The sequence below is a fragment of the Ciconia boyciana genome, chromosome 1, assembly GCF_034638445.1.
Source record: "Ciconia boyciana chromosome 1, ASM3463844v1, whole genome shotgun sequence".
Classification (NCBI taxonomy): Eukaryota; Metazoa; Chordata; class Aves; order Ciconiiformes; family Ciconiidae; genus Ciconia; species Ciconia boyciana.
In genome coordinates, this window is record NC_132934.1 from 190,904,533 (window position 1) to 191,048,711 (window position 144,179).

A 144,179-nucleotide genomic window follows, 5' to 3' on the forward strand; every position below is an offset into this window, starting at 1 on the left:
AAAATTTCTTGTACAGAGCCATTGCTGTGCTGAGCTGTTTTAGGAGGGGGATGCCCCCCTTCAGCAGCTGAATGGGCGGTTTTGTTCACGGCAGCATGTCCTAAGGATGGTCAACGGTGTTGGGGCGCACTGGGAGAGCGGTGCAGGCGAGGTTACAGCACACAGCTTGCGTGGCCCTCATATTGTGCATGGCATGTGTGTCACTTCATTGCTTTGACTCTAAAATTGGTTGACGTGAAACGATTCAATCCCCAAACACTTGATGGAGAGAAGAAATCCTATGAGGAAAGCAGAGGATCACGTATGCGTGGAACAGGGCCTTACAGAAGGACTCACTCACCCAGGTGGTTCCGCTGAAGTCTGAGCAGACTGCCTGGATTACTCATCCCCGGAAAGTGCACAGCATCGTCTCATCGGCCTTCATCCTTCCTCCAACCCTCGGCAGACCTAGGCCCAGCCGATAGCATGCAACAGTCAAAATCCCCACGGCAGAGCTAAGCTCTGCCTGTTGCGTTGTGAGTCACGGGGCCCCACTTGCGGAGCAAATGCAGCGTTTTGAGGGCTCTGGTTTTATCGCTCTCTGCCTCCATGTCCCTCACCCCTCACTGCAAGCTGCTCTCTGTATTCTCTGCTAAGGTTCGAGCTGCAAGTACATCAGTGACATGGGGCACAAACGTGGCAGAGCCCCACCAAGAAGGTGAGGTGAGCAACAGCAACGCCATGTAGGGCCAAGAAAGGGCAATACAACCCTTATCCTGCAAAACGAGCTGGGCTGGACTACGAACACACCAGGGCTTCCTAAAATCTCCCAGCAGTAGCTTTCTTCCCAGTTTTCACAGTTGGCATCTGACAAAGGAAAGCTATTTTTTTTCAACATCTGTGTATACCAATATAGGTCAGGGAATAACATCTCTACTTTTGACAAAATAAAAAAGCAAGGAGCGCAAGATTTTAAAAAAAATCCTTAGAAGAAAGCCTGGGTAATAAATCCGTTTCCTTTAGCAGGATAGGTGCCAGTCTGGCTCTTAGACTTTTTTTTTTCAGATGCCAAGGAAAGAGAAAGAAAATGTTTCAGTGTTCTCGGGCACTTCTTTTGTTTTGGCTCCCATTTAAACACGTCCATTCGCCGCGCGTCCCTGGCTGCTTCTCACCATTATATAATCTCTGCTTCTCCAAGGCAGGGTGCTCTCCCTTACTGCAGGGCAACTACTGTAGCCGAGTTGTGTAACGCTGCCGGATAAAACTGTTCCAAGATGAAACGTGGCATGCAAGTTATTAGGTTGAACCAGGACTATTTTGCCTTTTTTTTTTTTTTTAACTGGAAAAAAAAGGGGTTTTCTAAAATCCGTGGGCTAAACAATATAAATTTGTGGGTTGGATCCTTTGCACAATTTGGAAAACATAGAAATAACTTAAAGGCAAAGCAACTCTGAAATTTGATGAGCAGCCAACCTATAATAAGGTATAATCACCTTTGGCATTTGGGAAAATAAACACGACAAAAACAGTGCTTTAAAAATTGATCAGTTACTATGAACTTATGCATATGTTGCACTGACTATATAGGTAGGTGTCATCGCATGTCTTAAAAAATGTTTTCACGATAGACAGCATGTGTATGTAGATGTATGATCTGTCACTAAATTATATGCTGTGGGCCTAAATCCAGGCTTATATTCTCTCTCCTTCATTATTGTTACTCATTTTCAGAAAATATTTTTATAGGAACAATGAACCGCATTTAAATAACATTAACGCTCTCTGCCTTGATGCAGAGAGGAGGGAAGAGTAACAGGTTTGCTGGCTCAATGGTGACAGTTACCCGGCTCCAGTGGTTCTTTGACAGGCAACATCAAATGCCATGGCTAGTTGTGAATTTTGTGACTTACTAAGCCATGTCTGAAGCATGTCTTTTAAAAGCACTCCTCTTACCGAAAACAAAACAGATTTTCTAAAAAGTAGGGTTTGCCAGTTTGAACAAGGTGTTGAGTCGTGCCTCATCCCTGGGATCGTTTCCCTAGCTTAAGCAAACGTCTCCCTTTGAATTTTAAACAGAATAACACTTCTGTGCTGCCTTGAACATATATCCTTCTGTACGTTTATGGGCTCGGGAGGCAGAGGTGGCGTGTCCCGTAACTGCTGCCTCTCTGGAAGGGGGGAATACAAGCCTTACTGAATTGTGTGGCCTTGGGGCTTGCCGGGAAAAATATGGAGTATGTTTAACAGTTGACTTAAAATGAAATTATCCCGAGCTCCCGTGCCTGCCCACGGAATAAAACACCAGCTCACGGGATGAAAACACGCTCAGCCGAAGGGGAGGTTTATCACTTCGGGAGGCGCAGACACTTGCTGGCGGGGAGCCGGCCTGGGAGGGAGGGAGGGAGGGAGGGAGCCAGGGCAGCTGTCGCAGCCCCCGGTCCCGTCCCCCGGCGCGGGGGCTGCCAGGGCCCCCGCGGGGCGGGCAGACGGGCGGCAGCGGCGCTCCGCACGGAGCCAGCGCCTCCGGGCTGCTGCTGGGAGCGGGGAGCTGCCCGCACCCCCCGGGCACCCCCCCAGCCGCCGCGCTGCAGCCGGGGGATGCCCCCGGGCCCCCGCCGATCCCCGGGGCGGCAGGCACCGGGACCGTCGGTGCGGGCGGCAGGACCCCGCCGGCAGCGACCAAGGCAGAAACACTCGCGGGGGCGTTTTCCGTGGCAATCCCCCCGCAGCTCCCCGTGCCAGCAGTTACTCCCTCCGCACGCCGCGGCCGAAGGGCGCTCACGCCCGCCCGGGGCAAGGGAGCCCCGGCACCGCCCGCGCAGCCCCTCGGCGGCGCCGAGCCCGGGGCTGCGGGGGGCACCGCCGGCCGCTCGCCGCTCCTCACCCCCCTCCGCCGCCGGAAAACAAAAAGCACCCAGAAACAGCACGGGGGCACCGGCACCCTCCTGCCAAACCGGCCCCGCGGCGGGAGGCGGGCGGGCGGCGCGGCGCTGCCATTGGCGCGGCGCGGGCAGTCCCTCCCCGCCGGGAGGAGGAGGAGGAGGAGGAGGAGGAGGAGGAAGGCTGGAGGCGGGCCCGCGTGGGGCGGTCGCTCCAGTCGGTGCGCGCCGGGCGGCCGGATCGCTGCTGCTGCTGCTGCCGCCGCGGAGGGCAGGGAGCCGGGCAGGGGCAAGGGCGGCGGGGCCGGAGCCGGAGCCGCGAGGGGAGTTGGCGGCCGCGCCGTCGGGGCCGCGCCGGTCCGCGCCCGGAGCCTGCATGGGGCGGCGGCGGCGCTGAGCCCAGCCGCCCCGCTGCTGCCGCCGCCGCGCTCCCGCCCCGGCCCCGCCATGGCCGAGGCACCGCAGCTGGTGGACATCGACCCCGACTTCGAGCCGCTGCCGCGGCCCCGCTCCTGCACCTGGCCCCTGCCGCGGCCGGAGTTCAACCCCCCCAGCTCGGCCACCTCCAGCCCGGCGCCGTCGTGCGGCGGGCAGCCCGAGGGGGCGGCCGGGGCCGGGGCCGCGGCCGGGGCCGGTGCCGCCGCCTCGGGAGCGCTCAGCGCCGACTTCATCAGCAACCTCAGCCTGCTAGAGGAGAGCGAAGACTTCGCGCCGCTGCCCCCCGCCGCCGCTGCCCCGGAGGCGGCCGCCTGCCGCTGCGGGGACTTCCCGGCGCCCGAGGCCGGCTGCCGCCTCCACCCGCCGGGACCGCCGCCGGTGCCGCCGGTGCCGCCGCCGGTGGCGGGTCTGTCGCCGGGCCCCGTGGCCGGGCAGCCCCGCAAGAGCAGCTCGTCGCGCCGCAACGCCTGGGGCAACCTGTCCTACGCGGACCTCATCACCAAGGCCATCGAGAGCTCCCCCGAGAAGCGGCTCACCCTCTCCCAGATCTACGAGTGGATGGTCAAGAGCGTCCCCTACTTCAAGGATAAGGGCGACAGCAACAGCTCGGCCGGCTGGAAGGTGAGGGGCGGGTGGTGGGGGACCCCCGCCGGAGGGGGGTCCCGGGAGGCTCCGCCGCGGCGCTGCGGCCGCCGTGCTCGGCGCTGCACACGCTGCCGCCCGGGCAGGGAGCCGCGGCGCTGCAAACGGCTGGGCACGCTGCCCTCCCGCGGGCTGCTCGCTGCCCGCCGCGCAGTTCGCAGCGCTCCGGCTCCATGCTGCTTCCCTCCCCCCCCCTTAAAATTTTACTTATTTCACCCTTCCTAAGGGAAAAATCCTACGGGGAAAAAAAAAAAAAGCGGTTTTGCCCTCCCCCGGTGCGGCGCAGGAGGGGCCGGGCCGCCCCCCCGCTCTCCGCCTCCCCCCCGCCCTGCCCCGCCGAAAGCAAAAGTTCACGCCGTGTCACGGCGCCGTCCCCGGGCAAACCCGGCGGGAGCGCCGCCGCCTCCCGCTCCCCCGGGGCGGCCGGCCGGGGCCGGGGTTCAACACGCGTGCCGTGGGGGTGGCCGTCGGGCGCTGCGGAGGCACGGCCGCGTCCCCTGGGGTGCCCGGCCCGGGGCGGGGGGTGCCGTGCCGGCAGCCGCCCCGGCGCGGCGGGGTTTGCCGTCGGGCGGCGGAGAGGGGGCAGAAGCAAACAGGGACGGGGAAAGAGCAGAGGCAGGACAAGGGTTGCAAAAATACCGTGCGTTTAATGAGTAAGCCGCCGTATTTGTCTTGATGGCTTTGTTAAACTTGGGTTGCGGGAACGTCTTTCTGCTGTTAAACAGCGGGACAGAGTTTCCCCCTGCAGCGCGGTCCCGGTAGCCGTGGCAGGCTGGTAGCAGTAACCTGTTGGCGGCAGGGTTTTCTGCTCGGCCCTGCGCAGGCTGGAGCCGAGCGGCCGGTGCTGCTCAGAGCCAGGCCGTAAGGCCAGCTGCCGTGGCGCTGCCTCGTCCCCAGGTCCCCGGGGGGACCTGCTCGCCACGTCCCGGCAGGCCCCGCGGGCACTGGCCGCCCTCCCAGGCAGGTGGCCCTGAGCCTGGCGTCGCTTCGCGTGGGGACGTGTGGCCGCGCTGGCCCTTGCCCACTGTGGCGGTGGCTGCGTGGGGCCCGTGGTACCCTCCGTGGGTGCATCCCTGTGGGTGGCGAACGCTTAACGCTGCTGCGAACAAATCCTCTTCCTCCGAGGCCTCTGTCGAAAGTGTCACCCACCCGTGCCCCTGCACGTGGCGGGGGTAGGGCGCGTAGTTTCGTGGCACTGTTACGTGAGAGCGTTGTCAGAATAAGCTTTAGCTGTCTGTGTAAAGGCAGAGCCTCCTCCGCCCTGCGAGGGATTAAATGTTGGCAATAAATGCGTGAGGTGCACGTACTTAGCACGCTATCAGCGCGTCCTGGTGTGTTCGTGACTTTGGTCCAGTTGGGGCCAGCCAAAGTTTTTGCTTCACTTTCTAGTATCTGTATTATTTTTTCTTTTTTAAAAAAGAAAGTGTCATCTCAAATCGTGTACTTATGTATTTTTAATTGCATAGCTAGGAATCAGATTTTTGTAAATCCATTTTATTTAGAGGTAAGCAACATCCTCCTGTGGAAATACAGATTAATCTTAAGCTCATTTTTAGCGTGAAGGCTTTTAAGGCTTTTAAAAGTAATTTGTTAGTTTCTGTCGATGTGTTTGACTAAAAAATTTAAAGGATAATTGTCTGAAGACATCTTTCATGAAAACCCCTAATAGGAGTGAAATGATTGATAGCTGACAGACAACTTTTAAATAAGGTAGCTTGTCACTTGAAAATGCTGGTTTTTTTCCAGTGGTATTTCAGTCTCCTTGAAAAGAGCAAGATACATCAATTTCAGATTGAGTAGAAGAGAAGTGAAAACCAAACAAACCAAAATAAAATCAAAGCAATGAACTCCCAAATTCAAGCGAGCAAATAAGTAACTCTGCTAGCTGTGTAACTTATTAAGTGCTTCCTATTGTATTGCTGCTCTTCCTGTGGTGCTTCAGCAAAGAAGAAGTCCTGCACTCCTCTTTCTGACAGAGCGAGCTCTTCCTATGCCCACATACCTCCGCTATGACAGGGACAGCCGTTACCAGTACGTTTTTTGGCTGTGGTACCCCCTGGTAGAGTGCAGTAGGTACCCTGCCACTGCTAGCCGGTAAATACACGTGTACTCTCCTACCTAATTAAGCAGTTACTGTGTTCTGCGTTAGAGACATGTTACCCTAATCGCTTCCTTTGGCTGCGTCACTGCCAGGCTGCTCAGAAAGTTACACGCTTGCAGGTTTTACCACATTGGCCAGATAAATGCAATGTTTCTTCAACACCTTTTCAGGTTTAGTTATTGGCAGCCACTTGGTATCAATGCTATAACTGATGTGGTTGAGGCGTGCAGCCCGTTTGCCTCGTTTATCACCACGTCTCAGCTTGAAGAAGGATATATTTTTTTTTCCAGCTGGGAGGTGTTGGTTCGGTCATGCTCTGGGGGCCAGGGACCTGCTGTAGGTGCGGGCGCAGGGTTGGGAGCGAAGCCTGAGTCAGCCGAGGGCCCCTGCAGAGGAGGAGCATTGCTCCGGCGATGAGCACAGATTAGCGGCGGACTTTTCTGCTGACAGAGGGAGCGCGGGTTCGCGTTAGAGCCTGGCTCTGACTTAGGGCCAGGAGTACGTTGTGCACGGGTGTTTCGCAGTCTGAGAAAGGGAGGGTGGGGTTATTTTTTTTCCCCTTTAAATAGAGCTTCGAGACACTTAATCTTGTTGGAATTTGCATATTTGTAAGTGCAACAAGGCACCTTTCAAATTATACACAAAATCTGTGAAATGCACAGGAAATTAAAAAGAATGGGCACTTTCTGCGTAGTGGCAAGGCTGTGCTTCTCACCCAGAAGATGAGGGCTAAATGCTCTAATGCTTGTGAATGTGTACTGCCCCGATTTAACATCTGATGTTGAGCTGCTTTTTCATTTTTCACTGAATAAAGAATTTCAGTGGTGTCAGCGTTATCTGTTGGGAGCTCTGAATAGCATCCAAGTTCTTCCAGGTAAAAACTTTCAAATAAAAATGTCTGTTTAAATAAGAGTAGAAGTCAAAGGTAGTAACATAAAATTATCAGTAGTAGCTTATTAAAGTAGGTAAAATTGTTCTCAGTTATACATATAAAAAGTAGTTTATTCCAGACTTTCTTAGCACAAACTCTGCTTTATAAACACCCCCTCCCGTTGAACTCTAGGGGAGCAAAGTCTGCACGACCCCCCGCACGGCGGCTACCTTGAATGAAGCACTTGAGATGTGCTCCGCCAGACCTGCTGTATTGTTGAGTGAGAACGAGTGCCGATAGCGACCGATGTTGCTCAGAGAAAGCTGAAGCAAGAACAAGATCTGTTTCAGAGATAACAAAGAAATTGTTGTGAAAGTTGCATGGAAGAATGAAACTTTTCTCCTAGTAGTAGTCAAGTGAAAGCAGCGTTTTCTCTTATCTGTGCTAGTGGGAGACATAGGGCTTGAGACAGTCTACAGTCCTCCAAGAACTTTACCGCAGCTGTAGGTAACTCTTCCTTTACTCAAATCTGATAGCTTTTTGGCTAATCATCGTATATAAAATATAAAACATCTCTGTGTGTGTATTTCATGATGTCTTTGCTTTATGGCAAGATTGTTGAGATTTATGATAAAGGAGCTATCACAGTTAAGCTGCCTTGAATGGTCTCATCCTTTTAGCCTGGTTTTGAAAATGGGTTCAAATCAAAACCTATAATTTTTCTTAAACAGAAAACACAGTTTGGTGGCACTCATCTTAAGGTGGATAGGTTGTTTATTTTTCACAGTGGCCGGTGTTAAGGTTGCATGGGTGTTTACACCTCCTCGACTTCTAGTCCCAAGGAAACTTGATCACCTAAATTTATTTGTTGCCATTGCCGAAGGAATGAGAAGAGATGATATCTAGCTGCAGAAGAATGAATGGATGTAAGCCTGAAAGCCTGAGGACAAAACAGGTGTGGGACTGGTGCTTTGGGTGGCCTTACCGTAGGAATACTCTGTGGCCATGACTCTATTCTATAGTGCATCGGTCTCAGTGCAAAATACATTCTGGGTTGTGGTGTATTTCATTTGAAAGTCACACATAGTATGGAGTGTTTGAAAGACTTTGAGAAATCAAGAATAATCTTCACAGAAGTTGTCCAAAGCTTTTGATTCTACATCAGTGAAGAATTTAAATTGTGGAAATTTATACAATTTACGTAAAGTGAAATGAGTACATCTTTGTGAGGTTTTTATCACACATTTCTTTTTCTACGTGAAAATACCACAATTGAAGATTGCCTTGAAGAATTGCTGTGTATTCCCTCAATGCCGGTTATATACCTGTAGGCATTTACCTCTGTGCCTTTAGATGCTTCCGTAGGTGATTTGTGGGTCCCCTAGCATCATGCATTGTATTACATACATACAGCACATACACGCGTATGCATATATAGGTATTTATGTTTGGCTTTCTATTTCTGGATTCTGCCAAGATAAATGCAATTACAGTCATACCTTTTTACATGTGGCACTAGTAATAGCCTCAACAGCTGGAATCTCTAGTTGCATCTGCTCTGCTGCGACTCCTGATCTCAGCGGAGGCACGCTCGGAGAAACGGCCAGGCCAGTTCCAGCCTCTGCCCACCCTGTTGTGAGTTTTACTATTTAGTGGCTTGCATACCTGCTCACTGCCACTGAAAAGTCCTTTGTAGCAGCCTTCCTTGTCTGTCTGTGATTCACCAGCTTGCATTTCATTTAGTAAGTGAGAAGTTTCAGGTATGAAATTTCAGCTTAATCTTTGCAGGTGCAAGGTGCTCTCCTCGCCTGCGCCCGAATAACTCATGGCAAAGCTGTATCGCAATGCTGGCCCTGAACAGTTTGTTCCTTTTAGACTTAATTCTGTTTCTCCTTTTATGTTTGCCCTTTTGACCTCAGCCCTTGCTTGAAGGAAAAAGCCCATTCTGGCCTCAAACCTGAATGCTGCTGCCCTGTTTTTGGGGTGGCGAGTGGGCTTCCCTGGCCCCATCCCGCGGCGTGGCAGGCAGGTTGCGGCCAGGAGGGACCGCGCCGCTTCTCAGCAGCTGGGATGCTTAAGATACGCTCGCTGCCAGTGGCTTGTGCTGTCTGGTGCTATGTGTCCCAGCGTTCATGGGTGGTTTTGAGCTTCCCACCATGGCCTTGAATTATGTGTTGGAAATACTCTTTATTTTCTTTGCCCATTTTCTATTTGCTGTGAAGTCTGTTCAGTTACTTGTATGATTATAGGTAGGATTAAACACCAAAACAAAACGCCTGAGTGGCGTTGTATACTTGTATACTGACATAATGAACTAAATTTTCCTGAAGTGCCTGACTTTAAAGAACTTCAATACAGTTCTTTAGGAACTGTACAAAAAACGAGGTAACTGCTCTCTTTGCCATTATATTCCTTACGACACGCTCAGCTGCTTCCTTAGTATCATTATTTTTGTATCACTTACACTGTTTCACAAGTTGTCAGTGAAATTGGTGGTTTAGGGAACTGGGGCTTTTGCTGCCTGGGATGGAAAGGTGAAGCAGCGTGGTACAAGAGGATAAAGATGTTTAGGTAAGGTATGTGAGGGTTTGTTTTTTTTTTTAATACAATGATCAACAATAAAATAGGCAATATTTTTGGTGTTTTAAGTTCTTTATAAGACTCCAGAAATGATGTACTCTTGAGATGTCTGTTCAGACTTTTTTCAGTTTCCAAAGCATAATACTACCTAAATACATGTTCCCCTGTTTACACAACTGGTGAATATTTTGTAAAATGAGTGCTTGGCTTTTGGAACAAAAATGCTGATACATTTTGCAGCCACAGATTTGTGAAGTATGTAGGGCTGTGGCTACAGAGATTCAACCTTCAGCCCCTTCTGTTTTGGGAGAAAGTTAGTATACGAAACAAGGATTTCTAATGGGAGTGATTTTATAATCTTGAGTAATGAATACTGAAGTAATATATACTGAAGATACCTGGTAAATACTTTATTGTTTTCCTCTTTCAGAAATATGTGAAAGATGAATATATTTACTGTCAACTGCTATGAAGGAGGAACTTCAAATTGCTGGCTGCAGCTAGTCATAGTTAAGCATATGGTAGTACATACTAATGTTCTAATGAATTTTGTAGCATTTTGTTTGTAAGTCTGGTGTGGCAAAATGGGTTTTAAATATTGGGGAAACCCTGCTCTTTGTGATGATAGGCTGCACTTCAGGAATGGATGAAGTGCACTGGGAAGAGTCACGTTTTGAAGAACAGCATCTCTGCTGCTCCACAGAGAGCTTCAGTGTGAATTAAATTGAGTACCAATTTAAGTATTATTTCTAAATATATTTAGTAAATGTTATTCACATGTCTTCATCAAACAAAGGTGCTTCATTCCTGTACTGTAGTTTGTGATATGCAAACATCTTCAGTTAGCAGTGCAGCAGCTGTATCAGGGAGTTTCTTGGTAGGTCTCCATTCCTAACGGAGGAGGTGGAGGAATAAAAAGAACGAAGTCAGCTGCTTTTACTGGATTGATGATTATCTGCTAAGAACTTCGTTAGGCCTCGTGCTTGTGCTAGATTTCAATAGTGGATACCGATCTTTATCAGGTCACTTAAAATAATACCTAAGGAGGCAAACGTATTTAGGTTTGAAGCACTTCTGCAGTAAATGGTAAAGGTTTAGCAATGCTTTGCTTTGTGGTACATGGGACCAGAAGTGGCTAGGTTTAAAAATGTAGTCCCTGAAAACTTCCTGGGACTCTGACAGCTGCCGCGTCAGACAGAGATTAGAAATTTGCTGGAGGAGCGGAGGGCAACACGCGATTTGCTCAGACAACTTACTGTTGTTAAAGGCATCTTGCATCACTGCACAGTATCAATGATGTTATAGTTCTGTTTGAAAATACGTCTTATTCTAGAGTTAACTAAACTTAAAGGTACAAGTCTTCTCTTGTTCTAGCCTTAGAAACCTAGTTTTTGGGAATGCTAGGAATCCATAGAGCTGGAAGTGCGTTCAGTCCCGTTGCCGCTTCAAGCCAGCGTGCCAGGGATGGCTGTGATGGCATTTCTAAGCAGCCCGTGTTTCCCCGAGTGCTTTGCTGGTGTGTTAACTGCAGCCCAGGCTCACGTTGGTGTGAGCATGTGGGGCTCCTTTTTCATTTTGTCAAGGCTGTTTTTGTTGCATAGGTCTAAGGGGTGTAAGTTCTGGAGCCTGGCACTTGCGTGCTTGAGAGAACGTACTGTCTATGTGTGGGACATAGTCTCTAAAATAGTACATACTCAGATTTAAATCTGGATTGATTGCCAAAAAAGTGCTTGCAAGCAGAGGTGCCCTTAACCCATAGTATTTGCCGACTAAATTATATCTCCTAGCTATGCTTTGTAATATGTAAGAGCTCTTATTTAATTAGCATCTTTTTTTTTTTTTTTAAAATATCTATCATTCAGAGGCCACTTCATGCCAGGCCTCCATGCTTCTCCTGCATCAGGATGTGAAAGGGTGAAGTGGGCTGCTTTCTGCTTCTTGGGTGTTGGCGTCTCCCTCTAAAAAATGTTAGAGGCACCCCCCCCCCCCCCATTTAAATTTAGTACTGGAATGAAATTTTCATCATGTGCAGAAATAAGGAAATTTAAAACTTTTTAAAATGAAATGAGTGGTATGTATACATGAAGGAGTTATACAACTAAGCAGCCTTTGTGCTCTCCATGGAAGTTGTAGTTTTGGGGAAAGTTGAAGGAGTTGAAGGTTCATAAAGAGAGGAGATGCAGAGGGCAGTGGCTTGCTGGTGAGGCTGACCCACAGCTTGGTAGCTGAGCAGCCAGGGCACCGCTCTCTTGCTCTGCTGTTGATGTTGCAGAGGAGAAGGGCAGCAAGTGAGCAAAAGTGCTGTATCTGCGAGGGCCCTACACCGCTGCTGTTCACCTGGAGCTGGTCTTAAATCTCCGGGCTGGAGCTGGCCGTGCGTAGATGGGCAGCAGCCGCTATGCGCAAGCTGATTCCCTGGCTGCCCTGCTGCCCTTTCTGCTGGCAGATCCACCTGCTGGGGAATCCCTGTTCTTGCTGATGGTCTCTGCTTTAATGCTGCAGTGATATGTGCCTGCTGGCATAGGCAGAACTTGTGACTGGTTTGTTTATATGTTGACCTATTTAAACTTATACAATTTAATTCAAGTTTGATTTGTTTTCCTTTTTTTTTCTTTCTTTTTTTTTTCTTTTTGGCAATTACCGTGAACGGGCAGCAGAGGGTCTTTGACTTTGCTTTTTTTGGGAAGGGGAGCACTGGAGCATTGGGATAGGGACATTGATTTTGTAGAAGAAAATTGAATTGAAGTGAAAATCGCGTGCTTTTTCCCCCTTTCCTAAACAAGGGCTATATGCGTAGTTCAGAATATGGACTCTAATTGTCCAAATACTGTTGGCAGTCTCGCTTGCAACGAGAAGGTCGCAACTTCTTCAGTTTTCTTGTGCTTAACTCCAGAAACTGTGACGTGGGTGGAGTTTCACTTACCCATCACTGACTTTTCAAACTACGCAGTTAGATAAGACTGAAGCAACTTGCTATAAATGTGGTGACTTGTTAGACCGCATTTATTGTGCAAATGAGCTTACATCCTGCAAGATCAGCAGAAACGCTTAATGTTTGCCTGGATGGAAATTAATTAAAATTTGGCGACTGAAATTAAAGGAATGGATTTGTTGCCCGTTGTGTTATATGAAGCTGCCTTTCAGTTCCCACAGTGGGAATTAGTGCAATTGCAAATGTGTTTTTGGCATGTGTGAGTTTCAGGTCTGAGTCGGTGCTAAGTTCTGGCATCTGTAGCCTTCTTAGTTTTAGACAAAACTTGTTTAACTTCATCTGCTGCCCTTTAATAGATGTTAAATGTATTTGAAGCCGCTAACGGGAGTAAGGATGCTAACAATCCAAAAATATACTGTTGTGGTGGTAGTGGAGGCTGATTTGCTTGTAGCTTGCATTTGCTTAAAACTGATTTGAGTTAATCTGCTAATTTGAATGTAGTTGTTAGAATAAAAAAAAAGTACCTGTGCCGTACATATCTTGGATATATATCCAGATTTAAATTTTGATTGCCAAAAGCATACTTACAGACTGAGAGATCTTTAGTGTTTGCCAACTAAATTATATCTTATAGCGATGCTTTGCAATATATAGAAACTGCTAATTAGATATTCAAAAAATGAAGATGCTGTTATTCAGAGATGCTTCATAGCAGGCCTCCGCAGTTCTCCCCTGTCAGGATGTGAAAAGATTATGTGCTCCGTGCTCCTGCTTGCTGTTAACTTGTTGATTTCTCTTTCCAAAAATATTCTCTTCAAATGTGAACCTTCAAATTAAATGTAATTGTTTGCAACTCCCACAACCCCTTCTCCCAGAAAACCTGGCTCTGAAGGCATCTTGGTGGCACGCTGAGGGAAGAGGGATTATTCCTGCTGTTGTGTCCCCTCTGGAAATGCGTAATTAGCAGGTGTAACTTGCAACTGTTTGGTTTGTCCCCCTCTTCTTTCCTGTCCCCCTTCGCCCCCTTCCCCTGCAGCACTGCCCCGAGAGGCTCCAGCATCCCCTGTGGGGCCGGGGCCGAGGGCTGCTCCCAGCTGCCCTTAACAGCAGTCCTCTCGGATGCAAGCTTTGGGAGGCGTGAAGAGGTGGGGAGGTGTGAGGAGAAGGCTTTTTGGGAAGGCCTGGAGCCTGGCTTCTGCCCTGGTGCTGGCAGGGTGCTGCTGTGCAGGTTTCTCTGGGTGCTGGAGCCGTGACCCGGCGGCTGCTCCGGGTCGGAGCTGAGCCCGCTGGCGGGGTCCTGCTGAAAGGCCGCTGTCTGTCGGGCCCGTTTGTGGGTACTTCTCTGGTGGCTGCTCAGGTGTGAAGAGGAGGTCAGGGAAAGGAAGGACATTTCCTCTTGTTCCAGGGAGAAGTTTGTAGTGATTCACCACATCGGTTCCTCACTACTTACAGCAGCCAGGTACATCCCTCGGCCCCTCCGGAGGATACTGTGCCGCTGCCTGTATTCCTCAGTAAGGTCTTTCAGTGTCTCTGGAGGCTCAGGTGAGGAAAGCAATGCTTGTGCTAAAGTGAAAGATTCATGATGGAAGTGTTGTTCCAAGATAAATGTTCATTGATTAGATTCATTAGTATTACTACAGATTTTTTTTTTTTTTAATGAGCTTCGTGGTGATGTTAAGGAAGGTGAAGTCGCCAGAGCCAGATCTGGCTTAGGTATTTGCAGGGGCTGTTTGCCTGCTGCCACTGCTACGCTTGTCCTACTTCAGCCCTGCCTCTCTGAGCTGAGCTCTGCTCAGCTGACGGAGCTGCAGCTCAAACCAGAAGCTATTTGAAATTTAGGGTGAGGATACAGCCTCGCATGTGATCTGATCAAATTGTGTTATATAATTCAAACATAAATAAAAATGCACTGCATATTTTTATCTAGATAGATATATTTAGATCTTGATTAATATCTAGAAACCTATAGTGAAGGAAGCAATACCAAAAAAAGGTGTAATTTTTTTTGGATGTGAAAACCCAGACTGCATGTTTAACTCTGAGAAGCTTCACTTTTTCGTAGCTGTTACGGTATCTTGGCCCTGCCATCCTTGGGATAGCATTAAGGCAGAGCTGGAAGGCACTTCTGTGTTTTAAATGCAGGTGACATGATGCTTGGAAACCTGGGAGAGGGACAGAGGGGGCTGGACCAGGTGCTTTCTCTGTTGGCTCCAGTTGGGGGATTAATTTTTTTTTTGCCTTATTTCCCCTTTTTCCTTGGTGAATATACACAGCCTCCAAGTAAAACTCTGGTGTCAGATCTTTATGGTTGAGGATTTGCCTTTGCTGCAAGAGCTGAGCGTCTCTCCTAACATTATGTGAGTGTATATTTTAGCCGGTGGAGAATTAATGCTGGTCTAGGGTCTGGTCCCTGGTGCTGTTGGTGCGCTGTGCCCTTATCCACAAATGTAGTAAATCCAGTAAATGCCGCCTTGAAATAAAAATGAGGATGGGAGTTAAAAGCAGTATTTTAAAATGCAGCCTGTTGCAACTGATTTTGGAAAAATAAAGAGATGCTATCTTAATGCAGACTTCTCCATGCTTGTTAGGAAACTTGAGTTGCTCTTGAATAATCCAGTTTGTTCAGTCTATGAAAACCTGATACTGCACTCTTGCCTATTTCTTCTTTACAGTTCTGTGGCAATGACATAGTAATAAGTATTAAAAGGAGAAACCATAATCTTCTCTGCTTGCAGTCCAAGCCAACACTAGTCATTCCCTGATGCTATGAAGTCATACTTTGCTTTGAGGTTTCCAAGACTTTGCTCCAAACGTCTGCTCTGGGTGAGCAGTAGTGGCATTAGCGAGGGAGTCCTGGTGCCCTCCCACTGCCTCTCACCCCTCTTCAGACCATCCTCCGGTGGCCGAGGAGACCAGTTCTGCAAAGTCCACCCTGTCCTTTGACAGTGATCCCTCCTTCCCCCTCCTGGACCTCTGGAACAAAAATGAAGATGTAAATGAATTTGCAATGATTGCACAACCTGGTTATGCAACGAGGCTGACGTGGTAGCATATACATATGTAGAAAACGCCTTTTTGAAGAGATGACATTAAGCACAGTGTCACCACCTTCTCCCCAAAGATGAGGGCAGCTGTGTTACTGGCTTCACCCCCTGGTTGGTTAACCTGCATATTAAAGCACACCAAATATTCAGCTTCTGTTGGCTGAGGATTATTGTTGATGGAGCAAAAAAATAAATTGGTTCTTGTGGACTGTTTATTTGGGAAGGAGTTTTTTAGCTTGGGGCCCAGAGTCCAGGCAATTAACGTTACAGTAGTCAGTCCTGGGGCAGTGTCCTGCACTGTAGTGAGTTTTTGTGCTGTCAGCATAATCTGAACCATCTAAGTGTGTGTTTTGTTTCTTTTTTTCAAATGAGGGATGGAGTTTCAGTTGGAAGCATTGTGTGCTAGTCCAACAGGTCTGTGAACGAGTGCTCAGCGTTCCTTGCAGCTGGGAACCCAATTCCTTACTTCCTATGGTTTTTAATTTCCCTGGAAGAAGACGTGCAGCACTGCTGACTCCTGTCTTTTGTGTGAAGCAGGGGGACTGATGGCACGGTCCTCCAACTGCATTTTTGGGGCAGGCTGACTGGTAAGGCTGCCTTGACACTGAATGTGATGCAGGCATTTGTATTGTCACTCCCCTGGTGAGTTAGCCTGCGTGTCATGCGGGCTGGTGGGCAGTGCTGCCCTGGGAGCCCGGAGTGGGACCGCAGCTGAGCAGAGGTGTGATGCCCCTCACTGCATTCACTCAGCCCCTCGGGGTCTCTGCTGGCTGCCTGTGTCCTCTGTGGACCTGTGAGTGAGCCGGGGGCTGCGGCTGGGGCTGGGGCTGGGGCTGGCTGCCTTGGTGGGTGTTATTACCAAGCAGCTTCTTGCAAATGTCTTGGACATAATTGCTGATGTCTTGGGGCAGGGGACAGACTTGCTGAGGTCCCTTCCATGTCTTCAACTGAGCAGATTTACATTCAGCTACTGGGCCTGTGGCAAGATGTTCTCCCAGCTAAGATGTGCAGTCTCTAGAAACTGAATCTATCCCACCTTGCCAGAAATGGTTGGTGCTATCCTTAACATGATATGCTGTGGGTCTTGGCCTGACTTTGGCTGGTACTTTTTTTACTTATGTATGGTAAAATAAACCTTTTTGTCCCTCAGTTGCTTCCCTTCTTGTTTCTGTATTAATTCCTGGTAGGTAGAACAAATAAATGACGATATCTTCATACGTAATGCTTATTGCTGCTTGAAAGAAAAATTCTGCAAACTAAGCAAGTAGATTGACCTGACGACTCCTCATGACAACTGCCTAGTTTAAGTTAACATTCAGAATATTTTTATCCTAGTTTACTCCTTAGAGGCTAATAGAGTGCTGCTAGAGTAATTTTCAGATGAATCATGCCATCTGCCATGCATGCTTTGCTGTTTCAGCAGTAGGAGAGGAGAGGGAATATATACATACAGTGGTCTGAAACAGCATGTTTGCATTCACTGTAAAACTAATTTAAGTTTCAGAGCGCTCTTTTTTTTTTTCTAGCAGGCATTTTATACTTCTTGCTTTGGTTATCAGTTTAACATGTGGCTCCAGCACTGATATTGCTCTGTTGGGTGGTCAGTGCCAAACTTTGCAGAGACTCACAAGGTGCAGGGCATGCTTGATCTGGCCTGCTAGTGAGTTGAAGCGGAGCATTGCAAAGCCCTGTTTTTGAAAACACAGTTCAAATGTTGACCCTTAGGACTGCCAAACTGAGCCAGCTGTAATTTGCACCCCTGTAAAAATAAAAACTAAAAAAGTTGTAGACAAATGAAACTGGAGTGGGTAGCCTGGCAGTGTAGATGGAAAGGTCACTTGTGGAATGAGTTCTGTGGGGCTTATGTTCAAGACTTGTTCTTCCAGGAGCTCTCCTGAGCTGGGGGGGAGCGTCCCCAGCACACAGCCGTCTTACCTGTGGGAAAGAACAAGCTGGCATTTGAAACCAAAAATTCATAACCACAGTGGAGCATTGAACGTGTCGTGTCCCATCTTGTGTTTTGTCCAGAAACAATTATCTGGGAGACTAGCCAATCTGTTAGTAAGGTTCATAGGTTTGGATTTGGGTTTGGAGAGGGCTGGGATCATAATCTCGGAGTTTGTACTTCAACCCTATTCCATCTTTGAGAACAGGATATCATATTAGATAATGCTTTAATTATTACCAGGCAGAGTAAATTCTTCTGTTCTAATATATTAAAAATCTCCCCTTGCTGCCTGTCCTAAAGATCTAATTTTCTCATAAACTGATTTGGCTGGTGAACTGTTGGACTGAAAAGTACTAATAGATTTTGTGCTTTGTTCATGTCTTTAAGCTTTTTATGAGAATTTTATCTCATGTGCTTGGTTTTAGTGCCCTGACAAACCGTATTTGAAGATACTGAGAGCGGAATATTGAAGTGTGGAGCAATTAAACTCTTTTCCTCCCTTTTCATGCATTTCACCCCCACCCCTCAAGGGAATGATGTATCTGGTAAACTCCAGAATTAATTATGTGGGGTCAGTTCAAGGCCTGAACAATAGCATGCTCTCTTTTTCAGGCAAGAAAGACAATTTTTAAATGCCAGGAATTAAAAGCAAAGATTGCTTGCCTATGGAGAGTAGTTGTTGCACCAGATATCGAGCTGACATGCAGGCAGATCTCTGCTACCCTTAGATGAGGATTAGTTTATGCCCTGAAGCAAATGGGTTATTAACTCTTGTAATTTTATTTTAGCATGTTTAACAACAGATACTGTTGTTTATAAAACCCATTTAATCCCTTTTTAATCACTGCAAGTTATTTTCCAGTAGTTATCCTGCAGCCATGGGTTCCAATGGTTAGTTATTTACTGAGTAAAACATCGCGTTTGTGTATTTTTTTAAGTCATTCTTTAATGCCTTGGATTAGAGTTTAAAAAGAAAAAAGAAGGTTGGGCCTCTCCTTCTGTTGCCTTCTCTTCCCTTTTCGTTCCCCAGCTCTTCGCATACCTGTAGCAGCCCCTTCCTTCTGCTCTTTACTCTTTGGACTCTCCCTGCTGCATCCTCATTTCCCTTCACTTTTCCTTGGCCACCGCTGCTGCTGATGTGAAACACCAGCAGATAATCCTAGCAGATTTTTAGTAGCTTGGGCTTTGCTCTGCACCTCAAGGCATTTATTGATAAATAGGGGCCTTGTATTATGGGATGTATAAACAGGAGCATGTGACTGCCGTCTGCATTGGATTTGAGAACGTAGGAAATAGCGGTGGCGTCGGTGGCGTCATGATGCTCTTAAAGGAGGCAGTGCCTTTTCTTAGAGCCAAGGGTACCATGGGGGAAAGGCCGGCGGCTTTCAGGTGTGCAGGAGGTTCTTCTGTGTGAAATAAAAGCTGACAACTTCAAAACTATATAGCTGAGGAGAAATATTTTCATTTTCAAAGATGATCAGAGCAAGAGCATCCTTGGCAGGTGTAGAGAAGGGGCACCAGGGGAGGTGGAGGGCTGAGTGGCTCTCCCAAGGGAGAGAGAGATGGAAGCTGTTGGAGCTTGGAGAGGTTGGTGGGAGGGGAGGAAGAGAATAACCCACCATAGTTACCGGCATCATTGCTTGATCTTTTCCCCATGTTTCCTATCTACTCCTGGGGCGAGAGCTGGTATTTGCTGTGTTGTTTCACCGCCAGCCAGCTGCCGCGCCACGCAGCGCAGATACTCAGCAGACGAGCTGATGCTGCAGCCTGGCCTTTGGAAACTAGGCTAAAGTGAAAGCGCACCAAACGTCTTAATTTTCAAGTTATAATCCAGGTTGGGACAGAGGTAAGAAATATTTACACCAAAAATCACTTAAAAGGTTAGGTGTCTTTAGCTCGGCATGTTGTGTAAAAAGTAGCAGCAAACAATGTGTGTGTAAAATACAACTCGTGCCAAGGTCTTCAGGCCTTTTACATTAGCCCATCTGTGGCCTGGGGCAGTGCCGTGGCTGCGGAGATTTCTTCTGAGGTAGAAGTTTCCAAACCGCCCCAGTTGTTCTTGTGAACAACAGGGTTTAGTAACACACCAGCTGAATTTGCAGCTGTGGCCCAGGGCGGTGTTTTGTTTTCACGAGCCACCTCTCGGGTGGCATCCCTGCGGTGGCCCAGTGGCTGCTGTCCCTGCTTGATGGCAGTGTGCAAGGCTGGGGATGCGGACATGGTGGGGGACTTTGCTGTGCTGCCCTCTGTAAACTTTTGGGGTGACTGACTGGAGTCCTGTCTCCCTTCCTCGCTGGAGGTCAAGGAAACTGGAAAGGAGAATGTTGCTGTTCTGGACTATGTATGTTTGGATACATGTGGATGGCCCACCTGCTCAGAAAGAGGGGTGGAGAGCCTCAAGCCTTTTCAGGTTTGTTGCTAAGTCCCGGCCACTACGCTGGGATCTTTCGGCATCTTGCAAGAATCTGTCCTCTCCGTGCCAGCCCCTGGGACGCAATGTAGCATGCTGCCTTGCACATGGGGGGTAATTCTGTGCTCTGTCAAGTGTGTGTCTGAAATGGGGTGCATATGTATGTATATAAGCCACTTTCCAACGCAGTGTGAAAGATTAGGAATGAGAATGAGACAGTGATAACATTTATGTCTTCCTGACTGGAGGAGCTTTGCCTCTTGGCTCCGATTAAGCCAGTGTTTAGCCCATGAACATTTTTTTCTTTTAACATTGGGAGATCTGCTATTACAAGAGATTTTGTCATCGGGGCTGGATGGCATAAAGTGAATACCTGACTGACTTGAAATAATTTGATTAGTCTGTCTTTTGCTGGGAGAATCCCTTGCTCAGGCCTATCCCCGGGATAAATGAATCATGCAGAGGAGAAATTGACATTGCCAACCAAGGCTTTAAGTTTGTTGCTGTTAAGTGACTGTTAAATGAGCTTGTTGTAGGAAATGTGCCTTTTCCTAGAAATGTCTTTAACATGGTCTGAATTATACTGAAATGTGAAACTTCCTTCCAAATTTAAGGGAAAAAAAAATCAGAGGGCAGAATATGCTTTTATTGTCAGAAACTTCTGACCAGGTTTATTGCTTGTGCTGCTGATTTGCTAACGTACCTGAATTTTACACTGAATATAGCCTGTACACTGAAAATTCAGTTACACTGAATTTTATTACATGAGGAATAGAAATAGAGTAGCAAAACATATCTGTACTGACCTGAATATTCCCTCTCCCCGTTAACACCTTTTTTCCTCTGCCATGTAAATCTTGCGTTAAGGTTCACATAGGTAGCATCAGTAAGAAAAGTAGCTCTCGCTTACTGTTTAAGATTTGACTTTTCGTCTCGTACCTGTAACCTAAAGATCATGTGTGTAACTGCTGATGGGAACCGGCTGTGTGAGAGTCCGATGAGGTTCTGAGGTTCCTCTGCAGCATCGAAGCTTCAAAGTAGGAAATAGAGGTTTCTTCTTTGTCCCTGACCGATTAGCTGGTGTGTAGACCACAGTCCTCTTCTGAACTCCGTGTGGGGTTGCCTGAAGTTAGAAAGCCTAATAGTTGCCTTTAGTTAAGCCTAGTGGTTCCTTTGCATGTGTTGACTTTTGTGATTCAAAGTACCTCTTGGCGTTGCAAGGAAAGCCCTTGGGTAACAGGAGAAGAGAAAGAAGACAGCTAGGTATGAAGAGGGTTATGCAGTCTGCTTTTAGCTTAAGAGGCTGGTCTATTTGGGATCGGTAGTCAGTGAAGGAGAATAGGTTCCTGCTCTAACTGTTCACAAGGAGAAACTTAATCGGGAATGGTGAATAACTCCCTAGAAAGGAGGCAGCCCTTGTGAACATCCCCAGAAGTCCTTTTAGGCTCAAATTATGAGACACCACCAGTTTAGGGAAAAGGCCAAGGGACAGTTTCAAGTGTCGACAAAATAACCTCATCAACTTCAAGCCTGTAGTCCTGAGTGCACGGACTAAGATGGTATCTCAGACCATGTTGTTTCCAGCTCATGTGAGGACTTTGTATTTTGGCTCCTTGAGGGACTGGGCCAGTTTGTCCTGTTGTGCAGACGTTGAGAGTTTAGGAACCTCTGGGTTTCTTTCTGTACAGGCTATATTTTGGCAAACTGATTTGGAAACCAAGCTCTGGGCATCTTCTTTTCCATACCACAGTGGCCACTAAAGGACTGGGAAGAAGGCTCTCTAAGAAGAATTAAAAAAGCAAGAATCTCCTAGTCTGTAGAGATTCACATGCAGTAGCAACAGTCTGTTCCTCCAAGGAGGTGGAAAGGTGACAGTCTTACACGGGCTTTAACCAGTGCCTGACTCCCAGTGCTGGCAAGCAGAGAAGTCTTAACTCTGGTCTCTTAAAGACTGAGCCCAACCACAGAATTCACACATAGCATAAGTGTGTTTTTTCAGATAAATAGCATAACTTTCCATGCATATGCAGTCTGAGAGGGTTCTCGCCCTTTTCCATTTTGAAAGCAAGAGCGGGGATACAGAGCAGTATGCTGTGCATCCTGGTTGCATGTGATGAAACATGCTCTTTGAGCCACAGATGGCCATGACATCTGTCAGTCTCAGGCTTGCCCACTCCCAGGACAGATGTAAGAAATATCTGAACTGCAAGTTGTTTTGTGCTTCCTAGAAAGTCGGCAAAGGCTGGTTTCGATATGGGGACAAAGGCTATAACGTGCCGGTAACCTCAGTGGGTTGCAGAGAAATTTCCTCATATTTGGGAGTAGTAAAGTTTTGACAATCAAAGCAAACAAATGTGTTTTGGTTGTGGTGTTTATAAGAAAAGGCAAGAGAGGAAATGAGAAGACTTTGAAATGTGAGTTAAATTGTGAGTGCCATGAGTAGTTGTGTTTTTCTCGTTTTTTGCTTTGTAAAATCCCACTTTCTCTTGCTGAGGCTTAGCAAGGAAAGTTTTACTTTCTAAAGAGAAGACAATGTGTGTCACAAAGAAAAGGAATATCTTAAAGTTATGTAATCTGCTATGTAACAGAAGGTTTGTTATGGAGAAAAACTGCAACAGTAAGACCTTATAGGATTTCCTATTAGTTCAAAAAACCCAATCTTTACCTGGAAGCATGAACTCTTCAATAACATTGTAAATGCAGATGAGAATAAAAGAAAAGGATACAGAATTAAATGAATGTTATAAACAAGCTGCAATTAATAAGGAAGGTAACTTGCTATGAATTGTATTTAAGAAAATGGCTCTTCCCATGCAGAAAATTAAAATAATAAAAAGACTTAAAGGAAGAGCTTGTGTGATTCAAAGCTTGTCTGCTTTTTCCAACTTTGTCCAGTACAAGTTATGATGTCTGTTTGCAAGTCTTGTCTTTAGACACATATATTCTTTTCCATGATCTTTGGGTCAGAAGGACGAGATTTTTTTGTTCGTGCTGGTGTAGGATAGAAAAGAGCAGACTTTTGCTTTCAGAAGCAGTGCTGTGTAACGTCATTGAACGGGTCTGTTCACATCACAAGCCAAAACGGAAATAAATTAAAAAAAAAAATCCAGAAGCTTAAAACAAACCATTCTTCCTGCATTTTTAAGGTTGAAATCCAAAGTGTGAAAGGGATTAAAAAATTCTAAATGTATCTATGGGATATTTATAAATCCTAATTTCTTGCCCTTCCAAATGCTGGGTGCTTGTGCTTCCCTGTAGTGTTGTCATCAAAATTGTTTTGATTTGTAACGCTTTTTGAAGTGTAGCTCTGATGTGAAATGTGGCCCAAAAATTATGGAAACTTTACTCAGTTTAGAAAAAACCTTTAATGAGTCACAAGGCAGTAATGAATCTAGCTTCTGTGGTCATCACAGTAATACTCATTATTATGGTTAACTGTCATAAAACATCACCCAAAAAAAAAAAAAAAGTTCAGTTGTTCAGTTCAAGAGTTAAGCAGCCTTGCTTGGGATGTCCTGTTTTGCTCCTGGTGGGTAGCAACTTGCTGGCCAGTCCAAGCTCTGTCGTGGCCCTAGTGGACCCCCCAGGGGATGTTGTTTAGGAGGGGCCGGAGGGTGCTGTGGAGTTTGGGGGCCATGTACTGGGGGCTTGCAGTATTTGGGGGCTGCCAAAGATAAAGGAGTGAAAGTAGCTAAGTTGGAAAGCGGGTGCAGATTGTGGGGTTGAGGTTGTGCCCCTGGGAAGCTGTGTGGGACACAGGGGCGAAGGGTGGTGTAAATCTGCAGGAAACCATGGTGTGGCTTGTGCTTGCATAGCTTTAGCGTATCAACCTTTCACATGCCAATATTTTAACTTATTTTGACATGTATTTATATGGAGGACAGCCGAGAGGAGCAACTGCAAGCAAAGGCAGCCCTGAATGTATCGGAAACCTCCACAAAATAGTCTAAAGCCTAGGGAGGCTGAAGAGGAGAGGGGTTTTGGTGTCCTCGCTGGTGGTGGTGGGGCAGCTGAAGGAGGAGCACGGGGCAAAGGAGAGGGCTGGGGCTGTGTGGGGGCTGGTGGTGGAACCTGGAGCTGAATCTGGGACCGTGAGTCAACGTCCCATGACTCCATTGCGAGACCATTAGTCCTTTTAAGTAGCTGCTTTAAGGGCTGCCAAGAATTAGGGCTGATGGATAGCACCAGAACAGAACTCGAATTATTTAGGGTTTTCAGCTAGAATGCAGTATGGGGTGGAAACCAACACTGCAGCGTGTCTCACAGGTAAACTCTGGCACAGTAAGACGTGCATGGGAAGAAAAAGACTGGCCTGCTGCAATTGTAGCTCAGTGTTCTGGCCACTGTTACCCAAAGGATCTTGAGGTTTTAAAGGTCACGATAAATTTGAGTTACCGAAGCATGCATAAGAAGCTGCAGAAAGGATATGCAAGAAATGGAAGTTGTTCATTTGTACATTTAAACTGTACATTTAAAAAACTTGCAGTCAAGAGATGCCACTTTAAAAGCAACTTTGGACTTTTATCTGCATTTTTGGTACAGTGTTAGACTTTTGGTCATAAATTACTTGGTAATTATTGATTACCAGTCTATTAGCAGTAGTACTCTGGGAATTAACATTTGCTTTTCATAGTCCGGTCTAAAGCATTAGTTTACAATTTGTTATTCTACATATAATGCAGAAAAATGTCAGGTTTTTTTCTTACAATGAAATATTGGAGAAATTTTATATTCTCAGTACGTCTTATTTTAATTCAAAGAATTTTGCATTCTTTGTATGTCTAATGTCAATTACTGTATATTTCAAATACTCAGTGTCATAAAGCTTGCAATTCTTTGAGACAGATATTTGCCCTGGAAGCAATCAGGGCTATCTTTGTGATATTCACCCCAGATTTTTTCCTTTTACAGTTTGTGCAAATACTGGTCTATTTGTGTTTTCTACTATTTTAAGTATTTTTCTTTCTTTTTAAAAAAATGTATGCTACTTAAGACTTTTATATAAAATTTGCTTATAGATTTTTCTATATTATTCTATTTTTTCTATATTATTCTGTTGCTTTAAGTGTTCTGTGTATGTAGGTCACTCTGTGTGTGTGTATAAAAATGTGATCCACATTTGAGCTTGAAATAGCCATCTTAATATGTCTGTGCTTTTTGTCTAAGTCCATAAAATAATGATACTTGTTTTCTTCTAATTGTTACAGTTCTTTTAGTTTGCAAATGGTGTAAGGACTGATTACACCTTGCTTGCAATACTCCTGCTATTATGTATTTCTGTGTTAGGTAAAGGATGAGTATTTTTGGGATGCTGGTGTTTCACCTGTCTCTTAATACTTTTCAATGGGACAATTTGTGTGGCTTGTATGTAGTGTTTGCGCAGACCTGTCAGAAGTAGGGCACTATTGGCTTGCTAGCAATGCACGAAGCGAGAGATAGCACTTTTCCTCTGGAGTTTACAACCAGAGGTTCTGAGTGTGCAAACGCACGGCCGAGCAGTTGTGAGCACGTTGTGAACACTGGAACCTGATTAAAGACACCTTCTTGGGAGCAAAAGTGCAGGTGAGGTTAGAGCCTAGACCTTTACCTTAGCTCAGGCAACCTGTTGTTTACAGGAGCCAAGTGGTGGAATCACTTTGGCAAAGAGGCTATTTGTCACAAATTTCATATTCTTTGGTTGTTTGTGCAGCATTTTTTCTTCTGTATTTTTCCTAAGGTATTGTTTTTGCAGACCATATTGAAAACATGCTTCTTTTTCTTTTCTAATTTGATTGTAATAAGGGCTTTGTTAATCAAAAATAAGTGCAATAAGGCAGAATGACTTGGTTATTTTTACATTTTCCTGTTTTAAAAAAAAAAAAGCCTCAGTAAGTGAGCCACAATGAGCCGTGATGTATTTCCTCCATCAGGATGGAAAATAAGCCATTTATTATTTCAGCTCTGACTCACAGTGAACCTGCTGACACTGAGACATTTTATAATCATAAGGAACAGGTTAGGGCAGTAACTTGGACGCCAGGCTGGGGATTACCTACTTATTACAGTGTTTTACAACCTGGATGCTTTAGGTTTTCTGGCAGAATGTCCTAAACCTCACACTAAACACCACGTTGTTATTGTACAATTACTGCTTGCAGGTCTTGCTGTAGGTGGTGCCAGCTAGACAGATGCCTTCATTATAATTATCTTTTTTACTATATATAAAGATTTCATCCCTTTAATGCATGTAAATTTTACTGCTCTTGAAAGTGTCACTAATAGTTATACTTCTCGCCCTTCCTCCTTGTCCTGCGTTGTTCCCAAACCAACCAGGGCTGGGCTTGCTCAATCCAGAAATGGGAGATTTCCAAGGAGAACCCAGGATGTGCAGGAAGCAGTGCTGATGACTCAGTAGACAGCACTGGTGGTCATTGCATAGTCCCCCGACACAGTCTGCAAGAACAGCAGTGCTAACTCCAGCATCCTGGCCAAACTCCAGCTGAATAATTACTTTCTGCCTGCCTCGAATTCCTCTGCAGCTTCAGCTGGAGAAGTTGAGCTTAGTTTCTGTTCTTATAAACAATCCTGTAGTGTTCAAGCGGAGCGGCTGCTTCATCGCACCTTGGAGGTAACTGTATTTTGACATTGGGTGAGTGACTTTATCCTTGTGCTTGTGTATAGCCCGAGAAATGCTCTGGTGCGTTTTTGGATGATAAGTCCTGTGTTTCATTCTTTGCATTTGTGAAAGCATATGTCCAGTCATGTTTGGTGCTTGTATAAATAACTTCAAAATATATGGCTTGGGAATAAAAATAACCAGAATTTGAGTGTTCGACTGACCAAGCCAACTCCTAAAATGCTCCTTTTACTATGAAAGGTATGACAGATCATCTTGTACTCTACTTTTTCAGTAACAGCCTGTGAATACTATTGCATTTACTGATAAATGAGGGCATCTGTGAAATTCATGGCCTTTTGATAGCTAAGTGTTGAAAGATGACTGGGAAAGGGATATTGAGATCCTCATTAGAGGATGAACTGAGAAGACTTCCCACATAGCTATTTAAGCATAGTAGGTGGTCTCTTGCTCTTTGATAAGCATTGCAGTGGGCAACCTGTGACTGGATGTCTCTAGTCTACTCAAACCCACAGCTCCATGTATACAGTGAATTAGAGAAGTAGGAAGGCAGGTCAGAAAGTCATGTCTACTTGGAGAGTGTCTTCAGAAATAAAAGCGTAGCCAGTGCTCTGCTCTGGGCCTTGGTGTTCAGACAACCTCATCCCACCATGCTGGGAGGAAGGTTGCTCAGGCATCCCACCTTGCTCAGGCAGGTGCTGCACCCCCTACCACGTACGGGGCTCTGCCAGTATTTCATTGCAATTTGCTGTAACAGCATTGACTTGAGGCCGGGTGCTTCTTCAGGAGGAGGTGGCTGGCAATCCAGTAGATTGGGTTTTGCTGATCAGTTGGTTTAATCTGGTATCTGGCTAATGTGTTCCCCAAGCTGCATAGCTGAAAGATTCTCATCTTGATTTGATTTTTGTCAGGGGGTGACAAATAGAGTGTGATTCAGATGTGCCCTTGCACATTCAACACAAGCAAAAGTTACTTGCAAGAAGCAAACTGCAGGTAGAAGAATGGGTTGACATGGCTGAAGATCTTCGCCCCTTGATTTTGTTTTGGAGCCCATGTGCACAAGAGCTTGAATTACTTTCTTATGAGGAAGATGGAGAAGTTAACTTCAGAGTTAAACTTATGCTGAGATTTGCTGTTGAGCTCATCTGACAGAGACCAGATAATCTTTTGCTTGCCAGGTATTGAGTACATGTTTGAATAAAAATACTAAATCAAGGTTCAGTGAGACTTCCTATGCATATAAGTTACCTTTTTGCCATTTAGTCTCTTGATTAAGTTAGGTCCACTCTCAAACTCCCCTTGATCCCCATGATCCACTCTTAAACTCCCCTTTAATTGCTTCATCGCGTGTCGTCTTGAAGCCTGCTACTTAATGGTATCCTGTAGTTAACCATCAAATCCTCTGTTCAACACACATTTTACTAGTTTGTCTCTTCCCTCCCTGGGTGCTCAGAAAGTACACCAGTGTTGCAGCGTTCGTGTCTTGCAATATTGGATATATGCAATATCAGATATTTTGATCAAAGTAATTGGTTGCTTAACCAATGCAGGTTGCCCACTTAGCTGTGCAGGGTAATTTGAGCAAGGCATCAAAAAGACTGCTTGGTAGGTTTCCATAGCAAATTCTGCTTGGTGGTTCATTTTTAAATCATCTTGAAGGAGTATGTGGTACTTAATGTGTTGTCAAAATCGTGAGGGAAGAAAGCATATGGATTAAAACTTAGCAGAGAGAGTCTGATAGCTTCAGGCTCCTTGGAAATGGCAAAATGGGAAGTACAAGCAGTTTGTCATAGTAGCCCAGGAACTTTTACTAGCTGTGTTGAAGCTCTAGTGTGTGACAGCTGAAGGCATAGACTTCCTGAGAAAAAAATGTGATGATGAACATCAGTTTTCTTAAGTAAATGTTAATGCCAGACTTCATAACTTATTGTATGATAGAAGAGATAAATAAAGTTACTGGTCTCCTTGCTTTCCTTCTTTTCTTTTTTTTGGAGGCAGGGAAGCCCTGTGTATGAAGTCTTATCTTTTAAGCTGCGTCTTCATAAATGCATAATCTCAGCATATTTGCATACAGAAGAGACTAAAGTATGCGTTCAGTGTAGTTCTCCTTGAATTGTCCAAGGATCCAAAATCTTATGTGGTTTTCCGTAGGCTTGTCAGCTCCCAGTGCCATGGGTCTGCACAGGTCTTCCAAGATGAAGAGGAAATACTAGATTCTAGGCTGAAATACTGTCATATCTAACCTGAAAAATCACAGTATGGGAAGAGGTTATACAAAATGGACAAGTTGAAAGGTGATGTGGACCCGAAGGGAGAATTTATATTATGAACCCTCTATTTTTCACATGAAGCATGTGGGTAATCTGTCAGTTACTTTAATGAATTATTATTATTTTTTTTTTTTATTTGGCCTGGACTTGTGTTGAAGGGAAAACGGGAAGGCACAGGTTTTGAATGGAGTTTGGCTGTGGTGTTTGCAGAACCAGAGAATCGTAGAATCATTTAGGTTGGAAAAGACCTTTAAAATCATCAAGTCCAACTGTCAACCTAACACTGCCAAGTCCACCACTAAACCACGTCCCTAAGCACCACATCTACATGTCTTTTAAATACCTCCAGGCATGGTGACTCAACCACTTCCCTGGGCAGCCTGTTCCAATGCTTAACAACCCTTTCAGTGAAGAAATTGTTCCTAATAGCCAATCTAAACCTCCCCTCACACAATTTGAGGCCATTTCCTCTTGTCCTATGGCTTGTTACCTGGGAGAATAGACCGACACCCACCTCGCTACAGCCTCCTTTTGGGTAGTTGTAGAGAGCGATAAGGTCTCCCCTGAGCCTCCTTTTCTCCAGGCTAAACAGCCCCAGTTCCCTCAGCTGCTCCTCATCAGACTTGTGCTCTAGACCCTTCCCCAGCTTCGTTGCCCTTCTCTGGACACGCTGCAGCACCTCAATGTCTCTCTTGTAGTGAGGGGCCCAAAACTGAACACAGGATTCGAGGCGCAGCCTCACCAGTGCTGAGTACAGGGGCACGATCACTTCCCTAGTCCTGCTGGCCACACTATTTCTGATACAAGCCAGGATGCCATTGGCCTTCTTGGCCACCTGGGCACACTGCTGGTTCATATTCAGCTGGCTATTGACCAGCACCCCCAGGTCCTTTTCTGCCTGGCAGCTTTCCAGCCGCTCTTCCCCAAGCCTGTAGCGTTGCATGGGGTTGTTGTGACCCAAGTGCAGGACCCGGCACTTGGCCTTGTTAAACCTCATACCGCTGATAAAGATATGAAACAGAACTGGCCCCAGTGCTGAGCCCTGGGGGACACCACTTGTGACCGGCCGCCAACTGGATTGAACTCCATTCACCACCACTCTTTGGGCCCCACCATCCAGCCAGTTTTTTACCCAGCGAAGCATACGCCTGTCCAAGCCATGAGCAGCCAGTTTCTCCAGGAGAATGCTGTGGGAAACCATGTCAAAGTCTTTACTAAAGTCTAGGTAGACAACATCCACAGCCTTTCCCTCATCCACTAAGTGGGTCACCTTGTCACAGAAGGACATCAGGCTAGTCAGGCAGGACCTGCTTCTCCCAGAACAGGATTAACGTGAAGGGCACTAGAGCTCCCGTGTGAGAGACAGGTTTGAAGATTCAGTTGTAGTCAGTAGGTGCCTTCTTTGGGGCCATGTGGATGTGTAAGTAGGAAGAGCTGTCTGATTTAATGAGACATTTAGAGTAAGAAATTACACTTTTATTTGTATCAATGAAGAATGTATAAGTAGATGTTCTTTGGAAGTTACAAGGTGTTTTTTTTAGTAAGATTGTTGTGTTCTCAGAATACTTTGTATTTTCTCTGCTGTTGTTACTTAGTCTGGCTGTAGCACTGCATTGCATGTTTGTTACCAAAAGTCCTTTTCTAGGCAAGCCACGTATCCATCTAAGAGAGTTTTCTGCTTGATACTTTCCTTTAAACTTCAAAAGGCTGATGCAAATAATTATTTATGAAATAGCAAAGACATTATTGCACCTGTTTTAGGAGAAAAAGTATTGAGATAAAAATGAGAGTTACAGGACTAAATTCTAGCTACTTAAATCCAGGTTAGTAAAGAAAACTATAAGGGTTACATCTTCCCAGGTACAGTGCTGGATCATGAGCAGCTTTATAATCATAAAGCAGGAATGTACTGATGATTAACTCTACTCTACACATGCCAAGCATCTTTCTACTACAGTTATTTGATATTATTAGCTTCACACTTACTATGAAAGACTAGTTTAAGGCTAAGAATGAATTAAATCCTACCAACCCCATATTCCCATTAATTTATTAAGCTAGATTTGTGTTAAGCCCAAGTATGTGGGCCTCTCTCAAGCCACTTGCTTTACGATAAGAATTTTTGTTGAGAAACTGTAGCTGAATATATATGTATATTTTACCCTGTATTTCTGGGGAAAACTTGGGAGCATTCATTAATAAAAATTTGAATTTTTCCTCTAAGAACAAGTATTTATAATTGGACCACTTCTGGATTTGTCCTACATAGAGACTGAAAAAAATCTGAGAGCAGTATTTTGCTAGAGCCTATTTGTGATAGTTATCCCAAATATTTAATAGGAAGGGTCTTTCTAGGAAGCATATTATTTCATTAAAAAGACTACAGTGAGAGCACTGAGCTCACAGTGCAGAGAAAACCCAAACCATGGTGTGTCAGCAACCGTGGTGTGGTCCTTATTGCCCCCGTGTCTCCACTCACCTCATTTCTTTGAGCCATTGCATGCTTTGTGAACCCACCCCTGAATATCAAGCTAAGAAGCCTCTGCCGCCCAAGGTGATATCCATGGAAATTCAGAGAAGGCAGCAAAGAAGTCTTAAGCAGTTACACTGTGGGAAGTATTTAGATGTGGTTTTGTCTTCTTTCTTTCTGGGACATGGAAACAATCCTTTTTTTTTTTTTTTTTAAGTGTATTGCCTGCACACAGAGCTTTACTTGGGATGGAGAACTCCATTGCTTTGTGCAACTGTGCCCCCTCCCTTTTTTTTAAATTTAAAATTGGCTTGTTCCTCCTTGCTACAGCATTCCTGTTACCTTCCCTCTGTTATAAAATACGCACCCTGAAAAAGTTGCTCCCAGAAAGAGGTTCTGCATTGCAGTTATTGGCATTTGCTTTGGGAAGTGGACCTTCTAATGATGGTCTCTACAGAGCTGGGGGAAAAAACCTCCCTGTGTCCCCAAATGCCAGCCCTTGTGCAAGACACATGGGGACGTTGGGGACCTCTACGGCGTGGGTGAAACTTGCAGGGTGATGGCTGCCAGTGTTATTTGGACCAGAGGCTGCAAGGACCGACCTGGTGCCCAGATGGCTTATTTTACTTCTCCTCTGCACAGCCCTCTGCTGCATCAGGAGCAGCCTGCATTTTGGTGGGAGGAAAGCCCTCTTCAGCAGCATCAGTCATCACTCCAGCTTCGTCACACTACAGTAAAAGAAGAAAGCCAGACTCTCTGTTCTGGTGCTTTTGCCCTATCCTACTGCCTACTTTCCCCAGGCAGAGCAACCACCAGTCTGGTGCTTCCTTCCCTGCTGCAGCAGCCCAAAAGTTGCCTGACCACAATTAGGGATTGCAGCAGGGCAAGGTGGAGGATGAACAGCTTTTTTAGAAGGAATGAGGCTTGGACAGATGCAGTTATGAGAAGATAGGCTAGGCATGCTGCAGTGGGAATGTGTATGAGGTAGATGGATGGAGGACATCATGCTGCAGAGAATGGAAAACACCTTTTTGGGGCTGTTCTCAGCTTTCCACTTACCAACCTGGTAATGCCACCAGATTCAATTTTGCCTACGCTGTTGAGAAACCTTGAGCTGGTCCTACGCAAGTGTCAGTCACACGTATTTTGTCTGGGTGAGGGTTTGATGCCAGAATTGCTAATCGGATCAGGAAGTCTGGGTATGCTTTTTTTCTACAGCAGTGTGTGGGCAGAATGCTGTGCCTCCCGCTCCCGCGGGTGATTGAACTTGCTGGGTTTTATAGCTTTGAGACTTTGGCCTCTATTACATGTATCAGCATGAAAGTGGTGCCAGGCTAGAGCTTCTCAAAGAGGCGTTTATGTGGGGAGGCCGAGTTGAAAACCACCCTTGGAGTCACTGGCTGCAGTTAGGGGCTGTAAAATATAAGGGAAGCTGTTACCAGAAGTATGAGACTATGCACAGCCAAAGCCCAGTGTTTCTGCTGTGAATGGTCTGGGCAAACGGGAGTTTCAACTGAAATGAGGTAGAGAAACACAAGTGAAAGTTGTATTTTTATTCCAGTATATATAGGTAAACAAATCAGAAACTCTGCTATTGCCAGAATGGGCAGCTTTTAGAGGATTTTAAACTCATGTTTATATTGGAATTTCTAAACCTATAAATAAATGGCATGAAGTTAGAAATGTGGAAAGTGGGATAGACACATGACCGAGTGTTTCTGAACATCTATCCTGTCCCAGACCTGCAGCACAGCATGTGATGATGTTTCTTCTCCAGCAGAAGGTGAGGGGAGAGAGAGCACGGTCACCAGAAAGGAGTGAGCATAACTTGTAATTCAGCATAATCTGAAATCCTTTCATGAGGACTGCTTTAATTTAGAGCACACAGTACTTGGAATCTTCTAAAACAAACGTATTTATTTTTTAAAGATCCTTTTTAGTTCATTCCTTATTGCACGATTTCTGTTGTAGCCAGTGTTTAATGGTGCTGGAGACTGCAGCAGCTCTCAAATGCACCCTAGTCCCTTGGAAGCCACAAGTCTGTGTTTTGGTTTGGCAGATGCTTTTCTTTAAAGGACTAACTTGTTGCCACTGTTGGAAGTCATCTTGGGAGCCAGAGAAGCCCTTCCTCTACAGGAGGTGGTGCTGAAATTTTTCCCAACTCGAGCAAGAGAGATGCCTGAATTCCTCGCGTGGTGCTAAAATGCTGCGGAGCAGAGCCTGCTGTGAGCTTTGCAGCAGCGCGGAGCCAAACAAAGCTGACTTTTGTAAGTGCAAATCCTTGAGATCTTTTGTAAATGCAAACGTCCTGCAGCCTGTGCTGTACAGCGGCTCTTCACACCACCGTGTACTTTGATTCCTTTAAAATGGTAAAGAGCAAAATACATTTCCTCCTCCTCTTCCCTCCACCCTCTGAAACTTGTAGCCCTGAGAGGCCGGTTGCCGGCCAGGGCAGGGTCCTGGTCTCGGCATCGTTTCCTGCGTGAACCTCTGCCCTCCTGTCTCGGGGCACCATAACTCTGCGGCCGGGCTGTCACAAGCTCTCTTCCTGCGATTGTTATCCCGACATCTCCTCTCCACTTTGTTTTACAGCACAATGACAGCGAACGCAGGGAGGAAGGAGCGGGGAGGAGCTCCAGTCGTAAAGTGATTTCTCCCTGCTAGTATTGCTGTCTGTCCGGGGGAAGCTGGGCCTTGCTTTCTCACCCGCTGGGGGAAGGACCGATGTACGGGGGGGAAGCAGGCGGTACCCCATGGCAGGGGATCTGTGAGATGGAGCTGATGGGAACGGGAAACATTTGACCCATGAGGCCTAATGTCAGGATTAAAACTGATTAATCTGAGTGCACTTATCACTGTCTGCCTGCAGGCTCTGTTTGCTACCTGTCCGAAGCCAAATGCTCTTTTTAAAGTGAATTTCAGAATATAAAAATGGCCTTTACTGAATTAGGCCCAAGATCCTTCTACTCCAGTCTTTTCTCTGCCTGGGACCTATTGTATTTAGAGTTCAAGGTGAAGGCATGCATCTGTCCAGTGAAACACCTTCACATTCAAGCAAGGGCTTTGAATTTATTTTATGGAAAGCATGAAATTATAACTTCAAGTAGATGGATAGCTGGAACACACTGAATTTTCAAGTTACACATGCATCTTCATAAATATTATATTTTAATTTTCTTAATTTGTCATGTTAGATTAAATGAATAGCGAATAATGTTAATGGTGTCACACTGGGCTTCTAAAATACGATGAAGTATTTCTTTCATTGGTGTGCATAAAATGCTTGTTAAATTTTACAAGCTGAGAATCTTCATCAAGAAGGTACTTGCTGCTGTTGAAGTTTTCAGTCATATTTCTTGTTAAGAGGAAGAAATCACAAAAATATGAAATAAAAAAGTGAATCCTGTTGGCTATCTCAAAAAAAAATGCAGTAAGGATCTCAGGTCTTTTAGAATAACTTTCACTAAAACCATTATAACTTTCTTAGAAATGATGTCTTGTGTGTACTATCTCAAGTCCTAGAAGCAAGAAGGCAGAATAAGGCTGACTTGCATGTGCAGACATGTCTGCAAATAGCAGTAAGGACAGAGTTCACTCGTCAGCTGTGAACGGGACTTGTGAAGGCAAATTAAAATACTGTGGGTTACTTAATTTAAACCTTTGGTTAAATATGAAGTCGGAGCAAATGTGATACACAAAAAGCAATTGAAAACACATGCCAGACAAAAATGTTCTAGAATTTGTGTGTTGGTATGAAACTTAGATGAAAGTAAGTTATCTGACCCTGCCCCTGCTTATTCCTTTGGGAGTGGAGAAGGGGAAAAGGAGATGTTACCAGCTGTTGTGCAATATAAGTCTGCAGGATGCCTCATCTAAGCATCTAAGGATATATATACACACACATATAAGGGTATATGTGTGTATATGTGTGTGTGTATATATATCAAACAGTATTAGTGTTTTGTTGCTAATTTGTGTATGATATGTTTATATTAAAAAAACCCAAACAAAACCCTGTAGAATGGCTAATACACAAATAATGGTGCTGCTGCAAAGGCAGATGCTTTAATTGCATGCAGCCTTTAGGAGACATATAACATCTATGTGCTAAAATCCTGTTTCTCCAGCAGTTATTCTCATGTCGTGGATGTAGAAGTGGAGCAAATGCATTGTGTCTTCGTTTAAAAATCAAGGTGAATCAGACTTGAGACATTTCTACTGGTGACGAGGTCTTTCATTTTTGTAGTCTTGCTGCTAAGTTTCCACACGTACAGTTTCTTTTTGAATAGAAACTTTTGTTGCTCTCATCTTTTCTCTGTACCATGGGTCATAGTTATTTTCAATCTCCTGGCACATGGTTTAATAAAGCCCATTTTCGTAGGAAATCACTGAGTAGGAAATATTGTTTGAAGGGTAAGACTTAGACAGCTGTGCTATACAGGGGGTTGTTTTCTGTTCTTATGGGGTTGCCACTGGATTTGATGCACAGCCTAGAAGAACTATTTTCAGTAATGTCTACATAAATAACTTGGCTTTAGCAGTGTGAATGGAATGAAAGTATCCCAAGACCCAATTTCATGCATAACCCATTTCCTCTATTCACTTTTCACTTGGTCATTAAGGATAGAAGATATTCTGTGAATAAAAAAATCATATTCATGGAATTGGAGGGAGGAAGAGGGATTTTCGCTGCGTCATGGGCTGTAAATAAGAGTACGCTATAAATTTTGCAGGTAGAATGATCTGTAATGCCAGAGCAATGTTCACATGCAGTGTTTTAAAGGAAAGTTTGTAAGAAACCAAGCTTCAGTGTGTGGCACTGTAAATGAAGCTGCTAGCTGTTATGTCCAGAAAATGAATGCCCACTTTGATTTTGCCTTTGAAGTGTGGTTTTCTGATGCCTAAAGAAGAAAACATCTTGAAGATAAACCAGTCCTCTCCCCCATGAAAATCACTATGGTTTCTCAGCACAGTGGGAGGCTGGTGCAGAGTAGATCCTTCCAATTTCTGTCTCCAGATCAATTATGACTTGTAGGAAAAGCCTTAATGGGTAGGTGCAGGTGTATTTGGGAGGAGGACTTGTTTCCAGTGTAGTACATGTAGTATATACCCTCCTCAGTCTCTTCTCATAGCCTGGTTGTCCTGGGCTGTCAGCTTTTTGGGTCACTGACTCCATAAGCCTCTGTGCCTGGCACAACGAGGCCCCTTTCTGCTCAAGGTCTCTGGGTGCTACTGCAGTACAAATATTTAATGATAAAACATGCTTATCTCCCGCCAAAAATCTGGCAACATCCTTATCGAGATATTATTAAATTGTCAGTTCAACCATATGCCGAGCATTTTAGGCGAACAAATGTTCACGCTGGCTCTCGCACAATACGTGAAGACTCGGAGAGAGACAGGTGGCCATGTTTACACCATCAAGTACTGCCTGGTTCCTTACAAACAAAAAGTTGCATTAAGTGACTCTTGCTTTATAGCAGCTTAAAAATGTATGGGCTTGATATGCTTGAGACAATGTTAATTTGATTACACTTAAAATGTTAAGTGTAGGTTGGTGGAACCTATACAGTTTAAAGATGTCTCTGTATTTCCCATGCAAAGAAATGGGAGAAGTACATTTATCAGACCTTCCCCACAAAAACCCCACCCTTGGCAATGAAACTATGGTTTAAATTTTAATAGTATTTTTTCTTTCAGAGTAATTAATAGAAAAATGCCTTAATCCATAACTTTAATTACTTCTAGTATATGCCATTGATAAATGCTCAGGAAAATCCTGGTGCTTTTTTAGACACTCTGTTCTGCCTTTTCATCTGCTTTCTGTAGATGACATCACTTATTATCGCACCCTGGTTCTTGGAATACATGAGCTCTAAGATCCACCAAGTAATTCTCAACTCTTTCATTTTATCTTCAGTTTCTCTTTTTTAGGAGTGAGAAGTGGGGATGTTGTTCTGTCACTGTACTAGCATTTTTTCCCACACTTTTATTCTTGGAAGGTAGCCTGTCTGGCAAAAAATCAAAATAGTCTGATTTTGTGAACATGCTTGGAATTTTCTTTCAGAAATCTGTAGTAATACTGCACAGTCTTAGCTGTGGTTAATCAAAATGATATTTTGATTCATTTCAGTATTGAAGATTTTTTTTCCTCTCCTATGGTCTTGCTTTAAAAATAAATTAATAAATTACTCTATTGTGAAAGCTATCTACTATGACAGCTATTTGCATTTCTTTCATTAAGAATTGTATTCTGTTTTGGGGGTCTGCTACAGCTTGTGGGATTTGATTCCTCTTTTTTTTTTTTTTTTTTTTAAGGATAGACTTTGTACCAAACTTCTGTAATGATAAATGAGAGAAGAGGGAGATAATATTTCTTCTTTCTTGTCTTTGTCTGTTGATGGCATTTGAACGCATCAGGAGGTAATGAGCTGAAAAGGAATTAGAATTCATACTGAACATTTTCTTCAGAAAAAGAAATGCTTTCAGAATGCTTAATGCAAATTAATTTGAAGGAAGTTGCCGATCTGTCTTTATTGATGGATATAACTTCATAATAATTCTGCTTTTTCTGCCTGTTTAATTTCTTTGGGAGAGGGAAGTTCAAATGCCAAAAAAGTTTTTAAACATCAAGAACATTAATACTTGCAATCTTTGATGCTGTTTTATGTGAACTTCCCTTACCCACAACACCAGTTTATTTTCCAATGTCTTCATTACTTTTCTGACCCATGTATTACTTTCTCCGCAGTCTGTCTGTTGCTGAAATGAGAGCCTGTGACCATAAAGCTGTCCTGCAGCTCGAAAGTACCAGGAGCAATGTCACCCAGCCCTCAGTCGCCTCCTAACGCCTTCCTTGCAGGTTGAAGGTAGAAGAGCTGGGCACTCCCATTGACAACGCACCCCAGATGCTCTCGGAGGAGCCTTGCGCCTGATGGACGTCCCTGAGGGCGTAGAGGGAGCGAGGAGAGGCTTGCTGCTGTTCAGAGCAGAGCTCCTCAGATGCACACTCATAGTTGTCTGGGCCTTTTAAGGGTGATTTAAACTTTATCCATACAGTAGCTGGAATACAACTTGTAGTGACCGCATCTAAGTAGAGAGGCGGTACCATCTGCTCTTCAATCCATCCTGTGCTCTATGGAGAAGTCATTGTTTGACTGCTATATTCAGGGAAAGTCCATCATCTCTGAAACCTGCTCCAGAGCAGTGTAAACCAAAGCTGTGCTGGGCCAGCTGTGTTTCAAGGGCTGGATAGCGTACATTGGAGTCGCAGTGAGATGGTTTTGGAAGGCTCGGACAGTGATGAGTCAGTGTCCAAGATGGTTTGGGAACATGAGGCCCCTTGTAATTTTCCATTTAAGTATTTGAAAGTCTTTTATGCTTTTCATAAAATACAGAGAGTGCAATTCCTTTGGAATTGCCGTGGGCCAAGTTGTCAAAAGAGCACACAGGCAGCGTGGATCAAAGTGCTGTTCGAGACAGGGTATGTGGCAATCCCTCCCATGGCAGTGCTAGAGTCTCCAGGGTATATAAGAAGACCGTCAGTGGAGACAGGCTAAGGGAGAGATCACAGAATCAAGAGATCATAGAATCAAGGGATAGCTGAGGCAGGAAGGTACTTCTGGGAGATCATCTAGTCCAGCCCCTTGCTCACAGTTGGATCTGCTAGGGCTGTGCTCAGGACCAGGTCCAGCTGGGTTTTGAGTATCTCCAAGGGTGGAGACTCCGCAGCCTCTCTGGGCAGCTTCTGCCACTGCTTGACCACCGTCACAGTAAATGTGTTTTTTCTTATAACAGGGAAATGGTGATCCCCTAGGGAAAAGGGGAGATAGTGCCAGGGACCTGATGAGGTGGTGTGATGAAAGCAAATGACCACTTTCAGTTTTTCTAAAGGGTCTGAAGCACATTTCAAACAAATTGGAGATCACTCTTGAGAAGCCAGAAGCTGCTCTATGTTTGCACTGTGTCTTCTAACCATGAGAAAAGCACCTTTGCCATGCTTGTGTCCATTCACGGTGTGGTTGCAAAGGCAGCACCCCATACCCCTTACTGGGCCATGCCACATCCTGCCTAACCACCTCCTCCCCCCTCCTCTGTCTATCGCATCAGATCTGAGTGTCTCATCTTCACTTTTAGGGCCTCATTTAACCTACTGTTATTTTCCCTTCCACTTTTACTCACTCCTGTGATGTTCATACAAGCCTCTAGTTTGCCTGTGGTACCTGTCTCCATTGCCTACTTGATGCATCTGTACGAAACCTATTTTGGTGGCCTCTCTTGTTGGAGAGAAACCTTCCACAAAACGGCTTCAGTATCCTCATTCAAAAGCTTATTTCAAGTCTTTGTAGTATTTTAAAGACCTTGGAAACAGGCTGGCTTGCTGGTTTGCTCCTACTACTCCCTTGCAGATGCACGTTCCCTTGTTGATTCCTCGTTATGCTGCTCCCATATCACTGGTTGTCTGTTGCTACATTCTCCTATCTCAGGTTGTAACCTGCTGCCTGAGAAGCCACCATTTTTCTCCCTCTGCAGAAGGCCCAGTAGAATGGGACACAATCCCTATGTTGATGGGATAATCCATAACACAAGAAAAGAATGGTAGATCTATGATCTAGAGACCTGATCTGTCATCTAGATGAACAGCTCCCTTGTGTAGAGAGCCCTGTGGTCCAAAGGGTACAGCCAGGTTTAAGGATTAAAGTGAAAACATATAAAAGAGGACAAAAGAAAAATCTTAAGTAGTCTTGTAAGGTGACCTCTGTTAGATGAAGAGGTCTGAACTCTTAAAAACGTTACAGCCTGGCCTTGGTTTGGGTGGGAGGGGAACAATTGTGGGGTGACTTGATCTCTGCAAAACTGGTCTCCATCAGTTTGGGCAGGATTATCATGGAAGATCAGCCAGATGAAGCCCACAGAAAATAAAATAGAACCAGGTTGTTTGCTGGGAATTTTGGCATAACTCCACGTGTCTGTACTCCAGTGTACTCTGTCCCTGGCTTTTGGGCAATACACTGCCCAAATCATCCTTGTGCTTGTGGTGGCAAGAAGCTGCCCATGGTTGGGCTGGAGGCAGGGAAAAGTAATGAAGTTGCTGATGGGCTGATGCGGTCCTGTTGGCCTCGGTGTCATGACCAGCTGAATTTGGGGACCATTGGTGTTACCCTGTCTTGTCTGTGGTTGTATTGGTAATGCAAAGCACCCACCAGTTGGCAAGATTAGGTGGCTGTGAGTCCAGTGACTGCTGTAATAAAGTTTCTAGAAGATGTTTTTCCCCCTTTCGAGAGGTGTAATATAGGTAACTTCACTATATAGAGAAAGTGACTGGTCTTGTTGCATTAATATAGAAAATGAATTTTTCTTTCTTCCTTATCATCTATCTGTGGCCTAAAGCAGAAGCATGTTCTTGGTGTGATTGAGATACTACAGAAGTAAATGACACTGAAGTTAAATGAATCAATTTAAAAGTAAAGTCACCTTTATAGTTGGATGCAGAAAGATGTCTCATCACAGCTGTGCTTAAGTGTTTTACCAAGCAGTAAATCAAACTTTGGGATATGTTAGTAGTAATACAGACACAGCGGCAGTTAAATGTTGGCTTTGAATATCTGAGCTCTTTTTTAAGGGTTGCTCTCCATCATGAAATAACTTCTGACTGAACTGAGGGTTAGTAGTGCTTTATCATTAAGATTATCATTACACTGATGGCTCTAAAATGCTAGTTGTAATGTACTTAGTATTTTTAAAAGGTTGGAAACATATTTGTTCTTGTTATTTTTTGTTCTTATTGCAATGTCCAGATGCAAAATTAGGAAAGGTGGTAGAAGGTGATTCTTTTGCTGTTAGAAGTTGAGCATATAGGAGCTCACTTGCTTGTCTTCAGCTGCTCTATGGACAGGTTTCAGGATGAGTGTGAAGCTGCTGGTGTCTTCTTGCAGCTGGTATTTGCATGCACATGTGTTCTTCAGGGGTCTGTCTTCTGCCTTTCCCTGTACTAAAGGAAGTTATTTTCAGTTTAGCAGTTTTTAAGCTCATCCAGTTCTGCTGAACTTTGGCCCCAGGTGAGATAGGAAGGAAGCAGGATGCAGTAAGGTCTTACTTGGTCATGTTGCCGTCTCTCTTCTTTAGCAGGGAACCTTCTTCCCACCTCCCTTGAAATTCAGAGCTTCTGAAGCTGAGTTTGCATTTCCGTGGAGTCCAATAGGACTGCAGACTTGTAATTTGATTTTGGTTTGTCACTGAATGGCCCTTCCCATGGGTTTCTTCTAAAGAAAAAAATATCAGGTGGAGTTAGGGCTGTCTGTTTGTTTATCTCTGGTCTTTGAGTCCCGGCAGGTCGTCTTGTGCTCATATAGGTAGTTCCTATATGAGCACATTCCTTATTTGAAATGTGCAAAGCTGCATGTTTTGTTTTTCTCATGTAGCCTAATTTTTCAAGAAAGAAAAGAGAAGATCTTTAAAGAATTTTTGTTTTAACTGTGATAGAAAGTTTTGACTACTTTTGTTTGACAGAACTTTGGATTGGCATGTAATACTTCTTGTCCTGAGTATGCAGGTTGTTTAATAGATCCAATGAATGCTTATTTAGCCTACAGTAAGTATTTGCGGCAGAGAGCCTTGCCTGTGAATTCAGGCATATCTCTTGGCAGCAGTAATTTGTATGGTCATCTGCAGATTCTGTCCAGTGATTTGACCTGCTCAAAACAAAGTTATATTGGATGAGCATTAATTGAAGCCTTCATATGTGTGTGTGTGTGTGTGTGTTTTAAGAGAAATTTGCAGTGCAGCTTAAATAAGCCTTAAATGTTGAAGCAACAAAAATTGCACATGGCTATCCAACGCGAATAAATGTATTTGTTCAAAGCGAGATGAATATGATGGAGAGCCAGTAAAATGCTGGAATGTGGTTGAGTTTCTAAAGTCATCAGCTTGATGCATTATTGTTGACTTTTTTGGGGGCAGAAACTAAGTTTTGGTCTAATTGTCATTTGAACTAATTATATGTTGAGAGTAGTGTATCTGCTAGACGGCTGCTGTGGTAACACCAACAGCTTTCGTTTTTCTTGAAAACTCAGGATTGTAAGTTGGAAGCTTACACTATGTCAGAGAATGAATAAACTTCAGTGTGTGGCTTTATAATTATTATAACCAAAAATATAGGTGTGTACTGTGTCTGCTGATGTTATGAGGTGCTGAGTTTGTTTTCTGTTCCTCTTACGATGTTCCTTTGGGCTCTATTGAGTATGACCAAGCTTGTAGTTTAAGCCCTGATTTTTATGTCATCTCTTAAGCTTAAAAAAAAAAAAAGTTTTATTAACTTCATATATAGAGGGAAATGTGGAGGGGAAGAAAGGAAAGGGAGGGCACTGTTTGCTTATGTGCACCAGACTGTAATGCTCTTTGTTATCACGAAATGTCATTATCCCATTCTTGTTTCACTTCTCCTTCCCCCGTATCCATATTACATTTTTAAGTCTTTTATGCAAAATACGTCAAGCCAGTTATTTAATCATCTTAACGGAAAAGTTTGGTCTCGGTTGAGTGCTGAATTTCAAAAAAATTGTATTAGCTTTTTCATCTCAGGCTAGAACTGTGAATGTGTGCCTGTCTCCTACCAAACATCACTGGTTTTGCATAGCCTTTATGAACAGTATTTATATATATGAAGTTGGCCATTGCCCAGGAAGACAAGCTAACAGTGAAAAGTTTGTGGAAGGCTCTAGATTCTAGGGATTGGGAATATATTGACTAAATATGTCTTTTAAAACAAGGATCCATTTTCTTACTCTTGTTTCAAAATATCCTGGAATTCCCTATCAGATCAGTAGCTATTGACAGTAAAAACAAAAAAAATACAGTAAACATGGTTGTCTGGCTGAGTAAGGTTCTCAAAACCAAACAGAGCCTTGAAAGCAGTGCGTCCCAAACCCCAGGAATCATTTAAAAAAAAAGGTCAGTACCATCCGATGAGCTTTGCTTCTAATTCTGTCCCTTAAAAAAGGGGAGGAGAAATAACCTGCAGTTTTTAAATTTCTCCATCCCTGTTTATGAGAGTAGTCTCAGACATCTGTTTGTGCTGTGGTGCAGTCATGCTCTGGTGCTCCCCGCACCGAAGCGTGGCATGTTTCTGTGCCTCGGTTCACACGGTGCCTGCCCCAGTGCTTTGGGGAGGGCGAGCGTGTTGGAGGTGGTCCCAGCTCTGCCTTGGCACGCTGCGAGACCCGACCAGCATCCCCACATCCCTGACTGCTGGCAGGGATGTTCCTGGGCCTGCTTGATAGGATGGTCCCTCTCCTGCTGCAGCTCAGAGCCCCTGTACATTGTGGCCATGCAATTTTGGGGCTTCCCCGATGCTCAGGTTCGAGTCCATCGGCAGTAAAATGGCTGGCCACACTGTAGCGTGCCATTTTCTGGGTTAGGTGGCCAGGACGTTGGACTTGGTTGCATTCCCCCAGTCTTGTGTATTTAGCTGAAGCTCAGACTTGAGAGGCTTGTGGTTAGCAAGTGTCTCGTGTGTGTGGCAAGGGTGGGACCCTGGGGAGGGACTACAGTGCCCTGCTAAGTGAACATCCAGTTTTTGTTTGAATTTAACTCTTATTTTTGGAACCATGGGTGACTTATTCTTGGAACCCCATTTTTCAGAAACCCATCTGCACGCAACGTTGCCAGGATTTCTGGTACAAATATTTTGTCATTTGCTCTTGAGACAATCTGTTGTTTCAGTCCTGGATGAAGTTTTGTAATATGTTGCTTGAGATATCATGGAAAAATATCTAAGTGGTGGTGTAATCTTCTAGGTGAAAACACAAGGTTATAATTTTTTTTTAGTAGAAAATGGATTATTTGGTTTTATCAGTGAGCAAAATCTATAAAATCTTTTTTAAAAAACCCCAAGCCTCTAGTGCCCCTATTCTTTCCATATCTGATTGGAGCAGTTTGGTTAGATGTGAGCTACCTTTCTTTTAGAAGGAATATTTGGAGTTCTCACATTTGGTGCTCATTTTGCTCCATCCTTTCTCACCAATTTCATTTGCTCAGAGCATTGTGCCTGGAAGCCCGTTTGTTCTAATTTGATTTTATTCCTCTAGAGACAGAGCTCATTCCCTTCACTAGTGCCTCCCTTTAGCGTACAGACAAAATCCTGCCTTTGCTAGACAATGATATAGTAGAAGAGTTGGTGAGAACTTTTAGAAGTTGGACATTAAAAACAAGGCTCAATCTTTACTTTTGAATGACAATTCTTATTCTTTATGAGACTTGTGTGATGCTGGACAAATCTCTCCATTTCCCCCGTATATATGTGTACAGAGATAGATGGTACTTTGGTGTGTTGTTTTAATAACAAATGGCAGTATGCTACAAATAAATTTCTTAGGGAACCTATTCTGAATACTCTTGAGGCTTAAGACCAACAGCATTGGGTTGTCAGCGTTGACCCTTCTGGTATTGCCAACAACGTGCTCTTCCCTTGGGTGTTCATGCAGGGGGCAGAGGAAGGTATTGTAGGCTGGTTGCTCATGGTAACACCATGAGTAGCTACATCAAGGGGTAACTGGTGAAATTCTGTTTACTTGGATTATTTTTTTTTACTTTTCAGTCTTTAGATGTTTGTATTATCCTTCTCTTTTTCTTCCAACCCCAAATAATGAAATGGAAAAGTCCTCTAATAAGGGGGATGTCAGCAGAACTGCTTTTTGTCACTGAGAGGGAAAGAAAGGGGAATAAATGCATTTGCCATGGTTGATACTAGAGTGTGTGTGTATACCTTTTCTCATGGCTCTCCTATTTAATGGCAATCTCTGAAAAGTTAAATCCTCAACCTAGCAAATGGTTTAAGATTTCAAATGAATGGAAAAAAAAAATCCGAGTCTTCCAAAATAGCCTTCTGGAGGTGAATCTCATGGAACCTGCAGGTAGGTCCAAAACCTTGGGAAGAAGCTCCAAGATGCTGTGGGAGAAAACTCTAATTGAGAGTTAGGTCAGCTTTGTGTGTCTGGGAAAGCTGTTGCAGATGAGATTGCTAACTGTAAAGAGAGAATGATCTCCTCCTGCTCCAAAACTGGAGCATGTGTTGAGTGGTTGCCAGGTTTATTTTGGCAGAAGCAGCATTGGAGGTGGGGGCTGATACTAAAGGTGTGCTAAGAAAAGCTCCTTTCTGCAATGAGCAGCTTTAAGTTTGAGAAAGCTTCGCATACTCACAAAATTCATGTAGAGTCCTTATGAATACTGTTCCTTTCGGCACTCGCCCCTCTTCCCGTTCCTGTAGCTGGGCCTAGGAGCAGGCAAGCGGTGCTCCTTGCTTGGCCATTCCAAAGCCATTCTTTCTCCTGGTGCTTCTCTTGCTCTTGTTTTGCTCTCTGGATACCATGCTCCTGGCAAGGTTTCAAGCGCTGGTAGCTCCTCCGTGCAGGAGAGGTGGGCAGGTCTGAGAGCACGTAGCTTTGCTGGTGTACTTAACTTTCACTTGTCTTCTCCCTGCAAAATAAATAAATAATTGACGCGTGAAGGGGAAAAGCGTGGGAGGAAAAATGTCAGGAAATTCAAAGGTGAAGCTATTTCCTCCCTCAGTAATATTTTTCTTCTGTGTGTTGTTTCTTCTCTTCAAACAATGGGGTGAGTTTGAATCCATTCTTAACTATCAGCCTTGCCATTGTTTATTCATAAATCCTTTCATGTGTGTGACGGACCTCAGGAAAAACCCACACTTCCATTGTGAGTCCTCTGGGCAGGCTCTCTGTAGTACAGTGCCAGTGCAACAGGGCTCCAGTCCTTCTTTGGGGTCCTCATGTGCCAATGAATTAGTATTAATGGTGAAGTATATAATGTGTGTGATTTAAAGGTGTAGGCTGTGAAATTTGATAACTCTGTCAAAGCCTAGCTTTTTAAAAAAGGAAATAAATAGCTCAGATACTCAGAATAAGGATTTCTGATGTTAATTACTTAAGTGTAACAGTGTTTGCTAGCTTTTTGTATGTTTTCGTGTGTATGCACACACTTGCATGTGGGGGAAGGGGTGTTTTGCTGAAACAGGTGAAAGTTAGTTCTGTAGTATAAAACAGGAAGCAGATGGGTACTAATTAAAGCCCTGTTGATGATAAAAGGGTGACTGAGCTTTTGAAGCAGCTGCTTTCCTAATTTTATACATAGCTGGTACGTACTTTATATAAGAGCCGGCCTCCCCACACTTCATTGTTTTCGTGAAGCTGGAGGAAATGCGTGTGCATGTGCGTGCGTGCTGCCATGGCTGAGGGATGGCGCTTGCAGCGCTTGCTATTTGCTTCCTTCTCTGTGCTAGAGAAAATGGTGTTTTCCGAACGTCTGACAAAGGTGCCAGGCACCTTTTCATCTCCCTCCTCTTCTCCCTTTGCCTTTCCAAATGCGAGGAGGCACTGGGCTGGCGGGAGTGCCTGTTAGCAGCAGTGCTGTAGATAAGGGAGAGCAGCTTACTACATGTTGCAGGTCTGTGTGTCTCGATTCATCCGGGAGAGCTGCATCTGGGAGAGAAAGTTATTTTTCGCAGCTCTCTGTTATTGCTCTCTTAGACTTTTGCAAAGTGGTTAAGAGAGTCAACAACCAGAATACCAGTGAGGGTGTCAGCCTCCTCTGCGGGTGACCTGCGATTGTCATTACGGTCTTCAGTCTTCAGAAGTACTCTTTATACTGCCTTTTCTCTTAGCTTGGGGCTCGTAGGATGGATAATAAACTCATCTTCCAAAAAAAGGAAACAAAAAGATTCAAGCATGTTGTATTGAAATGTAAGCAAATGAAAAATAGCAGCAGAGCAGATCTTCATACAGTAGAACTAGCAATGTTAATTGTAATATTTTAATGCCCTGAATAGAAAATGAGTGTCAGACCTTGAGAAATAAATGGTAAAGTTTCTATTGACTTGAGTAGAATAAGTTTTGTCCATAATTAATATATTGAATCTTTGAAACCTGCTTACTGGCAGCTTTTGCTGCTGGGAATTGGTGTGGGGGTATTGGTTTCTCCACTGGGGAACATGCCAGTGTTCAGTCCTGGTGTTGGAGATGTCCTCATTCCAGTAGAAATAAAGTGACCTTGGTGTGGGCAGGAAGAGGATGAGGAAAATTTTGGTCAGTGAAGAGCTTGAGTCTGGTAACGTGCAGGTTCAGGGCATGGCAGCTGAGATGTGGAGGAGTATCTTCTGTATGGGGAAACTCTTGTCATATTGGCCACATTTCTTAGTGAGCAGTGCTTGGGAATCAAGATTATGTTCGGCTGAAGGTCTGATAGGGATGTTCTCTGGGTGTCTGTTTGAAGAAGCAGCCTTTCTATTTTGAAGCTGCTGCTGGGGCTGCGGGTTCCTGACTTCATTTGAAGCAGAAACAGCTTAACTTGAGTGGCAGCCTCTGCTCCTACCACCCCGTAAGCCCACAACTGCCTCGGAGCAGCCAGAGGACCCAAAGTGTTCAGGGAAGCGTCGCCTGGTTCAGCGGCTGACAGTCCTTCCCTCGGTGTCGCTGAGCGACTGGTATCTACTGTGGCTCGTTGCTGTGCTGAAACTGCTGTACAATACGAGTCATGGTCTTGAAATCCTTCTCTGTTAATGCTGTTAGTGGGGGTTATTCCCCCCTTTTCACTCTTGTGGGAAGATGACCACAAACTGGCAGAGCTTCCTAACCTGGGACCTGCTCTTGTTTGTTCCCTGCATGTGAGGGGCCGACAGGTCTCTCCGTAGGAGTGATCCCCAAAGCCTCTTGCCCCTCATGGCAGGAATGAGAAGAGGCAGCTGATGAGTCCGCCTCTTTCCCTGTCCCTTGCTAACATTGCTGATGGGTTTGTGGATGTCCCCTTCTAAACTGTGCACTTCTCCGCCACCGCATCTCTCCCTGGCTCCTGGCAGCTGAAAGGAGAACCACCTGAAGTGCATGGAAGAATGGCAATGTCGCTTTCTCCATTGGACAATATGTCTCTCAGAGGATTTTCTTATTCCTAAGTCATCTGCATTGTCTGCATTTCTGGTTATGGGCTCAGTGAGTTGTGCTGCATCACTACAACCAAAACTATTTGCTGGAGTTTACCAGGTGCCAGAACCTGGTCTGGGAGAGCTTTCCTTTGTGCACAGACAGTAGGGTTATGAGTTCTCCTGTGCAGTATTGGTTTCTTAAATGTTCTGGTTTTTACGACCCCTCAGTGTTTGTCAAGAAGCTGTTGCTGTTTGAGTGTACTTTGACATCATACCTGTGTTAATCTCTTTTGGCCTTATCCTTTAAACTGTCTTTTTGGTGAAGTCTGGGGACTGGGTTTAATCTGAGGCGGTTCTTGCTCTTTTTCTAAAGTCAGCAACTTAAAATTGTCTGTTTTCTTCCTGTGGTGTAGGTGTATTTAAGCCAGGATTACAGGAAAGCCAGTGCAATCAGAGAGAGGACATTTGACTGCCACTACCTTCCCTAGCTGCCTTCTGAAGGATTTTAAAAGTATTTTGGAGGCCCTAAGAGTCGGTGGGCTTCAAGCTGAGAACAGCTACAGTAGAAAGGATGCAAGTTTGCCAATAGACTAGGTTAAAAAAATTAAAAATCTGTATGGTTAAGGCTGCTTGAGAATTGGGCAGCCTCTGTGGCAATGCAGAGGAGTCATGCAAGCTGATGCAAAGGTGAGGTCTTCGCGTGCCAGGAAGCAAGCGCCTTGTCACTGCTGCTCTCTGGCACGTTCTTCCTTAGGGCAAAAGGCCCTTAAGCCTGCTTTAAACATGTTTCTGTGGCTTTTACTAGCCAGCCGTACTGTGTAGAAATCACTGCAGCAGGGGGATTTGTAAGAGTCACAGACTTCTCTACAGTTCTCCTCAGGAGTGAATGTGTATCTTAATGCTTTGGTTGATCACGCTCAATCTTGAGTGTTTTCACGTTTGAATACTTAACACAAAAATAGATGGAAATAGGTGAGAACTGCTAAAAAATTCATCTTTTCTGTTTAAAATATCACTTAATTTTTTTAAAGAGCTGTAGAGCATGGAGATTTGCGTGTTTGTTGTCAAAATTACTCAGCTACTACTCTCCTTGGAAAATCAGTCAAATGTGTTGACTGTGTATGTGTGTGTGGGATGGCTGCTGTTGTTAGGCAAACTTTGAGCAAGATAACTCTGAGCTTCCTTATCAGATGCCCCAGAGATGCCTGGCATTGATGGAAGTAGGCAGCAGTGAATGAGGGGTCCTTGAATAATTGACAGAGGAGGAAAAAGGAGGATTGAGCCCATGTCTGTTTTGCCAGTTTCCGTTATTTGAGCCTGATGCATGGAAGGCGTTTTTAAGTGGTAGGTCCTGAACTCAGCTGATGCCTTGAGAATTTCATTAAAAGGAGTATGTAATGGGATACTAGACTCTGGTAAAATAATAATTGGTGCCTGGATATCTTCAAGGTACTACGTCCAGATCCTTCACTCACTGCTCCAAAGCTGAGTTTTGAAAGTACCTTTTTTACAGAGCCAGTCTTGGAAGAAATGTTCTTCTTTCCTCCAGCTCCCTCTCCTTCCTAGGTAAATGAGGAACGTGTAGTTAAATCCGAGCAGTTGTTAATTGTAGTCTTTTTAAGAGATACATACTTAATCTTGCAGCAAAAAGCCAACTAGCTGGTAAATGTTGAGGTCCAGTCTCTGCCCTGTGAGCAGATAATTATTCTGTTGTTATCTTCTCTGATTTTATTACTTTTATTCCAGGGGGTGAGTAGGGAATAAGGGAGGAGGAAAGAACAGAGAAGGGGTAGGGTAGGTAAGCTTTCCTATTATTATTTAAGGCCAAGCACTGTGAAGTGGGTACATTCAATATTGCTCAAGTGTTAAAGCAGATAAACTGCAATTATTTATGTTTACTCTCAACTTCTACCACTGTTTTTATGAAGCTTCAGATACCAACTTTGTCATACAGAGGCTCCAGTACAATATCGCTCTATTGGAGAGGCTCCTTTGATGTAGCTTTGTCAAGCTGGCATACCTAAATTTAATTGAAAATAAAAGTAGAGAATGGTGATGCCTGGTGTCAAGCCTGGCATATGTACAACTGGTAGTGGGGGAGAAAGGGAAGAAAAATTGATTAATGCACAAGGTCTTATCTTTAGGAAAACTATTTTTGCCCCAACTATTATTGCTCAGTTGGCAATAATTTGGCTCAGCCCAATCCCCAGTTGCTATGTTTTAGGGGCTGACATAGCAACTTTGGAAGTTTACAGCTATAAAAGGTCCATGAGCTCTTCTGATTTACAGACATGCTGATCTGCTTTTTCTTGCACGTCTCCTTGTGCTTTTATTTAGTTACACACTTGAAATTTGGGGATGGGGGAAGGAGTTCTTCTGTTGTTGCTGGTTTGCCAGAAATGTTCTGCAGGTAAGTTGGTAAATGTGTTCCACCTCCAAAAGAAGGATATTTTTGGATGGCTGTAGCACACTGAGGTTTGCTTAGGTAGACTGTAGATGTCTGTGAGGAGAGGGAGTTATCTTGCCAAGCACCTTTATTTTTGACTCGGAGGTCCATTTTCCTAGAAAATGAGATCTTTCAAAGTTCATGTTAGGAGGATCCAAAATAAGGTGGGTTTAGGTGGGGTCATTCACTCTGCCTTTTGAGAACAAAAAGAGTTGGTTTTTTGAGCCTGTGTGCTTGGAGGACTTGAGGCATGAATGTGATGTTATGTCAAAACTCAAACTCTTAAATTTTGAAGATACATTTTTCACAAAGGTGGCCAAAGGAAAACACGTAGTGAAACAGTCACGTTTCTTCTCTCTTATTTATTGGGATTCCTAAGACTTCTGTAACGGAAGAGAGGCGGAAATCCTGCTGCATGAGAATTGAATGCTTGAAAGATAATGTCCAACTTAACCCTATAGAAAAAATCCTTGAGAAATTCCTGAAATGTAGTTCCGTAGTTTCTACTTTGGCACAGAGACTGTTTTGTATGACTTGTGTGACTTTTGGAATGATGTCTCTCTTTTTGCTAATCCAGAGGGCATATTCTTAGGAGTCACAACGGGTTAGTAATCATGTCCACAGCAGACCGTGATCCTGATGAGCAGCGGGGATGGCATGTAGTTCAAAGTCTCTTTTCTAACTCTCTGCCCTAGTGTCAGGGTGAACGTAGGCAAACAGTGCCTTGCTGGGGCTCTGCCTCTTCCAACTGTGTTACCTGCAATGCCTGGGTGTGTGAGCTGACTCCAGAAGAGCTTTGTTGGTTTTCCTATGATTTCAAAACCAACTTTCAGCAAATATGGTTACTTTATATTCTCTCTCTTCTTTTTAACGTCCTGTTTCTTGCTCCTTTTTGTTTGTGTTTTGTTCTGACCATGCTTGTGAGCCAAATCATAGCTGTGTTTACAGGTTGCAAATCTGTGTAAAATTATGAATTATCTTCTTGCTGTTGTAAATCAGCAGTGGACAGGAAGAAAGTTGAAAAAACTGAATAGGCAGCATATTGCTGCGTAGGCACTTAATGTTGTTACAGTGTGATATAAGTTAAAATATTGCTTATTTCCTCTTTGCTGTTCAAAACAACCTGAAGCATGTTATGACCAGGATCTAAACAATAACTGAAAAAGTAAAAACAAACGTTTTAACAGAGAAAGGCATGGCCTGCCAAATACTCTGTGTAATTTATGACTACATGAATAATCAACAAACAAAATACTTGAAAACACCTGACTTTCCGGGGGAACACTTTAATTTCCTTTTAAAACAAAATGAAAATGTGGAAACAGTCCCTGTAATATCTTCAAAACTGAAAATAATCCAAAAATTAAACAAGAGCAGCAAGGCCTGCAGTATCTGCTGGAGTTTGCCAGCAGTTTAACAAATCTGTGGACATAAACCCATAGATGTATCCATGACAAATTATTATAAAACTTCATAAACAAATGTGGCTAGATAAATAATATTGGAAAACAAGCCTCAGTAAACATGCTTGCTTTTTTCTGTTTCATCCTTGTTTTTAAAGAGGCCCTTATGCAATCCACAGAATAAATAACTTCCTGTGTCTTGATAGCTATTGCAAATGACAGCTCCTACTGCTGACATTCCTGCTATTTTTAATCTGATGTAAGTTTGTGTCCTGTGATATTTTTTTATTATTATTATTTTTTGAAACGCATGCCCCATTCTGACCTAGGAAGCCAACTCTCTCAGGAACAGAGCTTGCGCATCTTCAGAGCTGTGCAAGGGGCTGTGTTGTCTGAACATCTGTGAGAGGGAAAACTAAACTGCAGTACTTAAAAGAAGCAAAAGCGGGCAGAAGGAGGCAAATACTGAGCAAGTCCCTGCAGACTGTCTTAAGAATTTCTTGTTGCAGCCCTTTAAATTGAGTAAGGCATTTTAGCTTGCTGTCTCGGCTGTACTTTTGCCGTAGCACTTTAGTGCACGTCTAGGGAAAGCTAAAGGAGAGCTTCTCTGCCTTCCCTGTCTTTGGGCAAAGGCTCAGGAGAGATGGGAGGCCCATGGCAGCCTTTGATTGAGAAGTTGGATGTTGCAGTCCTTAAATCTGAATAACTAGCCAGGCAGGCTTAGGCTGCCCAGTTACCCATGGGCTTTTCATTGAAGGAGGATGGGAGCGATGATGGTGAAGTTTGCACCAAGCAAAGACTGTGACCTCCAGGAGGAGGGAGCCTCATCCAAAAGCTGATTTTTGAGCTCAAAAAAGAGCTTTTTGTGTTCGTGGGATTAGTGAAGGGGGGTGGAAGGCTTTTCAAAAACAGTGTTTTCTTCTCTGAACTGATGAGGGTGATGGCAATGTCCTTCCTGGGATACCTCCCGTTGCACGTGGTAGTCCCCAGTGCGCCCAGAGGCTCCTTGTGTCAGGCTCCGTCCAGGGGAATGGGAGAATGAGTGATGTCTTCTCCAAGCAGCCAGTGAGGCCGGTCTCCTTGCAAATATCAAATGGAGAGAAATAGTAATGAGGGGAGATTAATTACACCTAGTTAGCAGGAGAAAAATAGCAGCCAAAATGCCTAACAAAGCTCATTTTTGCATAACAGCATCCCACTCTGGGAAATGTCTTGGTTTGTGTCCAGCGTGGTTCTGCACTTCTCTGGTACCAGTTGGATAAGTAAAAGGTCCTAAGTCACAACTGTGTGGCTCATCTTCCTTTTTATTGTCCTCATTGTAATATTTTCCTTAAAAAAAATATGGATGTTTGAGTATTGTGATGAATGCTGATGCACCAGAGCTCTTGAGCTTACTCTATTAATTCCATTCTTGTCACTAAAAACATGCTTTTCTCTTGTCCTTTTTACTCTTCTCGTTTGGGAAGGAGGAAAGCAAGTAAATACAGAGCTGATGGCTTAAGTCACTGTTGCCAGATGACATTCTATGGGAATGTGGACTTGCCAGTATGTAGATTGTAAATAGTCCTTTGATTTAGTAAGGGTATGCTAAGTACAGAGCACAGCCTACAGTAGTGAGGGAATAGGAATGCTTCCAAAACTGGTGTGAGGGAAGAAATTACCCTTTAGATTTCCCTCCTCTGTGTGCCCAGCTTGCTCTGAGAAATAGTACTCTGCCTCCTGTAGCTGACTGAAAGTTGTGAGTGTGTCTGGGGGTAACTTGGTTCAGAGTTGGTGCTACACTTTTTGCAAGATTGGGCGACTGTGGCTTTATAATGCTGAACAGATGTCATAAAACCCAGTGATGAGTGCCAGCATTTCTTGAAACTGCAGCCTGGAGAACGTCACGGAAAGCAGCGTTCGAGAGGAAGACGCTGGCATGAACAGTGCAACTACCCGTCAGGAGTCCTCCAAGTCCTGAGACTCTCTTGCGAGAAAATAAACTAAAAACCCTTTAAATATAAACCACACCTTATGTGAAAGAGGGTGGCTGCAACTGGCCAGACAGCAGAGAGTGGCAAGGTACACATAGAATATAGCTCAAGGCTATAATGAAATTTGGATGAGGGCTTTTTGTGGGCATCATAGTAGTAAACCATGTTATATAAAATCTACTAGGCTATGGGAACAAGCTTGAATTGGAAAGAGCTCTCCCAAAGAGAGTGTGCTGGTGGTCTGGCATGCTTCTGTGGTGCGGGGGGGAAAAAGTACCAAGGCAAACTGTGTTCAAAGAAACTGAGTAGAAACACAATACCTAGTATATGTGCTGCCTCTTTAGGATGTATAAAAAGGAGTAATTGGAAATTGGTACTTGCTTCTTGTAACTTTGGAAAAAAGAACAAGTATGAAAAACAGAACACAGAAAAATGAACAAATATTGACTGTAGAAGGCAATATCCTTTAGCTGTGTATTTGCAGATGATGCAGTAGTTTAAAGAGAACTTAAAGCTGATACTGTTTAAGCTATTTTAATAAAAACTTAAGAAATCTATTTTTTTCTGATAATATTTTGTTAACAAGAAAATAATATTTTATTTTCTTTTTATATGTGAGACAGATAAAGGGAGAGCTGGCTAGAGGAAAAATAAATAGTAAAAACAGTGGCTTTATACACTGGGCTGTACTCACATGTAAAAGAAACTAAAGGAAAGAGAAATGTCCCTGTCTTCTTTCCTCAGTTTCTCTTGGTTACTACAGCAACATCAGATATTTACAAATTAGGTGGAATCCAGAGGGTTGTTGTTATTTTTAAGCTGACACTGTCCCCTTACAAATGTGAAACCTTCAGCATCTTTACGACTAGATGCAGTTAAGAATCTCTGAAGATACACTAAAACAAACAAACAAACAAAAAAACCCCACTGAACTCTGTTTCATTTTCCCTTTTGTAGTTTTGGGGACTATACTTAAATTTTGCTAGCCTATCCTTGCACTTGCTGTAGTCAAAATAAAGATCAAATGCATAGTGAGATGTAGCGTAAGATACCGTTCAGCCTGTAAATGGAAGGCTTTGCCCTTCTTTTTACAAGACTTGCAGTTTCCTTCAGCCAGGGATTTCCTGTGGGGCACAGCTAACCCTGCTGCAAAGGAAGCTTGCTGCTTTCATTGACTCTTTGTTTCTGAAAAACTAGTATTCAGTGACACCCATGTCCGGAGAATTTGGCTCCTTTTCTTGCTAAAGAAAAAGGCTCCCTCTGCTATGCTGGTACAAGTGTAATAAGTAGATTTTTTTTTTTTTAAAATCTGCACAAAGACTCAGTCAACCCAACTTTTTACATTATTGCATCTGTACATCCCCCTTGTTATGTTGCTCCTCAAGGTAAGAAATACAGACAGGCTTGGTGGCTTTCCTGCAAACAAGCAAACATCTCTCTGCTGCCCGTGTCAGATGAGTTTGTGCATTGTAGGAGTTGCGGGCGCAGTGCTGTAGGTGTGCTTGGCTCTGCCCGTGGATCCACGGCTGCAAGAGGGCAGCTGCTCTTTCTCTCTGTCCATAAGGAGAGGTCTATGGTCAGGCAGTGGGTGTTGTTGCAGGTGAAATAAGTCATCGAGCCTCTCCAGCCTCGAGCTGCTCCATCCATGGGCAGCACAGCGAATGGGGAAAGTGTCGTGGACTTAGCCCACGTCTCCAGTGCATCCTGGTTTGCTTTACCAGCCTCAGTTTTAACTTATTTTCCACTGTTTTGGGTAGCCCATTGCTTGTAAATCCATCAGGTCGCAACAATCATTCCAACCCTTTAGGTTATCAGTGATTTTGTGAAAGCAAATAGTCTTGATCTGTGAAGATGAAGACAAGATTTGTGGCTCCCTGGTAAAGCGGCCAACTGAAACCAAACATTTAGGGTTAGGTCTGCTTGTGCCTTCACCTAGGCAAGTGGCGAATGGCTACTTTGGTTATTATGCAGAGCTTTTAACATGTAAAGCTTATGTGAATCCTCAGGCAGGGATCTTTCCAATTGTTTCACTTACCCTATTAAAACTTTTGGAGTAATCATATCTATTTTTTTCTCTCCTCCCCACCCCCCAGTTTCTTGGAAGATCTCTGCATGTCCACAAAGGCCAATGCAGAAAATGAGCCCTGTTTTCGGACTATGATGTTTCTCACCTCTGTGGTTTACACTGAGACTTTGGCCTATTTCTCACCTTATTGCTTCTTTTTGGTGAGAACCTGTTTCTAGTGCTCCTTTTAAGATGATCTGCTGGTCTAATTAGTATTGATATATTTAGCATGTATACACATTTGTAGCTCTTCATTAGAGCTAACGAATGTCAATAAAAGGCAGCTTAGTTTTAGAAATTAAACAAAAAGGGGGAAGCTTTCTATAAACAGTGCTGTAGTCTTTGTGATGAATTGGGTGTAACTGTGGAGAGTGGCAAAGGTGAAACAGGCTGTCTGTTAAACAGGAAACGAGTGATTAACATTTTTTTGTCCTACTGATCATAATTATTCCCACTGGCTGAAAAAAAATAAACACCCCTTCGTCTCTCTTTACTGTAGTCGCAGAATAAAATTTTAAGCTATTAGTCATTCTGGCATTGTATGGATGAACTGCTACTTTATTACTCCAATTTTTTATTTATTTATTTTAATAAACTTTGCTTATAATTGTGATTCGTGTTTTCCTTGCAATAACCTGCTTGTACTCTGCGTTCAAGGACAGCTTTGCCTCAAACCGTTACCACTACTGTGGTGCCTGCATCCCCTCCACAGTTGCATTCCTGGTTGCTGTGTTAGAGCCTGCAGCACATAATTGTGAGAGCACTACCTGCCCGTCACGCATAGCAGCAGCCCTCCTCATGGTTTATTGCACTACAGATAATTGTAATGGTTTTAATCCCTTTGATGAGCACACATTAGCAGTGGTGCGTGGTGCTAATCTTGGCTGCACTGTCATTCGGTGTGGCATTGGCATATCTGCAGGTGTTCTCTCGCCTACCTTTCTTGAACAAAAGATACATTTTTCTTGTACATGTGATGGCCTATATTCTATGGGACTGTTTTGAAAGACATTAATTATATCCCTGGCCTCTGATGGTTTATTAATTGAATCCTTTATTAGCTTTTCTATGATAGCACCTGGGATTGATGTCAGGGCACCCAGGTTATGCATGCATTCTCCTGCTTTGCTGTTTTTGCATTACCGACGTAATTGCAGCACAGGCTGCTTGCGAAGGCCAGAGGTCTGAGAGCGCTTAAAGAGGGAGGAGAAGAGGCCCCAGTTGTAAGGGCATCCTGACTTTGAAATGTTCCTCTTCAGTGAAGCCTCAGTGTTGGCCTCCTGTGTCACTAGTGAACTTGGGAACTGCTTCTTCATCATAAGCTATATATATACATATGCATATGTGTTCCATATTTGTGGACAACAGAACTGCTTATTTACAAATATGGAACCCTTATATTTGTCAAACGCTTTTTTTCCATCTGTTGAAATAGAAAGCTTACAGCATCAGTTTTGTAAAGCCAGTATTAGGATTTCTCTGGATCACCAAATACATAGTTATCCCTGAAAGCTTTGAATTTTCTTCATTTGATATTTATTTCTTCCATTATTTTCTACACTTCACAACTTTTGTTTTATGCTGATGCCTATTTGCTTTTGTTCTTTTATAACACTCTGCTGCCTTCTTATTGTTGCCTTTCTTTCACCTCTGAAAACCGATAGCTTTTAGACAAACCTGTTGGCTGTCTTGGCTTCCCAGATGATTTTACCAGAGAGGGAGGAAGTTCCATTTGACAAATCCCTTTTAAAAATCTCACAATTTTCATATGCATCTTCGTCTGTTGTTTTTCCTAAGTGTCACTTAGTTTCCTCGGCTTTGAAATGCTAGCAAATGTTTATATATTTGGTGTATGCTGTGTTGATATTATATCATGCCTGTATTGTGGTTATAGAAATAAATGTAGTTATAAAATGAAGTATTGGCACTGATGTAGATGATCGTTAACCTGGTTGTGGCTCTGTCTCACTCTTGGAGGTACAGAAAACATGAGGGTGGTTATAACAAGTTTTGATTGGGGGTCATCACATCTGAACAGTATCCAGGAGTGCACTTGCCCTGTGTGTGTATACTTCCCATTTTCTGCTTTACCTTTTTAATGGTTTTTATGCTCATTCTTTCTAAATGCCCATGTAGAGGAAGTAGGCAGGTGTTATAATCTCATTAGAAATGTCCAAACTGCTATTATGAAACAGTGCTTCAAAGGAGTCTGCCTAGAACGAAGAGGAGGGTGTCTGGGGATAGCAATTGGGAATTACTCAAATACACGTCAGTAGAGTTGCCAGTTCTGACACGTAAGTATGCATAGTCAAGTCCCTTAAACATCAATGTCTGGAGCTGTATTTTTCTGTTACTACATACCATGTTCCAGAGGAGAAAGCTCCAGTGGTTGTGAAATCCCATCCAGTCCCTAGTGCCACGTGTGGCAGCAGGATACAACCTGGAGGATGGCCAAGCCCCTTTGGTGTCCTAAGTTTTTTAGTCTTCTACAGCTATGAGAAGGAAGTGTAGGAGAGTATAAATCTGTGGACTTAACTGCAGAATGCGCAGGACTTAGATCAATGCCACTGAGATATGGTCACAGGAGACCCTCCTCTGTGCAGGAGAGACGTGTATAGTGAACATATAGTGATAACATAGAGTCTGTCCCATTCTTGTACATTCGTGAAGGGAACAAGGGATGCATTGCTGAAATCTTATCAAATGATACAGTCTATTAAAGTACCTCCATGTTTGGAGATGGTGTTTCATGGGTGGTGTTCTGGGGAAGACTCTCGCTATGCCACCATCTGTAATGAAAAGCACAGAGAAACAGTGCAAAGTCCCTCTAGTAAGATTGAAGTGTTTCTGCACTTTTTCCAGCTGACACTTCTTCACCGTATAACAGCACAGGACAAAAATGAAGTCAAACAAAAGCACCCCCCAAGAACAAAGGACCCAAAAAAACATGACCTGTTTAGGAGGAAATCCTGCCCTTCCACCTTCATGCAGCTGCAGGTGGCAAATTGCCAGCATCTTCTAAATATGACATTTTGACCTAAGGCTGACATGCTTTCTGTCCATGCTTTCTATAATCTGACAACAGGGAAGGTTTCTGAGCTGTAATCAAAGAATACTGCAATTGGGTGGCAAAGATAGCTATTTCATTAGCATTTGAAGCCTCTGACACTGCAGTCAGATGTGCGGTTGTGTTGGTGAACATCGTAGTATAAGGAACGCTTTTGAGAGAGAAATGCGGCTAAGGCTGTTTTATGAACAATTGTGCTATCTGATGATGAAACGTTTTTGGGTGTCCAGCACTAGTTCTGAGCCAAACCCAAGCTCCATGTGCAGCATCTGCATCTGAACTTCTTGTATTGCATAGTCATTAGATAAGACACACAAGATTGCCTTACACCAGACTTGTACCAAAGGAAATTCTGGTACATCTGGAGTTATCAATGTTCTCTTTCCTCCTTAGCCTCCTCACCCTCCCCCTGCAAATTTGGCAGGATGGTTGGAAACCACAGCAAAGCGGTTTCAGGCAGTGTAACTATTCCAAGCAGACCTGCCCTGTTTCACCAGACGTGGTCTAGCTTAGCCTTGGATAGATGCTTTGTGGTGCCACTTGCCACAGTTAGGCCCTGCTGCTGCTGTCTTGCTGTTAATGCTGAAGGAACCCTGAGCAAGTATGGTGGTAAACTTCCTGTCCTTTGCATGCTTTCCTAGGAGGTCTTTTTATGACTTCTTTTGAGTGGTGCTTGCCACTGAGGCTCCAAGAGGAGGGTGATTTGAACATGTGGACCTGCTGTAGAGTCCCCATACACAGACCTTGAGAGACAGGTCTGATGTCCTCTGTAACGGCATATGGAAATCCTGGGGTCTTCCCTTCTCTGCTGCAAAGCTTTTGCTTTGGTGTTTTCTCCACAGAGGGACTCTGCTGGTTCTGAATCCTGCTGTAAGCTGGCAGTAACGTGACACGCTAACACAGCTGGCTCATGTGCCAGCCACCACTGATCATGGCAGACACCTCTCAACAGTGACGATGTTAGCTGATGGCTCTCTGAACTTCGCTCCTACCAGTCCTCAACCCTGACTTTCTTGCCAGGTGTGGTCCTAGTGTAATATTCTCACACTATCAGTTAAAATAAATAAATAAGCAATATCCCCCTTTCTCTTTTTTCTTTTTTTTTTGAATTGTGATTATCTTAGAGGGTCACGGCAGAAGCAGTCTTGAGTGTTGTATTCCTTGAAAGTTTCTCGCCAGCTTCCAAATCCATTTCAGATATTGTTTGGAGAGATCGGAGAACAACAGTCAGATACTGGGCCCCAATCTGTATTTGCAGCCATTTCAGCTGCAAATGGTAGTGCAAGCTGACTAGCAACATGTGTAGACTGTCCCCTTGGATGAGGTGTAGGAAGCAGTGGATGGCTGAGATGTCTTCTGAATGAAAAATTGGTGGGCAGCCATTAGACTGTTAATTTTAATAGAAATACCTGACCTGTGTATTATGGAAGCAGTCCTGCTCTTATGGCCTCTTATGACCTCCCACTTTGTTATGGCTGCATCTGCCTCCAGAGGCCAACTCCTTCTGCCTTTGTTACTAGTTACTGGTGAATCTCTTCCGAGATGCCATGGCGTGCTTTATTGCAATATCATCAGCATATGCACCTTAGTAGCAAATCCACTTGTTTTTGTAAAATGTATGGACTGTTGCGTCCATTCCTTGCTCTCCCTTTTGGTGGTTATCGCAGCACTGTGGCTGAAGGGGTGCTGTCTCTGCCCGTGTGTATGAAGGTGGGAGAGACCACGGGCACTCGTAGGTGCTTTACGAGGTTTGGGTCTTGCAGCTGCCCGGATACTCACAGATCCACAGTTAGATCCTGCTTGGAGAGGTTTGCAGTGGGGTTAAGCCGGAGCTCTGCAGCAGGAGCTCTGCTTTCCCTCTCCCTTGCATGCTCCAAGGGCTGGGGTGGAGGAAAGACGGCGAGCGTGCCTGTATGCTCTCTCTTCAGTAAGTACAGGCCTACAATATTGTCAGGTTTAACAAAGCAACTGTGTTTTTGGGTGTTTCTCTTTAGTAAAACACCAAAACAAGTTGCAGAAAAAATAATTAAATACCTCAACTTTAATTGTAATAGGGGTATGATTTTTTCAGCAGTGAGTCAAGTTAAATTTAAGTTGCATGTTTTAGTATGAATATCTCTTGTGTTTAAATGCAGTATTAGATATCAGCAGAGCTACTTGCACCCAAGGATTAAATGGCTGAGACGTTTATTTCTTTAATTGTTTTAAAACATAAAGCAGTTTGACTTTATTTGTTGCTTAGAAGAGCAGCAAGCAGAGCTGTGTGGTTTGACTGAATGATATAAATGTGTAGATTCAAAGGAATCGTTTTCTTGGCTTAATGAGTTTTATTAGCTGGTATGTGCTCATCACATTGCATTTAGCAGATTCTGGTTTCGCATATTTTGGCTCTTAAATCAGCGAGTAGCGATAAGCATATCCACAGTTCCCGGTCCATACGCTGAAGTATGGCATGAAGTCGGTTCGCAGACCAAACAGGAGCGGAGGCTCTCTGGGCTTTATCTCAAAGGCGGAAACTCAATCCCAGGAAACACCCCACAGGTGGCAGCAGCCCTGCTGCCGTCCCGACGAGGGTTTGATAAAATTCCAGCACAGATGCTCTCAGAATGATCTGGCATGCGTCGCCGCTGCACGGAAACCCGCCTCAAACTGCGGCCGCTTGCTTTTCGCGTCATTCGGGCCAGGTTTTGGGAGGCTTTGCTTCGAAGTCCTGCCGAAAGCCGCGGCTGGAGGTGTCTTGCAGCCTGCTGGGGCCGGCGGTGCCACCGAGAGCCCCGGCCGCTGACAGCCGTGCCGCTCCTCCGGCTGCCAGGATCCACTGCTGAAACTATACTTTTTTATCAGGTCGTGTTTGTGTCTGGCAAAGATTTGTAGACACAACATCATTAACAGCAGTGCATATTTTCACAAGATTTACCTCTTCAACACTTTTTCCAAGTTAGTAAATCATAGCTTCTTTAATGTCCTGCTGGCTGCGTGAAAAACAGGAATTTATGTAACAAGCTCTGGGCCGCAAACCTTTTCCTGTTAGGAAAATTTTTTTTTCATTGCTGGCAGAGTTAGGAGACAGCTCTGTTACTCAAAGAGCGACCTCAGATGTCCTCAGTACAATAATACCAGATTCTAACATTTTTGATGACTAAGGAATAGCAGTGATTTCTTAAATATTTAACACTTCTGTTGCAGAGAAAAGGGAACTGAGCCTTAGCATTTTCTCTGCCTGATGTTTTGTGTGTTTGATATGCCTATTTTGATAGTAAACAGTAAGCCTGAGCCAACTGGGTATGTTTACAAAATACAGCAAAAAAATGAACTGGCGCAGGAGGTTTTTTAATCAACAGACGTGCAGAACAACTTTCTTGCGACATTTCTAGAGCTGGACTTGTGTCAGCCGGGGATTCGGCTGTGGCCCTCGAGTGAAAACAACGGGCTGTGCTGGCCGGCCTCACGAGGCTTCTCGGTCGGCCCTTGCGGCCGTGGGCAAGTCCGCAGATGGATTTTTGGGTTTACCCTCCCGACATGTTACCTGCACCTGGTGAAAATAAAATTTCAAGGCCTTCCCTAACGCCCTGTAGCTAGAGGGAGGATGAGATTTTGATTGCAGGGTTACCTGTAGTGAAGAGATACAGTCCTATGTTAATTAGTTAATATGAGAACGGCTTCCTTGCAAAATTGAATAAGGAAACGCTCAAAATTGTCGCTGGTGTTTGTTTAACTGGGATAGTTTGTTAAAGATGGTTCTTTGAAGGGGAAGGAGAGATTGGAAAGGCTTCTGAGGTTAGGCACATGGTTTGACTCCTTGCTGTGCTGGCTGAACAGCGAGCTGCCATGAGGCCATGCTCTGCCATCTTCTGCTGTCAAAGGGTGCCTTGTGCCCCTGTTTGGGGTGAAGCTGCACCCCTGGGGGGATAGTCTCGGGACAGTGCTGTCTGTAATGTGTTACAGGACTGTAACACTTCCTTGCTGCCCTCATCTGCTGCAAGTCTCCTCTTTGACCCCAGCGTAACCGCTCCTGTTGAGCTCTGCAGGTGGCCTGGCCTGCTTTGGCTGGCTGGCTTTCTGTGGTCCACAATGTGTCATGGCCCTTGCAGGGAACTGGAGCCTGTTGTCTCTGATTTGAGCCAGGCCCCATGAGATGATTGTTTTCACCTCGCATGCCTCCTCGTGGTCTTTGCTCCTTTTCTTCTGTCAGCTATATGTATAGGCAATGGGGAAAGATGTGCATCTTTGAGAAAGCAGATGTACACAGGAAGACAGGTAGAGCAGAGAAGGTGAAGGAAGGCATTTCTGGAGATGCTGCTGTCACAGGCAGCACTCTGGGTTGGGAAATACGGCAAAAGCAGCTGGAGACCAGAGACCGGAGACCATGGCTGTGTCCCTCATCCTCTGGTTTGCCTCACAAGGCATGCAAAGCTCCGTGAGCTGTCTCATCCTCATGGCTTGGTGCTGTGGTGGGTCTTGGCGGTCAGGTTAAAAACTTAAGAGAAGACAGATGGGAGGAAAAAGGTAGGAAAACAGGAAAGACAGAACTGGGGTTTTGTAGGTCTGGCAGCCATTTAGTATTTTGAGATAACTGGCCTACTGGCCTGCTAGTCAAGATCAGCCTTACTACTGCTTTCTAGAAACAGTCTTCCCATTTCTGCTCCCCCAAGTTTTTCTTTAGACAACCTGCTAAAAATGACTATGAATGGAAGGCAGCTGCTGCATCATTGATTTCTCTGCCATTGAGGTCTAATTTCTCGTTTACCCATTTCATACGTTGTTTTGCGGTTCCCTCCTACTTGTTCTGCATGAATTGCCGTCCTAGCGCAGACCGTGGGTCCCCATGTAGACTGTGCTGCTGTCCACCCTCCTACCAACATCTATGGCTGCCTAGTTCAGCACTCTTTGAACTTTTGGCCTTTTGTTAGCAGTTAAGTCAAAATATAGGACAGCTTTTCTGTTGATGTAATGTTCTTTACATATGCTCAGCAGAAAACTACATGAGGAGAAAAATGTTTATCTACAGCTTGCTAATGCAAAGGGTAGTCTCTTGTTAATAGGTCAACCTGCGGGCTTGGAGTTTGGATTTTTGGATATTTTTTCTTCTTTTTTTTGGATTTAAGAACAAAACATGAAACATTACTCATGGCTCAGGAGATAATGAAAACCTTCAGTACCTCTGGTCAGTCTTGGCACAAGATATCTTGTGCCCTCAGGTATTAGAAGAGTCAATTTTGCATATTAAAATGTTGATTTTGAAAGAGAAGATGGTTTTAAGACTGAGGTTTTAAATGTAATTTTGTCTATGCTCTTTGCATTCCTTTCTCCCTTATAATTTCTTAGGCAATTTGTGATGTTTATTTATAAAAATTATAACTTAATCCTCAACTGGTTTTCTATATGTGTTTTCTCACATAACACAAGTAATATAAACCTCACTAATATTCAGTGGCAACACTCACAGGCTGGTATGTTTGCAGGGTTTAGGGATGTGCACGATAAGATGCCATTATAAGGACCGTAGAACAGGATCTGGCATTCCTGAACTTTGCTTAAAATAACAATAAAAAATAAATCCCTACATGCAATCACGTTCAACTCATTAGACTGAAGCTGATAATGAGATCTTCAGTCGTCTTCTTGGTCTTCTGGTATATTTTGTCTCCTTTATGAGGAATTTGTATTTCAGAACAGCTCCTTCAGTATTTTATTTAACTTCTTATAATGTCAGATGTGATCGGGCCACATGACAGACAAATTGACATGGCAACTCTCTGCAAGCTCGTTTCAGCCAGTTCTGAGTGGTGAGCTGATAAAAGATGTTTCCAGACTGGCGTGTTTTCCCATTTCATGATTAACCCATGTTTTCTAACAAAATGAGAGTATGTTTGCAAAGACAAATATTAGTACACCAGAAAAGAAGCATGTTTTCTCCATTTCTTACACCTTATTTTGTTTTTCAGAATTCAATCCGTCACAACCTGTCTCTGCACAGCAAGTTCATCAGAGTGCAGAATGAGGGAACAGGGAAGAGTTCCTGGTGGATGCTCAATCCTGAAGGAGGAAAGAGTGGCAAATCTCCTAGGAGGCGAGCGGCATCCATGGATAACAACAGCAAGTTTGCCAAAAGCAGAGGCAGAGCTGCCAAGAAAAAAGCATCCCTTCAGTCTGGTCAAGAGGGAAATGGTGACAGCCCTGGATCGCAGTTTTCGAAGTGGCCTGCAAGTCCCAGCTCTCACAGTAACGATGATTTTGATAACTGGAGTACATTTCGGCCTAGAACTAGCTCTAACGCTAGTACAATTAGCGGAAGACTTTCTCCTATTTTGCCAGAGCAAGATGATCTTGGAGATGGGGATGTACACTCCATGGTATACCCATCATCAGCCACCAAAATGACTTCTACTCTACCCAGCCTTTCAGAGATGAGTAATTCTGAGAACATGGAAAATCTTTTGGATAACCTTAATCTCTTGTCACCTAATACGTCAATGACTGTGTCAACCCAGTCTTCATCTGCTACCCTGATGCAGCAAACACCAGGTTACTCATTCGCATCCTCGACCACAAGTATAGGTTCACCAAATCCAGACTACAGGAAATTTACGTATGCTCAAGCTAGCATGAACTCTTTGCCCCAGATTCCTATGCAGACTCTTCAAGACAGTAAATCAGGCTATGGATCGATGAGCCAATATAACTGTCCTGCAGGACTTCTGAAGGAGTTACTGACTTCCGATTCTCCGCCGCACAATGATATCTTGGCATCAGTAGACACTGGTGTTTCCCAGGCTGGTGGCAGGGTGCTCGGCCAAAGCGTGCTGATGGTCGCTAACTCGGTGATGCCAACTTATGGCAGTCAACCGCCCCACAACAAAATGATGAACCCTAACACCCGCCCTCACCAAGGACATAACCAGCCAACACCTGCAGTTAATGGTCGTGCCTTGTCACACACAGTGAACACCATGTCACATACTTCAGGTCTAAATCGCTTGTCGACAGTGAAGACTTCGTTACAAGTGCCTATGAGTCACCCGATGCAGATGAATGCTATGAACCCGTACGCCCCTGTTAACAGTTGCAATGGCTACGGAAGGGTGGGAATTGTTTCCCTCCACCAGGAGAAGCTTCCCAGTGACTTAGATGACATGTTAATTGAACGGTTGGACTGTGACATGGAGTCGATTATCCGTAATGACCTTATGGATGGAGAAACGTTAGATTTTAACTTTGACAGTGTATTGCCTAACCAAAGTTTTCAGCACAGCGTAAAGACAACCACGCACAGTTGGGTGTCAGGCTAGGATGTAGTAGGAGGTAAGCTGTGCTTTTTCTAATAAATCTGAAAAACAACTAAAGGGAAAAGAGATGTCAAAATGCTTAAAATCTGGGTGGTCTTCTGTGTAGGCCTGTGAAGTGCCTCTGTTACAGTCAGTCGCTTTCCAGTCCTTTATTAGTTTGTAAATCAAGTTTGCACTGCTGCATTAGGATTGCCATGTACCAACTTCTGTTACTTCATGTGGAGCACTAATGTTTTGCCATTGATATTTTAAACAAAAAACTTGCTGGTAACTAGCAATTAATGAATCATTTTTTTTCCCATTTAAGTTATCTTAAAGCTAGTTTGAGCATATTTTAATAGATTTAACCTTTTGTTGTGAATGTTAATTTGTGCTTTTTGTTGTTTTTTTTTTTCTTCCTAGGCTACGGTTAAATTCTCCAGACTTGTCTGACAGCAGGAACTGAGAAAAGCAGTACAAAGATGTCCTTCACCTTCCTTTTTAATTTTCTTGACAAAGCTGTGCGCATGCATTAGCTTTTTTTTGGGTCTTTTTTTTCTTTTTTCTTCCTTTCGTCAGAGTTGGCAGCAGACAGAGTATTTTCCTGTACAGGATGTTTGCCCAAGGTTTGCAGGTTATGTGCTGCTATAGATAAGAACTGTGCCATTGGAAATTTCATTACTCTGAAGTGCCAAATTCACTACACCATATAATCACAGCAAAGACTCTTACTTACATCATGTTGTGCTTTCGGTTTTGTACAGTATGATCTGTAGAAGAAGAATTGTTTTTTAAGACTATCTGTTTTGGTCCAAGAAAAGTTTATAAACTTTTGTAAGAATACTGTGATGATCTCATGCCCTAAGTAAGTTTAGCCTTTGTTGATGTTACCTGTGTTCTTATGAATTGAGATAACTGTGGACTTCCCTTGCAGCAGTACGAACTGCATTATTTTACTCAAAATTGCCACACATTTCATATGGGAACAGAATAGCCTGTTAAATATGATCCTACTAAACTCACTGACTATTCAGAGCAAACAGTAGGTTAAATGCCATTTGATAAGTTAACCTGTATTCATGTAAATTTATGCAAGAATATATCTGGATTTCATTGTTAGACTAATGACTTTATTGTTGGACTTAAGATAATTTCTGGAATACTTTCCAAGCTATTTTTCTTATAATTAAAGTCTACTTTTGTTACATAGGCAACTTAAAAAAAAAAACAAAAACAAAAACAACCAAACAAACTGAGATCTGGCATTATTCATAATGTCTTCATTTTGTACAGTATTTTAACTGGATTAAGTACATGTTTTTATAAATTTACCTAGCACTTGGGAGTGCTAATAAAGGAAAAGCTTAATAAGTATCTTGAATACAAAACATTTCTGTCCCTTTTTTTGTTGTGTGATGTATAAATATAGACAACATTATGTTTAGGAAATATTTAATCAGTTTTATATATGCATTTTTAGAGATGTCATCTGCTTCTACTATCATTTTAACTCTGACTACCACAAAGTGTTAAGTATTCATTGTTAGATGCTTGTACAATGCTTCACGTTTATATTTATTTCATGGAGGTCTCATAATGTTTGTGCACTCAAGAGCAGGACCTTTTGGAGAAAATCCATTATTTTAGAAAAATTAATAACAAAATTGTCATTTGTCTTAATTAGCACTAGTTTTAGGGTCTGTCAGTGTTTCTGTTGTAATGCAGTACGTCTGAAGAGGCAAAAGTCTTACTTTTCAGTGGGAGGCTAAAACTTTTGTGACGCCCTATTACAGGGCAAAACGTTACTGTTTTTTTAAATAAGAAAGATAAAGTAAGTGGCAAAGTTATACAAATACACAAGCTTTGGGGTAGGGGAAAGCATTAATGATAAAGGCCTTGTTCCTGTGGAAAAACCTGCTCTTGTTGGAGTAGGCACACTGACAGCTACCTGAGCATTTTCAGGATGGGGTCTTGGATAAATGATTTCTGATTTTTTGTAACCGCATGATGCAGTTTTCATGGATGTGTGGATAACAGGCCTCACCTGTCTTTTCACTGGTTGCTACACATCATTTGCGTTATAGAAATCCTTGGAGCCTTTTTTATGCACTGACAGGATAAACAGTTTTTGTGCTAGGGCTGGCTGTTGTGAAGAAGGGGAGAAATAAATATTTTTCACTGAATTTTGTTTTGTCTACATAGCCCACAACTGGAAAATGTTCTAACTGAAACATATGTTCCCTGTAGTGATGGCGTGTGGTGGAGAAAGAAATGGGATGTGCCAAGAAAAAGAAGTTTAGTAACAAGCCATATATTTAATGATCCTGTTACGACTTTCCTAAGGCTCTGCAATGTATTTATTGATGTGCTAGCATTTAGCTCCCTGTTGGGCTTAAATCACTACTAATTACAGCTGGTCCTACTTTTTTAGATATCCTATTACGGTTGTCAGCAGTTCCAGAGGTTGATGTTAAGCTGTCCTGTGATACAGGATCTCCCTCAGCGTGAAATCGGTCTTTGAACTTCTGTTGAGCAAAATGAAATGTTCTTAGTGCCGAAGCCTCAATGAAGCAGCCTGCTTTTACAGGCAAATATCTCTAGTAGCATCTTCACCATCAAATTCATAGTCTTTAAGACTTGATGGTAAATCCTGGCAGTGGAACACGCGGAGGACTCACATATGGGTTTCTGAAGATCCTTCTTTCTGCTGCGTGTGCAAAAATGTTTGCTCCCAAATGGGCACTGATATGCATAGGCCAAAGTAGTCATAAAATTCACCTCTGCATGCAAAGAAAGCAGTACTTAATGCTATACTGCATGGGGTTGCAGCTGAACATGCTACATTTAACAATATACCTCCTGTTTATTATTTACTGCTACTGTATAACTTCCTGTATACAGATATTTTCTTCATTTCCTTTTATAACTATGAATAACATAAATGTAGCCGTTCCTTAATTACAACAGTCTGTAGGAAGCCCCTTTTAGTTATTGTGAGAAAGCAGTTGTAGATAATCAGAGGTTTGGGCTGTGTGGTCAAATTTATTTTCTTTTCTTTTTTTTTTTTTTTTTTTTTTGTGGTGCCATTCTAATATTTTGCAATTGTAACTCTGGAATACTGTGAAGTCTGGTGAAGGGGCATGTTGTCTGCCTTGAAAACAAACATTATGTGACCTCTAGTAATAAATCCTTTTTTAGTAAAAGTACCAAGTTTCTGGAGTAACTTAGTTTGTCAGAATTGTTGTAAATGATTGGTTTGTGAATTGTGCAGATGATCTTACCTATGCAGCCTTGTTTTTGACTTTTCTCTGGTTTGTACTGTTATTAAAAGTTTATTGTATTATAGAGCTGTTCAGATATTTTAAATATAAAGATGTATTGTTTCCATAATATAGCTATATGATATATGTTTAGGTAGTAGATGCATTAATTGGAAAGCTCTGCTTTGATAAACTGACAATTTGCCTACACTTATAAGCAAAAGTCATATTGCTTATTATCGGCTTAAGTCAACAGAGCATCCCTAAGAAGAGAAGTTAAAATTGGACCAATTATAAAACAGTATAAAATTTGCACTTGTTAAACCACTGGATGTATGTTAGTACTTTTTTATTTTTTTACTGATTTGAAATTCCTATTTTCATTATGAAATTGCTAGGATCCTTAATTTATGACTGATTTTAAATAAGGTATTCTCATTATTATTATTATTTTGGTAATCATAATGTAAAATGCAGCATGGTTTATACAAGCAAAAAGCAAATTACTTGGCATTAAAACTGGCCTCCTTTTTGAGGGTATTCCACAAACCAGCAATATTGTGAGAGATTGGCATGTACATACTGCTAGTTCCACTTGCGAGTGGTGTGACAGCTCTTCAATGCTTCACTGCTCTGACTTAGTCACGTTGCAAAATTAAAATTCATACGTGGATATTTTCAGAAAAAGTGCCTGATGTACTTCTACAGACACACGAGAACAATCCCTGACCGTTTGTTGTATAAAGCCATAAATGTATATAAACTATGTTTAAAAGGTTTTGTGTCCTTTCTTGTATACAGAGAATGAGATTTGTACCAGGATTCTACTTGTGATTAGTAATCCTTCTACTCAGACGTTGTCGTAATCACTTTCCTTACCACATAATCTTTTTAGTGATGATGATCCCATTTGGACAATCCTGATGGCATTAGCAATTTTATACAGAAAAATACCTCGTGGTACCAAGTCTTGCCTGACAAGATGATACCATATTAATGAGCAAACACTAACTGCAGAATAGTTAACAAATTTTCCATTACTTGGTATAAAGGAATTTCTCTCTCTTGGCATTGCTTCTGGAATTGGAACTGTAGCAGGTACAGGAACCTAATAGGGCTGTGTTACCAGTGTTTTATCACAACATAGTGTGCTAAAAGTAACTTGTTTACAAGTCTTTGAGACTAAACGCAAGAAGAATCCATGCCTGACTCTTAGGACTCGTGAGAGATCTTTGTGTGGAGACGCTTTGTTACTGGAAGCTGCATTAGGCAGCATCAGACTGTGTTGCCAGTGCTTCAACAAGCCTAGTTCAGAGAAAATTACAAAAAAGTCCTGCAATCCTTTCAGAATGGGTATTTGTAAGTATAAGCTCTTAATAAAATTGCTATGACATGAGATGGTAATTAGTGTATCAGAATGTTATGTAATACATTGTTAAAGAAGAAAAAAAAATGGGACGCTAACATCCATCAAACCATAGGAAAGAATTAGTCTTTTAGTCCAAATTACATGTTAGTTCCTAATGCTATTAAATGTGGGAGGGAGCCGGCTCTGGAGAGACATTTTTCTCTTCACTCTGCTCCCCCTGTTAAAGCGAGATGGTTCACAAAGTCCTCTTGGCCCTCTTTTCCCTTGTTTCGCCTCTTGCCTTCCTCTGCCCCTCCTGCCTTCCTGAAGTACGTACCTTTTCTCAGAGTAAGAGTTTTTTCTTTGCTGAACATTTGGGCTATATAGGCCAACCTGCACGGTGCTGCTCCTTTCGCAGCCAGGCTTTACGCTGCAGCGGCAGGGCGCTGATGTGAGTAGAGAGAGCAGGAATGTCTAATTTTTTTTTTTTTTTTAAATTTAGATTGTGTTTCAAAACAGAGCTGGAAGAAAGGAGGAGAGGCTGCCAGAACAGACAGCCAATAACACCCACGCCACAGTAGTCTTGTGAGGCCCAGATCCCTGCTTGCCTGCAGGTGGGGAGGGAGAGGGGTAGCAGAGAGCAGGCTTTTAATGAATTGCTGGCAAAAATGCCAGTTTGATCTTACAGTGAGCAGAGGTAGACCTAAAGAGCATGAAAGAACGCGAGAGTATCGTTGCACATAAAAATAGGAATATTTAAAGACATTTGAAAAATAGTTTTCCCTTGTACTTTGCAGTTCCATCTTTATTTTAGCTTTGCCCTTTTTTCTTCAGTGTACGTTTTGGAAGGGTTTTTGCACGTTAGGGGAAGCTGAGGATATCTTCACCGACATTTTGAAAAGCCTGACTTCTGGAATGGGAGGGTTGTAAGATCCAAAGATACTCTCTTTGGGTGTTCGTGAAGCCGTTGTTGGAAAGGATGCACATCTAATTGGTACATGACTAGCTCCTGCTGTCGGGAGAGGTAGTCAAAGCTTGTCTCTTGGAAAGGGACCGGCTAGCAATTTATGCCAATCTGGCAACAAGGGATTTGAATCTGCTGATCAAGCACAGAAGCCTCAAAGCATCCTTGTGCTCTGAGCCAGTTCTGCATCAATGTAACAAACATGTTTTTGTGCAGAAACGTCAGCTATTGATAATCCAATTAAAAGTACAAATAGCATTAGAAGTTGCGGCCATTTATTGTGCAGCTGGTGTGCAAAGATGGGCTTTGTGAAGACCCTGAGAAGGAAAAACTTGCACTGAGCAGTGCCTGTGGTCATGCCCACTGCTGGAATTGCATGCAAATCCCTGTTCATTACCTGGTGATGTTTTGCCTGGGGTAACATTCTGGCATGTGCCAAAATGATAGCTAAAATGAGGAGGCAGGGACAGCGCCCCATCTTATTTTGTTTTATGTTTTTCTACTTGCTGTTGGACCCTGGGGCATTCAGGAATTTTGCATGTATTTTTTGCGAGTAAACTTCTTGCGTGGGTGTTTATCACTGAGATGATGGGAAAAGGGATGAGGGCTTCATGCAGTACAAGTGGAGGAGCACTGCAGGAAGCTTCTGATGGGTGTAATAGGGCTGTGGAGTGAAGAATCTGTCAAGGAGCTTGTTCATAACTTGGAACCTCAACATTTTACATCTTTGCTGTGTGCTCATCTACAGTCGCTCATGCCATCCTTAAATGAAGAGGCCTTTCCAAGGGGTTGCTTTTCCTTCTCAGTGCCCTAGAGTGACACTACCTGAGTAGACAACTGCCCAGAGCTTGCACAAGAGCTTTGCTGGATTTGCAAGGAAATGTGGAGTTTGGCAGGAATGTCTAAACTGTTTCTGAAATACTCAATCGACTTCAATTTTGATGAAGTCAGAGGAGTTAATGGAAAAGCCCATTACGGAAGTGCACGTATATGCATTGGAAAGGGAGGGGGGATGAGAAATTCTGCAGGTATAATGAGCTGTTTCTGGGGTGATGAAGCAGGGCAAGTGGTTTCTTCGAAGGGCAAAGGAGGGTGGATTTCTCTGGGGTAAGGGCTCAAAGTAGCAAAAAAAAGAGCTTCCTTTCTGTTGGATTTTGAAGTTGTGTCCAGTAGCAGCCACAGATGGCACAACAGTGTGGGCTGTTTTCTTGCTTGAGTCTTTTTGACCAGGTGAAACCGAGTGATGAGCTGTGAAACCCTGTGAGAACTGGAGTCTCATTTCAGGAGTCCAAATAAGTTACCACTTCCTGCTCCTACCTTTCTTCCCCCTTCACCCCATCAATTTACAGCACTTGAGAGGAGTGTTACTGTTTGGGGTTTTTTTTTAATATGTTTCCCCCCTGCTCAGAGGAGTTGGGCTAGGCAAGGCCTTGTGTCCTTCCTTCAGCCCCAACAGTGATGGCTGAGCTGTGATAAGGAAGTTCTTTGCCTCCTCCTCCTCCTTCAGCCCATACAACAGACCTCTCAAATTAACACCTAAATGAGCCCCAAAGCCAAAGTTGTTTCATTCCATGGATGACTCCAGGAGCCCTTTGAGGTGGGAAGTCTCGTCGGCCTGTGGCTTTTCTGCTGGGGGGCTTCTAAACTGAAAATAGCGTGGGGGTGGCAGGGGAAGTCCTGGAGAAGGGGCTTGTCTTGGGGCCATGCAGCTGCTCCACCACTGGCCCTCTCCGACCCTGCCTTGGTGTCCTTTAACCCTTGCACTGAGCCTTGTTGGTCTGCAAGGCAAGGCTTTCACAGGAGGGCTTTCTGAGCAGGGTTTCCACAGCCCACGTGTCTCATTCTGCCACAGGCAAAGTCTGCCGGTGTAAGCCCATGTGTCTGAAAGTTTATTTTCAGCATAAAATAATAAGTGCTGCCCTCCCGCCTACAGTCTCCTTGAGCAGCTGGCTGTCTTAATCTCAGTGGTCCTGGTGTGGTAGGTACAGCAAGCCAAGAGCCTGCTGGTGACATGAGCAGCATGCCAGGCAGATGGGACTAGTATTGACTCCAAAAATAACATTGAATAATAATATTCAATATAATTATATTGAATATGCTGGACTCCAATACTGCTGGGAGACCCGTTGCTTAAATAGGACTGAGTGCCACATAAAAGAAGTAAAAAAAAAAAAAAGATTATGCTGGTCTTTGCAAGGGGTCCTAGCATGATCAGAGGAGCTGGGTTTGACTTCCACATGGGGTAACTTCACAGAATGTGTAATGCGGGCTTGGTAACAGTGTGGAGTGATGGGGGAAAACAGTGGCTGTTTTCAGCTGCTGAAAACAGCTGCTGGAGGGAGCTGGAGGGAGCCACATTCACAAATGCGGCTAAGTCAGCAAGCGTGGGGACACAGGTGATCAGTGTAACCTCTTTGTATTTTCAGTGGCTTCAGAAATTTTCCTCATGGAATTTCCTGAGACAACTGGGATGTAATGGAGGCCCTCTCAGTACCTACACAGCTTTAAAGGGTTGGCCATCTGAGTGCGAGTAGGACTTGGCTTTTCCAAACTAGGGAAGCTGCCACTGCCTTCCTTCAAGGACCTGTGCTGTTCAATGAGTTTGAACAACGATCAGCAAAAGCAGTTGATGACCTGAATCACTCAGTGCATCATTATACAGGATAGCAGTAGGATTTCTTGCAAGTCTCAGTTCACAATAAACTAACAAAAAGACACAGTAGAAATAAGAGTAGGAGAAGAGAATGGAAAACCTCTTTTGTGCTACTTCTTACATGCAAAATGCACCCATATTGTAAATATTGCATGCTGTTTGGCTTTCAAAGAGGGTATTGCAGAGCTACAAAGAGCCAGGAGCAGAGACTAAATAGAAAAAGGGATCAGTGAGGGTGGGTATAGATGAGTAAGGTGATAGAGGTTTGTAAAACTGTGGATGCTGTGGAGAAGGTGAATAGGAAATGATTAATCAGTATTTCTTGTGCAACAATTGGGGGCACCCAATGAAATGATCAGGCAGCAGGTTTAAAACAAACAAGAGGAAGTAGTTTTTCACACAGTACATAATTAAAATTTGGAACTCATTGCCACGGGATGTTGTGGAGGCCAAAAGTATAAATGGATTCAAAAAAGGATTATACAAATTAATAGAAGATAGGTCCATCAGTGGCTATTAAATACAATGGTCCGGATGTGGCCTCTAGCTCAGGAAGTCTCTAAATGGCCAGTTGCTGGAAGCTTGGAGCATGTATCAGGGAAGGGATTACTCAGTCCGTGGCCCGGTCCTTACGCTCTTTTCTCCTACGCATCCGCTGCTGGCCACTATCAGGGACCAGACATTGGTGTAAGTGGACCTTTGATCTGAACTTACAAGGGGTGTCTTCAGATTCTTAGTTGTGCTGGGAATAGGTACAGCCAGAAACAGCTGCCCGACACCCTTCTGTGAGGAGGTTTCAAACATCCATGTGTCCCTTTCCAGTTCTCTGTCAGTGGTCATGGACTGGCTGTCTCTGTGTTGGGAGTCTTACTTGATACCTTTCCCTGGGAGGCATCAAGTGAGATTATGTTCTCACTGTAATAAGCTGCAATGTAACAAATGCAAAATACCTGGTTAGATTTATAAGCTTTTAGGGCAGAAAAAAGTGCACAAGGAAGATGGAGCAGGGAGAAACAAAATCTCTGTTCTTCCAAACAGCTCTTCCCTGTCAGCTCTGTGGAGGCTGTGCTCAGGGCCGGGATAAGCTAGTGTGTTACAGATCCCAGCCTCCCTTCCACACCCATGACTGAAGCACTACTTTTTTTTTTTGCTTTTGTTGGCAGGTAAGGGGTTAACGTAATTCATGTGGGCATGTGAAAGCTTTCAAAGATAGTCAACAGTGATACTGGACAGTGAGCCTAGCAGAACCGGTCTAGAAGTAATGGTGTGCCAGTGGTAGCAGCTTCTCCAGTGCTGACAGCTGAGGTCAGCCAGAAGAGAAATGTGTGTGAAATATGCAGTTTTATCTCTTTCTAAATATGTTAATGATGTAGAATGGAGTTCTAGTGGAGGACAGAACAGCATTTTCTTGCCAGATCCATAGTTTCAGCTCTTTCCTTTGTCTGTTAACGGAATGACACGAGGCTTGTTAACCCACCGTAACTGATTAAGAAATGCTGACCTAAAGATGCAAGGAAAGGTAAGGCTTGTTATCCTGCCTGTAGCTGAGACAGCCCATTATAGGACTTCATGTGAAGAGACACTGAGTAGACATCGCAACTGAGTCTTGAACGCCAGCAGCTATAAATACTGGGTGAGAGTGAATTTATGCTGTAGCTCACCAGTCAACATGCAGGAAATCACAGACTTCACTCAAGTGTTGAAAATATAATGCTAATGGACTACCATATGCATTGCAAACGCAGCTTCCTTTCCTTAGATCTGTGTCCAAAGCTGCTTCCTCTGCGAAGCTTTGAAATGTGAAGTCTGATCAATGCTGACTCTTCTCAAAACATTCAAAAAGAATTTTTAAGAAAGCTGTCACCTCTGTATGTTCCCCTTCAAGAGTGAGTGGTTATTTTCTCTAAATTTCCACCATTAAAAGAAAATGGAGATAGCTAAACCTCCATAAATGCAACCTGTAAGTTGTTTAAATTAACTTAGTGTTTGGCACCTCAACTCACTGAAACCTGGACTTTTTAATGTATTTCAAATTGAATAATATAGAACCATGTGTTTTATAAAGCATTGGTTAGGCTTTATTATCAAGCAGATCCATTCCCTCTTCCCTGTCTTTTCTCACCCACCTTCTCCTTGGTGATAGGTTTGGCAATGGCTTAGTGGCACCCAAATCACGGGTGCAATGTCACAGACTGGGCATCCAGAGCTCCTTCCTGTTATGTTGGCATCTGTTATTATTCAGCAGCTTCTCTTTTACTCACTTTTATTAGTAGTGTTCACAAGGTGTGAAGCACTTTCCAAACATGATGAAAATATTCCTGTTCTGAAAAAGCTTGCAACTGGCAATTTGTAGTAAGCAACGGTTTTTGTATGAGCGGTTTTGAAGGCAGCTATGTCTCTCCTCAAAGTTTCCTAGTTTGTCCTGAACCCTGTTTTGGCTGCATTAGCCATTAGCAGCATTAAGATGTGTTGAGGTCATTATGAGAGCTTCAGGAAGCTCTCTGCCACCCACTCCAGAAGCCATGCAGATACTCTGAGGCTATTGCAAATGCAAAGTGAAACATGTGAGCCTACTCCCTCTGAATACACTTAATTTGGAGGTGGTTTGTATCAACGTTTTAATTTTTTTTTTCTTTCTCAATTGCAATGGTCTGGTGGTATTTACACAGTCAGTTACTGCAGCTGTGTGGAGAACTGGTAACTTCTATTCAAGCAGAAGTTGTGACTTCTTGCACCTTTGGCCATGTAAAGGGAACCCACAACCCAGCCGACCATGACAGTTCCCTTACTCACCACGTTTCTGTGCATCCTCATAATTTGATTGAGGAAGGCCTCATAATTCCCTAATTTAAGAGGCAATTGCATACCAACATTACCGTTGCCTTTTGCACCTTAGCTAACTGAGTGATGATACTAAGCTGTTTCTGGCAGCCAAGGGGATGAAATCCAGCTGGCAGATCTGCTGGTGTGGGGTCTCAGTCAGGCAGCCCTGCTCGCTCTGCGTTTCTGGTGCTGCTGTGCTAATTGCTGGAATGTGACTCCTACCCACGGTGCGAGGGGAGAGCATGAACCCTGGCAAACGAAGGCTTGCCTAGCCCACTGCCAAAGCCTTAGCTGCCCCCAGCTCTGAAGACTGCTCCGCTTAGGTAAGTCGCTCCTCCAACGCAAGCGCTCGGGAGCTGCCCACCAAGAGCCCTGAGCCCTCCCTGCCGACTGCTGCATGAAGGGAGCAGTCCTTGCAGGGCACGTGATAGCGTTGATTTTCTGTTTCCTTTTTAAGGATTTAGTTTACCCAGTTGGAAAACACTCATTGAAGGCAGTAGGTAGGATGGTGTCCAATTCTGTCTGTTCAGGTTCTCAGGGACTCTGGTGGTGCTGATATAATAAATCATGCTCAGCACTGGAAACCATGGGCAGACAGCGGCCATGTTTACTCAGGGTGCTCTCTGTCTGTTGAAAAAATGACCCACTTCTCCAGGCGACTCTTGGTTTTTTAGGGGATTGCTGTTTAAAACTTTAAAAGTGTGATATTTAAGGTCAAGATGCATTTATCATGTTTTAAAATTATTTCCTTATTGCTGTCGTGGTTTAGCCCCAGCTGGCAACTGAGCACCACGCAGCCGCTCGCTCACTCCTCCCTGGTGGGATGGGAGAGAGAATCGGAAGAGCAAAAGTAAGAAAACTCGAGGGTTGAGATAAAGACAGTTTAATAGGTAAAGCAAAAGCCGCACACGCAAGCAAAGCAAAGCAAGGAATTCCTTCACTACTTCCCACGGGCAGGCAGGTGTTCAGCCATCTCCAGGAAAGCAGGGCTCCATCACGCGTAGTGGTTACTTGGGAAGACAAACGCCATCACTCCAAATGTCCCCCCCTTCCTTCTTCTTCCCCAGCTTTATATACTGAGCATGATGTCATGTGGTATGGAATAGCCCCTTGGTCAGTTTGGATCAACTATCCTGGCTGTGTCCCCTCCCAACTTCTTGTGCACCTGGCAGAGCATGGGAAGCTGAAAAGTCCTTGACTAGTGCAGCAACAACTAAAACATCCCTGTATTATCAACACTGTTTTCAGCACAAATCCAAAACATAGCCCCATACCAGCCACTATCAAGAAAATTAACTCTATCTCAGCTGAAACCAGGACATTGCTCAGATGAGAATGGATTCCAGTATATTGATAGGAACAGGTTTAATGAGAAGGAAGGGGATTTTGGACTTACTTTTCTCAAGACAAGACAAAACATGTCTCTGATCAGTGAATTTAAATAAAAAAAAATCTGTATTCCTGCATGCTCTTTTGGATTATAGACAATTCTGAAACACATTTTAGCTATCTATTTGAACAAGGCACATCTTAGTTATTAGGTTTGTGCGGAGAAATAGTCAACTTGCTTTTAGAATGACACAGTCTGAAAGAAATCCAATAAAGTGGAGCACAGATATGAACATAGTCCTTGACAGATGATGGAAATCAAGGGGTGCTAGACTTCTGGGTACCTGTTTTTTTCCATGTTCCTATGGTCCTCCCCTCTTTGAAGAGATTTGTACTGCTACTTCTCAGCATTGTATATGGCAGAATGGGGCCCCACTGGGCTGGGTGTTGGAAAAACCTACTCCAGGAAATCATCTCTGATTTGCAGCCTTTATGGTCTTTGTTGTGAAAAGGGAAGCAGGGTGGGAAAAGGGAAAACAAAGAAATGGATTGAGTAGCATGCTGCCAACCACTGTTATGGTCTAACTCTTTCATATTTGATTTTAATGTGTTTAGCAATAGAGAAGATAAGGGGAAAGAAAACCAAAAGGACATGAGTGGCAGAAAGGTATGGAGGTAAATGAAATGGGATTGGGGAGGAGAGGTAAGGGCCAGGTGGAGAGAGAAATGGGAAAGAGCAGACTCAGTTGCTGGTCAGTGCAGAACAGAGCGAGCTGGGGAGAGTTACCAGGCATTCGAACCAGTGTCTGGGCAAGACATCCCTGGTGGGAGAGTTACTGGGGTGCAGAGAGCCAGCACAAATTGCTGGAGGAGCATGATCTCAGCCACACGTCCAGGCAAAGCAGCTTCTCAGCCAGTGTGTCCAATGTGGCAGTGTATGCTCTTCATGCCAAAGCTGATAAAGTACCCAAAACAATGCGCTTAATGGAGGTATTCATAGCTGAATGAATAACTGTATAATGTTATGGAGTGTGTTAACAGTCCTGTATAAAATGAATAGTCTAGATTACATATGGAGAGTGTTTGGCCACCAGGCTGCTGGGAACCATGCACTCACAGCTCCTGGAGGAGTCATTAATGGTATTTGTGTGGCTGATCAGGTGTGAACCATGAAAGTAAACACATTGTCAGTCAGTTGCTGGAAGAGTCTTGACACCAGGTAGAGCCATTCTCCGTGCAGGCATGGCACCAGTGGAAACAAAACGAGGCAGATGGCAATGGAAATAGAGATTATTCAGAAATGAAAGCAGTGTTTGAAAGACAAAATGTTACCTGAATCCCTAGGGCTACAAGTGGGGATATATCTTGGGTTTTGTTTCCAAGATATCAAATCTGTTCTCAGATTTTGCTAAATACATCTTTGCTTGCTATATCACCTTCTAATCTATCGCCGGAGTTCACAGGATCAGGGTGAAGCAGATGAATATGTGGTGTCTAGGGAGACAGTCTCAAGAAAATGGTGGGTGCAGGCACCCCTCAAAGACCTGTTGTCAAGGCTGTGTGGGGCTGGTTTTCTGCCAGTCTTCATGGAAACTGGAATTGGGATTCATGTAGTCAAGTGCTGAGTTTTGGGATGGGGCTATTAGTGGTCTGTGCAAACTGGGACTCGCCTGCAAAAACAAACAGCTGAGACACACCTTTCAGCTCCAGCCAAACCCAACGCCATCTGTGGCTCCACACGAGTGACTGCAGAGAGTAAGAGACTCCGGCTACTTGTCCTGGCCCTTTTGCTGACCACGCAGGGCAGCTGCTCAGGGAACTGGCTCAGGGAGCTGAGTCAGCCAAAAAATAACTTGCCAGAAAAGAGGTCCTGGGAATTAGGGAGCTGGAGAAGAGCAGCTGTGGCTAAGAGATGGAGCTATGCTAGGTCAGCACTTCCTCCAAAGCAAGGCACAAGGAAACCCAGGCATTACTATCCAGCCTAAAAGGCAGGTGCTGAGACCTACACCAGGGACTGTGCTTGTGAACACAAGTGAGAGAGAGCACTGGCCAAACAAGGAAGCTTTCACTTTTGTGAGAACCCTGAAGGACCATGCTTTAAATATTACTTTGCCCATGACCACCACATCTTTTTCCTCTGCAAAGCCAGATCTATTTGATTAAGATCACTCCGAACAGTGCTCCTGGTGCAGAAGCTTTGGAATAATTTTTTCTTTTTATCCTTTTACTAACCTATTTCGGTTGAGAGTGAGCTGGTTGGAAGCTAAATAAATGCTGAAGCTGAAACCTTAAAACTGGAACACAGTTGTGAATTTAGCAGCTTAAATTTTCCAATTAATGCAGTCAGCCCTGCCTGACTTGGGGTCTAAACTTACTCCTGGCATGGAAATTCCCCAGTGCTTGTTCTTCCAATGATGGTCTGGGAAGTCTAGCCCTGTTTATGGTGCTAGCCACCATATTCCCATTTGTTTGAGAGAATTAACGACAATTGACATGCCCTCTCCACGTACCCTCTCACCCTCTGGTGGCTTTAGTCCACGGTTTAACCCCCTAGAGAAACTAGTAGAAACCAACAGATGCATACTTTGCAGTATAGAAGGATTTCTAGAGGCCCTTTACTTTTAGACATGGATGGATCTGTGCAAAATAAGACTATCCATATGTAGTCTGATGCTCAAATTTACTCACATCTCATAATTCTTTTGGAGAAAAAAGTGTTTGGAGAAGAGGACTGAGGCTTTTTCCTCCTCCTATTCCTTCTCCATCCCATCTTTAGACCGCAGTGTTGTTATGTTTTTGGAGCCTGTGGTTGGTGTGCAGTGGATGTCACTTTCAGAGAGTTCAGCTTCTCCTTGCAATGGTCAAGCACTCCACAACCAGGTGTAGCAAGCTGCTGTTTCCAGTCTAACGACCTGTTCAAACATGACTTTGTGATAAGGCATGAGCATGTCCATAACACATGATACTTGGAATAGGTCACTGTTGGGATATTTTGCTGTGCTTTTATTAAACTGGCTGATGTCCTCAGTTTGAACTGTCTGGTTCTAGCAATAAAACTCAGCAGCTGTGAAGTCTATCAGGTGCTGAGGGACCTTTGAGCATAGGTTAAGCCCAATGTCTTTAGGTCTGAGATGTTCAGCTTCGGAGACTTCATGCTATAAAACTGCATTTGTTGGAAAATTTAAGCTGCTAAATCCACAAATGTGTTCTAGTTTTAAGGTCTCAGCTTCAGCATTTGTTTAGCTTCCAGCCAACTCACTCAACTGAAATGGGCTGGTAAAAGGAAAAAAAAAAAAAGAACAAATGACTCCAGATCTTCTACACCGTGTCCCCAAAGCCATGGGGGTAGCTACCTATTTCACAGGAGATTTTAGGAGCTTAGTTAATGATAGTTCTGAATGCTTTGAGTTCTTCAGATGAAAGCACATATATATGCCTATATGTTGTTTCTACAGAGGCCACTTACTTAAGCTAGAGCTTCCCTCTCACCTTGGTGCACACAGTAGAGAGGAGGTCTGTGTGTACAAGCGCCTTGCACAGGAGAACTGAAAGAGCCCTTTGGCCATTCCCTGCTATTTCTGAAGAACTGAGTCCATAAATGCAGCAGGTGTTTGAGCTAACTTCAAGTTTTGGGCTCAAAGCAAACACGGGAAAAAAATGCCTGAAAAACTCCTCAGCTTGCGGTAGAGTATTTTTTGTCACCTGGCAAAATACAGAAAGCAACCAGACGTCCTCTGTTCTGAGCAACTTTTCTTAGTCACACTATCCTCTCTCCCTGTGGTGGCTCGACCATTTGTTAGTGGATTGGATTCTTGTTCGGCAGCTGTTCTGATTTGGTATAACAGTGACCTGACAAATCTGAGCTATGTGCTGTATGGAAAAACAGATTTCACTTGGTAGTTTGAAAATTGCCATGTCACTTTCTGTTTCTTTTCCCATTGCTTTATTATCTTTATTCCTAGGGCTGCCGGGACAGTGAGAGTCCCAGACCCAAGCTAGCATGGACAGGTTAAGCTGATTATTTGCTTCTTGGTCACACATGGAACTGTAATAGCCCTTGGCTGGGTTTCAGAAAGCAAAGGTGTGCAATTCCATGGCAGCTCCACCCCAGCCAGAGATGAAGGAATTATTCTCCCTAATTTACAATAGCGAGAGCAAGCATTCCCTCCCACAAAGTTGCAACACAAGACGTGAACTGGCCTAGCTAACTCCTGCTTTTCATTCGGCTTCTGCTTCGTGCCAAGGCGGAACCTGAAGAGCAGAAAAACAAGCAACTGGTGTGACTGTTGTTATTAGAGATGCTAGGCTGGCCTTTGTAGGTATCTTTAAAAATCTCAGTTTTTACCAGGAGCATGGACAAACCAAGAAGAAATGCTGGCAAGACCTTATGTATAGTTACTGAGCCTAAACTGACAGTGCTTGCAAAACAATTTAAATGATCTTTTTTGATATGTTTCTGCTGTTGCTCCTGCCTCTCTGGGTTGAGGGAAATGGTCGCTGCTTCACAGAGGATCAATAAACTGTATCAACAAACCTTGCCTTTTTTTCTTATACTGTATGTCAGCAAACTGGTGACTCTTCACCACTGCAAGTGTCTAGGTGGAAACTGCTACTGTTCTAAAGCAAGGGGCTGCTTGGTAAAGAAAGACACCAACAGCGTAGATCCAAGTGTACTGGAGTGAACAGGTATCTCTAGCTTGCTCATTGCTGATCAAGATCCAGGCATAAACTTAAAAACTCTCTGTGTGTGTGTATACATACACACGTGTTATATATTTACATATGTGTACACAAGCACACATACAATGTTTATTTAAGCCTGCATAACATAGCCTTTGTTACATGACAATAGGCAGTGAAGAAAGACTGATGGTGTAAATAAATGGAATGGCTCATGTGAAGAATTCAAGCTGCCTTGCAAGAAATTTAGCCAAGCGTAGACTGATGGAAGGCCAGAAGGAAGCACTACAACAGTGCTGCCTGACCACCTGCATAATGCAGGTCATGGGACTCCTCACAACAGCAATACACCTTCAGACCTTAATTTAGATGCCATTGCTGAAGGAAAATCTACTCTGCCTCTTGGTACGTTGTCCCAGTGCTGTCAAAAGTGAATCTGACTCCCAGTTAGGCTAGGTGGGTTGTCTCCCTCTCAACTTCAGATCTCTACAAAAGGGCTATCTAGATTCACGCTTGTTTTCCTCCACCCCAGATTCTCTCTCTGGTCAGTGAAGAGATATAGGCACTTTTGGGGTATGATGTATCTCATCCGAGGTTAGACATCTAAAATGGGCATAAATGAACTGCATCCTGTAAGACCCTATTTTTGTCTGTTGACTATAAACAGAGTCTGAAGTAACCAACCCTGCTGAAGATGCTGCACCAGTTGCCTAACCTCTGCCTTCAGCCTTTGAATCTTGTCCTCATGTTTTCTGATAGAGTGGATGAATTTCTGTTCCCTGGTAAAGTGCTGTGGTTTTCTCTCTTAATCTTCTTTGAGGAGCAAATTGGAGTGATTGGCTGGAATCTTCATAAGGCACATCATTAAAACCCTTTAGTCATTCTTTTGAGTTCCTCTCTGATTTCCAGTGTTCCCCTTGACATCAGAGCTGGGTCTACTGAACCAGCAGTAGCCATATGATTCCCACCATGGATTTAGTACAGATCTGTTCACACATCCAAAGACTGCATTTGTGTTTTGGCCAAAGTGCAGCACTGCAAGTTTGCTGTCAAGAGATCTCTCAAAGCCATGGATGCCTGAGTGGATTCTCTTGCCTGTGGAGCATGCCTTAAGACAGTTGCTTGATGATTATTGCCATTGACATTTTGACAATACCATTTTTGATTAAACTTATCATGCATTTTTTTGATTTCTTCATATTCTGTCTTCCTGGTCCAAATGTTAGTGCCCATCAAAATACTTTATATATAGTTAAGCAGTTCTACCACCCCTATTACTGCTTGAAAAACTGTGTAATGTTAGGACATCAATTTAATTTGATAGGATTTATTTTCCATAAATCCATGTTGATTATCATTAACTATATATAATTCTACATCGTTCTCAATCCTTTTGTCAATTGCTTTGTTATTCTACTAGTGTCAGTATCAGACTGATAGAATGGGGTTGACCTATTTGTTTAGCCTTTAGCCTGGGGTACTAATATGACATTACAGTTTGTCCATGCTCTTCCTCTTTTTCCAGTTTTCTTCCACCCTTGAGTGTTGAGGGGTTTTGGAAGTCCTGATGCACCTCTGTCTTCAGCTTGCCTGGTACTTGCCTAGTACAGCACTAATATTCTGAGTGGAGTCACACAGAAGTTATGGCATGACCGAGTCAGAAATATAAGCATTTGGACTATCTATTTGATTATCTTACTCCACAAACATCATTGTAGTGTTAAGGGTTTTCTTCCTTTGGTAACACAAAAATGTTTGGTGGGAAGCTTGGAAACTAGGCTTTAAAATGGGAAGTGATTTCAAGAAAAGTTGTTGTTTGCCTGCAGTTCCATAAAGGTGAATAGTTTTGACAAAAACTTAAGCCATGTATGGACTGTCTGTATTATTAAAGCCTAAGTTAGTGGTTCCTAAATTGTAGTTTGTGGATCCTAATGATCTCTGAGGCCATGGTAAGTACCCTTCATATTTCACTGGCACATCAGATTTGCCAGCTGCAATGTGATGTCTTGTCTTGGGGAAGATGGGGAAGATGCTGTGATGCTGATGTGCATGCTGGGAGTAGCTCACATTTCTTCAGCCCCTTTGAACACTGACCCTTCACTCCGTGGCACTATCTCCCACTGTGCAAAGGATCACAGCACACTACTTCCTTCTCTGACATTCCTCTCAGACCACCAGATACAATGGGCTCTGCTACTACACACCTCATGGCTCTGAAATGGTCCATGGGGAAAAAAGCACTCTGGGAACTAGGTGTGTGGAAGAGCTGCTTGTTGGTTGTCCTGGGACCTGGGGCTGAGCTCTTGAGGGGAATGAGTTGAGTGCCCTTAACTGTTTGCAGCCCAGAGACTTCTGCAAAACAGGGCTAATTATCACAGAACAGTCACTTAAAGGCACTGAAAGGCATTGCTGTTTGCTGTGAAAAAAGGATGTGGAGCAAGATATACTGCTAGACTTTTGGAGACATAATTAAGAGGCCATCTACAATGTAAACAGTCCCAATAAAAGTCATTGACAGAAGCTAGATGGTGAAAGCCAGCCTAGCTTATGTTAGCCCACTGACTACATTAGTTTATTGTCTTGAAGTTAAATCCTTTGCAAAAGATTTAATGATGTTGTGGCTATTGGCTTTTTAGTTGTGCCTTTGGGTTATAAGGGTGTATGAGGCTAAAAAGAGTTTGGAGACAAAGGAATAAACCTATAGACCTGTCTGACTGGTTGATCTTGGAGATCACACAACTATCTAAATTAAAAATATCCTTCTAAGGATATTTCATGATGGAAATGGAGTTGTTTAGTGGGAGGAAATGGATATTATCCGGTGGAAGCTATTGCTAAGGTCCTTCCATTATTCACAGAATCAGCATATTCCTAGCTCTAGGGAGAGGTACTCCACCAAGCAGGGTTATAATCCAGGAGCTATTTCTCTGGGAACAATAGGAAATTCAGAAATGTTGAGAAACCTGTAGAGGGAATGGAATATTTGCTCTCCAGGATAGTTGTTTGTGAACAGCTTGGGTGCTCTCCATGGAAGGCTCCAAGCATATCTCTGCTGGCAGGATCCAAAGCTCATGTCACCCTGCACACCTACACAGCAGAGTGCTCTTGCCAGCTGGGAACTCCAAGTCTGGAGGGAAGCCACTGAAGCTGGGACCTGTGTTGCGTGTGTGAGTCAGGTCGACCATTCCCTCAGTGTGGCAGAAAGATGGAAAGATGGAAGGCTAGCAGAGAAAGCCTACTGGTCTGGGAAAAGGACTTGCCCTACCTGGATCACTTCTAGCTGACAAGGTACAGTGTTGATTGCCACATCGACATCCCAAAGCAGCAGATTTTAGCTCTGATGGAGAGATGATGGAAAAAGCAAACCAGACAATGGAAAATGTTATTCAGGGGCTCCAAGAATCTGCTTTGAAGAGCAAGTCGGTGCCTGGCATCTAATACTTTGAAAGACTTCCTTCACTCAAAGAGGAGCTTAAGACCACCTTGGTGCTGATTTTCAAACAGAGTAGCAGCAAATAGTGCATGTTGGGAGAGGCAAAATGGAAAAAAAACCTAAAACACACAAACCCTTTAGAAATGGAGGGCTTGCTGGTACATATGCGGCTCTGCTGTGAATTTTATGTCTGCCTGTAGATCAGAACAGGAAGCAAAGCTTTGAGAGCTTTTGTCAGAAAACCTCAAAGCTTTTGATGGTATTATAAATGTCAAGTGTATTTTAAAAAGGAGGAAAGTACCAGACTCTGTTCTGTACAAGACAATAGGGACTTTATAATATTACAGGAAGCTGCATATGAGAATTACAGAGAAGTTAAGCTCTGTGGTATTAATGTACTGTAATAACTGAGCTCTCAACACATTCAATTTATCCCTCTTCCAGTATATTCCCAGGCACATCCAGTATCACACTGGCTGAACTGTAGAGTGTAGACTTGTCATTTAAAAAGCACTTAAAAAGTATTTTTCCCCAAGTTCTGGTCCTCCTAAGTGAAAAGGTTAAAGTAAAACAATCAAAACCAAGCTCTTATGCTTGATTGTACATCAGATAAGTTGGTCAGCAGAGAGCATTGCCTTTAGCTGCTGGTCTTGAAGAAATGAGAGAAACAGCGGTGTTAGGAGGACAGAGAGTGGGAAGGTAGACTATTTAGACTATTTCTGGACCCTACACAAGAGGTGAGCTGGTAATTGGTCATATCTCAAAGAGGTTTGATATACGCAGGGAAGTAAAAGCTTCTATCTCAGACCTGGATATGTGCTGAACATAAAAAGCTAAGATTACAATATACTTGGACACACTGTAGGAAGCTCAGAATACAAAGTGACCCTGAAAATACTTCAGCAATCTGCCACTCCTTTGCTGCTGGCCTTGTACCAACCATCTATGATTCTGTCTTGGCTGAACTGAAGCAGAACCTATTATAATCCACCCAAGACTAAATTGTCTGTAGATAATTGGACAGTGGAGAAACTGAATTATAAAGTACAAATGTATCCATGGGAGAATATAAAAGACACATTAAGGAGTCCTGGATGAATGTTCTATCTACCTTATTCAGCAGCTTTTTAAGAGCGTTTTTTTGTTCTTTGTTTCTTACCATAGATTGTTGTGGGGAAGATTTCTGAGCTGATAATATACATGGCCCGAAAGCACTATGTTAAACCTTTCAGATTTTTTTTCTATTTTATAGCAGTAGGCCAATGTTGACTGTGTATAAAGATGGATATATGAAATTAAAAAAAAATTCAAGTTGTCTTTGTAAGCTGAGAGAGAGAGAACAACAAGTAGTATGGACTACCAGAGCCCACTGGGACTATTTCTAGGCTTTATTTTGTTGCTGTGAAATGTTTATCCAGTCTAATGAGTAGTAGGGGGAGACGGTATCCTGTAAATTTAAGGAACATCTTGCCATTCTAAAAACATTTATGAGCTCAAGAAGAATACCCCCTTTGTCACCTTTTGCAAGTATTATCCTTTCCCACTAGCCTTGCTAGAACATGCCAAATCTCCCAGACCAATAAATATGAGAACAGTAGATGTGGTGAAGATAAAATTTCCTGAATTAATGGTGAGCACAAGGCCGAGTTGTTGCTTACAGCTGCCTTGTGTTCTCAATACAGGAATAAATACCAGCCTGCATGGCAGGCTGTAGCATGGCTCAGAACCCCCAGTGCTCCTTTTCCTTATATAAAGATTGTTTCTGACCATTGACTTCTTTCTGATCTCATGCCTCTTTGGAAAAGAGTCATGGGGGATGTCTCCTTCGTGGACTCAGTTACCTGCTCTGCCCTGCTCCTTGGGCACTTGTCTGTCCCTCTTGCTTTTCCCGTAGTGACCAAAGCAATGCCCAGAAGGGGACTTGCCAGCCTTTTCTGACAACTCTCTCAAAGAGTTGCTTGTCTCTGCCTGCATTTGTGGTAGTTTATAGTAGCAATCTTCCCAGGTCTAACCCAAAGCCTACTGCAGCCAGTAGCAAGCCTGTGAGCCAATGGGTCTATTCCTGCAGCTAAACTGTAGCACAGGCATGACAGGTCAGGGCCCGGGGACTGGACACGGACATATCAGAGGGAGGTTTCTGTAGGTCAGTAAGGATGGCACTCTGCAAGAGAAGCAGTCAAAGGGGTAGTTTAGATTGGTGCGAATTCAAATTCACTTCCCAGCTGATGCCAGTGGGACTTGATGGTGTGCTCATTTACGTGCATGTGTAAGTGCTTCTCTGAACTGTGTCTTTTGTTGGTAGGGAAGGAAGAGCAGAGAGTAGAAAAAAAAGCATAATTTTAAGAAACTATTTTGAAGCATTATAAAACTAGTCTCCTTGTAAATCCAAGAAGTTAAACTTCACAAAGATATTTTTATGATTTACACTCACGGATTGAGATTTATCATGTCAGCGATTTGCACTTGCTTAGTGTTACTCTCCTACCTCTGCTGAATCTCTGTGTCTTTAGGTTTTATTAGTCAGATCAAATTCCTCATGCTTGGAGTAGGATTTGAGTGGGCAAAGAACGAGGAAGATTGAAGTCTTGGTAATCATTATTATTTCAGCTCTGCTTTCATGCCTTCAGAGGTCATAAAAATCATCCCTTGCTGCAGATATTATTTTTCACATACTAAAAGGAAAGATTAGAGTAGGTTTTCTTTTTTTGTCCTGGACTTAGTGAAAGACTTTCAGGAAGTATATTTCCCTTTCTCAAGACAAAAACATAGGGTGATTGAAATGCAGGGAGTCATTTTCATATTGTTCATTTCCCACTGCAGCTCAAACAGATCGCACTTTGGGGCTCCCCAGATCATAGAGGTTTTGATAATGTTAAAGATATGCTCAAGATCCAGTCATCCTTGAGTTAAAAGGATGCAAACTCTGTCTAGCAAACATGGCATTTCCATAGGAGATTTGAATTGGTTTGCTTTTGTAGTGCTGTTGCAAAACAGGCACACAGAACCACCTCACAAGCAAAACAGAGGCATCAAAAAGACAATATACCTTCCTTCCTGAGACAGATATTTCAGGAGTTGGGGAAACACAGCTTCCTGTGTTCTCACACGGATTTAGATAATGAAACTCCTGATTGATTCAGAAAGAATAGAGCATTACACAGTTGCTTGAAAATATTACTATGTTATAGTACAATGTGCCGTAGCATTAAACTGCCAGCTGTAGTGAAATCTTCTGTGTACATGTCCTAGAAAACAATCATAACTCCCAGGCTGTGACTGGTCTTTCCACAAGGTACTCAGGCTGGGATGGGAGGAACTGGAGAAGAGTGGCAGATGGGGGGGAAAAAAAAAAAGTGTAGCAATAATGAACATAAAGAGGTTAGAAATGGCTGGTTAATTTCTATTCTTTTAAAGATATGATTATAGGTGGGGCTGGCAGCTTTGATTATCATTAAAGTCATGTGATACCTGGCAGCTCAGTATTCTGTTTTTAATTATTACTCACGTTCTCAAGGCTCAACTACGTAGGCTAAAATTTTCAATGTGGTGTGCTAATATAAGGTAAGTATAATAGGCAAATGAGACCAGAATGGCTTTTTTTTTTTTCCCAAAGGAGAGTTCAAGATGAAGTCAAAATTTAAAAAAATTATTATTACTTTAGTGGTTTTTATTTTTTTTTTTAATGCTCTCATTTCCATGTTTCCCTCTGTTTTGTAGCAGAGATTCGAGATACAGTAGGAAATGGTTGCTTTTCTATCAAAGGTGGCTCTTTTCCATCCCTGTGAAAAATGTCTCCAGCCTTGATCAAGTTATAAGCCCCATGAAATCTACATTTTGCACAAATTTGAGGTAGAAACTTGCAGGTCTTTTTAGAGCTCAAATCTCCTGAAGGTATCTTCCTCACTGGCCATTTTCCAGCCCTGCCAATGTCCTCACGTGCACGTTCCATCCCTGCAGAGCATCTTAGTCTATGGTGGGTTGGAAAACATCTCTTGTGGCTGTGTCTTGAACCGCTGTGGGCTGAGCTGGGAGCAGCTGCTGGAAGTGAGAACAGGATGGAGAACAGCTCTCCTGTTCATGGTCTTTTCCTGGTGCCCCAGCAGTATGGAGGAGAAAGCTGTCTTATCCAAATATGGTGGGGTAAAATAAGGACCTCAGTAGGTAAAGGTGACAAGAGGGGAGAGAAACAGTGTTGGGAGGTTGAATGGGGGGAAATTCAGTTTAGGTGGATGAGGGAACTAGCAAAGAGGGAGGTGGATGGGAAGGCAGCTGGGGTCAGATACGTGGCTGAAGAAGGGGGGAGGCTGAGACTGACTGAACAAGGAAAACTGGAAACAGTGAAGGGAGGGAAGTGGTCTGGAATATAGACTAGGACCATTGGGATGCAGAGGCATGAACTGGGCAGGTGAACATGATGTAGCTTAAGCCAGGGGTAAGGAAGATAGACAGGGACAGAGGCATTTTGGAAGGGTTGGAGGAAATATTGGCCAATATATTCACACTCCCCTTCAAATCCAGAATTCCTGAATTTTATCGGCTCTCTTGCTACTGGCAGGTCATTTCTGTGCTATCCAGTCTGCATCATTTCCACTCTGTCACAGTTCTTTTAAACCAGGCTGATACTGTTCAAAAGGAAGAAAAGTTCTACAACATTTCAGACTTCTGATATCTTGAATTCTAAATGATAATAATGTTATCTGAAAGCTCATGGTGTGTAATTCTCTACCCAGCGTATGCTATACTGTATAGATAGAAGGGGCCATCTCCAAATTTCTTTCAGTCCAAAAGGAAGATGAAGTGAGAGGCTGATGCAATAAAAAGGATCAGGAGAGTACATGGCAGCAGTGGCCACACACATGGTGATGGGAGAGCTTGCACAGGCTAAGTTTGTTTTCTACACATAAAGAGACAAGCAAATATCATTTTTTTTTTCACCTTCCTGAGTTTCTGCAAACCTTTTTATCCCTGTGAGGCAGAGCTGGAAGCAGCAAAGAGCACTCACAGGATGGCCATGAGTCTTTGAGTCAGTGCAGAACTTAAAACTTGATGTTTGAGGTCCATTTGGCCCCGGTGCGATAGAAATGTTCAGTGTCCAAGGTTGGATGCATTCTGCCCCACGTGAATGAGGAGAACCGTGAGACCCTTTTCTCTTCAGACAGGAGCCTGACCTGGGAAATGTTAGCTCCTTCTCAGGGTCCTGATGAAAGATCCACTAAGCAGGCATGCTGTGCTGCTTCTCCTTCAAAATAGCCACCTTTTTTTCCAAGCATGTGAGAACATGGAGAACCATAACCACTCATGCTAATGTGGATTTGGCAGTATGATCGCTGAACACCTGAGGATTTCTCAGTGCAAGATGGCAATATTGCAGTACTTTGGGAAAACAGTAGAAAAGGCAGGCTCTGACTGGAAATTAATTCCTAGACCCCCTGAAATATTTTCATTACTGCTGATGCATCTACGTAAGAGAAATGGGAATTTTTGTCTTTCACTTGATTCCTGTCAGAGCCTTGCTGGAAAGCAGAACAGCTGTCATCAAGAGACTTGAGCTCATATTCAGTTGAGACGTTTAATGTACATGGTGGTGAGCAGTGCTGAGCAAGCATTGCATCAGTGGCACCACTTGTCGGGCTTGCCCATTGCCTCTCAGCACTGATGCTGAGAAAGCCTGAGACAGCTTTTGGATAAACAATTTGTCCTGTCTTTGAGGGCATTACCATGTCATGTTTCAACCTGAACAGAAACAAGACCTTGCTGAAAAACAGCTATTGAACTTGGGTTAATGGCAAAATCATGGAACTTTAAAGCAATTACAATCAAAAGATTACCTCTGAACAAGCCAGCCAAGGTAAGGTAAGGCTGCACCAGTGATTTGCTGGTGGGAATGTGAGTCTATGGAGGACGGAGTACCTCTAATTTTAAGGGGGGTTTCTGCTAGCTAATTCTGCTGTAGAATGAGGGTCCCTGTTTAAATTTTCTTCTCCCATTTCCTTTTTCTCAGTTCAACAGAATTAGACCTGATGTGTAAAGTGCTTATATTACTAGGAACAACAGTAGGAAACCCTTTGTTAACCTTAATTTCCCATCTAATATTTCTCTCCAGCGTCAGCCAGTCTCCAAGGAGATAGGGTTGTTGACAATAACTCCAAATTGCTATGTAACTGTCAGATTGTGCAGCTTCTAAAGAGCAATTTGTTAATTTTGCCCCTGCTCATTTGTTGGTGGTTTTTTTCTTTTCCCCAGAGATTGTGCAATATCCAGAACTTCTCACATCTCTTGAATGTTAAGTAAATGACAGACCTGAGTTTCCTACCTAAGAAACAGTATATTTCTATCAAGGGCTAAATCCAGCTGGTTGCTGAGATCCTATTGTTGATTCTAAGTGCTGAGAATCCTGTACTTTTTAGGAAGCCAAGAGAAGGTGAGAGCATTCAGTACTACAGCAGTTACACAGTTAGTTGCAGGATCTAGAATTTATTTTAAGATGAAATCCTAAGATACGCAGAAACCCTACTTGCCAGCACAAAACCCTGAAGGTGTCCAGAATGCTACACAATCCAATTTCTGGAGGGCATGGAGGTGGGTTTGAGAGTCCACATCACTCTATGGAATGCACCCAGAAGAAGAGCAGGTATTCTGTGTCTGTGAAACTCTCTTGGTAATTACAACACCCCAAAGTGTTTGTTCAGTTTTGCTGTTTTACACAGTCCTGTTGAGGAACAAACCTCAACAGTTCATGAAGGAAGTGTTTGACTCAGTGAAATGTTGACTTTTCTAAATGTTTTTGGTTCAACAATTGTAACCTTCCAACAGACCCAGTGTTGTTTTCCCACCAACCTTTCTCTTCTACCTGTGGTGCTTGCTCTCCAGGGCTGTTGGTGTGACTTTCATTCTCCTGGCAGGAGGGAATGTCAAGACTTTGAAGCCATCATATTTATTTTTCATTCAGGAATGGTAAGAAGATGGTCTGCTCAAGATGTTTCACCCATTGCTGAGGTATGAAAGCAAAGCAGAGGCCCAAAATAAGAACAGGTCTTATCTCTGTGGCTGAAGAGCTTTTCCACCCCCTGGAAAGGTGATAGGTGAAAGAAGAGTAAAGCACAGGTATAAATTATCATTTAAGCTCCATACAACTCCATGAAAAGAATGTAACTTCCCAGGAGCTACATTTTATGTGAATGAAAACATAGTCAGGTTTAGCATTTTGGTATTTTAGCTGCTCTTAGCCATTAAATAGATTTATGAAGGCTGGAAAATTCGAACATAGGTTTTGGAACATCAACATACTCTTGACAAGGAGAAATAAAATACATAAGAGCATGAAAAGAAAAAGATGCAAGGTAAAGAACAAAACAAGGCTGAAATATTCCTTTGCTTCACTCCTGAAGGAAAAAAAGAAGAGGCAATTCATAGAAACAGTGACTCAGAGCAGTAATGATTAGTGAAAGAAATAATTAGTTTATGATTAGCCTTTTTTCCTGTGTGTTCTCATGTTTGGGTAAAGCATATTGTTCTTACAAATGTTGAGCGGACATTTATCACATCCTCTGTCATAATTATTAGCGACAAGTCAAGTCTGAATGAAAACAAATGAAAGAAGTAAGTGTTTATCTCACTGTGAATTCTTTCTGATAATGTCTCGTGAAATTCTTTCCATCTTGTGCTTGCGGGAAGTGAAGGAGCATTTTGGCCCTGGGACATACTGGGTGTATTACCATCGTTAATTGAAAAAAGCATCCCCTTTAACTCCTCTAATGGTAAAAGAAACAGGCCAATTTAATTCCTGGGAACTTTGCACTTCTCTTGTTTTTACACATTTTTAAAATTTGAATTGGACAAAGCACTCATATAGTCCCCCTGACCTGTTCATAAAAACCCAAAAGTGTTTCCAGGTTTTCTACTGGGAGAGTTAAGCCTGGATGAGTTTCCTCCCAGTGTGAACTGGTTTTCCAGAAGGGGAAAACTAAGAGAGGAGCTAGGATTCCCTCTGATGGGTACTCAATCTGGTAGGTGTGGGACCAGCATTTTGAGGAGTAGCCCATTGTCCCAAAAAGTGAGAAGGGATGAAGCCTCTGGCACTACTGCTCAATGCACTCACTAGTGGTGCATTGGTGTTGGGAGCTGTACCGGCTATCAGCTGAGAAAGGAAACAAACCTGTTCAACAGAGAATGGGATTAATGCTATTACCATGTGTTTGCTCCCAGAGACTAGACTGGGCTAAGACAAAGAGGGCTTAAAGGGAGGGACCTTCAGAAGAGCCTTGTAACGGTCACTCCTTTCGACCCTTGAGGTAAAACGCCTGTGGATTTCACTAACAGCTTTGTCCTAAGGATCCTGAACTGACCCTTCATTTCTGAAGCCAACTGGCTCTGGGGCAACCAAGATCTCCCAGAAAAGGGCTCCAAAGTTGCCTGGAAGAGAACTGCTTGTTTTTCTTAATGTTTGAGGATTTTATTTATTTATTTATTTTTACCCTCTATTTTACCCTCTCTTTTATTTTACCCTCTTTTACATTAGGTACAGGCTGAATCAACATTTCCTGTGAGTTTAAGAGATGCAGTACATGAGCGTTATGTAGCTCATGATTTGTAGTCCATTCCTCTGATTGATAAAGAGGAATGGACTTGGTTGCTCTTCATGCTGTTGTGCGAGAACCACTGGAGACCACTGTATGAAGCACCGGGACACTGTAGGTGTTTGACTGCGGGGAGATTAGGTGAGTTCAGGCTGATCAAGTGAGTCCTCCTGGGCTTTCATTACCTCTTCATTGCAGGGCTGCTCTCCAGAACATGCCTGTTGGACTGGGGGAATACAGAGACTGGGGGGAGAGGAAGTGATTTCAGGGGAACAGCTCACGATTTGGACAATGAACTCCAGTGACTGGCTGTTAAAGGCAGTCTGCTTTGAAGGGGGAAGGACAATTTTACGGGCAGGCCAAGAAAGCTGCTTTTCACCTACAAAATGTGCCAAAAAGGAGAGTTATCTTTATCTACTTTGAAACCTACCAACTAACATGAAATAAATCACCAAATCAACACATTTCTGTGGAGATTGCTCTAAAGCCAAGTGCCTTAAACTCTCTGTAGTTTTAAAAGTCTCAGGAGCTTGGTTTGGGCTCCTAAAAGTTGAGTGCACCAATGGTAAAGAAAGGTCTCTTTTTTAAGTGATTCTCTCCTTAGCATGTTAAGAAACATCCTCAATGTCCTTTTAGACTCCAGCAGTGCTGACTTTTAGATGCCTTGTTATGGGGTGGGGATGAGAAAGTTGGGAGCCTGAGTGTGAGGTCTGATACTTCAGGGAAATCAAGCCTACGCTGCAAGCTTGTGATTTAGATGGCAGTTAGAGCAGGTTAGGTAGAGATTATATACCCAGAACGTGAATGTAAAATCTGAGTCCTGCCCAGCACAGTGGGTTGTTGTGTAGCGGCAGGATTGGGTAGGTCAGATAGTCTGCAGGTGATTGTGCTTGGACCCCATAACATGTCTGTGGTAAAAGGAACCACCTCTGGGACTTGGTTGCTTGTCTTGCTGCCTTGGGACCTCTGTATAACCCTATCCATAACATTGTTCTCTGGTTTGGAGGGGGCACTTGTTTGCAGAAATTTGGTGCCAATAGTATGCAAAGGCAGTGGAAACATTCTTGGAGCTGGTTCTAATATCTTTTCTTGCATGTTTTTTTTCTGACATTTCTTCTTGTGACCTTGCTTGAGAGCAGCTCAGAGATTCCTTCCCCTGCATTCATTTGCTCCCGTATTCAGTGTCTTGAAGGTGTATTTATGTGACTGGTCATGCAGCTTTGCCAAGCCAAGGCCAGGACCTGTCTCTGGCCCATACAGAAGATCAGGGGGAAATGTATAGATGCACCCCTGAATGCTGGTATGGAAAGGGGGCCTCAAGGCTGGCAGCCAGCAGTTAGAGAGAGGTGCCAACCAAACTCCCAAACAGTCATGTGTACATGGGGATGAATAGAGGTTGAGCATGAACCTGTCGTCTTTAAAAGCCAGCTGGTATTTAGTCTGCTTGCTTTTGGAGAGGTTTCCTCAGCAGATGAATTGAACTGGGATAAGAAAGCAAAGTCTTCTGGTTTTAGGCCACAGCCACTCTGGAAAAAATAGGGGAGAGAGAACTATTTGATGGTGAACTATGTGAGGCTGAAATCAAAGGAATTTGGGGAGAAATGAATTTGGCCATAGCAGCAGTTGATCCTTGGTGAGTCTGTGGCATTGCACCAGTTTGAAATGGACAGACCCATCTTTCAGGTAATATATTACATAATGGCCCTTAATCAGACAACTTTCCTGAGGTGAATGAACTGAGATTACCTTCAGGTCACACTGCTTTCTTAATTTTCCAGTCCTTGCTGAGCTGAAACTACAGTAAAAAATATTTTTTTCACATGGTACTTCAGTATTTCCCTCCTGGTCTGAGCAGAGGAAGCAGAGAAGAATGGGAAAATAAATAAAATCAAGTAAATTTTTCTGGAGGATCAAAAGGGTTTAATTTGAGTTTTTGGGCAGAAGTTTGAATAGCTCTTTATTTTCTATGAGTTTATTTTCCTTCCACCCTGGCTCTGCACACTGTGTACTTTTGTCATGGTTTAACCCCAGCCGGCAACTGAGCCCCACGCAGCTGCTCACTCACTCCCCCCACAGTGGGATGGGGGAGAGAATCGGAAGAGCAAAAGTGAGAAAACGCATGGGTTGAGATAAAGACAGTTTAATAGGGAAAGCAAAAGCCGTGCATGCAAGCAAAGCAAAGCAAGGAATTCATTCACTCCTTCCCATGGGCAGGCAGGTGTTCAGCCATCTCCAGGAAAGCAGGGCTCCATCCCGCCTAACGGTTACTTGGGAAGACAAATGCCATCACTCCGAATGTCTCCCCCTTCCTTCTTCTTCCCCCCAGCCTTATATGCTGAGCATGACATCATATGGTGTGGGATAGCCCTTTGGTCAGTTGGGGTCAGCTGTCCCAGCTGTGTCCCCTCCCAACTTCTTGTGCACCCCCAGCCTCCTCGCTGGTGGGGTGGGGTGAGAAGCAGAAGAGGCCTTGACTCTGTGTAAGCACTGCTCAGCAATAACGAAAACCTCTCTGTCCTATTAACGCTGTTTCCAGCAGAAATCCAAAACATAGCCCCATACTAGGTACTATGAAGAAAATTAAGTCTAGACCAGCCAAACCCAGCACATTCTAACAACTAAAACATCAGTGTGTTATCAACAGTATTCTCATGCTAAATCCAAAACACAGTACTACACCAGCTACCAGGAAGAAAATTAACTCTATCCCAGCCAAAACCAGCACAACTTTCAAGATCACATTGTTCAAAAATCCTATGAAATTTACACATAAACTGTCTTAAATGAAAGGGAATATTTAAATTTGGAGATAGTTGTAGAGTGTCATGATCTAATTACAATAGTATTTTTGAAGGATAACAAACGTCAGAAGAAATAAACTGGATGTTACGGAAAATAAAAGTAGGGCCAAGAATCTAAGTCTAGCCAGAGAAATTAAACATTGAGGCTTTTCCTTTGGAAGGTTTTAAATCAATTTAGTGTTGGTAAAAAGTGCCAGATTCATAGCAGAGAAAAATGATGCCTTTTATTTATTTACAGGCAAGGCTGGCATACGACAGGGGCAACATCTCTTCTTTAGACTATCGCTGTAGTTTGACACTCAGCTGAACTGACCACCAGGAAAAGCAGCTGAAAAGTCCTTCTGTCTCTCTTCCCTTCTGTCCTCTGAGCTTGCCAGCAGCCTGACTACACTTTACTTTTGACAGTGGTTTTGATCATGTGGATCTATCTATCAGAGCTACACTGAGACAAATGGCTCCTCACATTCAAGTGCAGGAACAGCTGTCAGATGGTTAAAAAAAAAATCACAACTTTTACAATTTTTTTTATTTGCATGCAAATTTGAATGCCTGTGGATCAAGAGATGGACTGGGGACAGAGTTTCTTTTTTTGGAGCACACAGTTCACGCCGAGGTTTATTCATGATGTATTTCCACCATGCTTTGGGGATAGCAGGCAAGGAGACCCTCCACAAATATTAGCTGCCCTCCAGTGAGGCAACATGGCAAGGCAGCTAGAGAAAGAAAGAGGTGGTTTTCAAACTGTTTGTGACGAGTACAGATTTTTGATTGCAATAAATGTGTCCTATTATTTCATCAGAGCAGCTTTCAGCATCAGATCTGAGCCTTCAAAACTGGCTGATGCAGTAGTAGCTGCAAACTTTGTACGGTCCCTGTGGGACTCCCTGTGGGAGTCCTCAGGTGGTAAGTTAAGTTGGAAGATCAGGAACTGTTCCATAAAATATAATTTTTTATGAGGTTTTACCTCCTACTGAATGTACAACTGGGGCTGAAAAAGGGAATTCATTTTTTGTTGGATGTTCGGTGAGTAGCTGAAAAGAGAGTCCTTTCATAGTGCCCTGGTTTCGGTGGTGGGGCTTGGTTGCATGGTGAGGAACGCCCGGCTACCTGGCAGCCTCTTTAAAGCCTGTCTCCTGTCTGAAACACACAGTTCAAAGCATCCTATGGCTCATGCAGAAGGTGTTGAGGTATCAAACATGTCTCCTTTTGAGGGAGATTCCCAAACCTTTTGGGCTCAGACTCCGGGTTGCTGGCTGCTAAGAAATCAGGCCAGAGATGCTTAATACCTTCACACTATTTGGAGAGTTGCACGCAGCGGAGGGGAAAAAGGCAGTGCCCGTCTGCAGCTGCAGATGACACAGCTTTGAATCACCAGGGCTAATGGGATCCACTGACTAATCGGGTGTTTCCAGTAAGCAGCCACTTGCCAAGGAGGTGAGGGAAGGGAAGGTGTCTGTCAGGAGCTTGTCTCTCTCTCTGGCATGTGGTACCACGGATGCTGTGAAATTTCGCCTGGGATAAGGCAGGGGCAGCTGCACACAGCCTGTCTTGTGTCTTGGAGACCAGGGCCTGGGTATTAAAACAAAGGCTGAAAAGGAAATGGTCATCTGGTATAAAAATGAAATATCATAAGGCATTGCGAGGAAAGACCGGAGGGGAAACTAGTGCTCAGAGGGCTGTTCTCAAATATCCGAAATCCAATTCCTAGGAAAGGGACAAAAATAAACAGCAGGGTGAGGGAGCTCCGGGAGCTGTTGTGACCCCGGTGTGGGCAAGGGAAGGGAGGCTGGGGTCAGGTTTTTGTGCTGCCCATTGCAGCCGGTGGCGGGGGGATCCCCGCTCCCCACGTGAGCATCGCCCTCGGGTTACAGCCCCTTCCCGGAGAGTTTCCCGTGGCTTGCAGCTTCGGGGAATTGCTTTGCTGTCTTGGGCAGAGGGAGATTTGCTGCAGGCAGCCCTTGATTCCTGCAGGCACCATTGCTGGCTCAGGATGCTGTCCCTGGGGCGGCTGGCTGGTAAGGGCCGGTGCCGGGAGCGGGAAGGGCTGATGGCCAGCAGCCTCCCATGGGAGAAGACTTTTCAGCCAGAAATGTCACTGCTGGGTCTTTCAGGAGAGAGAGATGGCTCCCTGCAGAATTCAAGAGGAAAATGTGAAAGTATTCCCCCTGCCTCCGATAACGAACTTGAAATGGCCAAAGGAAGAAGTACTTAGCACTCTCAAAAATGTTTGGCTTATTGAAAAACCCTGGAGACAACAGCACTTCACTGGTTTGTATAGAGGCTCTGCACTGGTAAAGGACTTGCCAGCTTTTATGCGCTGCCCCACCAATCTAAATTAATTTGAGATCTTTGGGACTGACTCCAAAGGTGATAAAGTCGGTCAGCTTTCATTTCCTCTCATTCTTTGATCTCTCTCCTGAGGCTGCCTTCAATGGAACATAATGAATTGATTTTATTGTTATTCTTGATGATGAGATGACATGGCCCCAGCGGGAATAGAACAGAAATCATGAGGGGTTTTTTTGTTCTTTTTTTTTTTTTTCCAAACAAGATTTCAAGAATTTTAATTTACTGGGTCTGTCTTTTAGGGAGGCTGCATTGCTCTCTGCTCATGTCTCTTCATTCACGTGGAAGCTGGGCTTCTTTGTGTCGTGTCTGTAGCTGGGTGGTGTGAAGCTGGACTTCTGAAACTCTGCGGCTGTTATGATCCATTATGTTATGTTATGATCTGTTATGATCCATTCCTTGTCTACTCTTGAAACCAGATTACAGAGAGTGGTTATCAAACCTGCATTTGGGTGTTTCTATGACAGGCAAAAGATAATTTTGTTGAGCAAAAAAGTATTTGTGCACTGCCCGTATACACCAAGTAATCAAATAAATAATTTTAAACAATCTTTACACGCATTTTTTTCTATGCACCTTATAGAAAACTTACATTACTTTTTCATATTTCATATTTTCATGTTTTAAGATTATTTAACAAGATCTACCTGTAGTCAGCTCTAAATCTTTGCCACTCTGGACACTGGATTTTGGCTGGATGACTTTGGCACTAAAGCACAGCATTATAACCAGTGTCACTAGGCTGAATCTTCTGAGATTGTCACTGACATTAAGACACTGGCAGCTGAGGTAAAGAGGGATTTACAGGACTGGTCTCACTCCTTTGAATCAGAGTTGCCATCTCTACTGGCAATTTTGTAAGGAAGAGTTTTACTGTTCCTGCCTGTGAGACAGGATCTCTTTGAGCATACGGAAATGTCTCCTCCCAGTTTTCTGACCTCCCAAGAGAAAAGAAATGCCTTAAAGTCGCCTTACACTTCTCTGAAATGTGCCTGCGTTATGCCAGTGTATACAATAACACCTTTGACTAGTTAACTCTCCAACATGTACCCTCTAGTGTTTTGGTCATATATCAAATGATAAGGAAAACAGTGAGCCTGAAGACTTCTGGAGACTCTTTTTTTTTTTTTTTCTCTTTAATGTGGTTGTAGTCTGAGGTTTTATAAATGCTGAGGCTGGTGAAGAAAACCCTACCAAAAAGCCCCTTATCCCAAACCAAAACAGTTTCTTTGTCCATCCAGTGCCTAGTTCCACACTCCTGTTATCTGACCTACTATAAGCTCAGGTATTTGCAATAATGGTTACTCTGAGATTGTCTACACAAGGAGCAATAAATGAGGGGATTAGTCAGTCCATAAATAATTGCTTAAATGATTTAAGTATTTAATAACTATTGAATTATTTAAATGGTTAGGGATTATGAAACCTGCTCCTCCCACCACTCTGCTCTGGAGGTAGAAGGATTAATGTAGGTTTCCTACTCCCATGCACCTGCCCAAGCTAATTCTTCATCTGGTAGTGGCTCGTAACCCTAACCAGCAGCAAGCTTTACAGCCTGTCTTACTTCTTCTGCCTTCACTTCTTTGTGGATGCTTTCAACAGGTCTCTGGATGTCTATGTGCAAAGAAACATACTCTGTCCTAAGAGGAAAGGAAGCAGCATTGCCCTTGGGAAGGCCTAAATGGAGCCGCAGAGAGAGCTGGTGTGAAGCACCTCATATGTTATTAAATGCATACCTAGGTGGGGCCTTCCTGTGTTACGAATCTCCCGGTACTGCAGGCATCCGTCCTTTCACAAACTGACTGTGCCCCATCTTGGAACTAATTTCATTTTTTACCCCTTTTCTGTTGAAAGGCTGTTCCAGAGTCAGTCCCCAGCTTTCTTCTAATCACCAGGCTGAATATATCCAAGCCTGATTTACATCCAAACCCAGTTTACATCTTTATCCTAACACTGCCTTTTATCCTCAATAACTCTGCTCCTTGCCTGGTGCTTTCAGTGATATGTACAGACAGGAATCATAACTTTTCTTTTAAACTCAACTCATATGATGGACTCTTCATGTCTCTCATTATCTCAGCCTGATCTTGTACTCTTCAAGGTGAAGCTAACGTTTCTCAGGCATGGATGACTGAATTAGACATGCAAACATCACTTTTCTACCCATCAGAAAGCAAAAAAAATCCCCATCCACATCAAATGTAGGAACTATTAAGAGTGGAATAGAGAACACAACATTTTTATGCCACTGTTTAAACCCGTGGCTTGACCATGCCTTGAATGCTTAGTGCAGTCCTGCTCTCCTTAGCTTAGAAAGGGTGTATTGAAACTGAGAGTAGGGCAGCAGGGATGATCAGTGATATGGAGTGACTGAATACAGGGAGCCTGTTCAACCTGGAAGAGAGGCCACTTGGGAAGATATGAGAGAGGTCTACAAAATTTGGGAAAAGGTTGTTGTGAATTGATTGTTCCTTCTTTCATCCTGCACAAGAATTAGAGGCCGCATGATGAAATTATTGGGAATTAGGTTCAAAACAAAAGAAAGGGGTGATTCTTCATGTGATAAGCAGTAAATCTGAGGAAGTCCTTCCTGAAGGACACAGTGGATTCAAGGAATTTACACTGGCTCAAGGGTAGATTGAGAATCATTTGGAAGAAAAATCCATTGTGGGTTGCTTAATAGTCAAACCACAACTAGTGAAGGAAATCCCCTGAGCTGAAAATGTTTCGAGGCTGTGAGAGTATCAGAAGGAAGTCTTACATGTGCTTGTCCTATTCTTATTCTTCCTGTTCTTACTCTGGACACCGTTGAAGACAGGGCAATGGGCTAGGAGAACCCTTGGTCTGAACTAGTATGGCCATTTGTATGTTATTGCCTTTCCATGTTGCACCACTTCTTTATGCCACGACAGCAATTACCTGTCTCCTCTGGAAATACGTTGATTGACATACCCCAACAGCACATTTGCTTTTTCTTGTAGTTGCATCACTTGGTAGCTTAAGTCATCCTATAATTAACTAATGCTCCCTGCTTCTTCTCCTCCTCAGTCATCTCCACTTAATGAGCTCTCAGCTTATGGTAGCAGTTCTCACTATTACTCCATCAATATATGATCTTGTGTTGAGTATCTTTGAATTTCATTCCATTTTTATGTCTCCAGTCACCTTGCTCCTCCAGTTCTTGGCTTTGCAAGCCTCCCCTAGAAAAATGGGACCTGTCTCCTTTATGCTATGAGCAAATATCAGCAGCACACTCGCTTTGTGTATCAAGGTCACTTGCAAAAACATTAAACAAGATGGGGCCAAGGCTCGTCCCTGAGTAATTCTATTGGTAGCTTCTCTACGGACTGATACTTCCCCTTTCGTCAAAACTCACTGCTGTCTCTTCTTCACCTACTTCCTTCCCGCTTTGAAGTTCTGCTATTTGGGCCCTGATTTTGCACAACCTGTGCATGTGGAGGACCCTCTGGGCTGAGTCTTCAAAGGCAGGTAGCACTGGGTTAACCCCGCTCTACTGGAATCAACTGCAGTCTCCCCATGCTTTTGACTTGAGTGCTGGTGGTGATGGGCCAGCATTAATATTGCAAAAAAATGCCACTCAAGTCTTTTTTGAAAGAGCAGATCTACTTTCATAGCCAAATATTTGGTTTCTTTCATGACAAACATGGAAAACTACCTTAGATTCAAATTACGGTGTTCACTTCTCTCCCATTTGGAAAAATGACACAGTGGCACTTATAACCTTTGCTTCAGTTGCTTCTGAACTACATTTGCCTACACAACATTAATTGGTGGGCTGTGGTTAAAGCCAGAAGGCTTTGCTATCTCATTGCTATGGTTGCATGCAATGTGTGTTAAATTACAGGGATGCTGCTATATTCCTGCAAGTTAAGAGACATTTTTAAGGAGAACACATGGCCCTTAAAAAAAGGGTGAGTAGAACCTGATTATTTTGCAGATGAAGATGAGGACAGCACTTATGAAGATGTCATCCACAGGGACTGAAGTTCATTTTGGATTGGAGCTGCAGAAGTATCTAGCACCTGAAGGTGCACTTTGGTGTTGGAGATGATGGTTCCAGGGACGTGATTTCACTGAGAAGGGAATGCCTCCTCTGCTTGCATACCCGTTTCCTTCCTTCCAACCCTTTGGGTACTCCTCTATGTTGTGATAGACATTTGAAATTGTCTAATAGGTCTGTGTGTAGGTCCTGTGCAGTTATTTCTGTGCACAATGAGTAGTGCCACTTGGGCACTGGCACTTCACAGGTTTGTGTCAGAGGAATGTGGCAGTGTAGGCACTTCCAGATGCTAATCCAAGTTCTTCCGGATGCTCATTTCCATGTGCCTCTCCTGCGGGGTTGCTCCTAGCTGAATTGCAATGCATCTTTAAGACTTGGTTTCTTAATCTGCAAAACAGGACCAAGAAGTAGTTTCAATATAAAGAAGTCAGTCAATGTTGCTCTTCATCTTAGCAGAATGTTCCCTGTTTCTTGAAAAGTAGCGCTTTAAAAGAAGAAAGTTTGGCAGACCTGGGGTCTGCAGCCAGGTGCTCACTCCCCAGATCCTTATTTACAGGAACCGGCCAAAGAAAAATTGACTTTCTATGGAGTTGCCAAGAGAAGTAACGTGGGGCAGGAGAAGTGCTTTAGTCAGAGAGCAAATAGAATTCTTTAAAATTTCATCATGCATTAGCTGCTTTTTTGGCAGGAGCATGTAACATAATTGTAGCTTTAAAAAGTGAGCTCAGTGGAAGTGTGGTTAAGGAGGTGAATGTTCCAGAAACTCTGTTTGCATGCACCAGCAGAGCTGCAGGATGGCTGCCCTCCCAGCCAGCCCCTTGCTGTCTTGCCAGTGCTGCTCACTGTATGGACTCAACAGCATGGCCCCAGGGAAAACTAAATTACTTGGAACTTATCAAGAGGTTGCTCGGTTACTTAATCATTATAATGGCTCACTTGTAATTTCCTCCAACCTGTGGTATGTGTGTTTGCATTTTACAGAGATTTGAACAATGATATTCACATTGATGATAATTGGATAGACTTTCCATTGGCATAAATGGACAGAATGCCACAGGTCTTAGGATATGCACCTTCAAGTAGCAGTGCAGGATCTATAGTTTAAACCATCTGCCTACAGAGAAAGGGAATTTTTCTACTGTGTATGCTCAGTAATTAATTGCCCTGTGGCTGTTCATTGATTGAATACAAACCCATCCCTTTGAGAACACTTGCATTTAATTTGCAGGAGTGTGATAGAAGCTGTTTAGTTACATTATCTGTCATTGCCGATGTGCATGGCAAGGACTGTAATTTTATCGCCCCCAGTTTAAAAACAACTGTTTGGAGCATTTAGTGCTAGTGACACTGATTTCTAAACAACTTTAGAAACAGCATTACTTCCTCTCATGCCATCTGGTCAAGGGTGATTTACAACTATGCTTTCAGTGAGTGAATGAGAAGGAATTATGTTTTCCTCCTCTACTCATGGCAATGTCTTTTCCTTGTTTCTAAAGGAAGTTCCAGCATGGTGGTGATGTGTCTTTGAAGTGTTACAATCCCTCAGCTAATACTTAGCACTTATCTCATGCTTTTGCGTTTGTAGATTTCCAAAGAGGGTAAATATTTTCACCTCTGTAAATGAGGCTGACAGAGACCTATTCAAGTGAAGTGATTTGTGCTGGAAAGAAAACACACTGTTCCTGATGTTTATGCACTTGCCATCACCTCCAGCTTATTGTGAATCACAGCTCAACTCCTTCTAAGTGAATTAAAGTGGATGGAGCTCAGCACCTTCCTTCTGAGATCCTTTATTCTTAGCTATGGTGAAGCAACATCTAATGGAAACAAGCTTTGCAAGCAGGCGCAAAACTAAATCTTACATATAAGGTAATACATAAGGTTTATGCATCAAGACAATTGGGAAATAAATGGGGAACTTTAGGAACAGATGCAGTCTGTCAACATGCTTGAGCTGTAATCAGAGAAACAATGGCCACACATGCACTGTCCTGGTTAAGGTGTTCCCAAGGGTTGCCCTCTCCTCTCCTCTCCTCTCCTCTCCTCTCCTCTCCTCTCCTCTCCTCTCCTCTCCTCTCCTCTCCTCTCCTCTCCTCTCCTCTCCTCTCCTCTCCTCTCCTCTCCTCTCCTCTCCTCTCCTCTCCTCTCCTCTCCTCTCTTCTTCCCTTCCCTTCCCTTTACTTCCTTTCCCTTCCTTTCCCTTCCTTTCCCTTCCTTTCCCTTCCTTTCCCTTCCTTTCCCTTCCTTTCCCTTCCTTTCCCTTCCTTTCCCTTCCCTTCCCTTCCCTTCCCTTCCCTTCCCTTCCCTTCCCTTCCCTTCCCTTCCCTTCCCTTCCCTTCCCTTCCCTTCCCTTCCCTTCCCCTCCCCTCTCCTCTCCTCTCCTCTCCTCTCCTCTCCTCTCCTCTCCTCTCCTCTCCTCTCCTCGAGTGGATGTCTCTAAGAGAAACCTTCTGAGTCCCCATGGCAGCCCCTCTGGTGATGTCTGCTGAGCTGTCAGAGGGCCTGGGTGGATCTGGGATCATGCTACTTGTTTCCTGATGCAGCTGAGGGGCTGGGATCCTGCTTGTTAGAGATCTGCTATGTGGATTTTGCCTTGTAATAAGTGTACCTCAGCATTTCCTTTTATATAGCACAGTCCCCTCTTCCCTCTGTACCCCACTGTGACACATGGGTAATCTCTCTGCAACACCTGTGGCTGTAAAGGGCCTTCCCAAAATTGTGGTCATATGTATATCCTTTCCAGATGAAGAAGAGGGTATGGGATTTCTTGCAAGGCTATGTGACTCTGATAGGTGATGGGCTGCCTTGGCATGGTCTGAGCAGCTCACTAAGGGTCTGACACCAGAGATTTGTGTGTCATGAGAAACCCTAAGAGTGTCTGTGGGAGTAAGACCAAAGGTAGGCAGGCAATTGTCCCCAGCAGGCTCAGAGTGGGCACCTAAGGATGAGGATGCGAAGGGCAAGTGCACACTTTCCTGGGAAAGTTTTCCCAACTTCAACAGTTATCTGTCTAGGCGCTTCCCCCGCTAGGAGGGAGGGGAGTTGCCTTGTACTTCATGGCTGTCAATAGATTATTTCTTTTTCCCAAGCACTCAAAGTTTTCACAAGTTTTGTGAATTCGTTCGGTTGCTTTTTAAACTGTTGAGTATCCACAGTAGCCAGTTGTGAGGAGCACAGCTGAACCCTGTGTGTGTGTGTGAAGTATTTCCTTGCATTTGCTAGTTTTGTAAAATGCTCCCTAGTTTTTTGCATATGAGGGGAAAAATGAAGAAAATTTCCCAGTTTTCTCCATACCACTCAGGATTTGATATGTGTCATTATATATGATGTCATATTCCCCCTCAGTCCCTGTTTTTCTGGACTGAAGTGTTCTTGTCTCCTTGGCTATTGCTTATACAGAAGTTGCTTCATTTTTTTGCCTTTATATCAGTCCTTCACTCTACCCTTTCCAATTCTGCTATATACTTTTTGAGATGGAAGGGCCAAAATATGCCACAAGATGTAGCTACACTGTGATCATGTCTTGCCTGTGCTAAAGATATTTTGCATAGGCCTGAAGGCATGGTGTTCCTGGGCTACTGTGTGCACTATGCTGCACAGCTTTGCATGGTCTTTGTTGGTTCTCCCTCTCTAGCCTCTCTGTTGGAGATGCCTGTGTGAGGGTAGATGTGACCAGAGAGCACAAAATAAGAGAACAGTGCTTGCAAGCTTTCCCACTTGGTGTAGCAAGGGACACGTTCACTTGGTAGGCTGAGGAGTCTCCAGAGACTGGGTAAGTAGGTGGTGGCCAGGGAATGAGGCCTGGAGGGTGCTGCTGGGGGCATCATAACAGGAAAGTGCAGCACAGCCAGGGATACCTTCTTGCTCTGAGCAATCACGTTTGATATTGTCAGCAGCCTGTAAATCACTGCGGGTGCTGCTCCTTTGCTTCCATTTAATCCGTTGGCTAAGAGAGATGAAAACTGTGCTTAGAAGTAGATAAAACGGTTTCATCCTCTCCACTGATCATGATGTAATGAAGCTGAATACTTTGCTGTCCCTGGCTGACATATAGTGCCCATTGATGTGTCCTGCTGTAGAACAACTTCCTTATTCTTTCAGCTAGTTAGAAGAGCATGCTGGGTTTGCTTTTCTTTTGAAAAAGACAGGATAAGAGGAAGAATATGTCTCATGCCCACGCACAATGCTGCCAGCTCATCTTGCTAGCTTAGATTTTGCTTAGCAAAACAGACATTACTGTGCTCTGCAGCCCTGGGTTTGGAGATGGGGACCTGACCCACTGTGCTTTGATCTCATTAAAACACCATTTTCATAAATACTTGTAGTAATAACACAAATTAGGCACATCATCTTTCTGCAAAGCATAGTATTAACTGGGGAAAAAAAGATTAGTGATTGAAAGTAAAGAATGAGCTCTGTGGTGAATCAGCTGAAACCATTCAAGGACATTGTAAGAATTATTGTTCCAGATTGTCTATGGCAAATAGTTGTCAACACTAGGATCATTAATGCCTATTGGACCTATGCAGCAAGAGGCCTGTGTATGCAGAAGAGAACATACCCTTCACATTTCCTAGTTACGCAAAGGAAGTATTTTATGGAAAGCTTTATTTAATCAAGATTTTATTTGATTGAGTATTTCAGATCACTTACCAGAGCCCATTTGGTAGAAAATCTCCAGTTTTAGGTACTGAAAAATGTATGTCTGTACGCATTCATCAGAGAATAGCTCCTGGCTGACACTATTAACATTGATTCTGCTGGTGTATTTGCTTGAAGAGAAAGTCTTGGGTCACAGGAGTGGATAGTGCAAGCTCTTGGCCAATTTGGATGGGTGCTAGGCCTGACCCTAGGTCAGGTGGATCACAGCCTGTATTGGGTTGGCATGGCAAGGTTTTGGTAGTGGATGGGCTATAGGGCTGGCTTCTGTGAGAAGCTGCTAGAAGCTTCCCCCATGTCCGATAGAGCCAATGCCAGCCGGCTCCAAAACGGACCTGCCGCTGGCCAAGGCTGAGCCCATCAGCGACGGTGGTAGTGCCTCTGGGATTACATATTTAAGAAGGGGGAAAAAAACCTGTGCAATTGCAACCAGAGAAAGGAGTAAGAATATGTGAGAGAAACAACTCTGCAGACACCAAGGTCAGTGAAGAAGGAGGGGAGGAGGTGCTCCAGGCACTGGAGCAGATTCTCCTGCAGCCTGTGGTGAAGACCGTGGTGAGGCAGGTTGTCCTCCTGCAGCCCATGGAGGTCCATGGTGGAGCAGATATCCACCTGCAGCCCATGGAGGACCCCACACCAGAGCAGGTGGATGCCCGAAGGAGGCTGTGGGCCCATGTGATGAACTGACTGCAACTGTCATTCCCCATCCCTCTGCACCGCTCGGGGGGGGGAGGTAGAGAAATCAGGAGTGAAGTTGAGCCCGGGAAGGAGGGAGGGGTGAGGGGAAGGTGTTTTAAGAGTTAGTTTTTATTTCTCATTATCCTACTCTGATTTGATTGGCAATAAATTAACTAATTTGCCCAAGTCGAGTCTGTTTTGCCTGTGACGGTAATTGGTGAGTGATCTCTCCCTGTCCTTATCTTGACCCATGAGCCTTTCATTATGTTTTCTTTCCCCTGTCCAGCTGAGGAGGGGAGTGATAGAGCGGCTTTGGTGGGCATGTGGCATCCAGCCAGGGTCAACCCACCACACAGCCCTATTCTGTTTCTTTGTTTCTTAATCTGTAAAATGGGACAAATAAATGTCTGTGCAGGAGAGAGTTAGTGCTGTTACTCATATCAGCAGGAAACGACTTTTTTCTTGACAGTTAAATCCACCCAGCTGAGGCCGTTCTTGGGTGACTCTCACAGAGCTGCTACAGTGAGCAGCTGGCTGAGGTGGAAAGCCTCTCTCAGCCCCGGGGTCTCTGCGTTCCGCATGCCTGGGGCACGCAAAGGTTGGTCATGCAAAGGCACTGCAGACACATCTTCAAGGGTAGTTTCCAGCACTGCTGGAGGCCCATCCATTCCTCTATCACTGCAAGGAGTGGGGTTTTCTGTGTGTGTGGCTTCAATTGCACGCCGCGTGCCCAAAATAATGATACTTCTTTTTCCTACTAATACACGTGTTCTCTAGAAATATATATTTCCATATAACTACAACGTGGCTTCTCTCACTAACACAAACCTTGAAAGTCAAACTGGTAACTAGGAATAAATCACTGGGAGCTGCACTTTATTTTTCACCCCAGATGACACCTGCAGACCATGCCCTTCCTCGGTAAGAGGCAGGAAGTCTTCATAACCCAGCACACCAGTTACATGCTCATCCGTTCTGCACACTATTAGTGTGACTTTCCTAAAAACATGTTGTACGGTTGTTTTGTACGGAGATGGTGGGGAGGGTCTGGCTGTAGGCTGCAAACAGCAGCCGTGAGATGGGTTTGTCCACAGCGTTGAGGTTTGTGCCAGTGAGGTTAGCAGTCTTGCAACCTCACCTCTAAGTTACGAAATGTTTTGTACAGTAACTTGTCATATGATTTTGCATCGGAGCTGATATTCACACAGATAGTATACCACACGTAGAAGCAGGTCCTTCACCAGACATACTTCTTTTGTAACAGCTTCATCTCTACTGCTTTTCCCAAGCATGGGATTGGCCTTTCAAAGCAGTTTTGTTTCAGCATCATGCCTTTGTCTGACTAGACCTTTTAATTCGGCAGCATCAAACAGCTGAGGCCTTAATGGGGCCATTTTCTAATTTTGTCTTATTGCTGCATCTCTTTTTGCTCCTGACAGCAGCAAAGGTGCTTCCCTCGTGTGTTTCCCCTGATAGAAGTGGCTTATTTGTATTCTCAAGAGATACAGACCCTCAACAACTCATGAAAATACATCTTTTAAGTGCCCCATGTGATGGTTCTCACAACGCCCTGCGCAGAAATTTCTGTTTCTACCAGATGACCAGGGTAGCAAAATTTGCTACCACAGCCTGCTGTCATGCCACCATTGCCTAAAACCCTGAGGCAGCCGCTGACAATTTGATGGGCCAGAGCACAGGACTGGGAACAGAGACCTGGCACTAGGCTTCCTCTCTTTTATTATTTCACAGGGATACAAAGCAGGAATAATTTCTCGGGGGGTAAGCCCAGTGCTGTCAATGCTGCAAGAGCACAGGCCACTCTGGCAGAAACTTTTTGGCCAGTACGATCTCTCTCAGGAGGCTCTTGCATCAGGCGCAGATGCTGGACCACTCTGTTGCAAAGAGGTTGCTCCCACAGCCCCTCCCAGCCCCGCGGTTAGTGGTTTTTCAGGTCTGCTGGCAGCACGGGGAGGAAATGCACTTGCTGTTCAGCCTGCCTCCCCGGAGCTTGCAGACCTGGTCCTCAGACATGAAAAAGTGTGCGTGCTCCAGACAGCACGTTGAGGGCCGGGTCCTGCAAAACTGGCCAAAGGACCTCCCCAGGCCTTCAGTGGCTGCTTCTGCTCACACAGGAGCTATATTTCAGCTCCTTTTAGATCTCTATTAGCAGCATAGCTGTTTTTCAGAGACATGCCAATGGGAGTTCATGGTGGCAAGAGGAGACAATACTTGTCTATCCAGTAGCTGCCCTTTGTGAGATGAAGCTGGTTTTGCCATGTGGGGAGGGATGGAAAGTGTGGCCCAGATCATCCTGGCAACTGGCAGCGTTTGCTCCTGAACTCCTAGGATGCAATGTCAGGAGAGGTAAAGGCATGATCTTAATGTCAGGATAGTCACCTGCTCCACTGCCCAGGTGCTGGGAAATCTGTATTTACAATGCATTTATCCTCTCCCTTTCCAGCTCCCTGAAGTTACCTGGAAAGCTTACTGCTGTTGGGGAGCCTTTTGCTTTACCTGTGGGGTTGCTGCGGGTTGGGGAGCAGCAGTAGATGACGGGTCCTGGACATCACAGGGTGATGTGGTTGTCAGTCTCTTCTCCCAAGTAACTAGTGATAGGATGAGAGGAAATGGCCTCAAGTTGCACCAGGGAAAGTTTAGATTGGATGTCAGGAAAAAATTATTTACTGAAAGGGTGGTCAAGCATTGGAACAGGGTGCTCAGAGAGGTGGTGGAGTCACCATCCCTGGAGGAGTTAAAAAAACGTGTAGATGTGGCACTTTGGGACATGGTTTAGTAGGCATGGAGGTGTTGGGCTGATGGTTGAACTAGATGATCTTAGAGGTCTTTTCCAACCTTAATGATTCTATGATTCTATGATTCTGTGATCACAGGGATATAGGGCTGTGCCTTGAGCACTGTGGACTGCTCGGAGGACTGCTCGGAGGTAGAGCTTTTCTTCATGTGACCATGGCCTCCCACAGGTCCACATTTGGGCTCAGGCTCCTAGTTTTACAAGTGGATAGGAGATCTCTTCCTTTTACCTGTCCCTAGCAGAAAGAACCCTTCCATGAGGAAAAATCTATAATGCGCAGGGTAAAAGTCAGTATATGGGATTCGGTGCAGATATAGTTTCACTCACAATCATTGGGTACCAAAAGGATTTGTTCACTTATTATTTCATTTTTATGTGACATCAGTGTCCAGAATCAGACTACAAAGATCAAGGAAGGGAAGCAAAAGTAGTGGACAGGACTGGAGGTCTATTACATTGCCTGTCCCAACCATACTGAGCCCTTTTGTAACAAGTGGTGCCTTTAATCTGCAGAAGAAGATGAATCTGGTCATTAATTTTTATCTAACAGAGTGAGCAGTGTGGGGTTTGGGACAAAACGGGTCTTCAAACTGGCCTGCCTCATGGCAGCAAAGAGAGAAAGGGTCACAAATCAGAGGCAATAAAGGATGCTTTCCTAAAAACTGCTGATGTGAGGGATGGACTGAGATCTTCCCTCAGAGCTGGGAACAAACACCTGCAGCTGATGGGATGGAAGAAAGGGAGGAGGTAGGTCATTTGACTAACACAGTATTTTGTACTGAGCAGACTGCTTCCACAGGGGTACTATTTGCCATGATCACTAGGCTTTACCATACTCTTGCTGTAGGAATGAATGGGTATGTTTATGCTAAGATGCTTAGCATATTCTAGCAGCTCTTTATAAAGATCATTATCTATAATTAGGTAAGTGTGTGTAACTGTTATTGCTCTTGTGCTAAAAATTGCTGCAAATGGAGCTGAGGAGGGAGAGGATTATAATTTAGACATCAGATAATTGGCCTTAATTTGCTTAAGAGAACTACTAGTTGTGGCCACTTGAAACAGTAGGTCTTAAGCTCAGGAATAAAATGCTTTTCTAAAAGTATTTAGTGTTGCTGTTCATATCTGTGTCAATATTTCCACTAGAGATAAGTGGTTTTGTGACTGAAACTTGGCATATGAAAATGCCAGTCAGTGCACTGCTGAATATAATGGTCCTGATTTTGCCTTTTCTCACAGATGTCTGAAATTAGAAACAGGCTGCTCTTTCCTAAACTTTAGTCAGTTCTGCTGAACTATGGCGAAGTTCATTGGTCCCTTTCACACTGATCAGATTTCCAGGCAGGGTTTAGAGGTGCATTTGCTGCTCCTGTGGTCACAAGTGTGGTAGTAGTGGATTCAGATGTGGCTAATAAAGATACCTATGAAGTTAGTGCCTGTTCCCTACAGGCTGAACTTCACCTCTCTGCACAAGCCTGGCCCTAGGTCTAGATTTTACCAACTGTTTTGTGAAAGGCTGTGCTGCCTTTACTTGCTTTCGGAAAGAAATCGCTAAGTGAATGTAACCATCCACAGTATCGTTTGCTGCATTGCATTGGTACCCAGCTGCCCTTACATTTCCTGAACCTGCTCTGGGACCAGCACTGCTCCTGCGTGGGGTGGCTACCACAAGTGCATAGTGCTAGCGTTGCGACGTGTGTGATGGAGAGTACTCAGGACTGTGTGGACCGTGGGCTTCAGTGCAGCCCAGACTTGCTGGAGACATCTGCATGAGGATGAATTTTGCCCTTACTCTCTGTATCCCAGGTCTGTAGCCTGTTCAAATGCTTTTTTGAGGATCCTGATATACTTCTCACTTCCAGAAAGAATGGACCCAGCTACCATGCTTTCAAAGCAATTATTTTTAAATGCTTGTACTGCATTCTCAGTTTTGTCACTGAAAATTTACCTGGTTCTTTTCTGCTTTCTGTTTTATTCTGGCAAGTCTGGAGTTGGAAACTGACCGCTTGTCTTTCTTAGTTGGTATGTGAAATAAATAAAAAATTAGCTATGCTGCTTATACAGAGCTGACTGTGTAATATTTGGGGCTTAGTGTTATCCTCCGAGTGTGAGTCAGTGCTGACTAAATAGTTGTTCATTTTCTTGGGTTCCTGTGCTGGAGCCTAACCGCTGGAGCATGTGGGCAGTATGGGCTGATGGGCTCCATTGCCAGGCCAGTGGTAGATGCCAGTGACCCCCAGGGATGCTGGCCTGCCGTAGGCTGAATCTTCTGCAAGCCTTGTGGCAAGGGCATGCTCCTAATGCCAGAATGAGTGAGAAATCCTGTGAACATGAACCCAGAGTTTTCATGGGAGATTATTCCAAGGAAGAGGCCTATATGGACCAAAGCTCTGTCACTGGATAAGTAGGCAAAGCATGGCATGAAAGCCATGGAGATAGGAGAACAGTACTTGCCATGGTGCCTTTCCCACCTTTACCACAATTATGCATGAGGGCTTGAATCTAAAGGTATTTCAACAGAGTTGTCTTGGTGTCCTGAAAATCATGGCTACTGACTCAGAAAATCAAATCCTAAGCATGCGCACAGGCTGGGTGCTGAGCTGCCTCCAGTCATGGGGTGGATGCTTTCTGGTCAAACTTTAAGTGTGTGCTCAGAGCGTGTCTTGGTGAAGGCTGCTCGTCCAGCAGGCAGGAAGAATGGAACCCTGGCAGTCAAAAGCATCCTCCCTCAGGTTCAAATCCTTCTCTTTGATCTAAGTAACAAGGTGAACCATTACCTATGGAGAATTATGGGGTGATGCTTTCTTAATCTTGCCTGTTGAACACTGTACAAATGGGTTATGAGGAGGATCCGATCCTCAATCTCTTGTATCTCAGATGAAAGCCCTGTTGAGCAGATTATAGAGCCAATCACCAACTGACATGGAATAAGGGAGGAAGAAGTGAAACAGCTCTAGCTAGAAGCCCACCCCAGAATGCCTGAAAGCTTAAGAGGAGATGTGTTTTGTCTGCTCCAGCTCAGGTAGAAGAATCTCCTACAGATCACCAGGCAAGTAACTAAGGAGATTTATGTGCAAAGATAGTTTTAAAAATACTGTCTTTTGAGAAAATTATACAAAAGTCATCTGAGAATATATTCTACCTGTATGTTCTTGCTGTCCCCCTCACAGTCCCCAATAAGTTTTAAATCCATTATCTAATTTCAGTCAAATTCAGCAAATGGAAAGAAGTCTCAAAGATACCAGATTTCTTCAATGGGCCTTTACACTGTATAGCCTGGAGACCACGTGTGGCTACTAGAGCCGTTTGTTTGCTCCACAAGAACATGCTGATAGGCTTAGGTGGAAGTCATGAGAGAGCAGCTGGATGGCTAGTGCGTGTGTGAATGCTAACTGTCCAGCAGACACGCACTGCTGATCCATTTGGTGTCTTAGGCTATGTCTGTCCTGCTGTTACTGTGTTCATGTTTTATCTTGTTGACTTCTACAAAAAAGATCCTGGGTGTGAAGTAATATACATGCAGTATGGGTGGCAAGGGGACCAAAATGCAGGAGCTAAGCTATTAGGTAATGGAAACAACCCTTACATACCTTGAGCACCATCTCTTTCCTTTGTGTCTTTGTTAACTTAAGTGAATCCCAACTTGGCTGGTTTCAAGGACTTCTTTCTTTAGACAATCCACACTTCTTGGGCACCACATGTGCTTGGGAATGAGGATTCTACCAGAGAGTGGTGTTTTGTAGGGTCAGACATTACAAAAATAAGCATTGAGTACCTTTGAGGACATAGTCTGAAGTGAATGGTGGGATGAAGGATGTGAACACAAACATTTAATCTAGAAATGATGCTGCATACTCTTTTTTTTTTCAGCAATGATTTTGTAATGAGTCTTAACATCCTGATTAGGTGTGGCTGTGGCAGGGAATGCTTCATCAGCTAGCCTGAGCTATTGCAGCCTAACAGAAAAATGACTGAAGACATAACTGTCTGCTCCAGAACCACTGTGTGTTACCATCACGTGGGGAGAAGGGAGATACAACTGAGTATCCTTCTGCAATAGTCATTGTTGGCTTATTGGCTTGATTATTCTCCTTGGATATGTATTCACTCAACAGATCACAGCAACCCCAAAGAGATTAATTACGTGTATTTTTAAATTCTCTAAGTGCATATTTGCATAACCAGCATTTTAAAATATTCATAAATACATATTTGCTTGATAGATTGTAGCGGTATCACTTGTAGCTTCAAAAGGGACCTTCACTTAATCAAACCAGAAATGTTAATCATGTCTTGAGGCTCAGACATATGATCAGCATATTGTGGCACAATAAATACATTGAGTATCAGCTCGGGCACGGTAATTGAGTGCATGCTCCTACCCTGTGGCACATGGGAGGAAATCTGACCCAGCTTAACCCCCCTATCACTGTGGTTTAGCCGAGCCCTCTTTGCATTTACTACAGACAGAAAGCAGCCTCATATATACATAACTGCCATGGATTAGCTCATTTGGGTTAAGTGGATCCTACATCCTTGCTAGCTCCTCTTTCCCAGTGACAAAAGCCTTACAGGCATGCCACTGTGGACATTCCTGGAGAGGGTGTGTGTCCACATGGCACTCCGCACCCTCAGCCTCATAGGGTATGTCCACAGCGTGAAATAGAAAAGGCCAGGAAAGAAGCCTGAGCACTGAAGCCATGATTGACTCTACTGCTTAACTCATTCCCTGGCTCTCTTTTGAACTCCTTCAATGATCTGTCGCCAAGACACAGCCCCGGCAGAGTACTGAGAACAGCTCATAGTGTCCACCGGGAAGGCAATCAGGTGTGCTGGCTTTCAACCTAAACAGTTATCCAGTGCTATCTCAGAGGGCTATCTATCCTCAAACATGCCCACATGCCTTCTTGCCACCCCAGCAGTATGCAACATGGACTCTCGGTGCCGTAACACTATGCCCTTGGTGTGGAGCCAAGTCCTCACTACTTCAGATATTTTGAGTTAAGAAAAGCATGAAAAATAATAATACTGTTATAAAGGACCACGGTGACAGGGATCCAGGGTCATGTGCTATGTAGTACAGACATAGCCTGTCTGCCATCGAGGGGCTAGTCCCAAAGTGAGTGTGGGCTGCTCTGTACATCCCTCCACCGCAGCAGGATAGACAGAGCTGCTGAAGCCGATAGAGCTGAGGGGGCTTGCATCTCAAACACTGACCCGTGTGCAGTTCCCCGTTCCCCACTCAGCCTGGCTGTATACATATTTAATTCTGGTTGCAGGGAAGTAGTCCTGATTGATTGCCTTCAACTTGACAGAAAGGGGAGTGTAATTTTTATTCACACAAGCAGATCGTGACCAGGTGTTACGACCAGAAGGGCTTCCCCCTCCCCCCCACCCCCCGCTTTTCCTTTGCATCGCTATATGAAGAGTCTTTGCAGTACCAAAGCAGGAAACCTCAAAGCAGGGTGACAAAGAAGTTAACTCCTTCTGGGCCTGCCTGTGAGGTGGTGAGTCAGACGCGAAGGGTGGTCCCTCGGCAAGCGACCGAAAAGAAAAAAGAAAGATGACAGCTGTCCCCACCAGCTGAGTTTTGAGCTCAAGTTCAGGAAGAGAGGAGCTCGAATTCATTACACACAAGAAATGCCAAAGTTTGCGCTCACACGTAACAGCTCGTGGCTGGGAAGTGAGGGCCCCCAGAAAGATTAAGAAGTGCCACTCATGACATGGGTCTGGTGGGAGCGGGGTGCAAGGGGAAGGCAGAGGAACGGTGGTTTTGGGGGAGGGAAGGAATAACCCAGAAAGAGGGAAGGAGGATGATTCACACACGTCAGCATCCCTGAGCTCACAAAGAGGCTCCCTGGTGTCTGGGCTGTTGGTCGCATACCCATGGGTGCATTTTGGGGGCAGTAGTGGCGGGGTGCCCGCACATCTGCTGTACTGCCCTGGGTGTAGGCGACATGGCACGCCGAGGAGCTGCCAGCTCGTGGAGTGTTTGCCTGGGAGGAGGAAGGCCATGAAGGAGGAACCAGTGACCTGAGCTTGTGCGTGATCTCTCCTCACCAGACCACATCCCTGTAATCCTGTTCTGCTGAGTCAGTGTGGGACATGTGCATTTTAGTTTTCTGCTGGGTGATATTGCATAAACTGTGACATCTACACCAAATAAGATCCTCCCTGCCTTGGCGAGTGGGAAGCGAAAGCCTGCTTGGCAGATTGCTCCAAAGCCAACCTTATGTCCCAGTGCTTGTATTTTGAAACACTTCATAGCATCACATCTTAGCAAAAATTATTTCCTGAATTTAATCCTTCAGGGCAAATTCATTTTGGGGCCCAAGTTTGTTTGGGGCTCAGTATTTAATAGTTGAATTTTTTGTTGAGAAGTTATTGTGGTTTGGTCCATTGCAAATAAAAGCCAAAATGCGATTACAACTATATAATTTTATTTAAAAATGCATACTTCTTTATGGCTGGATAGGAGCCCCCCTCCCATTAGAGCATCCCCTGTAGCCAGTCATTTATTTTGGAAACACACAAATTCCAGCCAATCATAACAACAGTTTGATCACTGAGAAATAAATAAACTTTTTATAGTAGTTGAAAGCCAATCTTAGTGGGTATCTGTGTTTGAATACATTTTTGTCAGGAACCTGCTGGCCTTTTGAACCTCACAGCAGAGAATGATGGAAGATCCCAAGGCATCAAAGTTTCTTTCATTTGTATTTCATTGCCAACAGTTCCTTTTTAGAAGGATAAAGCCACCTCCATTTTTAATTGGAGCTGTAAAGAAAACCTACCCCTACAGTTCTGGATGAGTCAAGATTGTGGTGGCAGTGAATGATTAATATTAATTCCTGCTTCAGTGGTAATGAAATAAGCACCTTATATCAAACAGGGAAAGCAACCTCACATGGAACAAGCTTATCTGACCTGCCTTCAGCGAGGAGCAAAGGGAGAAGGGAATACTGAAATGGATTTTTGCTCTCTACAGGTTTTGTATCTTCAGGAGAGGAATCTGGAGGCTGAGAGTTACTAGACCCACTAATTAATCTTTGATTTCCCACTGACTGGCTTCCCTTTGGATGTACCTTTTATAATTTTGATGTGGCTGGGCTCACAGGGGACCATAGAGCTCTGACCCACCTCAAAGTGTCAGACCTGCATCTGGGCTGGTTTCACCAAGGATTTAGGAAAATAACTTAATGTGGGTTGTTCAGCATACCCTTTCAGGAAATTGTGACCTTTTTGGCCACTCTAAACCCTCCTAAGTTCCTGCCTGAACAGATTTATTTTTATCATTAGCAAGTAATCATGGTGCAAGATGAGTGCGTGTACTTATTCTTTCTAAAATGAGTTATTAACTAGCCCTTATTAGGATAAGGAACTGATTCTGGATGACTTTGTGGTGGGAAGGAAAAAGAGAGGCAACTTTAGTTGTTTCTTTTTCTTCTTTTCCCAGCTATTAGTGCCAGGGCAATTTTTGCTGTTCAATACATGGAAGACAGACCAATTAACAGCTCTAGGCTTACAATCTTTAGTTATATTTTCACCAATAAAATTTAATATCCCTGTCTAACCATAATTTCTAGGTCTGTTTATCATTGAGAAATAGGATCTCATGACAATGTACGGATTGGTAATGCAAAGCTTTTCTTAATTACTAGTCACGTCCAAACTAAGATTAAATAAATCTTCTTTCTAATTTTTTCTTTCTTACAGACTCAATGGTTTGGGCAAAATAATATCTGTGGAGAGGTGAGGACCCTCTGTTTCCCCTACATGCACATCTAGTTGCTATTCCTTCTTGTGCTTAAAAGCAGTGGCTGGGATGGGATGAAGGATGGAGATGACAGGTAAGGTGCTCCCAGACCTACGGGGACGGGGCCTCCCCAGTGCTTGAGGGGGAAAACCCTTTGGCTCAGCCAGGTTCTCTCTCCTCAGCTGCGACAGCAGAGCCTGCTCGCCCGACAGCGGCTCTCCTGCACCCAGGGCTGTGCTTCCTCCCTGGCCACACTGCCCCGGGGCACGCAGGCAACTGCCTTCTTTGCAGCCCTCTGGGAGGTAAACACCAGAGCCACTGCAGCCTGAAAGATCAGCCTCAGGCTGGGGACAGCGAAGAAGAGGTAGTCTAACATGCAACTGGAAAAGTACAGGCTGAACCATACCGATACTGTGACTGCTTGTCCTCAGTAGCCTGGAAAGGTTGAGTTTAAAGGATTAGGGGATGCTGCCACAGCCTCTCCAGGACACGGCCTCAGTGCTGCAAAATGAAGGGGTCTAACAGAGAGTCTTGGCTGCAGCCAACCATAAGCCTTTCTTAATGATCATGTCTGCAATGTGTGAACACTACCAAAATGCTGACTAAGTTCCTACTGCCAGAAAATGAGAGGTTTGATCTAAAACCTGGGATACATTATTTGGGGACAGTCTTGACTTCAGTTTTTTAGGTCTGTGGATGCAGACATGCATATGTGCGCAAACACACACAGACCCAGAAAGTAGACCCTTAGCTAGGTATTCAGCTTTGCTATAGGACCTACCCTATTGACATATTCTGATCACATCTACCAAAATTAACTGATCTCCCAGCCTGCCAAGATGGTGACTATATGGCCAAAACCAGGCAGAGCTCCTCTGGATGCCCCATGCCTTTGTGATTACAGCTGTCTTGTAGGAGAAGTGGTCTGAAATGTCCTCAGGCAGGAGGAGGGCTTTCCCAGGGGTTCTTGTGTCCACAGGGAGTACTCCGGTCAGAGGTCTCTTGCATCACCTTTCTCCAGCTGAGTCTTGAGGAGACAGGATTGCCGTGTTGTCTAAGTCCTGAAGAATCTCAAAGGGGTGAAAAGCCCTTTCTGTACTCTGGAGTCAAGCTGTAAACTTTCTTAGAGGTTATTGCTTACAACAGCTTACAGGCCTTCCCACTCTTTCATAGGTTCCTGTGTCCCCTGATTGCCATCATACATTACACAAGGCATTAAGATGCCTAGCTAAGATGCCCTGTTTTCATCCCACTGTGCAGTAAGCCCTGATTGCATCCTATCTAATTTTGAACACTTAAAGGAAACATCTAATTTAGGAGCCTGGATGCTCCAAACTTCTCCTGTCAACAGTGGTGGAAGAGTGAGACCTCTGAGAGCAATGCAGGTCCTGGGTGGGCTGGAAATATCTGTCTTCCTCCACTGACTAATGAGGTCACCAAGGGTGAAAAGACACTTCAGGTACGTGCCTGAGTTAGAGGGGTGAATTCAGGCACAGTCCCCTGGAAGTCCAGTGTGGGACCACCGAAAACCACTGCAGTGTTCATCTGCTCTCACATCTGGCTTGCTTCATGTGCCATCCAGTTCTTCCTTTGGGTCGTAGGATTTTCCTGTACATTGTATCCTCCTTGCACGTGTTTGAGCCTTCACAAAAGCACAGAGCTTGCTGATTTTCCTGACAGATAATGGAAGCAAAAAAGTAAGTGGCTCAGCGGGATCTCTCAGCCATCATTTAGATGAGGACCAAGTGAGTGCTAGGATCTCAATAGAATAAAATTTTAGTGGAGGGCTTGTGATTGAGACTTGGAGTTTCTGTTTGGTGTTTTTTTTTTTTTCCTTCTTTTTCTGTTTTAACTCTCATTATCTGGTTTCCATGGAAAGCTTTTTCAATAGAGTAGGAGAACAGCTTCAATATTTTTCTTACAAAAGTTAATGAAGAAATAAGATGCATCTCTATCTCTTTCTTTGTAAAGTCAGGAATCTCAGGCATGGAAAATTGAATTAGCCAAAATGGATTGAATGATCGGTTTCTCCTGGCCTCCATTTTCCTTCATGAAATGTGCACACCAAATAAGAGCTGCTTGTCAGAACACCATTGGAAAAGCCTTTTCTTGTGCGCCATTAAACTATTTTTTTGCATTAAAACAGCTATGCACAAAATAAACATGCATTCCTGAGGCTGCCTGTCACTAAAGTGATTTGATTATGTTGCAGGGAGTGCCAGTTTAAATTACAAACTCAGTAGGCCTTCTTGGAAGTTTCTTCTTTTTGCTTATTGGCAAAAGAACTTGGAATATATATTTGGCCTAATCCAGTCTAATCTGATCTGTTTCACAATGCCATCTGGATCTCATCAGGGGCTGGATGCTTTCAGTATTTGATCCAGGCACTTTTTTTTTCTTTTTTTTTTTGTTTCCCCCCTTAATGGCTATTCTTTAAGAATTAAGTACTTTGGAGAAGTGTTGGTCCCAGTTCATTCCTATTCATTGTGTAGAAGATATCCAGGAGCAGCCACTGAGATATTTATTACCTCTAAGGAGCCAATAGCCAATCGAATCTGAATCAGTTGCTATCAGTTATTGCCTTGGGAGTGGCTCAAAACCATTTTTGTATTTTTCAAGGATGGCGTATTCCTGACCAAATGTTAGGCCTAAGTAGGTCTGGTGGCCTGGTGGATTTGGATGACAGCATAGCATTATCTCAAAGCATTTCTCAGTGACTGATATGTCTTCCAGTAGATGATCCTACATACTGGGAAGAAAAACTTTCTAATGATAAGGATAGTTATGCTCTGGCACAGGTTGCCTAGGGAGATGATGAAATCTCCATCACTGCAGGTTTTTAAGAACAGGTTAGACAAGCAGCTGCCAAGAACAGTTGATGTATAGTCAATTCTGCCTTTGGGCACCACTGGATGACCTCCTGAAAGCCCTTTGAATATTTTGATCACTGAGCTTAGAGTTGAACAATGAACCAATCAACAAGAAATCACAACCAAGGAACTGGAACAAGTTTTTTGTTTGTCTAAGAGTTAAAAGTATAAATAGAATAAAAACCACACTTTGTATATGACATTTCATTTAAAAAATTATCTGAATCATCAGAGAAAGAGGCATCTACAAAGATACATACCTAGGAAGTTAGGTGCAAATGTGGAGAATCCTCATTCCACAAAAACAAATTAGCAAAAACCTAATTACTGTCTAGAGATTTCATTTATAGGGCATAAGGGAGAGATATGAAGTCAGAGAATGTGTTTTGAAATAACCTGTTCAAGTTACACAGGGATACCTGCACTTCACCTCCTACCCAGACCTTTCAGATACAGAGGGCTACGTGTTCCAGAGTCTTAGGCCCATCATTTAAGACAGAGCATGATGGAGACAGAAATTTATTTCACAGCTTCCTATATAGGAGCCTCTCATTCAAAATTTATGAAAGTAAGAAAACATTATACTGCATCCCAACAGCTTCTGACAGCTTAAGGGCACCAAAGTGTGACATTGAAATACAGAACTGAGACTGTTTATGTGGCAGTTCAGAAAAAAATCACCTTGTGCAGAAAACCAGGGCATCTCTTGTGCTAGAATATGTTTTTATCCAGGTCCAAGAGCATAGGATGACTCTCACCTTCATCCCGTGGCAGCAGAGTTTCGAGTGCAGGCTCACTGTGCATGTGTCCCATGTGCATGTCTAGGGTGGTGGTGGGCTTGAAGTCTCGTTCAGGAATATGTTGGACATATTTCCAGGATGCTGTATTCATAAAGTGTTTTTAGTAGTAAACATCGACCACTGGACTAATCCTACAGCCAGAATTGGTGTTAATTGTTTAACTGGTGAAGATCTTCATAGATTACTGCATTTATGCTATAAACAATGAATGTGCCTTGCTTTGCAACCTGCAAAATTTAAATGAAGACAGTACATTTCAACCTATATATCATGACAATCATTGCAAACCATATATCATGACAATCTTTAGAGTGAATTAGATATCTTCTCTTATTGAAGAGTAGACCTCCAAATGAGCTTAAGCACTGTGCCTCAGTTTCCCCAACAGGCTCTGCTCTGCTCCTCGTCCTCCCCTGGCCTGACCTGGCTCCAGCTGTGGGGCCCTCCCTGCACTGCTGTAGGGTATTCGGGACCAACAGCTAGTCCTGACTTGCCTGTTTGTTTTCTTTCCCTTTCTCCCCACCCCCCCCCAATCTTTGTCTCTCTTTTCCTTTTTAAATTTTCTTTTATCTCTCTCTTCCCCCCCTTCTCTTTCCCTTCCCCTTTCCCTTTCCCTTCCTCTTTCCTTCCTTTTCCCTTTCCTTCTCTTTCTCTTTTTCCTTTTGTCTTTTTTCCCTCTTTTGTCTTCGTTTCTCCCCACCCAAGTCTATTTTAACTGGCAATAAATTAAATTAATTTTCCCCAAGTCAAGTTGTTTTGCCCATAATGGTAACTGGTGAGTGATTTTCCTGTCTTTACCTTGACCCAGAAGCTTTTTAATCCTATTTTCTCCCCCCCAGTCCTGTTGAGGAAGGGGAGTGAGAGAGTGGCTGGGTGGGCATCTGGCAGCCAGCCATAGTCAGCCCACCACACCCCTGTGGTACACCCAACCAGAGGGCCGTGAAGCACTTAAGGCATTTGGTCCTATGTGTGGTCACCTGCCTGTGAGATCCATCCTTTTAACCAGTGCTGGATGGAAATCACAGCGCCTGAGTGGAAAGGGGCCCTGAGCAACCCAAGAAGTGATCCAGCACAGAGGAGAGCCACGTGGACTCCTGCCAGTGGAGCAGGGTGGGTGTGGGTGCTCAGGCATGAGGGTACGGCTGTGCTGAGGTGGAGAAGGCAGAAGTGGGTGCCTGTCCCTGTCACTTTCCCTACTGCAGAGCAGGTTGTGCCTCCATGATGGACTGAGGCAGTTTAGAGGTACAGACCTCTTCCAGCATGGGCAAACAGAAAGCACTCCTTGGCTTAGGAATTTTGTTCTATTGCTGCATTCCACTATCTCTACTTTTTTTTTTTTTGGTAACCTCTAAATGAAAAGTTTCAAAACTTAAATCTCCTGTTAAAAATGGTTACATTGCTTGCCTGACTAAAATTGTTAGGTGTGACCAGAATGGTTTTGTCCTGCTGCTTCTCACCCATCTCTCCTTGCTCCTGACTGACCTCAGCAGGACTTCTGCCTCATGCAAAGCACAAATCCATGTTACCAGGATGCAAGAACCAGGTCCCACACTCTCAGGACAGCTTCCCCATTCCTGAGAGAGGGCTCATTAGTGTCATTAGGAATGCTTAACTGTGTATGTCTTCCCAGGCCGATCTGGCAGCAGGTTTGGGACATATGGGTGTAAATGACACAAAGGGAAGACAGTGAAGAAGAAGTGAAGGGCAGTCATGTGCTAAACACCACAGTAGTCATGTGCTAAACACCACAATTTAAGAGTTGTATGTGTAATACATAAGTCTTCATAATTCAGGAGGAGATTTTGGTCATTTTTTATTTTAGGTAGCTGCTGTTGCTTGTGTTGTGTGAAGTAGGATGCTGAAGAGAGGTTTGGGTGGCAGGGCGGCTGTGCCCCAGCAAACCAGAATAGGGATGAAATTCAGTGTTTATGGCTGGGGAAGTAAGATGGCAAAACTTCATGAGGAGAGAAAGGCAAAATTTGACTGCATTGGAACATCTTTATGTGCTTACCGAGGAGTTCTGTGAGGTTAATGAAAGGTGCTCCACGATACCTGTATATTAATGTTCAGTTACTAAATAAGTTTTGACATGCAAAAAGGTATCTGTCTCATTCTGGCTGGATGGCATATTTATGTTGGGTACAGCGCTTGCTCACTTGAGGCACAGCCTGAGCTAAGACGTTTCTGAGGAGTCTGATGGAAGTCCAGATGGGCCATATTTGCTTCAGAAAGCAGGTTTTGGCCCCATGAGACTGCTCTGCTTCTTTCATCCTTAGTTTACTTTTTTTTTTTCTTTTAACAAACAGAAAAGATGTGAACAAAGTACCCCAATTCTAGTGCAGATAGGAATATGATCTGTTTTACTACTTATTAGCATGGGCAAAAAGTTCTCTGTTAGCATTTCTGAGATGGTGGTGTCTCGCCGCACAGATTTTTCATTCTTTCTCATATCACCGCTTTCTTTTTTGGTACAAATTCCAGAAGTTTTTAAATCTAAAAGGCCTATTTTGAGGGGCCAGATTCATGACCAAACAAAATGCATAAACTTTTGTCTATAATTTAAAAGTGGAATAAGAAGTCAGAAGCGAAAAAGAAGTTCTGATTTTTGTTACTGGCTGGATCTGGGCCCAGAGCCTTAGCTGGGGTGTGTGAGCAGAACATCTATTCCACATAGCAGGTGCTTCTCTTTATCTTGCATAAGGTGATGGTCCCGTCCCTTTTGTTTTCACTCAGCAGGTGTAATGGCTCATCTGTAAAGCAGAACAGCATTTCCCAGTCAGGTTTTCCTTTTTCCTCTCTTCAACATAGTTTTCAATAATTTAAAAAATTAATGAGCTATTGAATTGATTTAAATTCAATAATAATTCAACTAGATAATAATTTCCATTTCAATAATTTGAAATCCTTCCTTTCACCCCCTCTCCAGCCCCCATCTTCCCAGATACATAACCTCTATTCTGCCTTGCTAACATCCCCTCCAAACGTTCTACCTTTCCCTGAGCGTAGCAGTTGGTAGTATCTACTTGCACGGCCTTCTCTCCCTGCAGCGATCCTTGAATTCCTGTTCTGGCAACTCCCTATGTGGGCCTGGCCCCAGAACCCACAGGAAGATGGGAGACAGGACCTGTCCATGGGCTGGCTGCAGCATCCACACTGTGCTTGCCTCCGGCTCCCCGTGGCTCAGCTAATCCTTATGATCCTCAGGGGGCTGTCAGAGAGAGGGAAGAAGGGGTGAAGTCTGGATAGTCTGCTCTTCTTTCCCCTCCTTCTCTGTTATGAGGAGCACTGAACTAGAGAATCCTTCACTCTGGTTGTTTCGCTTTGACATCTAAGATCAGATGTCATAAGGCTTTGAATCCTTAGATGTAAGATTCTGTACAGAACGCATAATCTCTTTTTATTTGTTACTTCTGTTTAAGTTGGAGGCACTTAAAATATTTCTCCCAGCATGTCGGTGACCCTCTTTTTATTTTATTGGAAAAGCATTTCTATAGACTATGTCATCTGTGTTGTGCTGATTTATCAGGTTCTTTCCTTGGCTTGTACCCAGTCTGTATTCAGACCTCCCATAGACTCACTGAAATCAATGTGAGGTAACGCTCTTTTTTTTTTCTTATCCTTTTATGTACTTTTATACCTTCGAGGACTGATTGTACAATGAAACCACTCTGATTAGGCCAGGCCTAACTGACTACACAGATGTCAGAACTGTGTAGCAGCAGGTCCGATGGGAATTTAGCTAACTAGTGACTAAGAAGATGTCAGGGTTTAGCATGAAGTGGGTAACCCATCTTAATAAATGGAAACAAAGTGTAAAGAGGAAGAAGCATTGTTGCAACACTGAAAAGATATTTTAGGTGCTTCCCTCTTATTTGAGGAGTGTCAAGAGGTAAGACAAGGGGTAATATCACGCATACTCAGCGGCTCATGAGCAGAGTGCTCTGATCCTGGCTTCATAGTAGACCAGTGGCCCCTAATTATAGACTGCACTTTGTCTCATGAATCTTTATAATCAGTTCATTTGTGCACCACCATTTTGACGTCATTCATCTGGTACAAATACAATTCTTAATACTATAAGATTTAGACCAGAAGCATCTTGGGTATTAAAGAGGAAACTGATCTTCTTTTTATATGACGGAAATTTGAAGTTCAGCGTTATCAAAGATATGGATGTGTTTCCACTCAGTTTTATATCCTGCAAAACTTGTTGTCATCAATGTGATAATGGGGGTAAGAGGCGATAGATTTGTTTTATAATCTGTTGCTCTTGTAAACAAATGATCCAGTAATGCAATTTGCAAAGGCCATTAAAATGAAATCAAATGCTTTTATAGGTTATGCATAATTATTGCTTTTAATTAGCAAGCAGAGCTGGGCCATATTTAAGGCTTAGATCAATTGGATTAATTCCTCCAGCTCATCTTCCATATTAAATCCCAGGCCCTAAGAATCAGTTGTATCTTAAACCCATCCCTATAGTTTGAAATAAATCTGCCAGTGTCTATTAGGTTTCTTGCTGCCTTTCATACCTTTTAAATGGGGTGTGCAAAGCTTTGACACAAAGAAAATCTACTAAACCCTGCTAAGGGGATGTTTTGGTGTACCAATAAAGACCTATGGGAATGAGCACTGTAGCAAAGATCAAGAAGGAAATAAGAACATTAAGAAGTGGAAGGGTAATGAAACTGAAGATTTAGACAGGAGGCAAGGAAAGAAAGTTGATTGCAAGGACAGAAAAGTAAACAAGAAACACATTGTGCAAGGCTTGTGTGTGAATGAATGGATAGACAGGAAAGATGGTTTTGTAGGATGGGTCTGTGCCCTGCCACACAGTTCTTAGAGCTGACTAGGTCAGGTACATAATATTTCTGTCCCTCAGTTTTCTATTTATAAAACATGGATGATAAAACCCTTGCCAACTCACCAGGATATTTCATGACTCCTTTGCGCTATTTAGAAACAGGGTATGGAAGAAGGGACACCAGTGTGGCAGGAAGAAGGGAAGAAACAACCAAAACTAAACAGAGAGAAAAAAGAGAGGTTGAAGCATCTGGAAGACTGAATTAAGCCAGGCCAGGGGAAATCTGGCTGGTTCGGCACCCTCATTATGGATTTTTCCTCCAAAGATATTCCACATGCCCAATGTGGCTGCCTGCAGTGACAGCTGCTTTGGGGCGAGAGGGAGGGTAGGAAAGTCAGGGCACTCGGCAGTCCAGCTTTTCCTTTACAATACACCGAAGTCTTGCTGAAAGCAGGGATACTTAAGAGAATCTCAAGGCTGTGGCCCTCCCTCAAGGATCTTATGGATTTAACTATTTGCAGCACTAAACCCTTGTTTCTTTCCACCAACAGCAATCAATGCAAGTTACGGTTGTTGTTCCCCTCTTTCAACCTCTCTGGCTTCCCTTTCAGCTGACACTGAAGATTAGCTTCAAGGCCTAAGCTTGTAAAGTCTTTGAGGAAAAGCCTTAATGAGGATCTGATCCTTTTAAACTCTGATCTAATTACTGTTAGAGCAATGTTTCTATTTTTGGATGCTGCAAACAGATCAAGTTTGCATGTTTGAAGGCGGCACTATTCGGTGGACAAGAAGCAAACCCAACCCTGTAGGTTAAATAAATTTTCATACATAAACAAAAACATGAATAGCACCTATGTAAAGCAGCTGGCATTATTTCAGAGAAAGTTTGGGAGCTGAGCCTGGGGAACTACAGGAATATGGAAAGATTTTTTTTCCCCCTTGCTCTATGTTTACTGGTTGAATGGTAGCAGAGGAGATTTGCGGCCACAGTGGTGTAATCTATTGAGTGTATCAGTAGGGAAGAAGGGCAAAGAGGACTGAAAACTACAGACCCAGCCATGAAGAGTGCTCTGGAGTGCACAGAAGTATTACCCAGGGCATGATCGAAACCTCATAAGCTCTAACTCAGTGATATCAAAGAAAGGTGAGGCTGAGTCCTACAAGCCAGCACTTTCACTTGATCTATTGCCATAGCTTCAGTGTTTTGTGTGCTTTTATCATGTGTTTTTACCACTGTTGGGATTCGAATCTATGTGCTGAGCTCCAGACTGTGTATGAAGACTGGCTCCCTGCTGTTCTTGTCACATGCACCGGGCAGCTTCGCCCATCGTGGAGCACATGTGTGCATGTACCTGTACAATGAGTGTTGGCAGAGAAGACCTATCCGAGCTGCAGATATGGACATGGTCGATTCACAGTCTTTGCCTGAATCCCCCCATGCTTTCTTCAAGAGATGGAAGAATGTTGCCTGCTCTCCTGGCTGTAAAACTTTCAGTCATTGCATGGATCCCTGTACTGCTGTTTGGCTTGGCTGGCAGCCTTTGGAGTGTGAATGCTACCACTGGCAAGCCAGGTGTGAAGTGAACTTGCCGTGTTCTGCTTAATGGGGTGTTACTGTAACTTCAAACCCTTGTGGTGACCACTTCTAAGTTAACACCCTTCAGTAACTAACCAAAACACAAACATTAAGCAGGAGCAATGTTAAAATGCTATTACAAGCCATGGTTTTGTCCAATTAGCAGACTCTGCTTTAGGCTTGACTCAAGTGGCTTGTCTATATAAGGATGTATTAGTCATTTTCTTTTTTTATTTTTTTTGACCGTAAAAACAACAGATGTGATGCTCTGTGGTCAGCATAGACAAGAATGATTCATAGCAAGGCATATTTAAAACCCCACTAGAAAACTATCCATCTGAGACCCTCTCCACCTCTTCCCCCTCATTCCAGACAACCAGAGCCAAAAGCACCTGTCACATGATACATCTCAAAATTCATCAGCGATTCTCTCCATATGTCTTAGTTCTGAGGTGGCCAGGAGATATCAGCTGCTCCTGCCTACTCTCTTGGGACTGCATGGACTTTAGCAACACTAGGATAGAGATAGAGAAGAAATTCTTGTGCAGCGATGATACGGGTGAGCAAAGGGGCTGTTATGGCTGAGGAAGGATCGACTCACACATGGTAGCTTGGTCTTGTGTAAGGTGGGAGGTTTGGCTCCGGTATCTGTTCTATAGCCATCCCTGGAGCACTTTGGGGAGGAATTCAGTTAATGCTGGAGTCAATGCTTTCAGCTGAGGATGTGGGAGAGGGATGGGCTCGGAAAGTTAGGAAAAAGGGCTGTAGACATGGAGTATGGAAGAGGTCAGCCATCAGTGCTCCTTCTGTGAAGTAATTGTAGGAGCTGGGAAGGAATTGAGGGACTGGGGCTGTGTGTGGAGCAGTAGGGGTTTGGGAAGTGAGAGAATCAGAAATCCTATTATGCATGGGCTGGGTGTCCTGGCTTGGGGAGCTGGCATTTGAAGGGGGGTAAGAAGAGGGCTTCCACTGGAATAGGCAGGAGAGAGGAAAAGGCTGTTATCCCATGAGCATTTTGGTGGCAACACTGAGGCCACTTGGCTACCCCTAATCTATAGCTAGATCTGTGTGGAATTGCCTGGAGCCCCAGGGAATGTGCTCTGCCCAGGCTGGGATGTGTCTGCACACCACTGGGTGCTGTACAAAGAGCTTGGTCTTGATTGTGAAGCAGGACTGGAAAGCTGGGGCTGTATGTACTGTTGCCCTCTTCTTAGTACTGCTGTCAGGTCTGTTCTCCTGCCACTTCAGTAGTACCTGACTATCTGGTGGCCTCCAAGACCTGCACCCCCAAGGAGTGGCCTGCTAAGGATCTGCTGAATGGTGGCTTGTGGCTGAAGGTGACATCTCCAGAGGAAACTAAACTGATGACCTGAGCCCCACTGAGAAAAGAAAAACAATAAGTAAGAGATATATCAACGTTTAAAATATGTGGAAAACATAGCACAATTAAATTCAATGTAGGTAAAAATAAGCCAGTCCTCTAGAGGTGATGTAAGGTCTCCTCCCACAGAAAGAAGAAACTGGTAGAGCAGTAAGCTTGAAAAACTAGGATGGGGGACAGGTAATGGAGATGAGACAGCTCTGACAAGCCTTGTCTGACGACTGATCAGACGTGAGATTAGGTACTGTAATGTGGAGCACAAACAAGACAGGCCAATGAACTTTTTCGGCTGGAGTCAGAAGAGGTAAATCACAAAGAAGGAAACCCCTGGTTTCACAATCTTGGCTTCTGGCATAGAATAGACTGAACCCATCCTGTGCTATAAAGTACAAAGGTATACATGCACAAAGCACATTACAAGAACTCCAAGGCTGCAAAATTCAGCTCTTCCAAGTTAGACCAAAAGTGAAGGCTCCTTCTGGATTTTTAACTTAATCATAATTTCCTATGTCTATCTCCTGGCACAGTCTTCAACTTCCTGATGGAGGGCTCAGAAGCACTGCTTACTTCAGTACACAGGATCAACACATCCTTCTGCCTTGTCCTGTGCCAATCTGGCTGCTTGTTCCAGTCCTTTTCTCCATGTCCAGCCAGCTTCATTCTCTCATCTTCAGCTCTCCTAGCTGAACTTTCAGTTATCTCATTCAGCAGGTCCTCCAGTTATCTCATTCAGCAGGTCCTCCAATGACTTCCCACTGCAAATTCCCCAGTTGGTGTTGACTGGAACCAGTCATTCCCACTTGGCACTGTAGCACTTCCATTTTGCCATCAGTTTCTCTCTGCTGCTGAGTTCCTCCCTTTTGTCATTCCCCATCTTCACTTGTGCTCCTGGTCATCTCTCCAGATTAGCTCCATGGGCTGGTCTCCTTCTGGGGCTGCTTGTCTAATGTCAGTGTTTTGCCCAGTGTGAATCTGCTCAGTTAGGCCCAGTTCTCATGTGCAACATGTCTCTTTATCAGGTTGTCCATCACCTTTCCCTCAGCCATCCATTTCACAGTCAATCGTGGGAAGCAAAGGGCTCTCCCCATCTCTTTCTCCAGTTTCAGGCTTTTTTGTCATTCCCTGGCTTCCAGTTGTCCTTCCTATTTTTCTACACACTTTCAATTTCTGTCTCTCTATCTTGCTCATTCCAGTCATCAAGACATGGGAACATTTGATACAGCCTTGCAAAGGAAAGGGCAGGACTTTTTAAAGTGGAGAAAACAGTAAGTGAAGTAAAAAATCCATCCTCCCCTTTGCTCAAGTGGGGAGGGTTTCTCACCACGCATGGGTTCCAATGCTACTCAACTCCCTGGATTCCTTGTACCCATCTGGGTGAGCTATAAGCAAGGGCTGGTGTAGCGTGGATTTCAGGCAGAACAGCTGCCTGACATGAGGTCAGCCAAAGGGATGCACATCTGCATATTTTCTTCTTGCAGAAATGAGCCGTGCTGGAGGCAGGAGCTATATGGTCAGCGAAGCATCATGTAGCGTTAGAGTTGCTACTTCTGAAATTAAAAAGCCCAGCCAATTACAATGCTGTTCCTCCTGCCTCGCTACCCAGAGCCTCCCCTCTGCAGGGAGCAGGCAGGGGCCATCTGTCTCCACTTGGTCCCACAACCCTGTCTACTCTATTCCTGCCTACCCTGCAGCCCTGCTGCTTTTGGACTGGCACAACTGGTTGTCCACTCATCACCTGAAAATGTCAGCATTCTCATCTGCCTCTGTCTTTCCATGTTTAGGATGGGGTCACGTTATACCTTGTGGCAATTTTGAGGGAAGAACTGGGAAAACTAATGATCCCAGAACAAAGCGTATGGCATTGCATCTATTTGGGAGGCCGAGACCCATTCCCAAGTGAGACCCAGCACTGAAGATCTTCTCTGTTTTTGCATGTGTTCTTTCCAGTTGTTGCTAAAGTAATCAGGATATAAAACAATCTTCTCTTAAGGTTGGTATTTCAGTTGCTGTTCTTGTTTTTAATAGTTTCAAAAGAAAATTCATTATGTCTTGGTGGAAGGGTGAAGAACCACAATTTTGTCTTTGTCAATTGTAAAAGCTGAAAACTGGGATCAGAAGCATGTTTTATTTATTTTTAGATGTACAGAACATAGTTTAATTGATCAGAAACGGTCATGATCACGTAAGAACTGTTTACCTTCTGAACCTATGCCAATAACGTAGCAAGATGGCACTCAGAACCTTGAGTAAGCTCTCTAAATTGCTCTGAAAAGGTTTTGTAAGTGCCTGTCAGACTTTATTGATTCTAGATACAAACTTAGCTAAAATTCTACTTCATCTGAATGTGGCCCTTCAAGCAGTATCCTGTCTGCCTTTTAGAGAGCCTCACATGAGCTATGCTTACATGCCAGTTGCAAACCGTAAGTTCAAGGGAGCTGAGAGTTGAACAAGCTGCATGCTATCCAGGGCTGCAGACCTGGCTTTTTATCTAGCCAACAGAGATGTTGGGGCTGTGTTTTCTAACTGGTACCTATAAAATGCCTAATGTGGACACTGTGGCTATTTATCTCAAGGCTCTGTGGGGAGCCAACCCAAACTGCTCCTGCTCCCCTGAGCTTTGGCTCCGAAGCTGGAGTGTTAGGTGCTATTTTAGGAAGTCTGAATATAGCCCTAAGCAAGTGTTTATTATATTAGCAGGTAGCAAATGGTTGGAATTAATAATGGTACCAAGTATGGGCTGCAGTTTTTATAAGCTTTCAAAAGTCCACTATTAGCCTAGTACTGTTGGAGTTAAAAAAAAAAGCATTAAAAATATGCAAATATGGCCATATTTTCAATCAGGCCTTTTGAGAGAGTGGGCAAAGAATGAAGACAAGGACGGGGTGCTTGAGTTAGTGTAGCTTGAGAGATAAACAACAGGGCAGATGTATCAGATATTACCTGCTTGACAACCAGAATGTTTGCCAGGTATCAAGAATGATGAATATACAACAATCAGTTAGGCTAATCATTTTTATTTAACAGCAAGAAAGCTTACTGTGCTGTTCCATGTCAATAGGCTACTGATGTAACATAAAATGAGTTTTGTTTTCATACATGGGTGGTGACATCTCCCACGTTCCTCCAAAGAAGCAGCAACAACAACAACAGGAGAGAGCTGGAGGCTGAAGTGAGCATCGGGGCTGCAAGTGACAGGAAGGTCTGAGCACGTCTTCACATCATGGAGCTCTTTCCTGCAGTGGCAGACAGGTAGGGGGGACACAGGTGCCTGTCAAGCAAGGCCACCCCCAGAAGCAGCATTCTTCTCTCCTATTCAGGGACCTCCGCAACACAGACCACTCTTGAGCCAGTCCTGGGGGCTGGTGGCTGAGAGCCGAAAGCACACCAGGAACCATCCTTGTGGTGTAGGTGATTGAGTTTCTGTGCCTGGGAAAGTTCCCTGTTATATAGGTACAACCTGCACATCACTGTTGGCAGGGCTGTGAAAGTCCTCAGGAAAAAGGAAGCTCAGAGGGCACCTCTCTCGTATGTGAAACTTCTATATGAACCAGACTTCGAACTTCCCTAAAACCGGAGTTATTCAGGTCTGAGGTTTTGCTCTGGGCTCCTCTCAGTGTTGACTTTTTCTTGCATTTGGACTGTCTAGGTCAATACTAGATTTTTAAACCCTTGAGAGCATCTATTTTTAGTTACTGAAGGAGACAGTTTTGATTTACTTTTAGGAAAAAAAGCTAGTATAAGGATAGATTTAAAGCTGTCTATCCAGATACTGTCCTTTGGCACTATTACGAATATATTAATGCTCAGTGTACTGACTTTTGTCAGCCTTTCTGATGACCTGTTAGCAAATGAGCAGCTCCTTCACAGGCTAACATCGATATGTTCAGCAAATAAAGATGATGGGACTGTTTCCTGAATTTCAGCTCAAAATGCAAGAGGTTTCAGGAATCTCCATTTTAAAAAGTCAGGTTTAGTTCCATTGTGCTTTTCATTACTTTACTCTTATAATTATTGGTACTAATAATCAGTAGGAGTATTGATATAATAGCAGTACACTAGTAGCTTTATCGAAATATATTAATATTTTAAGTATCCTATTTTATTTTCTGAGCATCTGGAGGCCCCAAATAGGTTGGGACCCCACTGCGTGGGGCATTATATAGACAAACAGCAAATTCTGATTTCTCCTATGAAAACCTTGTGATCTTTGCTTAGGCTTTATTTGGCAAAATCTGTACGCTTGTAACAAACTCTGATTATGATGTTTTTTCAACTGGGGCAACGTATTTATCTTAAAAAACATCTTACTGCATTGGAGGCAGGATAAGTGCCAAGCGGAGGACTAAACTCCAAGCTATTCCTTTGCAAAATGCTTCTGGCAAGGATGGGAAAGGGTTTCACACAACCGTTAGGTGTGGTCGCGTTGATGGAGCCCTGGCAGATGTGTCCAGCATTACCCACCTTTGCCGCTGGAGCTGCAGCAGAGCAGGGGGACCACAAGCTCTTGTCTTTGCTGTCATGTGAAGCAGCAGCAGCAGCAGCAGTAGGACACTGCTACAATGCCTCCACTTCCCTGACCTTCCCAAGAGCAGGAGAAGAGTCTGATTCTGCTCTCTGAAGTCATCTTCAGCTCCATCTGTTTCCAAGAGCTGCAGGTTGGGATTGCACATTCCCTCTCCCTTCCCCTCCCCATTTTTTTTGTGGCCAGTAATTTAACAATTGAGAAATACAGTTTTGAGCTTACTCCAATATTCTGTAAATTTGACTTAAACTAGTGGAAGAGATGGGATGGAAAACTTTCCCTTGAGAGATACACAAAATGATGGGGGGAGCAATGTGCCACTCTTCATCCTGTAGCTGTGGTTATTGCTCCCTCTGCTTTCTTATGGGACCTGAATGTTCCTCCAGTCACCAGGTCGTTGAGCATTTTGGGGTGGTTTCTTTCCAATCGCTCATGTTCAGGCTGTTCCACTTTGCACCAAGTGATTAACTGGAACAGTGAAGGCTGTCTGGGTCCCTCCATCCCTGCTTAAATGCTCTGATACTCGGTCTGTAGGGTCAGTCCCTGGGCCCTGTTTCCTCCTATGCAGCTGAGCTGTTTCAGAGCGAGGAGCATCTCTACCAAGGACTGAGGGAGACCTCCCCATAGCTCTCCCAGTACCCTCGGGCTGCAGTGCATGTCCTGGCCCCAAACCCCAACACAACACCCGGCTGCGGGTCACTCCATCTGTGCAGCATTTTCATTAGTTTCATTAACTTTCTGCTGCTCTGTGAGTGTATTTTGGCTGTTTAAAAACAATCCACGAGTCTCACAACATTGACAAATGGTAGGTAAGTGCTCAGCCTTGTTTGCTGCCTGGTCTGTCCTCCATTTGTTTTGCCACGTCCCATGTAGTAGCTACACTTAAGAGGCAGTTGATCTAATAAAATCATTCTGTATCTCTGCATAAGTGGAGATTAAATAGAGGTATATCTATCCCTTACTTAAGCAGAGTTTATCCCGTGTTTATTGGAAGAATATCAGAATTCCCCTTGAACAAAGGAATTTGAGGTGCATCTGAGTGTTTTTGTTGACAATCTGTCAGTCACTATGTGTTCCATCCTGCAGTCCCACTGTACCAATCTCTACAGTGTCTGGGCAGCCCAAGTCCCTCTTACTGATGTCCCCTCTGAACTGCCTGCACTGCTGCTTGGCACATTTATCAACAAAATTACTTGATTTCTTTAATTTGACTTTTATGGACTGGATTCACGCTGCTATTCCTAAATGTACATTTTCCTGAGATAAATTGTGGAAAATGATAGCAGCAAAATGTCAAATTTAGAAGAAAGTGGGTGGAAACCTGAATTCTGTCACTTCAACTTACTGCTTCAGCTGGCAGTAAACTGGAGCTTTCAGCTCCCCACTCCCTCCCTCATCTCCTTCATGGCAGGAAAGTGTGACTGTGCCTAAATATGATGCTGTGATGGGGTCACGGTGAACTCCTCTTCCCGCAGTCTAGGTGGAACACAGTGTACGGAAGCGCTGTTGCACAAACATAAGTGCTTAACACTTGCAAACGTTACACCCAGCTACGGTTACAGGGGAAGGGTTTCCATGATGCATTCCTGGTCTTCTGACATAGTTGCAGCAATTTATATGCATGCTGAGGTTGAGGCGGGGGAGTTTGGGTGAGCAGCGGGTGTTTTGGGAAAAGCTGCTTCCACTCATGCACCTTGCTAACCCCTGCACGCAGGGGATGCTGCGGTGTGGGGCTGCCCTTCGCTGAGCATTGAGAATCCAGTCCTGTAACCTCAGCGCCTGCTCCGGTTCCTCGTTGCTTGAGAAGAGTGTTTTGCTCTAAGACAAATGCTTTGTGTGCGGTTCAGAGAGAATGTGAAAGCCAGTTTGGGAGTATTATATAAGCGGAAGCAGAGATATGCCAGGCCTTGTGGTTTGAGAAGAGGATGATGTGAGGAGAGGCTCGAAGCCTGCTGAAAACCGGTAAGCGTAGCCACGCCAAGTATGTGGATGCCCTGAAAGAACCACTTGGCAAGCTGCCCTTCTACGGTTTGTGGTCCAGATGCAGGAGCCTGACTGGTGCCATCGGGTGGGGACTACCAGCTCCCAGGGGAGGTCTGGCGGGTATCCTCTCTGCAAGGCACTCATCCGACAAGCTGTGAACAAAGAACTAACATCTTCCAACTATTTAATCACAAGTCGCACCTTGGGGCCTCTTAGCCAGCTCCTTGTGATGGCAGTCCAGGGTGTACTCTGCCTGCCCTCCTTCATTCCCTCATCCCCTGCCCGAATGGCATATCTTGTTTCTCTCACCACCTGGGCAGGCTAAGCTAAGTGCCTCAGTTAAAATTATAACTCACTTTCTCCCATACAGCCTTGACAGAGCTGTAAGGGTCCTGGTAACAACCCAGACCTCATGGCAAGGCACATGCTATGAACTAGACATGATGCCACTCTGTGATGTGCATGGAGAAGTCTGGCCTGACATGCTCCATCAGTTGTCCTTTCTGCCCACTGCTAGTGGATCCTCAGCTATGACATATATCTGGTTTTGGAGACTGGGCTTCAAGACAAAAGTAGACCTGTGGAAGGGAATTCAGAAGAGAGCCATGCCAGTGGTGGTCAATGGTCTAGAAATCCTGTGCTGTGAAGAAAATCTGAAAGACAGGGGTGATTTAATGGAAAGAAAAGAGTATTGGGGAGTGGAGGGGATGATAACAGCCTTCAGATATCTGTAAGACTGATGCATAATGGAAGGAGGCTACCTGTTTTCCATGTCTGTGGTGGGGAAGATAGGTTGGGTTTAAACAGCAGCAAGGAATGTTGAGGTTAGATCAGCAGTGGGGATAGTGAAGTGCTGCAGGAGGTTGTGTGTGGAAACTGTGGATCCCCAGCTTTTGGTATAGGTTGGACACTCAGAAGTATGCAGACAGGGGTGACCTTGCTTTGGAGAAACTTAATGACTGGCCCTGTGATGCTGTGTGAGAAAAATGGCTGATATGACGCTGGGTGTAGGGTTTCATAGGTGTGGGAAGTGAACAGAAACTGGACCAGGGTGGACTACCAGCACACAGGGAGCAGGTTAACATGCTCACATAGAACAAGTTGTCCTTGAAAGTATATGAGGATATCCTCCTAGCTTTTCAAAGTCCTTTCCTTCATGTTATCCTTGTACTCTTAACAAGTTTTGTGAATATTACCGTGGCTTCTGTGAAAAAGGCATTCTGCAAGCCACTGTGTGTGGGTACTGAGCTGAACTTCCCCAAAATGTGGGTTGTGTGGACTCAGTGTTTCAGCTTACTCACAGCTGCTGAATCAGGGCCAGGAATAAATCAGATAAAGACCCACTGTGGGAAATTTTTTGACCTTGTTTGTGTAAAGTTTGGCGTGGTTGGCTATAAAGTCCATCTCATTGTGAGAACAGAATTTGCCTATTGGAAAGCAGGGGTAGTGAATTTTAGAAGCAGTCATATGAGCTTTGGAGCTGAGTGAAGTTTGTGAGTAAACGATGCTATGCTGTGTTTTATTAGTTGTGAACGGCAGTGTGAACAGCTCCAGTATTACAGAAGCTGCTGGAGGTAGTACTCATAACCATGTCAGAATTTCCTCACCTGCCTCAAGTGTTTTACCTTGATGTGGAGGGATGTGAGGAAGCAAAAAACCTAGCCAGACTAATCCACTTCCAAGAGGAACACTGGGGAAATAAATATTATTTCATCAATATTAAAAAGCTCTGTTGGCCTTTCCTCTGAAAACATTTGCCTCCCCCATGCTGTGACATGGATTCAAAATTTGGCAGGATGGTGGTCTTGCATTAGGGATGTACCTTTGTATCCGTATGGAAATCTGCCGGTGATTGCAAAACTCTCATCCCTTTATAAATAGCTGGCTCAGCGAGGCTTTGTGACTTACATCCATAAAGGCTTTGGTCCTTTCCTCATGGTTGTGCTGAGGGGAGCGACTGAGTGAACCAGGATTCCCCCCCAGCCTGACTGCTGCCTTCCCCGCCATGTCCATGTCCAAACACAGTCATGGGAACTAGTGATCGTATTTCTCTTGTAGTCTCAATGCTCTTGCTATGGGGGAGCAAGGACAAACTTTGGGAGAGCTGAGTGAGAGGGCTGGTTGGGGAAACTTGGGCTGGGTGGGCTGGATAGTCAGTGGGAAGGGACTTAAAAGGAAAGGGGAGATTTAAGAGGAATCACTGCATGTCTGAAAGGTTGGTGGGGTTGTGGGGTGGCTGAGGTTGGAAAAAGGGCCACGGAAAGAGGCTTGGGCACTAGAAGGGAAGGCAAATATGAGCTGTGGGTCTCATTGCTTGAGGAGAGTGCGCTTTCTTTCTCTCTCTTCCTTTGATCTATGAAAATAAATAAAATATAAATAAATACATCCCTGAATATGTGCACAGGAAATTAAGGAGCTAAAATAAATGAAGCTAAAGCAAACAAAAAACCTCACCACCATTAAGTGGGAGAGACTTACTCTTTTCTTAAAGGACAATAATATTAATAATCAAAACTCAGTGTTCATATAGCATTGTACTTGGAGAATATGTATCAGAGCAGGGTAGGTATCATTATTGTTGGCCAGAAGGTGAAACTGAAGTGGAGACTCGCCAAAGGACACTAGGGATGGAATTAATCTCGTATAACCATATACCTTCACCTGAACTAGACACCTACGTTCCCTTAATGGGCAATGGAGAGCAACTGGTACTTGTTGAGACTGACTCACTTGACCTATTTTAGACACCTCCTTTAAGGTGAGGTGAATCTCACTTTAGAAAGGCTTGTTTCTGTGCAGTGCATACCAAGGGCAGCCCTTGGGTGACTGTTTCAGCTGGAAACGTCTCCTCTGTAGAGGTTTACAGTTAGGTGAAACGAACCCCATCCCTCAGCCAGGACTGGTGCCAAAGACATGGCAAGCTGGTCCCCTGAGCCTGGGCACCACGCTGGGTGGGACAACATGTGGTGGCCCCAACAGACTGGCTTTGCAGAAGGTGGTGGGTGCCTGTCCCCACACCTGGCTGGAGGATGCCATTCAGGAGCAGGGAGGAACATGCTCCACATCAGGCTTTTCCCCGAGAGCACTCGAGGTCCAGGCATGCACGTCTCCTCTCCTGGCTTCCTTCTCTACCACTGTCTGTCTCGAGCTGCTGCTTGTCCAGCGTGAGACAGCCAAAATTCCAAAACAATTCTGTACTTCTTCCCGCAGCCACCTCTGGGTACAAACAGACTGCTGGGCTGTCTTGCTCTCTCTTTCACCCCAGGCCCTAGCTGGTATGGCACGCAAACTGAGGGTGTAGGAAACCTTTGCATCAGCAATGCAGGATGGGATGCTCCCCTCTGGGAGGGCCTGAGTCTTTTATTTTTCAGTAACATCCCTTTCTCTCTAAGCAATCACCTCTTGACCAGCGGATTGCCTACACTGCTAAGTTCAATTCAGTGGAAGGGTTCAGAGCAGGGTTCAAATATAATCACATTGACCTCATGCCTAATTCAGTAAAATGACTACATCAAGTCAAGACCATTCAGAAGAGTAGAATTTAGCTATCTTGGTTCAAACAGCTTACAAATAGTTTTCCAATCTACCATCTCCAGAAATACCATGACTGGGGAATGGTGCTTGCTTTCCCCCTCTGTTGCTGTTGCATAAGGGGGAAAAGGGAAGTGGAGGCCAGTGTGCAGTCTTGCACTCCTTGTTATTCTTACATTTGTTTGATATTTTCCATTAATTCCTGTGTTTAGTGTTTCAGCGCCTTTGTTTTCCTTTCCTCTCTTTCGGGGAGGCTGATGGTGAGGACTATGTTATTATTAGGTTTGGCATTACTTGATTAATTTTTTTCTTCTCTGCCTCTGTGTGATTGGGATTTGGTTTTTTCCTGCCTCTGAATTGTAATGTTGTATTTGTTTTTATAGTCAGCACGTTGCTGTGCAGTTGCTTGAAGGAGAAGGAGAGCAGGCACGTTCCTTGGCTCTTGTTTTGTGAGACTTTTTTAGTTCCCCTCCATGTGTTAGTAACCTGAACTGCCTCTGTCTCCTGGCCTTTTCCTCCTCCTCCATCCCCTTTTGATGGATGTGAACTAGTCCTCTAGGACTGTGTTGGTGTTAGGGTTTTCAGGTCGGATTGGATTGACTAAGAATAATGGTTGCTGAGAGAAATGTTCATCTGAAAAATGCCAACAACGGCCACCACCACGACTCCACAGCAGTTTGTAAGTACTGGAAACAGCTTTGACACTGGGGAGGCAAAAAACCTGTGACATTTTGTCATTATTCACTCCAGCTGAGATGATTTATGAGCAACCGCAGCCAGCTAGAAGATGAATTTTAGGGGTTAAACAAATGAATTTGCCCACCTCGGTTCTCAGTGTCGCAGCTTTGGTCTTGCAGGGCTTGAGGGGAGTGCTGCAGCCTGCATCTCCCACACCCACCAAGAGGCATGACCACCCCAGCTCCACCCGAAACCAACTTCTCGGCTCTGCATTCATTTCACACTGCAGAACAACATGTTCCCTCTGCCAGCCCAGCCCTTGGGTCTTTGTTCAGCCAGACTTCCACCGACGGCGGTATGAGTCTCTTTGCATAGAGAGTGGGTGATAGAGCCTCCCACTTGTAAACCTCCTGTGGATCGGTGCCAGCCTCCTTCATAAATCACAGCTCTCCTCCTCCCCACCCGTGGAAAAGCAACCTCCCTTCAGACTGCCTGAGCGCTGCTGGGGGCTGAGCCTGCCCTGAGCATCTGAACAAGTTGCATCAGCGCTGGTACAACCCCGCTTGCCATTAGCAGCAGGGGGACTGCCAAGGTCAGCTACCTCTAGGCGCTCCAAGTGCTGGGCTGTCTAGACCAGCTCTGAGCGGAGGCAGGATGGAGGGGGAAGAAATTATTGCCACTGGAGCAAAACTTCCTGGATTTGCAAATCCATCTACTTACTTGGATGACCCTAATCACCATAACATCTGTATAATTAAATCTCATTTCTAACTTATCTTTTTCTCAACCCACCTTAAACTCCTTGCCCTGCCTGATTTTTCTTCTTTGCCTATCAGTTATCATTTGGCTGTATAAAGTATCTGCGAATCCACTTTTCAGAAGGTGAAGTGTATATTGTCCCCTGAAGGGAGGGAGCTCTGGGAGGCAGGACAGCAGCCAGCTCTTTCCTGGCAGTCATGGGAATGCCGATGTGGAGCTGCCAGTCGGTGGGTGGGCGTAGTGCAGCTGCCTCCTTAGGCTGGGTCCAGCCCGTTTGCAAATCTGGGTAAGGGGAGGAAGCTGAGGGCGACCGATTCTCCCTCCGTGCCACAGCCAAGCCTCATCTCTCCCTCCAGCTCCATTCTGATAACAAGCTGGCATCTGCACTTTGTATCAGAGAGATACAAAGCCAAAGCAAACAACGATTTTCAGGAAAAGTTCTTTGCATGGTGAGCGTGAGTGGCACAGATTTCTCTCCCATTTCTCCCAAGCTGTATGTGTCAGATGTGGTTTCCATATGGCATCTATATCTCCCAGTACACCCACACTGGATGTATGCATTGGTATACCAGTGGCTGTGCTGAGCCACAGATAAATGTTTAGCATTCCTTAGTCAACTGGAAACTCTGTGTGTGTGTGTATGGGGTGTGTGTGGGGGTGAAGCCCAAGGAATATAAAAACAGGCATATGGCATTTTTTAACTCATCGCACAGATAAAAAGGAGAAATAAATATAAGGCAACGCTCTAAAATAGCATCAGTGTCTTTGAAGTAAACCCACTAGTGAGAGAAACCGAAGCGGAGGCTGCTG

At 44.0% G+C, this 144,179-nt stretch overlaps 1 protein-coding gene across 1 annotated transcript; it reads left to right on the plus strand.

The window, feature by feature from the left end:
• The first annotated feature begins 3,167 nt into the window (after positions 1 to 3,167).
• Positions 3,168 to 70,977, plus strand: FOXO1 (forkhead box O1). The gene is made up of 3 exons (XM_072850307.1): positions 3,168 to 3,917; positions 65,007 to 66,363; positions 66,750 to 70,977. Exons 1-2 carry the CDS (start codon positions 3,306 to 3,308, stop codon positions 66,348 to 66,350), a joined length of 1,956 nt encoding a protein of 651 aa, XP_072706408.1. The 5' UTR covers positions 3,168 to 3,305; the 3' UTR covers positions 66,351 to 66,363; positions 66,750 to 70,977.
• Positions 70,978 to 144,179: the final 73,202 nt, after the last annotated feature.

Excerpts from the sequence above, each read along its gene's own strand:
- FOXO1 (XM_072850307.1), top strand. The coding sequence starts at position 3,306 with ATGGCCGAGGCACCGCAGCTGGTGGACATCGACCCCGACTTCGAGCCG. Across the intron at positions 3,918-65,006 it reads ACAGCTCGGCCGGCTGGAAG|AATTCAATCCGTCACAACCT; the intron begins GTGAGGGGCGGG and ends TTTGTTTTTCAG.